The sequence below is a fragment of the Equus asinus genome, chromosome 6 (assembly GCF_041296235.1).
Source record: "Equus asinus isolate D_3611 breed Donkey chromosome 6, EquAss-T2T_v2, whole genome shotgun sequence".
In the NCBI taxonomy this organism is placed as follows: Eukaryota; Metazoa; Chordata; class Mammalia; order Perissodactyla; family Equidae; genus Equus; species Equus asinus.
Window position 1 is genome coordinate 25807168 of NC_091795.1, and position 144179 is coordinate 25951346.

Genomic DNA, 144179 nt, shown 5'->3' on the forward strand with positions numbered 1-144179 from the left:
TCTTCCTTAACAGTAAAACCAAGCCACTTTCACCATCGTGTTCTTTCATTGAATGGATGTAATAGATATTCTGTCACGCCTGTAGTTAAATGTTCAATAGGTCTTATAAAAAAATACTCCTAATAATCTACCTGAAAGCTATTAAACACAACCTTCTTTCCTTGTAAGAAGGGTATGGCCATGCTGTATGCCATATACTGAAATGCTTGAAAAGCTTTATATGAAGATGTTCCTCAACAGTTACAAGAAAACTGCTTTCATCCCTGTGTTCATTCAATGAGTGAATGTTTAGAGAGTCTGTCATTCCTGCAAAGGAATGTTTAATAAGTCTTACATGAAGATGTTTCTAAACAGCTACAAGGAAATTCTTTTAAATATAGTGTTATGACATTGAATAAACATTAAAGATATCCCGTCATGACTGTAGGCAAATGTCTGATAAGACTTGAACAAAATATTAATAAACAATTACTTGCAAGCTGGGTTCATCACAGGATTCTTTTCTGGCTATGGAGATGATAGCCATTCTGTATGGCATAAAGTGATATGTTTGAAGAGCCTTTTATTTCTATTCTTAAACAGCTAACAAGCAAGATGGTTTCTTCACAGTGTTCTTTCAGTGAATGAATGTTCTAGATATTGTCACATCTGTGGTGAAATATTTGATATATGATGTTCCTAAACAGCTACCTATAAACTGGATTCAGCATGTGTTCTTTCATTTTGTGAAAATGATAGTCGCTCTGTGTGGAATATACTTAAGTATTTGAAGCGTATTATGTGCAGATGTTCCTCAACAGTGAAAAGAAGATGGTTTTTGCATAATTTTCTTTCAGATAACAAATGTTATAGACATTGTCACATCTGTAGTCAAATGTTTGATATGATTTATGTGAAAATATCCCTAAACAGCTACCTGTTGGCTTGATGAAGCACAATGCTCTTTCATTGTAAGAAAGTGTTAGCTGTTCCATGTGGCATGTACTGAAATGTTTGAAATGTCATATGTGAAGATGTTCCTTAAGAGCTACTTGCTAGGTGTTTTCAAGACAATGTTCTTTCAGTGAATGAATGTTATAGATAGTCTATCACACCCGTAGTGAAATGCTGGATAAGTTTTATGAAGATGTCCCTAAGTAGCTACAAGCAAAATGGTTTCACAACAGTGTTCTTACAGACATTGAATGTTATAGATATTCTGTCATGCCTGTAGTGAAATGTTTGATAAGACCTGCATGAACACTTACATGAAGATGTTTCTAAACAGCCACAAGCAGGCTTTTACAGCACAGTATTTCATTGAATGAATGTGATAATTATCACATTGTGGCTGCAGAGAAACGTTTGATAAGACACACACAAAATGTTCATAAATAGCATGTGCCAGCTGGTTGCATCACAATGTTGTTTAATTTAATGGAAGTGATAATCATTCTGTATAGCATATGATGTGTTTGAATAGCCTTATATAAAGATAGTCCTAAAAACTTATGAGCAATCTGGTTTCACCAGAGTGTGTTCCTCAGTGAATGAATCTTACAGAGATTCTGTCAGAGCAGTAGTGACATGTTTGGTGTTTTGTATGAAGAAATCCTAAATGGCTTCCTGCAAGATGAGTTCAACACAGTGTTATTTCATTTTAAGAAAATGATAGTCATTCTGTTTGGCATAAACTGAAATATTAGAAAAGCCTTATATCAAGATGTTCCTAATTAGCTACCAGCAATCTGGCTTCACAATAGGGTTCTTTCATTGAATGGATGTAATAGATACTTTGTAGTGAAATGTATGATAAGTCTCTTATGAAAAGGTTCCTAAACAGCTGCCTGCAATCTGGCTTCAGCACATTATATCATTGTCTCAAAGTGATATTCATTCAGTATGTCTTATATGGAAATGCTTGAAATGGTGAACATGAAGAAGTTTCTAAATATATACAAGCAAGATTGTTTCTCCACAGTTTTCTTTCAGTGACTGAATGTTATGTATAGTCTGTCACGACTATTGTAAAATGTTTGATAAGTCTTATGTAAAAACGTTCCTAGATAGCTATCTGTGAGCTCTATTTAGCACAGTGTTCTTTCATTGTAGGAAAATGATACCCATTCATTATGGCATATACTGAAATGTGAGAAATGTCTCAAATACACATGTTCCTAATAATAGCTTCAAGATGCTTTCACCACAGAGTTCTTTCAGTGAAACAATATTGCAGATACTCTGTGACACTTGTAGTGAAGTGTTAGTTAAAACTTACTTGCAAGCTGGATTCAGCACAGTGTTTCTTTCATTGTTTGAAACTCATATTCAATCAGAACAGCAAATATTGAAATGGTTATAATGACTAATATGAAGATGATCCTTAATGGCTGCAAGTAAGATGGTTTCACCACAGTTTTCTCTCAGTGAACAAATGCTATATATATTCTGTCCCACATGCAATGAAATGTTTGTTAAGTCTTATATGAACATGTTCCTAAACAGCTACCTGCAAACTGGGCTTAGAACAGTGTTCTCACATTGTTAGTAATTGATAGGTCATCTGTAGGGCATATGCTGAAATGTTTGAAATGTCTTATGTGAATATGCCCCTAAACAGCTGTAAGCACATTTGTTTCACCAGAGTTCCTTTAGTGTCTGAATCTTATGGATATTTTTCAAGTCTGTAGTGTAATTTTTTAAGTATTTTATGACGTTCTTCCTAAACAGATACTAGGAAACAAGGGTTCAGCTCATCCTGCTTTCCTTGAGTGAATATTAAAATTATTCTGTCATGACCATAGCGCAATATTTGTTAAGACTTATAAAAAGATATTTCTAAAAAACCACTTTCCAGCTGGGTTCTTAACATCGTTCTTTCATTTTATGGAAGTGATAACCATTCTGGATGGAATACACTGAAATGTTTGAAAAGACTTGTATGAAGATACTCCTAAATAGCTACAAGCAATCTGGTTACACCACAGTGTTCTTTCATTTAATAAACCTTATCTATATTCTCCTATAGCTGTAGTGAAATGTTTTATATCATATATGAAAATGTTCCTACAGCTACCTGCAAGCTGGGATCAGCACACTGACTTTTCATTGTATGGCATACACTGAAATGTCAGAAAAGACTTATATGAGTGTATTTCTAAAGAGATACAAGCAAGCTGGTTTCACAATAGTGATCTTTCATTGAATTAATGTAATAGATATTCTGTCGCACATGTTGTGAAATTTTCAATAAATCTTACATGAAAATGTTACTATAAGTCTACCTGAAAGCTGAGTTAAGTACAATGTTTTTTCATTTTAAGAAAGTATAGCTGTTCTCTATGGCTCATACTGAAATGCTAGAAAAGACTTACGTGAAGATGTTCCTTAAAAGCTACAAGGAAGTTGGTTTCACCACAGCATTCTTTCAATGTGTGAATGTTATAGATATTCCATCATGCCCGTAGTGAAATGTTTGATAGGACTTATTTGAAGATTCCCCTAAACAGCTGCAAGCAAGGTGTTTTCACCACAGTGTTCATTCAGAAAATGAATGTTATACGTATTCTGTCATGCCTCAAGAGAACTATTTGATGTCTTATGTGAGAGTGTTCCTGAACAGCTACAAGCAAGCTTTTTCAACATAGCGTGGTTTCCTTGAATGAATGTTATGGATATCAGGTTGCGGCCGTAGAGAAACGTTTGATAAGACATAAATGAAATGCTCATAAAGAGCCACTGGTTTCATCAGAACGTTCTTTCTGGATATGGAAGTGATAGCCATTCTGTAGGCATAATGAAGTGTTTGAAGAGCCTTATACGAAGACATTCCCAAGGCGCCAGAAGTAATCTGGCTTCACCACAGTGTTCTTTCAGTGAACGAGTGTTATAGATAGTCTGTCATGCCTGTAGTGAAATGTTTAATAAGTCTTATATGAAGAGGTTTCAAACAGCCGCCAGCAAGCCGGGTTTAGCACAGTGTCCTTTAACTGTAAGTAAGTGAGAGCCATTCTGTATGGCATATACTTAAATGTTAGAGAGGTCTTATATGAAGATGTTCCTAAATAGAATCCCACAAGATGTGTTCAGGACAGAATAATTTCATCATAAGATAGTGACAGCCATTTAGTATGGCATATACAGAAATGCTGAAAAGGACTTAAATGAAGATCTTCCTTAACAGTAAAACCAAGCCACTTTCACCATCGTGTTCTTTCATTGAATGGATGTAATAGATATTCTGTCACGCCTGTAGTTAAATGTTCAATAGGTCTTATAAAAAAATACTCCTAATAATCTACCTGAAAGCTATTAAACACAACCTTCTTTCCTTGTAAGAAGGGTATGGCCATGCTGTATGCCATATACTGAAATGCTTGAAAAGCTTTATATGAAGATGTTCCTCAACAGTTACAAGAAAACTGCTTTCATCCCTGTGTTCATTCAATGAGTGAATGTTTAGAGAGTCTGTCATTCCTGCAAAGGAATGTTTAATAAGTCTTACATGAAGATGTTTCTAAACAGCTACAAGGAAATTCTTTTAAATATAGTGTTATGACATTGAATAAACATTAAAGATATCCCGTCATGACTGTAGGCAAATGTCTGATAAGACTTGAACAAAATATTAATAAACAATTACTTGCAAGCTGGGTTCATCACAGGATTCTTTTCTGGCTATGGAGATGATAGCCATTCTGTATGGCATAAAGTGATATGTTTGAAGAGCCTTTTATTTCTATTCTTAAACAGCTAACAAGCAAGATGGTTTCTTCACAGTGTTCTTTCAGTGAATGAATGTTCTAGATATTGTCACATCTGTGGTGAAATATTTGATATATGATGTTCCTAAACAGCTACCTATAAACTGGATTCAGCATGTGTTCTTTCATTTTGTGAAAATGATAGTCGCTCTGTGTGGAATATACTTAAGTATTTGAAGCGTATTATGTGCAGATGTTCCTCAACAGTGAAAAGAAGATGGTTTTTGCATAATTTTCTTTCAGATAACAAATGTTATAGACATTGTCACATCTGTAGTCAAATGTTTGATATGATTTATGTGAAAATATCCCTAAACAGCTACCTGTTGGCTTGATGAAGCACAATGCTCTTTCATTGTAAGAAAGTGTTAGCTGTTCCATGTGGCATCTACTGAAATGTTTGAAATGTCATATGTGAAGATGTTCCTTAAGAGCTACTTGCTAGGTGTTTTCAAGACAATGTTCTTTCAGTGAATGAATGTTATAGATAGTCTATCACACCCGTAGTGAAATGCTGGATAAGTTTTATGAAGATGTCCCTAAGTAGCTACAAGCAAAATGGTTTCACAACAGTGTTCTTACAGACATTGAATGTTATAGATATTCTGTCATGCCTGTAGTGAAATGTTTGATAAGACCTGCATGAACACTTACATGAAGATGTTTCTAAACAGCCACAAGCAGGCTTTTACAGCACAGTATTTCATTGAATGAATGTGATAATTATCACATTGTGGCTGCAGAGAAACGTTTGATAAGACACACACAAAATGTTCATAAATAGCATGTGCCAGCTGGTTGCATCACAATGTTGTTTAATTTAATGGAAGTGATAATCATTCTGTATAGCATATGATGTGTTTGAATAGCCTTATATAAAGATAGTCCTAAAAACTTATGAGCAATCTGGTTTCACCAGAGTGTGTTCCTCAGTGAATGAATCTTACAGAGATTCTGTCAGAGCAGTAGTGACATGTTTGGTGTTTTGTATGAAGAAATCCTAAATGGCTTCCTGCAAGATGAGTTCAACACAGTGTTATTTCATTTTAAGAAAATGATAGTCATTCTGTTTGGCATAAACTGAAATATTAGAAAAGCCTTATATCAAGATGTTCCTAATTAGCTACCAGCAATCTGGCTTCACAATAGGGTTCTTTCATTGAATGGATGTAATAGATACTTTGTAGTGAAATGTATGATAAGTCTCTTATGAAAAGGTTCCTAAACAGCTGCCTGCAATCTGGCTTCAGCACATTATATCATTGTCTCAAAGTGATATTCATTCAGTATGTCTTATATGGAAATGCTTGAAATGGTGAACATGAAGAAGTTTCTAAATATATACAAGCAAGATTGTTTCTCCACAGTTTTCTTTCAGTGACTGAATGTTATGTATAGTCTGTCACGACTATTGTAAAATGTTTGATAAGTCTTATGTAAAAACGTTCCTAGATAGCTATCTGTGAGCTCTATTTAGCACAGTGTTCTTTCATTGTAGGAAAATGATACCCATTCATTATGGCATATACTGAAATGTGAGAAATGTCTCAAATACACATGTTCCTAATAATAGCTTCAAGATGCTTTCACCACAGAGTTCTTTCAGTGAAACAATATTGCAGATACTCTGTGACACTTGTAGTGAAGTGTTAGTTAAAACTTACTTGCAAGCTGGATTCAGCACAGTGTTTCTTTCATTGTTTGAAACTCATATTCAATCAGAACAGCAAATATTGAAATGGTTATAATGACTAATATGAAGATGATCCTTAATGGCTGCAAGTAAGATGGTTTCACCACAGTTTTCTCTCAGTGAACAAATGCTATATATATTCTGTCCCACATGCAATGAAATGTTTGTTAAGTCTTATATGAACATGTTCCTAAACAGCTACCTGCAAACTGGGCTTAGAACAGTGTTCTCACATTGTTAGTAATTGATAGGTCATCTGTAGGGCATATGCTGAAATGTTTGAAATGTCTTATGTGAATATGCCCCTAAACAGCTGTAAGCACATTTGTTTCACCAGAGTTCCTTTAGTGTCTGAATCTTATGGATATTTTTCAAGTCTGTAGTGTAATTTTTTAAGTATTTTATGACGTTCTTCCTAAACAGATACTAGGAAACAAGGGTTCAGCTCATCCTACTTTCCTTGAGTGAATATTAAAATTATTCTGTCATGACCATAGCGCAATATTTGTTAAGACTTATAAAAAGATATTTCTAAAAAACCACTTTCCAGCTGGGTTCTTAACATCGTTCTTTCATTTTATGGAAGTGATAACCATTCTGGATGGAATACACTGAAATGTTTGAAAAGACTTGTATGAAGATACTCCTAAATAGCTACAAGCAATCTGGTTACACCACAGTGTTCTTTCATTTAATAAACTTTATCTATATTCTCCTATAGCTGTAGTGAAATGTTTTATATCATATATGAAAATGTTCCTACAGCTACCTGCAAGCTGGGATCAGCACACTGACTTTTCATTGTATGGCATACACTGAAATGTCAGAAAAGACTTATATGAGTGTATTTCTAAAGAGATACAAGCAAGCTGGTTTCACAATAGTGATCTTTCATTGAATTAATGTAATAGATATTCTGTCGCACATGTTGTGAAATTTTCAATAAATCTTACATGAAAATGTTACTATAAGTCTACCTGAAAGCTGAGTTAAGTACAATGTTTTTTCATTTTAAGAAAGTATAGCTGTTCTCTATGGCTCATACTGAAATGCTAGAAAAGACTTACGTGAAGATGTTCCTTAAAAGCTACAAGGAAGTTGGTTTCACCACAGCATTCTTTCCATGTGTGAATGTTATAGATATTCCATCATGCCCGTAGTGAAATGTTTGATAGGACTTATTTGAAGATTCCCCTAAACAGCTGCAAGCAAGGTGTTTTCACCACAGTGTTCATTCAGAAAATGAATGTTATACGTATTCTGTCATGCCTCAAGAGAACTATTTGATGTCTTATGTGAGAGTGTTCCTGAACAGCTACAAGCAAGCTTTTTCAACATAGCGTGGTTTCCTTGAATGAATGTTATGGATATCAGGTTGCGGCCGTAGAGAAACGTTTGATAAGACATAAATGAAATGCTCATAAAGAGCCACTGGTTTCATCAGAACGTTCTTTCTGGATATGGAAGTGATAGCCATTCTGTAGGCATAATGAAGTGTTTGAAGAGCCTTATACGAAGACATTCCCAAGGCGCCAGAAGTAATCTGGCTTCACCACAGTGTTCTTTCAGTGAACGAGTGTTATAGATAGTCTGTCATGCCTGTAGTGAAATGTTTAATAAGTCTTATATGAAGAGGTTTCAAACAGCCGCCAGCAAGCCGGGTTTAGCACAGTGTCCTTTAACTGTAAGTAAGTGAGAGCCATTCTGTATGGCATATACTTAAATGTTAGAGAGGTCTTATATGAAGATGTTCCTAAATAGAATCCCACAAGATGTGTTCAGGACAGAATAATTTCATCATAAGATAGTGACAGCCATTTAGTATGGCATATACAGAAATGCTGAAAAGGACTTAAATGAAGATCTTCCTTAACAGTAAAACCAAGCCACTTTCACCATCGTGTTCTTTCATTGAATGGATGTAATAGATATTCTGTCATGCCTGTAGTTAAATGTTCAATAGGTCTTATAAAAAAATACTCCTAATAATCTACCTGAAAGCTATTAAACACAACCTTCTTTCCTTGTAAGAAGGGTATGGCCATGCTGTATGCCATATACTGAAATGCTTGAAAAGCTTTATATGAAGATGTTCCTCAACAGTTACAAGAAAACTGCTTTCATCCCTGTGTTCATTCAATGAGTGAATGTTTAGAGAGTCTGTCATTCCTGCAAAGGAATGTTTAATAAGTCTTACATGAAGATGTTTCTAAACAGCTACAAGGAAATTCTTTTAAATATAGTGTTATGACATTGAATAAACATTAAAGATATCCCGTCATGACTGTAGGCAAATGTCTGATAAGACTTGAACAAAATATTAATAAACAATTACTTGCAAGCTGGGTTCATCACAGGATTCTTTTCTGGCTATGGAGATGATAGCCATTCTGTATGGCATAAAGTGATATGTTTGAAGAGCCTTTTATTTCTATTCTTAAACAGCTAACAAGCAAGATGGTTTCTTCACAGTGCTCTTTCAGTGAATGAATGTTCTAGATATGGTCACATCTGTGGTGAAATATTTGATATATGATGTTCCTAAACAGCTACCTATAAACGGGATTCAGCATGTGTTCTTTCATTTTGTGAAAATGATAGTCGCTCTGTGTGGAATATACTTAAGTATTTGAAGCGTATTATGTGCAGATGTTCCTCAACAGTGAAAAGAAGATGGTTTTTGCATAATTTTCTTTCAGATAACAAATGTTATAGACATTGTCACATCTGTAGTCAAATGTTTGATATGATTTATGTGAAAATATCCCTAAACAGCTACCTGTTGGCTTGATGAAGCACAATGCTCTTTCATTGTAAGAAAGTGTTAGCTGTTCCATGTGGCATCTACTGAAATGTTTGAAATGTCATATGTGAAGATGTTCCTTAAGAGCTACTTGCTAGGTGTTTTCAAGACAATGTTCTTTCAGTGAAGGAATGTTACAGATAGTCTATCACACCCGTAGTGAAATGCTGGATAAGTTTTATGAAGATGTCCCTAAGTAGCTACAAGCAAAATGGTTTCACAACAGTGTTCTTACAGACATTGAATGTTATAGATATTCTGTCATGCCTGTAGTGAAATGTTTGATAAGACTTGCATGAACACTTACATGAAGATGTTTCTAAACAGCCACAAGCAGGCTTTTTCAGCACAGTATTTCATTGAATGAATGTGATAATTATCACATTGTGGCTGCAGAGAAACGTTTGATAAGACACACACAAAATGTTCATAAATAGCATGTGCCAGCTGGTTGCATCACAATGTTGTTTAATTTAATGGAAGTGATAATCATTCTGTATAGCATATGATGTGTTTGAATAGCCTTATATAAAGATAGTCCTAAAAACTTATGAGCAATCTGGTTTCACCAGAGTGTGTTCCTCAGTGAATGAATCTTACAGAGATTCTGTCAGAGCAGTAGTGACATGTTTGGTGTTTTGTATGAAGAAATCCTAAATGGCTTCCTGCAAGATGAGTTCAACACAGTGTTATTTCATTTTAAGAAAATGATAGTCATTCTGTTTGGCATAAACTGAAATATTAGAAAAGCCTTATATCAAGATGTTCCTAATTAGCTACCAGCAATCTGGCTTCACAATAGGGTTCTTTCATTGAATGGATGTAATAGATACTTTGTAGTGAAATGTATGATAAGTCTCTTATGAAAAGGTTCCTAAACAGCTGCCTGCAATCTGGCTTCAGCACATTATATCATTGTCTCAAAGTGATATTCATTCAGTATGTCTTATATGGAAATGCTTGAAATGGTGAACATGAAGAAGTTTCTAAATATATACAAGCAAGATTGTTTCTCCACAGTTTTCTTTCAGTGACTGAATGTTATGTATAGTCTGTCACGACTATTGTAAAATGTTTGATAAGTCTTATGTAAAAACGTTCCTAGATAGCTATCTGTGAGCTCTATTTAGCACAGTGTTCTTTCATTGTAGGAAAATGATACCCATTCATTATGGCATATACTGAAATGTGAGAAATGTCTCAAATACACATGTTCCTAATAATAGCTTCAAGATGCTTTCACCACAGAGTTCTTTCAGTGAAACAATATTGCAGATACTCTGTGACACTTGTAGTGAAGTGTTAGTTAAAACTTACTTGCAAGCTGGATTCAGCACAGTGTTTCTTTCATTGTTTGAAACTCATATTCAATCAGAACAGCAAATATTGAAATGGTTATAATGACTAATATGAAGATGATCCTTAATGGCTGCAAGTAAGATGGTTTCACCACAGTTTTCTCTCAGTGAACAAATGCTATATATATTCTGTCCCACATGCAATGAAATGTTTGTTAAGTCTTATATGAACATGTTCCTAAACAGCTACCTGCAAACTGGGCTTAGAACAGTGTTCTCACATTGTTAGTAATTGATAGGTCATCTGTAGGGCATATGCTGAAATGTTTGAAATGTCTTATGTGAATATGCCCCTAAACAGCTGTAAGCACATTTGTTTCACCAGAGTTCCTTTAGTGTCTGAATCTTATGGATATTTTTCAAGTCTGTAGTGTAATTTTTTAAGTATTTTATGACGTTCTTCCTAAACAGATACTAGGAAACAAGGGTTCAGCTCATCCTACTTTCCTTGAGTGAATATTAAAATTATTCTGTCATGACCATAGCGCAATATTTGTTAAGACTTATAAAAAGATATTTCTAAAAAACCACTTTCCAGCTGGGTTCTTAACATCGTTCTTTCATTTTATGGAAGTGATAACCATTCTGGATGGAATACACTGAAATGTTTGAAAAGACTTGTATGAAGATACTCCTAAATAGCTACAAGCAATCTGGTTACACCACAGTGTTCTTTCATTTAATAAACTTTATCTATATTCTCCTATAGCTGTAGTGAAATGTTTTATATCATATATGAAAATGTTCCTACAGCTACCTGCAAGCTGGGATCAGCACACTGACTTTTCATTGTATGGCATACACTGAAATGTCAGAAAAGACTTATATGAGTGTATTTCTAAAGAGATACAAGCAAGCTGGTTTCACAATAGTGATCTTTCATTGAATTAATGTAATAGATATTCTGTCGCACATGTTGTGAAATTTTCAATAAATCTTACATGAAAATGTTACTATAAGTCTACCTGAAAGCTGAGTTAAGTACAATGTTTTTTCATTTTAAGAAAGTATAGCTGTTCTCTATGGCTCATACTGAAATGCTAGAAAAGACTTACGTGAAGATGTTCCTTAAAAGCTACAAGGAAGTTGGTTTCACCACAGCATTCTTTCAATGTGTGAATGTTATAGATATTCCATCATGCCCGTAGTGAAATGTTTGATAGGACTTATTTGAAGATTCCCCTAAACAGCTGCAAGCAAGGTGTTTTCACCACAGTGTTCATTCAGAAAATGAATGTTATACGTATTCTGTCATGCCTCAAGAGAACTATTTGATGTCTTATGTGAGAGTGTTCCTGAACAGCTACAAGCAAGCTTTTTCAACATAGCGTGGTTTCCTTGAATGAATGTTATGGATATCAGGTTGCGGCCGTAGAGAAACGTTTGATAAGACATAAATGAAATGCTCATAAAGAGCCACTGGTTTCATCAGAACGTTCTTTCTGGATATGGAAGTGATAGCCATTCTGTAGGCATAATGAAGTGTTTGAAGAGCCTTATACGAAGACATTCCCAAGGCGCCAGAAGTAATCTGGCTTCACCACAGTGTTCTTTCAGTGAACGAGTGTTATAGATAGTCTGTCATGCCTGTAGTGAAATGTTTAATAAGTCTTATATGAAGAGGTTTCAAACAGCCGCCAGCAAGCCGGGTTTAGCACAGTGTCCTTTAACTGTAAGTAAGTGAGAGCCATTCTGTATGGCATATACTTAAATGTTAGAGAGGTCTTATATGAAGATGTTCCTAAATAGAATCCCACAAGATGTGTTCAGGACAGAATAATTTCATCATAAGATAGTGACAGCCATTTAGTATGGCATATACAGAAATGCTGAAAAGGACTTAAATGAAGATCTTCCTTAACAGTAAAACCAAGCCACTTTCACCATCGTGTTCTTTCATTGAATGGATGTAATAGATATTCTGTCACGCCTGTAGTTAAATGTTCAATAGGTCTTATAAAAAAATACTCCTAATAATCTACCTGAAAGCTATTAAACACAACCTTCTTTCCTTGTAAGAAGGGTATGGCCATGCTGTATGCCATATACTGAAATGCTTGAAAAGCTTTATATGAAGATGTTCCTCAACAGTTACAAGAAAACTGCTTTCATCCCTGTGTTCATTCAATGAGTGAATGTTTAGAGAGTCTGTCATTCCTGCAAAGGAATGTTTAATAAGTCTTACATGAAGATGTTTCTAAACAGCTACAAGGAAATTCTTTTAAATATAGTGTTATGACATTGAATAAACATTAAAGATATCCCGTCATGACTGTAGGCAAATGTCTGATAAGACTTGAACAAAATATTAATAAACAATTACTTGCAAGCTGGGTTCATCACAGGATTCTTTTCTGGCTATGGAGATGATAGCCATTCTGTATGGCATAAAGTGATATGTTTGAAGAGCCTTTTATTTCTATTCTTAAACAGCTAACAAGCAAGATGGTTTCTTCACAGTGTTCTTTCAGTGAATGAATGTTCTAGATATTGTCACATCTGTGGTGAAATATTTGATATATGATGTTCCTAAACAGCTACCTATAAACTGGATTCAGCATGTGTTCTTTCATTTTGTGAAAATGATAGTCGCTCTGTGTGGAATATACTTAAGTATTTGAAGCGTATTATGTGCAGATGTTCCTCAACAGTGAAAAGAAGATGGTTTTTGCATAATTTTCTTTCAGATAACAAATGTTATAGACATTGTCACATCTGTAGTCAAATGTTTGATATGATTTATGTGAAAATATCCCTAAACAGCTACCTGTTGGCTTGATGAAGCACAATGCTCTTTCATTGTAAGAAAGTGTTAGCTGTTCCATGTGGCATCTACTGAAATGTTTGAAATGTCATATGTGAAGATGTTCCTTAAGAGCTACTTGCTAGGTGTTTTCAAGACAATGTTCTTTCAGTGAATGAATGTTATAGATAGTCTATCACACCCGTAGTGAAATGCTGGATAAGTTTTATGAAGATGTCCCTAAGTAGCTACAAGCAAAATGGTTTCACAACAGTGTTCTTACAGACATTGAATGTTATAGATATTCTGTCATGCCTGTAGTGAAATGTTTGATAAGACCTGCATGAACACTTACATGAAGATGTTTCTAAACAGCCACAAGCAGGCTTTTACAGCACAGTATTTCATTGAATGAATGTGATAATTATCACATTGTGGCTGCAGAGAAACGTTTGATAAGACACACACAAAATGTTCATAAATAGCATGTGCCAGCTGGTTGCATCACAATGTTGTTTAATTTAATGGAAGTGATAATCATTCTGTATAGCATATGATGTGTTTGAATAGCCTTATATAAAGATAGTCCTAAAAACTTATGAGCAATCTGGTTTCACCAGAGTGTGTTCCTCAGTGAATGAATCTTACAGAGATTCTGTCAGAGCAGTAGTGACATGTTTGGTGTTTTGTATGAAGAAATCCTAAATGGCTTCCTGCAAGATGAGTTCAACACAGTGTTATTTCATTTTAAGAAAATGATAGTCATTCTGTTTGGCATAAACTGAAATATTAGAAAAGCCTTATATCAAGATGTTCCTAATTAGCTACCAGCAATCTGGCTTCACAATAGGGTTCTTTCATTGAATGGATGTAATAGATACTTTGTAGTGAAATGTATGATAAGTCTCTTATGAAAAGGTTCCTAAACAGCTGCCTGCAATCTGGCTTCAGCACATTATATCATTGTCTCAAAGTGATATTCATTCAGTATGTCTTATATGGAAATGCTTGAAATGGTGAACATGAAGAAGTTTCTAAATATATACAAGCAAGATTGTTTCTCCACAGTTTTCTTTCAGTGACTGAATGTTATGTATAGTCTGTCACGACTATTGTAAAATGTTTGATAAGTCTTATGTAAAAACGTTCCTAGATAGCTATCTGTGAGCTCTATTTAGCACAGTGTTCTTTCATTGTAGGAAAATGATACCCATTCATTATGGCATATACTGAAATGTGAGAAATGTCTCAAATACACATGTTCCTAATAATAGCTTCAAGATGCTTTCACCACAGAGTTCTTTCAGTGAAACAATATTGCAGATACTCTGTGACACTTGTAGTGAAGTGTTAGTTAAAACTTACTTGCAAGCTGGATTCAGCACAGTGTTTCTTTCATTGTTTGAAACTCATATTCAATCAGAACAGCAAATATTGAAATGGTTATAATGACTAATATGAAGATGATCCTTAATGGCTGCAAGTAAGATGGTTTCACCACAGTTTTCTCTCAGTGAACAAATGCTATATATATTCTGTCCCACATGCAATGAAATGTTTGTTAAGTCTTATATGAACATGTTCCTAAACAGCTACCTGCAAACTGGGCTTAGAACAGTGTTCTCACATTGTTAGTAATTGATAGGTCATCTGTAGGGCATATGCTGAAATGTTTGAAATGTCTTATGTGAATATGCCCCTAAACAGCTGTAAGCACATTTGTTTCACCAGAGTTCCTTTAGTGTCTGAATCTTATGGATATTTTTCAAGTCTGTAGTGTAATTTTTTAAGTATTTTATGACGTTCTTCCTAAACAGATACTAGGAAACAAGGGTTCAGCTCATCCTACTTTCCTTGAGTGAATATTAAAATTATTCTGTCATGACCATAGCGCAATATTTGTTAAGACTTATAAAAAGATATTTCTAAAAAACCACTTTCCAGCTGGGTTCTTAACATCGTTCTTTCATTTTATGGAAGTGATAACCATTCTGGATGGAATACACTGAAATGTTTGAAAAGACTTGTATGAAGATACTCCTAAATAGCTACAAGCAATCTGGTTACACCACAGTGTTCTTTCATTTAATAAACTTTATCTATATTCTCCTATAGCTGTAGTGAAATGTTTTATATCATATGTGAAAATGTTCCTACAGCTACCTGCAAGCTGGGATCAGCACACTGACTTTTCATTGTAATAAAGTGATAGTTACTTTGTATGGCATACACTGAAATGTCAGAAAAGACTTATATGAGTGTATTTCTAAAGAGATACAAGCAAGCTGGTTTCACAATAGTGATCTTTCATTGAATTAATGTAATAGATATTCTGTCGCACATGTTGTGAAATTTTCAATAAATCTTACATGAAAATGTTACTATAAGTCTACCTGAAAGCTGAGTTAAGTACAATGTTTTTTCATTTTAAGAAAGTATAGCTGTTCTCTATGGCTCATACTGAAATGCTAGAAAAGACTTACGTGAAGATGTTCCTTAAAAGCTACAAGGAAGTTGGTTTCACCACAGCATTCTTTCCATGTGTGAATGTTATAGATATTCCATCATGCCCGTAGTGAAATGTTTGATAGGACTTATTTGAAGATTCCCCTAAACAGCTGCAAGCAAGGTGTTTTCACCACAGTGTTCATTCAGAAAATGAATGTTATACGTATTCTGTCATGCCTCAAGAGAACTATTTGATGTCTTATGTGAGAGTGTTCCTGAACAGCTACAAGCAAGCTTTTTCAACATAGCGTGGTTTCCTTGAATGAATGTTATGGATATCAGGTTGCGGCCGTAGAGAAACGTTTGATAAGACATAAATGAAATGCTCATAAAGAGCCACTGGTTTCATCAGAACGTTCTTTCTGGATATGGAAGTGATAGCCATTCTGTAGGCATAATGAAGTGTTTGAAGAGCCTTATACGAAGACATTCCCAAGGCGCCAGAAGTAATCTGGCTTCACCACAGTGTTCTTTCAGTGAACGAGTGTTATAGATAGTCTGTCATGCCTGTAGTGAAATGTTTAATAAGTCTTATATGAAGAGGTTTCAAACAGCCGCCAGCAAGCCGGGTTTAGCACAGTGTCCTTTAACTGTAAGTAAGTGAGAGCCATTCTGTATGGCATATACTTAAATGTTAGAGAGGTCTTATATGAAGATGTTCCTAAATAGAATCCCACAAGATGTGTTCAGGACAGAATAATTTCATCATAAGATAGTGACAGCCATTTAGTATGGCATATACAGAAATGCTGAAAAGGACTTAAATGAAGATCTTCCTTAACAGTAAAACCAAGCCACTTTCACCATCGTGTTCTTTCATTGAATGGATGTAATAGATATTCTGTCACGCCTGTAGTTAAATGTTCAATAGGTCTTATAAAAAAATACTCCTAATAATCTACCTGAAAGCTATTAAACACAACCTTCTTTCCTTGTAAGAAGGGTATGGCCATGCTGTATGCCATATACTGAAATGCTTGAAAAGCTTTATATGAAGATGTTCCTCAACAGTTACAAGAAAACTGCTTTCATCCCTGTGTTCATTCAATGAGTGAATGTTTAGAGAGTCTGTCATTCCTGCAAAGGAATGTTTAATAAGTCTTACATGAAGATGTTTCTAAACAGCTACAAGGAAATTCTTTTAAATATAGTGTTATGACATTGAATAAACATTAAAGATATCCCGTCATGACTGTAGGCAAATGTCTGATAAGACTTGAACAAAATATTAATAAACAATTACTTGCAAGCTGGGTTCATCACAGGATTCTTTTCTGGCTATGGAGATGATAGCCATTCTGTATGGCATAAAGTGATATGTTTGAAGAGCCTTTTATTTCTATTCTTAAACAGCTAACAAGCAAGATGGTTTCTTCACAGTGTTCTTTCAGTGAATGAATGTTCTAGATATTGTCACATCTGTGGTGAAATATTTGATATATGATGTTCCTAAACAGCTACCTATAAACTGGATTCAGCATGTGTTCTTTCATTTTGTGAAAATGATAGTCGCTCTGTGTGGAATATACTTAAGTATTTGAAGCGTATTATGTGCAGATGTTCCTCAACAGTGAAAAGAAGATGGTTTTTGCATAATTTTCTTTCAGATAACAAATGTTATAGACATTGTCACATCTGTAGTCAAATGTTTGATATGATTTATGTGAAAATATCCCTAAACAGCTACCTGTTGGCTTGATGAAGCACAATGCTCTTTCATTGTAAGAAAGTGTTAGCTGTTCCATGTGGCATCTACTGAAATGTTTGAAATGTCATATGTGAAGATGTTCCTTAAGAGCTACTTGCTAGGTGTTTTCAAGACAATGTTCTTTCAGTGAATGAATGTTATAGATAGTCTATCACACCCGTAGTGAAATGCTGGATAAGTTTTATGAAGATGTCCCTAAGTAGCTACAAGCAAAATGGTTTCACAACAGTGTTCTTACAGACATTGAATGTTATAGATATTCTGTCATGCCTGTAGTGAAATGTTTGATAAGACCTGCATGAACACTTACATGAAGATGTTTCTAAACAGCCACAAGCAGGCTTTTACAGCACAGTATTTCATTGAATGAATGTGATAATTATCACATTGTGGCTGCAGAGAAACGTTTGATAAGACACACACAAAATGTTCATAAATAGCATGTGCCAGCTGGTTGCATCACAATGTTGTTTAATTTAATGGAAGTGATAATCATTCTGTATAGCATATGATGTGTTTGAATAGCCTTATATAAAGATAGTCCTAAAAACTTATGAGCAATCTGGTTTCACCAGAGTGTGTTCCTCAGTGAATGAATCTTACAGAGATTCTGTCAGAGCAGTAGTGACATGTTTGGTGTTTTGTATGAAGAAATCCTAAATGGCTTCCTGCAAGATGAGTTCAACACAGTGTTATTTCATTTTAAGAAAATGATAGTCATTCTGTTTGGCATAAACTGAAATATTAGAAAAGCCTTATATCAAGATGTTCCTAATTAGCTACCAGCAATCTGGCTTCACAATAGGGTTCTTTCATTGAATGGATGTAATAGATACTTTGTAGTGAAATGTATGATAAGTCTCTTATGAAAAGGTTCCTAAACAGCTGCCTGCAATCTGGCTTCAGCACATTATATCATTGTCTCAAAGTGATATTCATTCAGTATGTCTTATATGGAAATGCTTGAAATGGTGAACATGAAGAAGTTTCTAAATATATACAAGCAAGATTGTTTCTCCACAGTTTTCTTTCAGTGACTGAATGTTATGTATAGTCTGTCACGACTATTGTAAAATGTTTGATAAGTCTTATGTAAAAACGTTCCTAGATAGCTATCTGTGAGCTCTATTTAGCACAGTGTTCTTTCATTGTAGGAAAATGATACCCATTCATTATGGCATATACTGAAATGTGAGAAATGTCTCAAATACACATGTTCCTAATAATAGCTTCAAGATGCTTTCACCACAGAGTTCTTTCAGTGAAACAATATTGCAGATACTCTGTGACACTTGTAGTGAAGTGTTAGTTAAAACTTACTTGCAAGCTGGATTCAGCACAGTGTTTCTTTCATTGTTTGAAACTCATATTCAATCAGAACAGCAAATATTGAAATGGTTATAATGACTAATATGAAGATGATCCTTAATGGCTGCAAGTAAGATGGTTTCACCACAGTTTTCTCTCAGTGAACAAATGCTATATATATTCTGTCCCACATGCAATGAAATGTTTGTTAAGTCTTATATGAACATGTTCCTAAACAGCTACCTGCAAACTGGGCTTAGAACAGTGTTCTCACATTGTTAGTAATTGATAGGTCATCTGTAGGGCATATGCTGAAATGTTTGAAATGTCTTATGTGAATATGCCCCTAAACAGCTGTAAGCACATTTGTTTCACCAGAGTTCCTTTAGTGTCTGAATCTTATGGATATTTTTCAAGTCTGTAGTGTAATTTTTTAAGTATTTTATGACGTTCTTCCTAAACAGATACTAGGAAACAAGGGTTCAGCTCATCCTTCTTTCCTTGAGTGAATATTAAAATTATTCTGTCATGACCATAGCGCAATATTTGTTAAGACTTATAAAAAGATATTTCTAAAAAACCACTTTCCAGCTGGGTTCTTAACATCGTTCTTTCATTTTATGGAAGTGATAACCATTCTGGATGGAATACACTGAAATGTTTGAAAAGACTTGTATGAAGATACTCCTAAATAGCTACAAGCAATCTGGTTACACCACAGTGTTCTTTCATTTAATAAACTTTATCTATATTCTCCTATAGCTGTAGTGAAATGTTTTATATCATATGTGAAAATGTTCCTACAGCTACCTGCAAGCTGGGATCAGCACACTGACTTTTCATTGTAATAAAGTGATAGTTACTTTGTATGGCATACACTGAAATGTCAGAAAAGACTTATATGAGTGTATTTCTAAAGAGATACAAGCAAGCTGGTTTCACAATAGTGATCTTTCATTGAATTAATGTAATAGATATTCTGTCGCACATGTTGTGAAATTTTCAATAAATCTTACATGAAAATGTTACTATAAGTCTACCTGAAAGCTGAGTTAAGTACAATGTTTTTTCATTTTAAGAAAGTATAGCTGTTCTCTATGGCTCATACTGAAATGCTAGAAAAGACTTACGTGAAGATGTTCCTTAAAAGCTACAAGGAAGTTGGTTTCACCACAGCATTCTTTCCATGTGTGAATGTTATAGATATTCCATCATGCCCGTAGTGAAATGTTTGATAGGACTTATTTGAAGATTCCCCTAAACAGCTGCAAGCAAGGTGTTTTCACCACAGTGTTCATTCAGAAAATGAATGTTATACGTATTCTGTCATGCCTCAAGAGAACTATTTGATGTCTTATGTGAGAGTGTTCCTGAACAGCTACAAGCAAGCTTTTTCAACATAGCGTGGTTTCCTTGAATGAATGTTATGGATATCAGGTTGCGGCCGTAGAGAAACGTTTGATAAGACATAAATGAAATGCTCATAAAGAGCCACTGGTTTCATCAGAACGTTCTTTCTGGATATGGAAGTGATAGCCATTCTGTAGGCATAATGAAGTGTTTGAAGAGCCTTATACGAAGACATTCCCAAGGCGCCAGAAGTAATCTGGCTTCACCACAGTGTTCTTTCAGTGAACGAGTGTTATAGATAGTCTGTCATGCCTGTAGTGAAATGTTTAATAAGTCTTATATGAAGAGGTTTCAAACAGCCGCCAGCAAGCCGGGTTTAGCACAGTGTCCTTTAACTGTAAGTAAGTGAGAGCCATTCTGTATGGCATATACTTAAATGTTAGAGAGGTCTTATATGAAGATGTTCCTAAATAGAATCCCACAAGATGTGTTCAGGACAGAATAATTTCATCATAAGATAGTGACAGCCATTTAGTATGGCATATACAGAAATGCTGAAAAGGACTTAAATGAAGATCTTCCTTAACAGTAAAACCAAGCCACTTTCACCATCGTGTTCTTTCATTGAATGGATGTAATAGATATTCTGTCACGCCTGTAGTTAAATGTTCAATAGGTCTTATAAAAAAATACTCCTAATAATCTACCTGAAAGCTATTAAACACAACCTTCTTTCCTTGTAAGAAGGGTATGGCCATGCTGTATGCCATATACTGAAATGCTTGAAAAGCTTTATATGAAGATGTTCCTCAACAGTTACAAGAAAACTGCTTTCATCCCTGTGTTCATTCAATGAGTGAATGTTTAGAGAGTCTGTCATTCCTGCAAAGGAATGTTTAATAAGTCTTACATGAAGATGTTTCTAAACAGCTACAAGGAAATTCTTTTAAATATAGTGTTATGACATTGAATAAACATTAAAGATATCCCGTCATGACTGTAGGCAAATGTCTGATAAGACTTGAACAAAATATTAATAAACAATTACTTGCAAGCTGGGTTCATCACAGGATTCTTTTCTGGCTATGGAGATGATAGCCATTCTGTATGGCATAAAGTGATATGTTTGAAGAGCCTTTTATTTCTATTCTTAAACAGCTAACAAGCAAGATGGTTTCTTCACAGTGTTCTTTCAGTGAATGAATGTTCTAGATATTGTCACATCTGTGGTGAAATATTTGATATATGATGTTCCTAAACAGCTACCTATAAACTGGATTCAGCATGTGTTCTTTCATTTTGTGAAAATGATAGTCGCTCTGTGTGGAATATACTTAAGTATTTGAAGCGTATTATGTGCAGATGTTCCTCAACAGTGAAAAGAAGATGGTTTTTGCATAATTTTCTTTCAGATAACAAATGTTATAGACATTGTCACATCTGTAGTCAAATGTTTGATATGATTTATGTGAAAATATCCCTAAACAGCTACCTGTTGGCTTGATGAAGCACAATGCTCTTTCATTGTAAGAAAGTGTTAGCTGTTCCATGTGGCATCTACTGAAATGTTTGAAATGTCATATGTGAAGATGTTCCTTAAGAGCTACTTGCTAGGTGTTTTCAAGACAATGTTCTTTCAGTGAATGAATGTTATAGATAGTCTATCACACCCGTAGTGAAATGCTGGATAAGTTTTATGAAGATGTCCCTAAGTAGCTACAAGCAAAATGGTTTCACAACAGTGTTCTTACAGACATTGAATGTTATAGATATTCTGTCATGCCTGTAGTGAAATGTTTGATAAGACCTGCATGAACACTTACATGAAGATGTTTCTAAACAGCCACAAGCAGGCTTTTACAGCACAGTATTTCATTGAATGAATGTGATAATTATCACATTGTGGCTGCAGAGAAACGTTTGATAAGACACACACAAAATGTTCATAAATAGCATGTGCCAGCTGGTTGCATCACAATGTTGTTTAATTTAATGGAAGTGATAATCATTCTGTATAGCATATGATGTGTTTGAATAGCCTTATATAAAGATAGTCCTAAAAACTTATGAGCAATCTGGTTTCACCAGAGTGTGTTCCTCAGTGAATGAATCTTACAGAGATTCTGTCAGAGCAGTAGTGACATGTTTGGTGTTTTGTATGAAGAAATCCTAAATGGCTTCCTGCAAGATGAGTTCAACACAGTGTTATTTCATTTTAAGAAAATGATAGTCATTCTGTTTGGCATAAACTGAAATATTAGAAAAGCCTTATATCAAGATGTTCCTAATTAGCTACCAGCAATCTGGCTTCACAATAGGGTTCTTTCATTGAATGGATGTAATAGATACTTTGTAGTGAAATGTATGATAAGTCTCTTATGAAAAGGTTCCTAAACAGCTGCCTGCAATCTGGCTTCAGCACATTATATCATTGTCTCAAAGTGATATTCATTCAGTATGTCTTATATGGAAATGCTTGAAATGGTGAACATGAAGAAGTTTCTAAATATATACAAGCAAGATTGTTTCTCCACAGTTTTCTTTCAGTGACTGAATGTTATGTATAGTCTGTCACGACTATTGTAAAATGTTTGATAAGTCTTATGTAAAAACGTTCCTAGATAGCTATCTGTGAGCTCTATTTAGCACAGTGTTCTTTCATTGTAGGAAAATGATACCCATTCATTATGGCATATACTGAAATGTGAGAAATGTCTCAAATACACATGTTCCTAATAATAGCTTCAAGATGCTTTCACCACAGAGTTCTTTCAGTGAAACAATATTGCAGATACTCTGTGACACTTGTAGTGAAGTGTTAGTTAAAACTTACTTGCAAGCTGGATTCAGCACAGTGTTTCTTTCATTGTTTGAAACTCATATTCAATCAGAACAGCAAATATTGAAATGGTTATAATGACTAATATGAAGATGATCCTTAATGGCTGCAAGTAAGATGGTTTCACCACAGTTTTCTCTCAGTGAACAAATGCTATATATATTCTGTCCCACATGCAATGAAATGTTTGTTAAGTCTTATATGAACATGTTCCTAAACAGCTACCTGCAAACTGGGCTTAGAACAGTGTTCTCACATTGTTAGTAATTGATAGGTCATCTGTAGGGCATATGCTGAAATGTTTGAAATGTCTTATGTGAATATGCCCCTAAACAGCTGTAAGCACATTTGTTTCACCAGAGTTCCTTTAGTGTCTGAATCTTATGGATATTTTTCAAGTCTGTAGTGTAATTTTTTAAGTATTTTATGACGTTCTTCCTAAACAGATACTAGGAAACAAGGGTTCAGCTCATCCTACTTTCCTTGAGTGAATATTAAAATTATTCTGTCATGACCATAGCGCAATATTTGTTAAGACTTATAAAAAGATATTTCTAAAAAACCACTTTCCAGCTGGGTTCTTAACATCGTTCTTTCATTTTATGGAAGTGATAACCATTCTGGATGGAATACACTGAAATGTTTGAAAAGACTTGTATGAAGATACTCCTAAATAGCTACAAGCAATCTGGTTACACCACAGTGTTCTTTCATTTAATAAACTTTATCTATATTCTCCTATAGCTGTAGTGAAATGTTTTATATCATATGTGAAAATGTTCCTACAGCTACCTGCAAGCTGGGATCAGCACACTGACTTTTCATTGTAATAAAGTGATAGTTACTTTGTATGGCATACACTGAAATGTCAGAAAAGACTTATATGAGTGTATTTCTAAAGAGATACAAGCAAGCTGGTTTCACAATAGTGATCTTTCATTGAATTAATGTAATAGATATTCTGTCGCACATGTTGTGAAATTTTCAATAAATCTTACATGAAAATGTTACTATAAGTCTACCTGAAAGCTGAGTTAAGTACAATGTTTTTTCATTTTAAGAAAGTATAGCTGTTCTCTATGGCTCATACTGAAATGCTAGAAAAGACTTACGTGAAGATGTTCCTTAAAAGCTACAAGGAAGTTGGTTTCACCACAGCATTCTTTCCATGTGTGAATGTTATAGATATTCCATCATGCCCGTAGTGAAATGTTTGATAGGACTTATTTGAAGATTCCCCTAAACAGCTGCAAGCAAGGTGTTTTCACCACAGTGTTCATTCAGAAAATGAATGTTATACGTATTCTGTCATGCCTCAAGAGAACTATTTGATGTCTTATGTGAGAGTGTTCCTGAACAGCTACAAGCAAGCTTTTTCAACATAGCGTGGTTTCCTTGAATGAATGTTATGGATATCAGGTTGCGGCCGTAGAGAAACGTTTGATAAGACATAAATGAAATGCTCATAAAGAGCCACTGGTTTCATCAGAACGTTCTTTCTGGATATGGAAGTGATAGCCATTCTGTAGGCATAATGAAGTGTTTGAAGAGCCTTATACGAAGACATTCCCAAGGCGCCAGAAGTAATCTGGCTTCACCACAGTGTTCTTTCAGTGAACGAGTGTTATAGATAGTCTGTCATGCCTGTAGTGAAATGTTTAATAAGTCTTATATGAAGAGGTTTCAAACAGCCGCCAGCAAGCCGGGTTTAGCACAGTGTCCTTTAACTGTAAGTAAGTGAGAGCCATTCTGTATGGCATATACTTAAATGTTAGAGAGGTCTTATATGAAGATGTTCCTAAATAGAATCCCACAAGATGTGTTCAGGACAGAATAATTTCATCATAAGATAGTGACAGCCATTTAGTATGGCATATACAGAAATGCTGAAAAGGACTTAAATGAAGATCTTCCTTAACAGTAAAACCAAGCCACTTTCACCATCGTGTTCTTTCATTGAATGGATGTAATAGATATTCTGTCACGCCTGTAGTTAAATGTTCAATAGGTCTTATAAAAAAATACTCCTAATAATCTACCTGAAAGCTATTAAACACAACCTTCTTTCCATGTAAGAAGGGTATGGCCATGCTGTATGCCATATACTGAAATGCTTGAAAAGCTTTATATGAAGATGTTCCTCAACAGTTACAAGAAAACTGCTTTCATCCCTGTGTTCATTCAATGAGTGAATGTTTAGAGAGTCTGTCATTCCTGCAAAGGAATGTTTAATAAGTCTTACATGAAGATGTTTCTAAACAGCTACAAGGAAATTCTTTTAAATATAGTGTTATGACATTGAATAAACATTAAAGATATCCCGTCATGACTGTAGGCAAATGTCTGATAAGACTTGAACAAAATATTAATAAACAATTACTTGCAAGCTGGGTTCATCACAGGATTCTTTTCTGGCTATGGAGATGATAGCCATTCTGTATGGCATAAAGTGATATGTTTGAAGAGCCTTTTATTTCTATTCTTAAACAGCTAACAAGCAAGATGGTTTCTTCACAGTGTTCTTTCAGTGAATGAATGTTCTAGATATTGTCACATCTGTGGTGAAATATTTGATATATGATGTTCCTAAACAGCTACCTATAAACTGGATTCAGCATGTGTTCTTTCATTTTGTGAAAATGATAGTCGCTCTGTGTGGAATATACTTAAGTATTTGAAGCGTATTATGTGCAGATGTTCCTCAACAGTGAAAAGAAGATGGTTTTTGCATAATTTTCTTTCAGATAACAAATGTTATAGACATTGTCACATCTGTAGTCAAATGTTTGATATGATTTATGTGAAAATATCCCTAAACAGCTACCTGTTGGCTTGATGAAGCACAATGCTCTTTCATTGTAAGAAAGTGTTAGCTGTTCCATGTGGCATCTACTGAAATGTTTGAAATGTCATATGTGAAGATGTTCCTTAAGAGCTACTTGCTAGGTGTTTTCAAGACAATGTTCTTTCAGTGAATGAATGTTATAGATAGTCTATCACACCCGTAGTGAAATGCTGGATAAGTTTTATGAAGATGTCCCTAAGTAGCTACAAGCAAAATGGTTTCACAACAGTGTTCTTACAGACATTGAATGTTATAGATATTCTGTCATGCCTGTAGTGAAATGTTTGATAAGACCTGCATGAACACTTACATGAAGATGTTTCTAAACAGCCACAAGCAGGCTTTTACAGCACAGTATTTCATTGAATGAATGTGATAATTATCACATTGTGGCTGCAGAGAAACGTTTGATAAGACACACACAAAATGTTCATAAATAGCATGTGCCAGCTGGTTGCATCACAATGTTGTTTAATTTAATGGAAGTGATAATCATTCTGTATAGCATATGATGTGTTTGAATAGCCTTATATAAAGATAGTCCTAAAAACTTATGAGCAATCTGGTTTCACCAGAGTGTGTTCCTCAGTGAATGAATCTTACAGAGATTCTGTCAGAGCAGTAGTGACATGTTTGGTGTTTTGTATGAAGAAATCCTAAATGGCTTCCTGCAAGATGAGTTCAACACAGTGTTATTTCATTTTAAGAAAATGATAGTCATTCTGTTTGGCATAAACTGAAATATTAGAAAAGCCTTATATCAAGATGTTCCTAATTAGCTACCAGCAATCTGGCTTCACAATAGGGTTCTTTCATTGAATGGATGTAATAGATACTTTGTAGTGAAATGTATGATACGTCTCTTATGAAAAGGTTCCTAAACAGCTGCCTGCAATCTGGCTTCAGCACATTATATCATTGTCTCAAAGTGATATTCATTCAGTATGTCTTATATGGAAATGCTTGAAATGGTGAACATGAAGAAGTTTCTAAATATATACAAGCAAGATTGTTTCTCCACAGTTTTCTTTCAGTGACTGAATGTTATGTATAGTCTGTCACGACTATTGTAAAATGTTTGATAAGTCTTATGTAAAAACGTTCCTAGATAGCTATCTGTGAGCTCTATTTAGCACAGTGTTCTTTCATTGTAGGAAAATGATACCCATTCATTATGGCATATACTGAAATGTGAGAAATGTCTCAAATACACATGTTCCTAATAATAGCTTCAAGATGCTTTCACCACAGAGTTCTTTCAGTGAAACAATATTGCAGATACTCTGTGACACTTGTAGTGAAGTGTTAGTTAAAACTTACTTGCAAGCTGGATTCAGCACAGTGTTTCTTTCATTGTTTGAAACTCATATTCAATCAGAACAGCAAATATTGAAATGGTTATAATGACTAATATGAAGATGATCCTTAATGGCTGCAAGTAAGATGGTTTCACCACAGTTTTCTCTCAGTGAACAAATGCTATATATATTCTGTCCCACATGCAATGAAATGTTTGTTAAGTCTTATATGAACATGTTCCTAAACAGCTACCTGCAAACTGGGCTTAGAACAGTGTTCTCACATTGTTAGTAATTGATAGGTCATCTGTAGGGCATATGCTGAAATGTTTGAAATGTCTTATGTGAATATGCCCCTAAACAGCTGTAAGCACATTTGTTTCACCAGAGTTCCTTTAGTGTCTGAATCTTATGGATATTTTTCAAGTCTGTAGTGTAATTTTTTAAGTATTTTATGACGTTCTTCCTAAACAGATACTAGGAAACAAGGGTTCAGCTCATCCTACTTTCCTTGAGTGAATATTAAAATTATTCTGTCATGACCATAGCGCAATATTTGTTAAGACTTATAAAAAGATATTTCTAAAAAACAACTTTCCAGCTGGGTTCTTAACATCGTTCTTTCATTTTATGGAAGTGATAACCATTCTGGATGGAATACACTGAAATGTTTGAAAAGACTTGTATGAAGATACTCCTAAATAGCTACAAGCAATCTGGTTACACCACAGTGTTCTTTCATTTAATAAACTTTATCTATATTCTCCTATAGCTGTAGTGAAATGTTTTATATCATATATGAAAATGTTCCTACAGCTACCTGCAAGCTGGGATCAGCACACTGACTTTTCATTGTAATAAAGTGATAGTTACTTTGTATGGCATACACTGAAATGTCAGAAAAGACTTATATGAGTGTATTTCTAAAGAGATACAAGCAAGCTGGTTTCACAATAGTGATCTTTCATTGAATTAATGTAATAGATATTCTGTCGCACATGTTGTGAAATTTTCAATAAATCTTACATGAAAATGTTACTATAAGTCTACCTGAAAGCTGAGTTAAGTACAATGTTTTTTCATTTTAAGAAAGTATAGCTGTTCTCTATGGCTCATACTGAAATGCTAGAAAAGACTTACGTGAAGATGTTCCTTAAAAGCTACAAGGAAGTTGGTTTCACCACAGCATTCTTTCCATGTGTGAATGTTATAGATATTCCATCATGCCCGTAGTGAAATGTTTGATAGGACTTATTTGAAGATTCCCCTAAACAGCTGCAAGCAAGGTGTTTTCACCACAGTGTTCATTCAGAAAATGAATGTTATACGTATTCTGTCATGCCTCAAGAGAACTATTTGATGTCTTATGTGAGAGTGTTCCTGAACAGCTACAAGCAAGCTTTTTCAACATAGCGTGGTTTCCTTGAATGAATGTTATGGATATCAGGTTGCGGCCGTAGAGAAACGTTTGATAAGACATAAATGAAATGCTCATAAAGAGCCACTGGTTTCATCAGAACGTTCTTTCTGGATATGGAAGTGATAGCCATTCTGTAGGCATAATGAAGTGTTTGAAGAGCCTTATACGAAGACATTCCCAAGGCGCCAGAAGTAATCTGGCTTCACCACAGTGTTCTTTCAGTGAACGAGTGTTATAGATAGTCTGTCATGCCTGTAGTGAAATGTTTAATAAGTCTTATATGAAGAGGTTTCAAACAGCCGCCAGCAAGCCGGGTTTAGCACAGTGTCCTTTAACTGTAAGTAAGTGAGAGCCATTCTGTATGGCATATACTTAAATGTTAGAGAGGTCTTATATGAAGATGTTCCTAAATAGAATCCCACAAGATGTGTTCAGGACAGAATAATTTCATCATAAGATAGTGACAGCCATTTAGTATGGCATATACAGAAATGCTGAAAAGGACTTAAATGAAGATCTTCCTTAACAGTAAAACCAAGCCACTTTCACCATCGTGTTCTTTCATTGAATGGATGTAATAGATATTCTGTCACGCCTGTAGTTAAATGTTCAATAGGTCTTATAAAAAAATACTCCTAATAATCTACCTGAAAGCTATTAAACACAACCTTCTTTCCTTGTAAGAAGGGTATGGCCATGCTGTATGCCATATACTGAAATGCTTGAAAAGCTTTATATGAAGATGTTCCTCAACAGTTACAAGAAAACTGCTTTCATCCCTGTGTTCATTCAATGAGTGAATGTTTAGAGAGTCTGTCATTCCTGCAAAGGAATGTTTAATAAGTCTTACATGAAGATGTTTCTAAACAGCTACAAGGAAATTCTTTTAAATATAGTGTTATGACATTGAATAAACATTAAAGATATCCCGTCATGACTGTAGGCAAATGTCTGATAAGACTTGAACAAAATATTAATAAACAATTACTTGCAAGCTGGGTTCATCACAGGATTCTTTTCTGGCTATGGAGATGATAGCCATTCTGTATGGCATAAAGTGATATGTTTGAAGAGCCTTTTATTTCTATTCTTAAACAGCTAACAAGCAAGATGGTTTCTTCACAGTGTTCTTTCAGTGAATGAATGTTCTAGATATTGTCACATCTGTGGTGAAATATTTGATATATGATGTTCCTAAACAGCTACCTATAAACTGGATTCAGCATGTGTTCTTTCATTTTGTGAAAATGATAGTCGCTCTGTGTGGAATATACTTAAGTATTTGAAGCGTATTATGTGCAGATGTTCCTCAACAGTGAAAAGAAGATGGTTTTTGCATAATTTTCTTTCAGATAACCAATGTTATAGACATTGTCACATCTGTAGTCAAATGTTTGATATGATTTATGTGAAAATATCCCTAAACAGCTACCTGTTGGCTTGATGAAGCACAATGCTCTTTCATTGTAAGAAAGTGTTAGCTGCTCCATGTGGCATCTACTGAAATGTTTGAAATGTCATATGTGAAGATGTTCCTTAAGAGCTACTTGCTAGGTGTTTTCAAGACAATGTTCTTTCAGTGAATGAATGTTATAGATAGTCTATCACACCCGTAGTGAAATGCTGGATAAGTTTTATGAAGATGTCCCTAAGTAGCTACAAGCAAAATGGTTTCACAACAGTGTTCTTACAGACATTGAATGTTATAGATATTCTGTCATGCCTGTAGTGAAATGTTTGATAAGACCTGCATGAACACTTACATGAAGATGTTTCTAAACAGCCACAAGCAGGCTTTTACAGCACAGTATTTCATTGAATGAATGTGATAATTATCACATTGTGGCTGCAGAGAAACGTTTGATAAGACACACACAAAATGTTCATAAATAGCATGTGCCAGCTGGTTGCATCACAATGTTGTTTAATTTAATGGAAGTGATAATCATTCTGTATAGCATATGATGTGTTTGAATAGCCTTATATAAAGATAGTCCTAAAAACTTATGAGCAATCTGGTTTCACCAGAGTGTGTTCCTCAGTGAATGAATCTTACAGAGATTCTGTCAGAGCAGTAGTGACATGTTTGGTGTTTTGTATGAAGAAATCCTAAATGGCTTCCTGCAAGATGAGTTCAACACAGTGTTATTTCATTTTAAGAAAATGATAGTCATTCTGTTTGGCATAAACTGAAATATTAGAAAAGCCTTATATCAAGATGTTCCTAATTAGCTACCAGCAATCTGGCTTCACAATAGGGTTCTTTCATTGAATGGATGTAATAGATACTTTGTAGTGAAATGTATGATAAGTCTCTTATGAAAAGGTTCCTAAACAGCTGCCTGCAATCTGGCTTCAGCACATTATATCATTGTCTCAAAGTGATATTCATTCAGTATGTCTTATATGGAAATGCTTGAAATGGTGAACATGAAGAAGTTTCTAAATATATACAAGCAAGATTGTTTCTCCACAGTTTTCTTTCAGTGACTGAATGTTATGTATAGTCTGTCACGACTATTGTAAAATGTTTGATAAGTCTTATGTAAAAACGTTCCTAGATAGCTATCTGTGAGCTCTATTTAGCACAGTGTTCTTTCATTGTAGGAAAATGATACCCATTCATTATGGCATATACTGAAATGTGAGAAATGTCTCAAATACACATGTTCCTAATAATAGCTTCAAGATGCTTTCACCACAGAGTTCTTTCAGTGAAACAATATTGCAGATACTCTGTGACACTTGTAGTGAAGTGTTAGTTAAAACTTACTTGCAAGCTGGATTCAGCACAGTGTTTCTTTCATTGTTTGAAACTCATATTCAATCAGAACAGCAAATATTGAAATGGTTATAATGACTAATATGAAGATGATCCTTAATGGCTGCAAGTAAGATGGTTTCACCACAGTTTTCTCTCAGTGAACAAATGCTATATATATTCTGTCCCACATGCAATGAAATGTTTGTTAAGTCTTATATGAACATGTTCCTAAACAGCTACCTGCAAACTGGGCTTAGAACAGTGTTCTCACATTGTTAGTAATTGATAGGTCATCTGTAGGGCATATGCTGAAATGTTTGAAATGTCTTATGTGAATATGCCCCTAAACAGCTGTAAGCACATTTGTTTCACCAGAGTTCCTTTAGTGTCTGAATCTTATGGATATTTTTCAAGTCTGTAGTGTAATTTTTTAAGTATTTTATGACGTTCTTCCTAAACAGATACTAGGAAACAAGGGTTCAGCTCATCCTACTTTCCTTGAGTGAATATTAAAATTATTCTGTCATGACCATAGCGCAATATTTGTTAAGACTTATAAAAAGATATTTCTAAAAAACCACTTTCCAGCTGGGTTCTTAACATCGTTCTTTCATTTTATGGAAGTGATAACCATTCTGGATGGAATACACTGAAATGTTTGAAAAGACTTGTATGAAGATACTCCTAAATAGCTACAAGCAATCTGGTTACACCACAGTGTTCTTTCATTTAATAAACTTTATCTATATTCTCCTATAGCTGTAGTGAAATGTTTTATATCATATATGAAAATGTTCCTACAGCTACCTGCAAGCTGGGATCAGCACACTGACTTTTCATTGTAATAAAGTGATAGTTACTTTGTATGGCATACACTGAAATGTCAGAAAAGACTTATATGAGTGTATTTCTAAAGAGATACAAGCAAGCTGGTTTCACAATAGTGATCTTTCATTGAATTAATGTAATAGATATTCTGTCGCACATGTTGTGAAATTTTCAATAAATCTTACATGAAAATGTTACTATAAGTCTACCTGAAAGCTGAGTTAAGTACAATGTTTTTTCATTTTAAGAAAGTATAGCTGTTCTCTATGGCTCATACTGAAATGCGAGAAAAGACTTACGTGAAGATGTTCCTTAAAAGCTACAAGGAAGTTGGTTTCACCACAGCATTCTTTCCATGTGTGAATGTTATCGATATTCCATCATGCCCGTAGTGAAATGTTTGATAGGACTTATTTGAAGATTCCCCTAAACAGCTGCAAGCAAGGTGTTTTCACCACAGTGTTCATTCAGAAAATGAATGTTATACGTATTCTGTCATGCCTCAAGAGAACTATTTGATGTCTTATGTGAGAGTGTTCCTGAACAGCTACAAGCAAGCTTTTTCAACATAGCGTGGTTTCCTTGAATGAATGTTATGGATATCAGGTTGCGGCCGTAGAGAAACGTTTGATAAGACATAAATGAAATGCTCATAAAGAGCCACTGGTTTCATCAGAACGTTCTTTCTGGATATGGAAGTGATAGCCATTCTGTAGGCATAATGAAGTGTTTGAAGAGCCTTATACGAAGACATTCCCAAGGCGCCAGAAGTAATCTGGCTTCACCACAGTGTTCTTTCAGTGAACGAGTGTTATAGATAGTCTGTCATGCCTGTAGTGAAATGTTTAATAAGTCTTATATGAAGAGGTTTCAAACAGCCGCCAGCAAGCCGGGTTTAGCACAGTGTCCTTTAACTGTAAGTAAGTGAGAGCCATTCTGTATGGCATATACTTAAATGTTAGAGAGGTCTTATATGAAGATGTTCCTAAATAGAATCCCACAAGATGTGTTCAGGACAGAATAATTTCATCATAAGATAGTGACAGCCATTTAGTATGGCATATACAGAAATGCTGAAAAGGACTTAAATGAAGATCTTCCTTAACAGTAAAACCAAGCCACTTTCACCATCGTGTTCTTTCATTGAATGGATGTAATAGATATTCTGTCACGCCTGTAGTTAAATGTTCAATAGGTCTTATAAAAAAATACTCCTAATAATCTACCTGAAAGCTATTAAACACAACCTTCTTTCCTTGTAAGAAGGGTATGGCCATGCTGTATGCCATATACTGAAATGCTTGAAAAGCTTTATATGAAGATGTTCCTCAACAGTTACAAGAAAACTGCTTTCATCCCTGTGTTCATTCAATGAGTGAATGTTTAGAGAGTCTGTCATTCCTGCAAAGGAATGTTTAATAAGTCTTACATGAAGATGTTTCTAAACAGCTACAAGGAAATTCTTTTAAATATAGTGTTATGACATTGAATAAACATTAAAGATATCCCGTCATGACTGTAGGCAAATGTCTGATAAGACTTGAACAAAATATTAATAAACAATTACTTGCAAGCTGGGTTCATCACAGGATTCTTTTCTGGCTATGGAGATGATAGCCATTCTGTATGGCATAAAGTGATATGTTTGAAGAGCCTTTTATTTCTATTCTTAAACAGCTAACAAGCAAGATGGTTTCTTCACAGTGTTCTTTCAGTGAATGAATGTTCTAGATATTGTCACATCTGTGGTGAAATATTTGATATATGATGTTCCTAAACAGCTACCTATAAACTGGATTCAGCATGTGTTCTTTCATTTTGTGAAAATGATAGTCGCTCTGTGTGGAATATACTTAAGTATTTGAAGCGTATTATGTGCAGATGTTCCTCAACAGTGAAAAGAAGATGGTTTTTGCATAATTTTCTTTCAGATAACCAATGTTATAGACATTGTCACATCTGTAGTCAAATGTTTGATATGATTTATGTGAAAATATCCCTAAACAGCTACCTGTTGGCTTGATGAAGCACAATGCTCTTTCATTGTAAGAAAGTGTTAGCTGTTCCATGTGGCATCTACTGAAATGTTTGAAATGTCATATGTGAAGATGTTCCTTAAGAGCTACTTGCTAGGTGTTTTCAAGACAATGTTCTTTCAGTGAATGAATGTTATAGATAGTCTATCACACCCGTAGTGAAATGCTGGATAAGTTTTATGAAGATGTCCCTAAGTAGCTACAAGCAAAATGGTTTCACAACAGTGTTCTTACAGACATTGAATGTTATAGATATTCTGTCATGCCTGTAGTGAAATGTTTGATAAGACCTGCATGAACACTTACATGAAGATGTTTCTAAACAGCCACAAGCAGGCTTTTACAGCACAGTATTTCATTGAATGAATGTGATAATTATCACATTGTGGCTGCAGAGAAACGTTTGATAAGACACACACAAAATGTTCATAAATAGCATGTGCCAGCTGGTTGCATCACAATGTTGTTTAATTTAATGGAAGTGATAATCATTCTGTATAGCATATGATGTGTTTGAATAGCCTTATATAAAGATAGTCCTAAAAACTTATGAGCAATCTGGTTTCACCAGAGTGTGTTCCTCAGTGAATGAATCTTACAGAGATTCTGTCAGAGCAGTAGTGACATGTTTGGTGTTTTGTATGAAGAAATCCTAAATGGCTTCCTGCAAGATGAGTTCAACACAGTGTTATTTCATTTTAAGAAAATGATAGTCATTCTGTTTGGCATAAACTGAAATATTAGAAAAGCCTTATATCAAGATGTTCCTAATTAGCTACCAGCAATCTGGCTTCACAATAGGGTTCTTTCATTGAATGGATGTAATAGATACTTTGTAGTGAAATGTATGATACGTCTCTTATGAAAAGGTTCCTAAACAGCTGCCTGCAATCTGGCTTCAGCACATTATATCATTGTCTCAAAGTGATATTCATTCAGTATGTCTTATATGGAAATGCTTGAAATGGTGAACATGAAGAAGTTTCTAAATATATACAAGCAAGATTGTTTCTCCACAGTTTTCTTTCAGTGACTGAATGTTATGTATAGTCTGTCACGACTATTGTAAAATGTTTGATAAGTCTTATGTAAAAACGTTCCTAGATAGCTATCTGTGAGCTCTATTTAGCACAGTGTTCTTTCATTGTAGGAAAATGATACCCATTCATTATGGCATATACTGAAATGTGAGAAATGTCTCAAATACACATGTTCCTAATAATAGCTTCAAGATGCTTTCACCACAGAGTTCTTTCAGTGAAACAATATTGCAGATACTCTGTGACACTTGTAGTGAAGTGTTAGTTAAAACTTACTTGCAAGCTGGATTCAGCACAGTGTTTCTTTCATTGTTTGAAACTCATATTCAATCAGAACAGCAAATATTGAAATGGTTATAATGACTAATATGAAGATGATCCTTAATGGCTGCAAGTAAGATGGTTTCACCACAGTTTTCTCTCAGTGAACAAATGCTATATATATTCTGTCCCACATGCCATGAAATGTTTGTTAAGTCTTATATGAACATGTTCCTAAACAGCTACCTGCAAACTGGGCTTAGAACAGTGTTCTCACATTGTTAGTAATTGATAGGTCATCTGTAGGGCATATGCTGAAATGTTTGAAATGTCTTATGTGAATATGCCCCTAAACAGCTGTAAGCACATTTGTTTCACCAGAGTTCCTTTAGTGTCTGAATCTTATGGATATTTTTCAAGTCTGTAGTGTAATTTTTTAAGTATTTTATGACGTTCTTCCTAAACAGATACTAGGAAACAAGGGTTCAGCTCATCCTACTTTCCTTGAGTGAATATTAAAATTATTCTGTCATGACCATAGCGCAATATTTGTTAAGACTTATAAAAAGATATTTCTAAAAAACCACTTTCCAGCTGGGTTCTTAACATCGTTCTTTCATTTTATGGAAGTGATAACCATTCTGGATGGAATACACTGAAATGTTTGAAAAGACTTGTATGAAGATACTCCTAAATAGCTACAAGCAATCTGGTTACACCACAGTGTTCTTTCATTTAATAAACTTTATCTATATTCTCCTATAGCTGTAGTGAAATGTTTTATATCATATATGAAAATGTTCCTACAGCTACCTGCAAGCTGGGATCAGCACACTGACTTTTCATTGTAATAAAGTGATAGTTACTTTGTATGGCATACACTGAAATGTCAGAAAAGACTTATATGAGTGTATTTCTAAAGAGATACAAGCAAGCTGGTTTCACAATAGTGATCTTTCATTGAATTAATGTAATAGATATTCTGTCGCACATGTTGTGAAATTTTCAATAAATCTTACATGAAAATGTTACTATAAGTCTACCTGAAAGCTGAGTTAAGTACAATGTTTTTTCATTTTAAGAAAGTATAGCTGTTCTCTATGGCTCATACTGAAATGCTAGAAAAGACTTACGTGAAGATGTTCCTTAAAAGCTACAAGGAAGTTGGTTTCACCACAGCATTCTTTCCATGTGTGAATGTTATCGATATTCCATCATGCCCGTAGTGAAATGTTTGATAGGACTTATTTGAAGATTCCCCTAAACAGCTGCAAGCAAGGTGTTTTCACCACAGTGTTCATTCAGAAAATGAATGTTATACGTATTCTGTCATGCCTCAAGAGAACTATTTGATGTCTTATGTGAGAGTGTTCCTGAACAGCTACAAGCAAGCTTTTTCAACATAGCGTGGTTTCCTTGAATGAATGTTATGGATATCAGGTTGCGGCCGTAGAGAAACGTTTGATAAGACATAAATGAAATGCTCATAAAGAGCCACTGGTTTCATCAGAACGTTCTTTCTGGATATGGAAGTGATAGCCATTCTGTAGGCATAATGAAGTGTTTGAAGAGCCTTATACGAAGACATTCCCAAGGCGCCAGAAGTAATCTGGCTTCACCACAGTGTTCTTTCAGTGAACGAGTGTTATAGATAGTCTGTCATGCCTGTAGTGAAATGTTTAATAAGTCTTATATGAAGAGGTTTCAAACAGCCGCCAGCAAGCCGGGTTTAGCACAGTGTCCTTTAACTGTAAGTAAGTGAGAGCCATTCTGTATGGCATATACTTAAATGTTAGAGAGGTCTTATATGAAGATGTTCCTAAATAGAATCCCACAAGATGTGTTCAGGACAGAATAATTTCATCATAAGATAGTGACAGCCATTTAGTATGGCATATACAGAAATGCTGAAAAGGACTTAAATGAAGATCTTCCTTAACAGTAAAACCAAGCCACTTTCACCATCGTGTTCTTTCATTGAATGGATGTAATAGATATTCTGTCACGCCTGTAGTTAAATGTTCAATAGGTCTTATAAAAAAATACTCCTAATAATCTACCTGAAAGCTATTAAACACAACCTTCTTTCCTTGTAAGAAGGGTATGGCCATGCTGTATGCCATATACTGAAATGCTTGAAAAGCTTTATATGAAGATGTTCCTCAACAGTTACAAGAAAACTGCTTTCATCCCTGTGTTCATTCAATGAGTGAATGTTTAGAGAGTCTGTCATTCCTGCAAAGGAATGTTTAATAAGTCTTACATGAAGATGTTTCTAAACAGCTACAAGGAAATTCTTTTAAATATAGTGTTATGACATTGAATAAACATTAAAGATATCCCGTCATGACTGTAGGCAAATGTCTGATAAGACTTGAACAAAATATTAATAAACAATTACTTGCAAGCTGGGTTCATCACAGGATTCTTTTCTGGCTATGGAGATGATAGCCATTCTGTATGGCATAAAGTGATATGTTTGAAGAGCCTTTTATTTCTATTCTTAAACAGCTAACAAGCAAGATGGTTTCTTCACAGTGTTCTTTCAGTGAATGAATGTTCTAGATATTGTCACATCTGTGGTGAAATATTTGATATATGATGTTCCTAAACAGCTACCTATAAACTGGATTCAGCATGTGTTCTTTCATTTTGTGAAAATGATAGTCGCTCTGTGTGGAATATACTTAAGTATTTGAAGCGTATTATGTGCAGATGTTCCTCAACAGTGAAAAGAAGATGGTTTTTGCATAATTTTCTTTCAGATAACCAATGTTATAGACATTGTCACATCTGTAGTCAAATGTTTGATATGATTTATGTGAAAATATCCCTAAACAGCTACCTGTTGGCTTGATGAAGCACAATGCTCTTTCATTGTAAGAAAGTGTTAGCTGTTCCATGTGGCATCTACTGAAATGTTTGAAATGTCATATGTGAAGATGTTCCTTAAGAGCTACTTGCTAGGTGTTTTCAAGACAATGTTCTTTCAGTGAATGAATGTTATAGATAGTCTATCACACCCGTAGTGAAATGCTGGATAAGTTTTATGAAGATGTCCCTAAGTAGCTACAAGCAAAATGGTTTCACAACAGTGTTCTTACAGACATTGAATGTTATAGATATTCTGTCATGCCTGTAGTGAAATGTTTGATAAGACCTGCATGAACACTTACATGAAGATGTTTCTAAACAGCCACAAGCAGGCTTTTACAGCACAGTATTTCATTGAATGAATGTGATAATTATCACATTGTGGCTGCAGAGAAACGTTTGATAAGACACACACAAAATGTTCATAAATAGCATGTGCCAGCTGGTTGCATCACAATGTTGTTTAATTTAATGGAAGTGATAATCATTCTGTATAGCATATGATGTGTTTGAATAGCCTTATATAAAGATAGTCCTAAAAACTTATGAGCAATCTGGTTTCACCAGAGTGTGTTCCTCAGTGAATGAATCTTACAGAGATTCTGTCAGAGCAGTAGTGACATGTTTGGTGTTTTGTATGAAGAAATCCTAAATGGCTTCCTGCAAGATGAGTTCAACACAGTGTTATTTCATTTTAAGAAAATGATAGTCATTCTGTTTGGCATAAACTGAAATATTAGAAAAGCCTTATATCAAGATGTTCCTAATTAGCTACCAGCAATCTGGCTTCACAATAGGGTTCTTTCATTGAATGGATGTAATAGATACTTTGTAGTGAAATGTATGGTAAGTCTCTTATGAAAAGGTTCCTAAACAGCTGCCTGCAATCTGGCTTCAGCACATTATATCATTGTCTCAAAGTGATATTCATTCAGTATGTCTTATATGGAAATGCTTGAAATGGTGAACATGAAGAAGTTTCTAAATATATACAAGCAAGATTGTTTCTCCACAGTTTTCTTTCAGTGACTGAATGTTATGTATAGTCTGTCACGACTATTGTAAAATGTTTGATAAGTCTTATGTAAAAACGTTCCTAGATAGCTATCTGTGAGCTCTATTTAGCACAGTGTTCTTTCATTGTAGGAAAATGATACCCATTCATTATGGCATATACTGAAATGTGAGAAATGTCTCAAATACACATGTTCCTAATAATAGCTTCAAGATGCTTTCACCACAGAGTTCTTTCAGTGAAACAATATTGCAGATACTCTGTGACACTTGTAGTGAAGTGTTAGTTAAAACTTACTTGCAAGCTGGATTCAGCACAGTGTTTCTTTCATTGTTTGAAACTCATATTCAATCAGAACAGCAAATATTGAAATGGTTATAATGACTAATATGAAGATGATCCTTAATGGCTGCAAGTAAGATGGTTTCACCACAGTTTTCTCTCAGTGAACAAATGCTATATATATTCTGTCCCACATGCCATGAAATGTTTGTTAAGTCTTATATGAACATGTTCCTAAACAGCTACCTGCAAACTGGGCTTAGAACAGTGTTCTCACATTGTTAGTAATTGATAGGTCATCTGTAGGGCATATGCTGAAATGTTTGAAATGTCTTATGTGAATATGCCCCTAAACAGCTGTAAGCACATTTGTTTCACCAGAGTTCCTTTAGTGTCTGAATCTTATGGATATTTTTCAAGTCTGTAGTGTAATTTTTTAAGTATTTTATGACGTTCTTCCTAAACAGATACTAGGAAACAAGGGTTCAGCTCATCCTACTTTCCTTGAGTGAATATTAAAATTATTCTGTCATGACCATAGCGCAATATTTGTTAAGACTTATAAAAAGATATTTCTAAAAAACAACTTTCCAGCTGGGTTCTTAACATCGTTCTTTCATTTTATGGAAGTGATAACCATTCTGGATGGAATACACTGAAATGTTTGAAAAGACTTGTATGAAGATACTCCTAAATAGCTACAAGCAATCTGGTTACACCACAGTGTTCTTTCATTTAATAAACTTTATCTATATTCTCCTATAGCTGTAGTGAAATGTTTTATATCATATATGAAAATGTTCCTACAGCTACCTGCAAGCTGGGATCAGCACACTGACTTTTCATTGTAATAAAGTGATAGTTACTTTGTATGGCATACACTGAAATGTCAGAAAAGACTTATATGAGTGTATTTCTAAAGAGATACAAGCAAGCTGGTTTCACAATAGTGATCTTTCATTGAATTAATGTAATAGATATTCTGTCGCACATGTTGTGAAATTTTCAATAAATCTTACATGAAAATGTTACTATAAGTCTACCTGAAAGCTGAGTTAAGTACAATGTTTTTTCATTTTAAGAAAGTATAGCTGTTCTCTATGGCTCATACTGAAATGCTAGAAAAGACTTACGTGAAGATGTTCCTTAAAAGCTACAAGGAAGTTGGTTTCACCACAGCATTCTTTCCATGTGTGAATGTTATAGATATTCCATCATGCCCGTAGTGAAATGTTTGATAGGACTTATTTGAAGATTCCCCTAAACAGCTGCAAGCAAGGTGTTTTCACCACAGTGTTCATTCAGAAAATGAATGTTATACGTATTCTGTCATGCCTCAAGAGAACTATTTGATGTCTTATGTGAGAGTGTTCCTGAACAGCTACAAGCAAGCTTTTTCAACATAGCGTGGTTTCCTTGAATGAATGTTATGGATATCAGGTTGCGGCCGTAGAGAAACGTTTGATAAGACATAAATGAAATGCTCATAAAGAGCCACTGGTTTCATCAGAACGTTCTTTCTGGATATGGAAGTGATAGCCATTCTGTAGGCATAATGAAGTGTTTGAAGAGCCTTATACGAAGACATTCCCAAGGCGCCAGAAGTAATCTGGCTTCACCACAGTGTTCTTTCAGTGAACGAGTGTTATAGATAGTCTGTCATGCCTGTAGTGAAATGTTTAATAAGTCTTATATGAAGAGGTTTCAAACAGCCGCCAGCAAGCCGGGTTTAGCACAGTGTCCTTTAACTGTAAGTAAGTGAGAGCCATTCTGTATGGCATATACTTAAATGTTAGAGAGGTCTTATATGAAGATGTTCCTAAATAGAATCCCACAAGATGTGTTCAGGACAGAATAATTTCATCATAAGATAGTGACAGCCATTTAGTATGGCATATACAGAAATGCTGAAAAGGACTTAAATGAAGATCTTCCTTAACAGTAAAACCAAGCCACTTTCACCATCGTGTTCTTTCATTGAATGGATGTAATAGATATTCTGTCACGCCTGTAGTTAAATGTTCAATAGGTCTTATAAAAAATACTCCTAATAATCTACCTGAAAGCTATTAAACACAACCTTCTTTCCTTGTAAGAAGGGTATGGCCATGCTGTATGCCATATACTGAAATGCTTGAAAAGCTTTATATGAAGATGTTCCTCAACAGTTACAAGAAAACTGCTTTCATCCCTGTGTTCATTCAATGAGTGAATGTTTAGAGAGTCTGTCATTCCTGCAAAGGAATGTTTAATAAGTCTTACATGAAGATGTTTCTAAACAGCTACAAGGAAATTCTTTTAAATATAGTGTTATGACATTGAATAAACATTAAAGATATCCCGTCATGACTGTAGGCAAATGTCTGATAAGACTTGAACAAAATATTAATAAACAATTACTTGCAAGCTGGGTTCATCACAGGATTCTTTTCTGGCTATGGAGATGATAGCCATTCTGTATGGCATAAAGTGATATGTTTGAAGAGCCTTTTATTTCTATTCTTAAACAGCTAACAAGCAAGATGGTTTCTTCACAGTGTTCTTTCAGTGAATGAATGTTCTAGATATTGTCACATCTGTGGTGAAATATTTGATATATGATGTTCCTAAACAGCTACCTATAAACTGGATTCAGCATGTGTTCTTTCATTTTGTGAAAATGATAGTCGCTCTGTGTGGAATATACTTAAGTATTTGAAGCGTATTATGTGCAGATGTTCCTCAACAGTGAAAAGAAGATGGTTTTTGCATAATTTTCTTTCAGATAACCAATGTTATAGACATTGTCACATCTGTAGTCAAATGTTTGATATGATTTATGTGAAAATATCCCTAAACAGCTACCTGTTGGCTTGATGAAGCACAATGCTCTTTCATTGTAAGAAAGTGTTAGCTGTTCCATGTGGCATCTACTGAAATGTTTGAAATGTCATATGTGAAGATGTTCCTTAAGAGCTACTTGCTAGGTGTTTTCAAGACAATGTTCTTTCAGTGAATGAATGTTATAGATAGTCTATCACACCCGTAGTGAAATGCTGGATAAGTTTTATGAAGATGTCCCTAAGTAGCTACAAGCAAAATGGTTTCACAACAGTGTTCTTACAGACATTGAATGTTATAGATATTCTGTCATGCCTGTAGTGAAATGTTTGATAAGACCTGCATGAACACTTACATGAAGATGTTTCTAAACAGCCACAAGCAGGCTTTTACAGCACAGTATTTCATTGAATGAATGTGATAATTATCACATTGTGGCTGCAGAGAAACGTTTGATAAGACACACACAAAATGTTCATAAATAGCATGTGCCAGCTGGTTGCATCACAATGTTGTTTAATTTAATGGAAGTGATAATCATTCTGTATAGCATATGATGTGTTTGAATAGCCTTATATAAAGATAGTCCTAAAAACTTATGAGCAATCTGGTTTCACCAGAGTGTGTTCCTCAGTGAATGAATCTTACAGAGATTCTGTCAGAGCAGTAGTGACATGTTTGGTGTTTTGTATGAAGAAATCCTAAATGGCTTCCTGCAAGATGAGTTCAACACAGTGTTATTTCATTTTAAGAAAATGATAGTCATTCTGTTTGGCATAAACTGAAATATTAGAAAAGCCTTATATCAAGATGTTCCTAATTAGCTACCAGCAATCTGGCTTCACAATAGGGTTCTTTCATTGAATGGATGTAATAGATACTTTGTAGTGAAATGTATGGTAAGTCTCTTATGAAAAGGTTCCTAAACAGCTGCCTGCAATCTGGCTTCAGCACATTATATCATTGTCTCAAAGTGATATTCATTCAGTATGTCTTATATGGAAATGCTTGAAATGGTGAACATGAAGAAGTTTCTAAATATATACAAGCAAGATTGTTTCTCCACAGTTTTCTTTCAGTGACTGAATGTTATGTATAGTCTGTCACGACTATTGTAAAATGTTTGATAAGTCTTATGTAAAAACGTTCCTAGATAGCTATCTGTGAGCTCTATTTAGCACAGTGTTCTTTCATTGTAGGAAAATGATACCCATTCATTATGGCATATACTGAAATGTGAGAAATGTCTCAAATACACATGTTCCTAATAATAGCTTCAAGATGCTTTCACCACAGAGTTCTTTCAGTGAAACAATATTGCAGATACTCTGTGACACTTGTAGTGAAGTGTTAGTTAAAACTTACTTGCAAGCTGGATTCAGCACAGTGTTTCTTTCATTGTTTGAAACTCATATTCAATCAGAACAGCAAATATTGAAATGGTTATAATGACTAATATGAAGATGATCCTTAATGGCTGCAAGTAAGATGGTTTCACCACAGTTTTCTCTCAGTGAACAAATGCTATATATATTCTGTCCCACATGCCATGAAATGTTTGTTAAGTCTTATATGAACATGTTCCTAAACAGCTACCTGCAAACTGGGCTTAGAACAGTGTTCTCACATTGTTAGTAATTGATAGGTCATCTGTAGGGCATATGCTGAAATGTTTGAAATGTCTTATGTGAATATGCCCCTAAACAGCTGTAAGCACATTTGTTTCACCAGAGTTCCTTTAGTGTCTGAATCTTATGGATATTTTTCAAGTCTGTAGTGTAATTTTTTAAGTATTTTATGACGTTCTTCCTAAACAGATACTAGGAAACAAGGGTTCAGCTCATCCTACTTTCCTTGAGTGAATATTAAAATTATTCTGTCATGACCATAGCGCAATATTTGTTAAGACTTATAAAAAGATATTTCTAAAAAACCACTTTCCAGCTGGGTTCTTAACATCGTTCTTTCATTTTATGGAAGTGATAACCATTCTGGATGGAATACACTGAAATGTTTGAAAAGACTTGTATGAAGATACTCCTAAATAGCTACAAGCAATCTGGTTACACCACAGTGTTCTTTCATTTAATAAACTTTATCTATATTCTCCTATAGCTGTAGTGAAATGTTTTATATCATATATGAAAATGTTCCTACAGCTACCTGCAAGCTGGGATCAGCACACTGACTTTTCATTGTAATAAAGTGATAGTTACTTTGTATGGCATACACTGAAATGTCAGAAAAGACTTATATGAGTGTATTTCTAAAGAGATACAAGCAAGCTGGTTTCACAATAGTGATCTTTCATTGAATTAATGTAATAGATATTCTGTCGCACATGTTGTGAAATTTTCAATAAATCTTACATGAAAATGTTACTATAAGTCTACCTGAAAGCTGAGTTAAGTACAATGTTTTTTCATTTTAAGAAAGTATAGCTGTTCTCTATGGCTCATACTGAAATGCTAGAAAAGACTTACGTGAAGATGTTCCTTAAAAGCTACAAGGAAGTTGGTTTCACCACAGCATTCTTTCCATGTGTGAATGTTATAGATATTCCATCATGCCCGTAGTGAAATGTTTGATAGGACTTATTTGAAGATTCCCCTAAACAGCTGCAAGCAAGGTGTTTTCACCACAGTGTTCATTCAGAAAATGAATGTTATACGTATTCTGTCATGCCTCAAGAGAACTATTTGATGTCTTATGTGAGAGTGTTCCTGAACAGCTACAAGCAAGCTTTTTCAACATAGCGTGGTTTCCTTGAATGAATGTTATGGATATCAGGTTGCGGCCGTAGAGAAACGTTTGATAAGACATAAATGAAATGCTCATAAAGAGCCACTGGTTTCATCAGAACGTTCTTTCTGGATATGGAAGTGATAGCCATTCTGTAGGCATAATGAAGTGTTTGAAGAGCCTTATACGAAGACATTCCCAAGGCGCCAGAAGTAATCTGGCTTCACCACAGTGTTCTTTCAGTGAACGAGTGTTATAGATAGTCTGTCATGCCTGTAGTGAAATGTTTAATAAGTCTTATATGAAGAGGTTTCAAACAGCCGCCAGCAAGCCGGGTTTAGCACAGTGTCCTTTAACTGTAAGTAAGTGAGAGCCATTCTGTATGGCATATACTTAAATGTTAGAGAGGTCTTATATGAAGATGTTCCTAAATAGAATCCCACAAGATGTGTTCAGGACAGAATAATTTCATCATAAGATAGTGACAGCCATTTAGTATGGCATATACAGAAATGCTGAAAAGGACTTAAATGAAGATCTTCCTTAACAGTAAAACCAAGCCACTTTCACCATCGTGTTCTTTCATTGAATGGATGTAATAGATATTCTGTCACGCCTGTAGTTAAGTGTTCAATAGGTCTTATAAAAAAATACTCCTAATAATCTACCTGAAAGCTATTAAACACAACCTTCTTTCCTTGTAAGAAGGGTATGGCCATGCTGTATGCCATATACTGAAATGCTTGAAAAGCTTTATATGAAGATGTTCCTCAACAGTTACAAGAAAACTGCTTTCATCCCTGTGTTCATTCAATGAGTGAATGTTTAGAGAGTCTGTCATTCCTGCAAAGGAATGTTTAATAAGTCTTACATGAAGATGTTTCTAAACAGCTACAAGGAAATTCTTTTAAATATAGTGTTATGACATTGAATAAACATTAAAGATATCCCGTCATGACTGTAGGCAAATGTCTGATAAGACTTGAACAAAATATTAATAAACAATTACTTGCAAGCTGGGTTCATCACAGGATTCTTTTCTGGCTATGGAGATGATAGCCATTCTGTATGGCATAAAGTGATATGTTTGAAGAGCCTTTTATTTCTATTCTTAAACAGCTAACAAGCAAGATGGTTTCTTCACAGTGTTCTTTCAGTGAATGAATGTTCTAGATATTGTCACATCTGTGGTGAAATATTTGATATATGATGTTCCTAAACAGCTACCTATAAACTGGATTCAGCATGTGTTCTTTCATTTTGTGAAAATGATAGTCGCTCTGTGTGGAATATACTTAAGTATTTGAAGCGTATTATGTGCAGATGTTCCTCAACAGTGAAAAGAAGATGGTTTTTGCATAATTTTCTTTCAGATAACCAATGTTATAGACATTGTCACATCTGTAGTCAAATGTTTGATATGATTTATGTGAAAATATCCCTAAACAGCTACCTGTTGGCTTGATGAAGCACAATGCTCTTTCATTGTAAGAAAGTGTTAGCTGTTCCATGTGGCATCTACTGAAATGTTTGAAATGTCATATGTGAAGATGTTCCTTAAGAGCTACTTGCTAGGTGTTTTCAAGACAATGTTCTTTCAGTGAATGAATGTTATAGATAGTCTATCACACCCGTAGTGAAATGCTGGATAAGTTTTATGAAGATGTCCCTAAGTAGCTACAAGCAAAATGGTTTCACAACAGTGTTCTTACAGACATTGAATGTTATAGATATTCTGTCATGCCTGTAGTGAAATGTTTGATAAGACCTGCATGAACACTTACATGAAGATGTTTCTAAACAGCCACAAGCAGGCTTTTACAGCACAGTATTTCATTGAATGAATGTGATAATTATCACATTGTGGCTGCAGAGAAACGTTTGATAAGACACACACAAAATGTTCATAAATAGCATGTGCCAGCTGGTTGCATCACAATGTTGTTTAATTTAATGGAAGTGATAATCATTCTGTATAGCATATGATGTGTTTGAATAGCCTTATATAAAGATAGTCCTAAAAACTTATGAGCAATCTGGTTTCACCAGAGTGTGTTCCTCAGTGAATGAATCTTACAGAGATTCTGTCAGAGCAGTAGTGACATGTTTGGTGTTTTGTATGAAGAAATCCTAAATGGCTTCCTGCAAGATGAGTTCAACACAGTGTTATTTCATTTTAAGAAAATGATAGTCATTCTGTTTGGCATAAACTGAAATATTAGAAAAGCCTTATATCAAGATGTTCCTAATTAGCTACCAGCAATCTGGCTTCACAATAGGGTTCTTTCATTGAATGGATGTAATAGATACTTTGTAGTGAAATGTATGATAAGTCTCTTATGAAAAGGTTCCTAAACAGCTGCCTGCAATCTGGCTTCAGCACATTATATCATTGTCTCAAAGTGATATTCATTCAGTATGTCTTATATGGAAATGCTTGAAATGGTGAACATGAAGAAGTTTCTAAATATATACAAGCAAGATTGTTTCTCCACAGTTTTCTTTCAGTGACTGAATGTTATGTATAGTCTGTCACGACTATTGTAAAATGTTTGATAAGTCTTATGTAAAAACGTTCCTAGATAGCTATCTGTGAGCTCTATTTAGCACAGTGTTCTTTCATTGTAGGAAAATGATACCCATTCATTATGGCATATACTGAAATGTGAGAAATGTCTCAAATACACATGTTCCTAATAATAGCTTCAAGATGCTTTCACCACAGAGTTCTTTCAGTGAAACAATATTGCAGATACTCTGTGACACTTGTAGTGAAGTGTTAGTTAAAACTTACTTGCAAGCTGGATTCAGCACAGTGTTTCTTTCATTGTTTGAAACTCATATTCAATCAGAACAGCAAATATTGAAATGGTTATAATGACTAATATGAAGATGATCCTTAATGGCTGCAAGTAAGATGGTTTCACCACAGTTTTCTCTCAGTGAACAAATGCTATATATATTCTGTCCCACATGCAATGAAATGTTTGTTAAGTCTTATATGAACATGTTCCTAAACAGCTACCTGCAAACTGGGCTTAGAACAGTGTTCTCACATTGTTAGTAATTGATAGGTCATCTGTAGGGCATATGCTGAAATGTTTGAAATGTCTTATGTGAATATGCCCCTAAACAGCTGTAAGCACATTTGTTTCACCAGAGTTCCTTTAGTGTCTGAATCTTATGGATATTTTTCAAGTCTGTAGTGTAATTTTTTAAGTATTTTATGACGTTCTTCCTAAACAGATACTAGGAAACAAGGGTTCAGCTCATCCTACTTTCCTTGAGTGAATATTAAAATTATTCTGTCATGACCATAGCGCAATATTTGTTAAGACTTATAAAAAGATATTTCTAAAAAACCACTTTCCAGCTGGGTTCTTAACATCGTTCTTTCATTTTATGGAAGTGATAACCATTCTGGATGGAATACACTGAAATGTTTGAAAAGACTTGTATGAAGATACTCCTAAATAGCTACAAGCAATCTGGTTACACCACAGTGTTCTTTCATTTAATAAACTTTATCTATATTCTCCTATAGCTGTAGTGAAATGTTTTATATCATATATGAAAATGTTCCTACAGCTACCTGCAAGCTGGGATCAGCACACTGACTTTTCATTGTAATAAAGTGATAGTTACTTTGTATGGCATACACTGAAATGTCAGAAAAGACTTATATGAGTGTATTTCTAAAGAGATACAAGCAAGCTGGTTTCACAATAGTGATCTTTCATTGAATTAATGTAATAGATATTCTGTCGCACATGTTGTGAAATTTTCAATAAATCTTACATGAAAATGTTACTATAAGTCTACCTGAAAGCTGAGTTAAGTACAATGTTTTTTCATTTTAAGAAAGTATAGCTGTTCTCTATGGCTCATACTGAAATGCTAGAAAAGACTTACGTGAAGATGTTCCTTAAAAGCTACAAGGAAGTTGGTTTCACCACAGCATTCTTTCCATGTGTGAATGTTATAGATATTCCATCATGCCCGTAGTGAAATGTTTGATAGGACTTATTTGAAGATTCCCCTAAACAGCTGCAAGCAAGGTGTTTTCACCACAGTGTTCATTCAGAAAATGAATGTTATACGTATTCTGTCATGCCTCAAGAGAACTATTTGATGTCTTATGTGAGAGTGTTCCTGAACAGCTACAAGCAAGCTTTTTCAACATAGCGTGGTTTCCTTGAATGAATGTTATGGATATCAGGTTGCGGCCGTAGAGAAACGTTTGATAAGACATAAATGAAATGCTCATAAAGAGCCACTGGTTTCATCAGAACGTTCTTTCTGGATATGGAAGTGATAGCCATTCTGTAGGCATAATGAAGTGTTTGAAGAGCCTTATACGAAGACATTCCCAAGGCGCCAGAAGTAATCTGGCTTCACCACAGTGTTCTTTCAGTGAACGAGTGTTATAGATAGTCTGTCATGCCTGTAGTGAAATGTTTAATAAGTCTTATATGAAGAGGTTTCAAAGAGCCGCCAGCAAGCCGGGTTTAGCACAGTGTCCTTTAACTGTAAGTAAGTGAGAGCCATTCTGTATGGCATATACTTAAATGTTAGAGAGGTCTTATATGAAGATGTTCCTAAATAGAATCCCACAAGATGTGTTCAGGACAGAATAATTTCATCATAAGATAGTGACAGCCATTTAGTATGGCATATACAGAAATGCTGAAAAGGACTTAAATGAAGATCTTCCTTAACAGTAAAACCAAGCCACTTTCACCATCGTGTTCTTTCATTGAATGGATGTAATAGATATTCTGTCACGCCTGTAGTTAAATGTTCAATAGGTCTTATAAAAAAATACTCCTAATAATCTACCTGAAAGCTATTAAACACAACCTTCTTTCCTTGTAAGAAGGGTATGGCCATGCTGTATGCCATATACTGAAATGCTTGAAAAGCTTTATATGAAGATGTTCCTCAACAGTTACAAGAAAACTGCTTTCATCCCTGTGTTCATTCAATGAGTGAATGTTTAGAGAGTCTGTCATTCCTGCAAAGGAATGTTTAATAAGTCTTACATGAAGATGTTTCTAAACAGCTACAAGGAAATTCTTTTAAATATAGTGTTATGACATTGAATAAACATTAAAGATATCCCGTCATGACTGTAGGCAAATGTCTGATAAGACTTGAACAAAATATTAATAAACAATTACTTGCAAGCTGGGTTCATCACAGGATTCTTTTCTGGCTATGGAGATGATAGCCATTCTGTATGGCATAAAGTGATATGTTTGAAGAGCCTTTTATTTCTATTCTTAAACAGCTAACAAGCAAGATGGTTTCTTCACAGTGTTCTTTCAGTGAATGAATGTTCTAGATATTGTCACATCTGTGGTGAAATATTTGATATATGATGTTCCTAAACAGCTACCTATAAACTGGATTCAGCATGTGTTCTTTCATTTTGTGAAAATGATAGTCGCTCTGTGTGGAATATACTTAAGTATTTGAAGCGTATTATGTGCAGATGTTCCTCAACAGTGAAAAGAAGATGGTTTTTGCATAATTTTCTTTCAGATAACCAATGTTATAGACATTGTCACATCTGTAGTCAAATGTTTGATATGATTTATGTGAAAATATCCCTAAACAGCTACCTGTTGGCTTGATGAAGCACAATGCTCTTTCATTGTAAGAAAGTGTTAGCTGTTCCATGTGGCATCTACTGAAATGTTTGAAATGTCATATGTGAAGATGTTCCTTAAGAGCTACTTGCTAGGTGTTTTCAAGACAATGTTCTTTCAGTGAATGAATGTTATAGATAGTCTATCACACCCGTAGTGAAATGCTGGATAAGTTTTATGAAGATGTCCCTAAGTAGCTACAAGCAAAATGGTTTCACAACAGTGTTCTTACAGACATTGAATGTTATAGATATTCTGTCATGCCTGTAGTGAAATGTTTGATAAGACCTGCATGAACACTTACATGAAGATGTTTCTAAACAGCCACAAGCAGGCTTTTACAGCACAGTATTTCATTGAATGAATGTGATAATTATCACATTGTGGCTGCAGAGAAACGTTTGATAAGACACACACAAAATGTTCATAAATAGCATGTGCCAGCTGGTTGCATCACAATGTTGTTTAATTTAATGGAAGTGATAATCATTCTGTATAGCATATGATGTGTTTGAATAGCCTTATATAAAGATAGTCCTAAAAACTTATGAGCAATCTGGTTTCACCAGAGTGTGTTCCTCAGTGAATGAATCTTACAGAGATTCTGTCAGAGCAGTAGTGACATGTTTGGTGTTTTGTATGAAGAAATCCTAAATGGCTTCCTGCAAGATGAGTTCAACACAGTGTTATTTCATTTTAAGAAAATGATAGTCATTCTGTTTGGCATAAACTGAAATATTAGAAAAGCCTTATATCAAGATGTTCCTAATTAGCTACCAGCAATCTGGCTTCACAATAGGGTTCTTTCATTGAATGGATGTAATAGATACTTTGTAGTGAAATGTATGATAAGTCTCTTATGAAAAGGTTCCTAAACAGCTGCCTGCAATCTGGCTTCAGCACATTATATCATTGTCTCAAAGTGATATTCATTCAGTATGTCTTATATGGAAATGCTTGAAATGGTGAACATGAAGAAGTTTCTAAATATATACAAGCAAGATTGTTTCTCCACAGTTTTCTTTCAGTGACTGAATGTTATGTATAGTCTGTCACGACTATTGTAAAATGTTTGATAAGTCTTATGTAAAAACGTTCCTAGATAGCTATCTGTGAGCTCTATTTAGCACAGTGTTCTTTCATTGTAGGAAAATGATACCCATTCATTATGGCATATACTGAAATGTGAGAAATGTCTCAAATACACATGTTCCTAATAATAGCTTCAAGATGCTTTCACCACAGAGTTCTTTCAGTGAAACAATATTGCAGATACTCTGTGACACTTGTAGTGAAGTGTTAGTTAAAACTTACTTGCAAGCTGGATTCAGCACAGTGTTTCTTTCATTGTTTGAAACTCATATTCAATCAGAACAGCAAATATTGAAATGGTTATAATGACTAATATGAAGATGATCCTTAATGGCTGCAAGTAAGATGGTTTCACCACAGTTTTCTCTCAGTGAACAAATGCTATATATATTCTGTCCCACATGCAATGAAATGTTTGTTAAGTCTTATATGAACATGTTCCTAAACAGCTACCTGCAAACTGGGCTTAGAACAGTGTTCTCACATTGTTAGTAATTGATAGGTCATCTGTAGGGCATATGCTGAAATGTTTGAAATGTCTTATGTGAATATGCCCCTAAACAGCTGTAAGCACATTTGTTTCACCAGAGTTCCTTTAGTGTCTGAATCTTATGGATATTTTTCAAGTCTGTAGTGTAATTTTTTAAGTATTTTATGACGTTCTTCCTAAACAGATACTAGGAAACAAGGGTTCAGCTCATCCTACTTTCCTTGAGTGAATATTAAAATTATTCTGTCATGACCATAGCGCAATATTTGTTAAGACTTATAAAAAGATATTTCTAAAAAACCACTTTCCAGCTGGGTTCTTAACATCGTTCTTTCATTTTATGGAAGTGATAACCATTCTGGATGGAATACACTGAAATGTTTGAAAAGACTTGTATGAAGATACTCCTAAATAGCTACAAGCAATCTGGTTACACCACAGTGTTCTTTCATTTAATAAACTTTATCTATATTCTCCTATAGCTGTAGTGAAATGTTTTATATCATATATGAAAATGTTCCTACAGCTACCTGCAAGCTGGGATCAGCACACTGACTTTTCATTGTAATAAAGTGATAGTTACTTTGTATGGCATACACTGAAATGTCAGAAAAGACTTATATGAGTGTATTTCTAAAGAGATACAAGCAAGCTGGTTTCACAATAGTGATCTTTCATTGAATTAATGTAATAGATATTCTGTCGCACATGTTGTGAAATTTTCAATAAATCTTACATGAAAATGTTACTATAAGTCTACCTGAAAGCTGAGTTAAGTACAATGTTTTTTCATTTTAAGAAAGTATAGCTGTTCTCTATGGCTCATACTGAAATGCTAGAAAAGACTTACGTGAAGATGTTCCTTAAAAGCTACAAGGAAGTTGGTTTCACCACAGCATTCTTTCCATGTGTGAATGTTATAGATATTCCATCATGCCCGTAGTGAAATGTTTGATAGGACTTATTTGAAGATTCCCCTAAACAGCTGCAAGCAAGGTGTTTTCACCACAGTGTTCATTCAGAAAATGAATGTTATACGTATTCTGTCATGCCTCAAGAGAACTATTTGATGTCTTATGTGAGAGTGTTCCTGAACAGCTACAAGCAAGCTTTTTCAACATAGCGTGGTTTCCTTGAATGAATGTTATGGATATCAGGTTGCGGCCGTAGAGAAACGTTTGATAAGACATAAATGAAATGCTCATAAAGAGCCACTGGTTTCATCAGAACGTTCTTTCTGGATATGGAAGTGATAGCCATTCTGTAGGCATAATGAAGTGTTTGAAGAGCCTTATACGAAGACATTCCCAAGGCGCCAGAAGTAATCTGGCTTCACCACAGTGTTCTTTCAGTGAACGAGTGTTATAGATAGTCTGTCATGCCTGTAGTGAAATGTTTAATAAGTCTTATATGAAGAGGTTTCAAACAGCCGCCAGCAAGCCGGGTTTAGCACAGTGTCCTTTAACTGTAAGTAAGTGAGAGCCATTCTGTATGGCATATACTTAAATGTTAGAGAGGTCTTATATGAAGATGTTCCTAAATAGAATCCCACAAGATGTGTTCAGGACAGAATAATTTCATCATAAGATAGTGACAGCCATTTAGTATGGCATATACAGAAATGCTGAAAAGGACTTAAATGAAGATCTTCCTTAACAGTAAAACCAAGCCACTTTCACCATCGTGTTCTTTCATTGAATGGATGTAATAGATATTCTGTCATGCCTGTAGTTAAATGTTCAATAGGTCTTATAAAAAAATACTCCTAATAATCTACCTGAAAGCTATTAAACACAACCTTCTTTCCTTGTAAGAAGGGTATGGCCATGCTGTATGCCATATACTGAAATGCTTGAAAAGCTTTATATGAAGATGTTCCTCAACAGTTACAAGAAAACTGCTTTCATCCCTGTGTTCATTCAATGAGTGAATGTTTAGAGAGTCTGTCATTCCTGCAAAGGAATGTTTAATAAGTCTTACATGAAGATGTTTCTAAACAGCTACAAGGAAATTCTTTTAAATATAGTGTTATGACATTGAATAAACATTAAAGATATCCCGTCATGACTGTAGGCAAATGTCTGATAAGACTTGAACAAAATATTAATAAACAATTACTTGCAAGCTGGGTTCATCACAGGATTCTTTTCTGGCTATGGAGATGATAGCCATTCTGTATGGCATAAAGTGATATGTTTGAAGAGCCTTTTATTTCTATTCTTAAACAGCTAACAAGCAAGATGGTTTCTTCACAGTGTTCTTTCAGTGAATGAATGTTCTAGATATTGTCACATCTGTGGTGAAATATTTGATATATGATGTTCCTAAACAGCTACCTATAAACTGGATTCAGCATGTGTTCTTTCATTTTGTGAAAATGATAGTCGCTCTGTGTGGAATATACTTAAGTATTTGAAGCGTATTATGTGCAGATGTTCCTCAACAGTGAAAAGAAGAAGGTTTTTGCATAATTTTCTTTCAGATAACCAATGTTATAGACATTGTCACATCTGTAGTCAAATGTTTGATATGATTTATGTGAAAATATCCCTAAACAGCTACCTGTTGGCTTGATGAAGCACAATGCTCTTTCATTGTAAGAAAGTGTTAGCTGTTCCATGTGGCATCTACTGAAATGTTTGAAATGTCATATGTGAAGATGTTCCTTAAGAGCTACTTGCTAGGTGTTTTCAAGACAATGTTCTTTCAGTGAATGAATGTTATAGATAGTCTATCACACCCGTAGTGAAATGCTGGATAAGTTTTATGAAGATGTCCCTAAGTAGCTACAAGCAAAATGGTTTCACAACAGTGTTCTTACAGACATTGAATGTTATAGATATTCTGTCATGCCTGTAGTGAAATGTTTGATAAGACCTGCATGAACACTTACATGAAGATGTTTCTAAACAGCCACAAGCAGGCTTTTACAGCACAGTATTTCATTGAATGAATGTGATAATTATCACATTGTGGCTGCAGAGAAACGTTTGATAAGACACACACAAAATGTTCATAAATAGCATGTGCCAGCTGGTTGCATCACAATGTTGTTTAATTTAATGGAAGTGATAATCATTCTGTATAGCATATGATGTGTTTGAATAGCCTTATATAAAGATAGTCCTAAAAACTTATGAGCAATCTGGTTTCACCAGAGTGTGTTCCTCAGTGAATGAATCTTACAGAGATTCTGTCAGAGCAGTAGTGACATGTTTGGTGTTTTGTATGAAGAAATCCTAAATGGCTTCCTGCAAGATGAGTTCAACACAGTGTTATTTCATTTTAAGAAAATGATAGTCATTCTGTTTGGCATAAACTGAAATATTAGAAAAGCCTTATATCAAGATGTTCCTAATTAGCTACCAGCAATCTGGCTTCACAATAGGGTTCTTTCATTGAATGGATGTAATAGATACTTTGTAGTGAAATGTATGATAAGTCTCTTATGAAAAGGTTCCTAAACAGCTGCCCGCAATCTGGCTTCAGCACATTATATCATTGTCTCAAAGTGATATTCATTCAGTATGTCTTATATGGAAATGCTTGAAATGGTGAACATGAAGAAGTTTCTAAATATATACAAGCAAGATTGTTTCTCCACAGTTTTCTTTCAGTGACTGAATGTTATGTATAGTCTGTCACGACTATTGTAAAATGTTTGATAAGTCTTATGTAAAAACGTTCCTAGATAGCTATCTGTGAGCTCTATTTAGCACAGTGTTCTTTCATTGTAGGAAAATGATACCCATTCATTATGGCATATACTGAAATGTGAGAAATGTCTCAAATACACATGTTCCTAATAATAGCTTCAAGATGCTTTCACCACAGAGTTCTTTCAGTGAAACAATATTGCAGATATTCTGTGACACTTGTAGTGAAGTGTTAGTTAAAACTTACTTGCAAGCTGGATTCAGCACAGTGTTTCTTTCATTGTTTGAAACTCATATTCAATCAGAACAGCAAATATTGAAATGGTTATAATGACTAATATGAAGATGATCCTTAATGGCTGCAAGTAAGATGGTTTCACCACAGTTTTCTCTCAGTGAACAAATGCTATATATATTCTGTCCCACATGCAATGAAATGTTTGTTAAGTCTTATATGAACATGTTCCTAAACAGCTACCTGCAAACTGGGCTTAGAACAGTGTTCTCACATTGTTAGTAATTGATAGGTCATCTGTAGGGCATATGCTGAAATGTTTGAAATGTCTTATGTGAATATGCCCCTAAACAGCTGTAAGCACATTTGTTTCACCAGAGTTCCTTTAGTGTCTGAATCTTATGGATATTTTTCAAGTCTGTAGTGTAATTTTTTAAGTATTTTATGACGTTCTTCCTAAACAGATACTAGGAAACAAGGGTTCAGCTCATCCTTCTTTCCTTGAGTGAATATTAAAATTATTCTGTCATGACCATAGCGCAATATTTGTTAAGACTTATAAAAAGATATTTCTAAAAAACAACTTTCCAGCTGGGTTCTTAACATCGTTCTTTCATTTTATGGAAGTGATAACCATTCTGGATGGAATACACTGAAATGTTTGAAAAGACTTGTATGAAGATACTCCTAAATAGCTACAAGCAATCTGGTTACACCACAGTGTTCTTTCATTTAATAAACTTTATCTATATTCTCCTATAGCTGTAGTGAAATGTTTTATATCATATGTGAAAATGTTCCTACAGCTACCTGCAAGCTGGGATCAGCACACTGACTTTTCATTGTAATAAAGTGATAGTTACTTTGTATGGCATACACTGAAATGTCAGAAAAGACTTATATGAGTGTATTTCTAAAGAGATACAAGCAAGCTGGTTTCACAATAGTGATCTTTCATTGAATTAATGTAATAGATATTCTGTCGCACATGTTGTGAAATTTTCAATAAATCTTACATGAAAATGTTACTATAAGTCTACCTGAAAGCTGAGTTAAGTACAATGTTTTTTCATTTTAAGAAAGTATAGCTGTTCTCTATGGCTCATACTGAAATGCTAGAAAAGACTTACGTGAAGATGTTCCTTAAAAGCTACAAGGAAGTTGGTTTCACCACAGCATTCTTTCCATGTGTGAATGTTATAGATATTCCATCATGCCCGTAGTGAAATGTTTGATAGGACTTATTTGAAGATTCCCCTAAACAGCTGCAAGCAAGGTGTTTTCACCACAGTGTTCATTCAGAAAATGAATGTTATACGTATTCTGTCATGCCTCAAGAGAACTATTTGATGTCTTATGTGAGAGTGTTCCTGAACAGCTACAAGCAAGCTTTTTCAACATAGCGTGGTTTCCTTGAATGAATGTTATGGATATCAGGTTGCGGCCGTAGAGAAACGTTTGATAAGACATAAATGAAATGCTCATAAAGAGCCACTGGTTTCATCAGAACGTTCTTTCTGGATATGGAAGTGATAGCCATTCTGTAGGCATAATGAAGTGTTTGAAGAGCCTTATACGAAGACATTCCCAAGGCGCCAGAAGTAATCTGGCTTCACCACAGTGTTCTTTCAGTGAACGAGTGTTATAGATAGTCTGTCATGCCTGTAGTGAAATGTTTAATAAGTCTTATATGAAGAGGTTTCAAACAGCCGCCAGCAAGCCGGGTTTAGCACAGTGTCCTTTAACTGTAAGTAAGTGAGAGCCATTCTGTATGGCATATACTTAAATGTTAGAGAGGTCTTATATGAAGATGTTCCTAAATAGAATCCCACAAGATGTGTTCAGGACAGAATAATTTCATCATAAGATAGTGACAGCCATTTAGTATGGCATATACAGAAATGCTGAAAAGGACTTAAATGAAGATCTTCCTTAACAGTAAAACCAAGCCACTTTCACCATCGTGTTCTTTCATTGAATGGATGTAATAGATATTCTGTCACGCCTGTAGTTAAATGTTCAATAGGTCTTATAAAAAAATACTCCTAATAATCTACCTGAAAGCTATTAAACACAACCTTCTTTCCTTGTAAGAAGGGTATGGCCATGCTGTATGCCATATACTGAAATGCTTGAAAAGCTTTATATGAAGATGTTCCTCAACAGTTACAAGAAAACTGCTTTCATCCCTGTGTTCATTCAATGAGTGAATGTTTAGAGAGTCTGTCATTCCTGCAAAGGAATGTTTAATAAGTCTTACATGAAGATGTTTCTAAACAGCTACAAGGAAATTCTTTTAAATATAGTGTTATGACATTGAATAAACATTAAAGATATCCCGTCATGACTGTAGGCAAATGTCTGATAAGACTTGAACAAAATATTAATAAACAATTACTTGCAAGCTGGGTTCATCACAGGATTCTTTTCTGGCTATGGAGATGATAGCCATTCTGTATGGCATAAAGTGATATGTTTGAAGAGCCTTTTATTTCTATTCTTAAACAGCTAACAAGCAAGATGGTTTCTTCACAGTGTTCTTTCAGTGAATGAATGTTCTAGATATTGTCACATCTGTGGTGAAATATTTGATATATGATGTTCCTAAACAGCTACCTATAAACTGGATTCAGCATGTGTTCTTTCATTTTGTGAAAATGATAGTCGCTCTGTGTGGAATATACTTAAGTATTTGAAGCGTATTATGTGCAGATGTTCCTCAACAGTGAAAAGAAGAAGGTTTTTGCATAATTTTCTTTCAGATAACCAATGTTATAGACATTGTCACATCTGTAGTCAAATGTTTGATATGATTTATGTGAAAATATCCCTAAACAGCTACCTGTTGGCTTGATGAAGCACAATGCTCTTTCATTGTAAGAAAGTGTTAGCTGTTCCATGTGGCATCTACTGAAATGTTTGAAATGTCATATGTGAAGATGTTCCTTAAGAGCTACTTGCTAGGTGTTTTCAAGACAATGTTCTTTCAGTGAATGAATGTTATAGATAGTCTATCACACCCGTAGTGAAATGCTGGATAAGTTTTATGAAGATGTCCCTAAGTAGCTACAAGCAAAATGGTTTCACAACAGTGTTCTTACAGACATTGAATGTTATAGATATTCTGTCATGCCTGTAGTGAAATGTTTGATAAGACCTGCATGAACACTTACATGAAGATGTTTCTAAACAGCCACAAGCAGGCTTTTACAGCACAGTATTTCATTGAATGAATGTGATAATTATCACATTGTGGCTGCAGAGAAACGTTTGATAAGACACACACAAAATGTTCATAAATAGCATGTGCCAGCTGGTTGCATCACAATGTTGTTTAATTTAATGGAAGTGATAATCATTCTGTATAGCATATGATGTGTTTGAATAGCCTTATATAAAGATAGTCCTAAAAACTTATGAGCAATCTGGTTTCACCAGAGTGTGTTCCTCAGTGAATGAATCTTACAGAGATTCTGTCAGAGCAGTAGTGACATGTTTGGTGTTTTGTATGAAGAAATCCTAAATGGCTTCCTGCAAGATGAGTTCAACACAGTGTTATTTCATTTTAAGAAAATGATAGTCATTCTGTTTGGCATAAACTGAAATATTAGAAAAGCCTTATATCAAGATGTTCCTAATTAGCTACCAGCAATCTGGCTTCACAATAGGGTTCTTTCATTGAATGGATGTAATAGATACTTTGTAGTGAAATGTATGATACGTCTCTTATGAAAAGGTTCCTAAACAGCTGCCCGCAATCTGGCTTCAGCACATTATATCATTGTCTCAAAGTGATATTCATTCAGTATGTCTTATATGGAAATGCTTGAAATGGTGAACATGAAGAAGTTTCTAAATATATACAAGCAAGATTGTTTCTCCACAGTTTTCTTTCAGTGACTGAATGTTATGTATAGTCTGTCACGACTATTGTAAAATGTTTGATAAGTCTTATGTAAAAACGTTCCTAGATAGCTATCTGTGAGCTCTATTTAGCACAGTGTTCTTTCATTGTAGGAAAATGATACCCATTCATTATGGCATATACTGAAATGTGAGAAATGTCTCAAATACACATGTTCCTAATAATAGCTTCAAGATGCTTTCACCACAGAGTTCTTTCAGTGAAACAATATTGCAGATATTCTGTGACACTTGTAGTGAAGTGTTAGTTAAAACTTACTTGCAAGCTGGATTCAGCACAGTGTTTCTTTCATTGTTTGAAACTCATATTCAATCAGAACAGCAAATATTGAAATGGTTATAATGACTAATATGAAGATGATCCTTAATGGCTGCAAGTAAGATGGTTTCACCACAGTTTTCTCTCAGTGAACAAATGCTATATATATTCTGTCCCACATGCAATGAAATGTTTGTTAAGTCTTATATGAACATGTTCCTAAACAGCTACCTGCAAACTGGGCTTAGAACAGTGTTCTCACATTGTTAGTAATTGATAGGTCATCTGTAGGGCATATGCTGAAATGTTTGAAATGTCTTATGTGAATATGCCCCTAAACAGCTGTAAGCACATTTGTTTCACCAGAGTTCCTTTAGTGTCTGAATCTTATGGATATTTTTCAAGTCTGTAGTGTAATTTTTTAAGTATTTTATGACGTTCTTCCTAAACAGATACTAGGAAACAAGGGTTCAGCTCATCCTTCTTTCCTTGAGTGAATATTAAAATTATTCTGTCATGACCATAGCGCAATATTTGTTAAGACTTATAAAAAGATATTTCTAAAAAACAACTTTCCAGCTGGGTTCTTAACATCGTTCTTTCATTTTATGGAAGTGATAACCATTCTGGATGGAATACACTGAAATGTTTGAAAAGACTTGTATGAAGATACTCCTAAATAGCTACAAGCAATCTGGTTACACCACAGTGTTCTTTCATTTAATAAACTTTATCTATATTCTCCTATAGCTGTAGTGAAATGTTTTATATCATATGTGAAAATGTTCCTACAGCTACCTGCAAGCTGGGATCAGCACACTGACTTTTCATTGTAATAAAGTGATAGTTACTTTGTATGGCATACACTGAAATGTCAGAAAAGACTTATATGAGTGTATTTCTAAAGAGATACAAGCAAGCTGGTTTCACAATAGTGATCTTTCATTGAATTAATGTAATAGATATTCTGTCGCACATGTTGTGAAATTTTCAATAAATCTTACATGAAAATGTTACTATAAGTCTACCTGAAAGCTGAGTTAAGTACAATGTTTTTTCATTTTAAGAAAGTATAGCTGTTCTCTATGGCTCATACTGAAATGCTAGAAAAGACTTACGTGAAGATGTTCCTTAAAAGCTACAAGGAAGTTGGTTTCACCACAGCATTCTTTCCATGTGTGAATGTTATAGATATTCCATCATGCCCGTAGTGAAATGTTTGATAGGACTTATTTGAAGATTCCCCTAAACAGCTGCAAGCAAGGTGTTTTCACCACAGTGTTCATTCAGAAAATGAATGTTATACGTATTCTGTCATGCCTCAAGAGAACTATTTGATGTCTTATGTGAGAGTGTTCCTGAACAGCTACAAGCAAGCTTTTTCAACATAGCGTGGTTTCCTTGAATGAATGTTATGGATATCAGGTTGCGGCCGTAGAGAAACGTTTGATAAGACATAAATGAAATGCTCATAAAGAGCCACTGGTTTCATCAGAACGTTCTTTCTGGATATGGAAGTGATAGCCATTCTGTAGGCATAATGAAGTGTTTGAAGAGCCTTATACGAAGACATTCCCAAGGCGCCAGAAGTAATCTGGCTTCACCACAGTGTTCTTTCAGTGAACGAGTGTTATAGATAGTCTGTCATGCCTGTAGTGAAATGTTTAATAAGTCTTATATGAAGAGGTTTCAAACAGCCGCCAGCAAGCCGGGTTTAGCACAGTGTCCTTTAACTGTAAGTAAGTGAGAGCCATTCTGTATGGCATATACTTAAATGTTAGAGAGGTCTTATATGAAGATGTTCCTAAATAGAATCCCACAAGATGTGTTCAGGACAGAATAATTTCATCATAAGATAGTGACAGCCATTTAGTATGGCATATACAGAAATGCTGAAAAGGACTTAAATGAAGATCTTCCTTAACAGTAAAACCAAGCCACTTTCACCATCGTGTTCTTTCATTGAATGGATGTAATAGATATTCTGTCACGCCTGTAGTTAAATGTTCAATAGGTCTTATAAAAAAATACTCCTAATAATCTACCTGAAAGCTATTAAACACAACCTTCTTTCCTTGTAAGAAGGGTATGGCCATGCTGTATGCCATATACTGAAATGCTTGAAAAGCTTTATATGAAGATGTTCCTCAACAGTTACAAGAAAACTGCTTTCATCCCTGTGTTCATTCAATGAGTGAATGTTTAGAGAGTCTGTCATTCCTGCAAAGGAATGTTTAATAAGTCTTACATGAAGATGTTTCTAAACAGCTACAAGGAAATTCTTTTAAATATAGTGTTATGACATTGAATAAACATTAAAGATATCCCGTCATGACTGTAGGCAAATGTCTGATAAGACTTGAACAAAATATTAATAAACAATTACTTGCAAGCTGGGTTCATCACAGGATTCTTTTCTGGCTATGGAGATGATAGCCATTCTGTATGGCATAAAGTGATATGTTTGAAGAGCCTTTTATTTCTATTCTTAAACAGCTAACAAGCAAGATGGTTTCTTCACAGTGTTCTTTCAGTGAATGAATGTTCTAGATATTGTCACATCTGTGGTGAAATATTTGATATATGATGTTCCTAAACAGCTACCTATAAACTGGATTCAGCATGTGTTCTTTCATTTTGTGAAAATGATAGTCGCTCTGTGTGGAATATACTTAAGTATTTGAAGCGTATTATGTGCAGATGTTCCTCAACAGTGAAAAGAAGATGGTTTTTGCATAATTTTCTTTCAGATAACCAATGTTATAGACATTGTCACATCTGTAGTCAAATGTTTGATATGATTTATGTGAAAATATCCCTAAACAGCTACCTGTTGGCTTGATGAAGCACAATGCTCTTTCATTGTAAGAAAGTGTTAGCTGTTCCATGTGGCATCTACTGAAATGTTTGAAATGTCATATGTGAAGATGTTCCTTAAGAGCTACTTGCTAGGTGTTTTCAAGACAATGTTCTTTCAGTGAATGAATGTTATAGATAGTCTATCACACCCGTAGTGAAATGCTGGATAAGTTTTATGAAGATGTCCCTAAGTAGCTACAAGCAAAATGGTTTCACAACAGTGTTCTTACAGACATTGAATGTTATAGATATTCTGTCATGCCTGTAGTGAAATGTTTGATAAGACCTGCATGAACACTTACATGAAGATGTTTCTAAACAGCCACAAGCAGGCTTTTACAGCACAGTATTTCATTGAATGAATGTGATAATTATCACATTGTGGCTGCAGAGAAACGTTTGATAAGACACACACAAAATGTTCATAAATAGCATGTGCCAGCTGGTTGCATCACAATGTTGTTTAATTTAATGGAAGTGATAATCATTCTGTATAGCATATGATGTGTTTGAATAGCCTTATATAAAGATAGTCCTAAAAACTTATGAGCAATCTGGTTTCACCAGAGTGTGTTCCTCAGTGAATGAATCTTACAGAGATTCTGTCAGAGCAGTAGTGACATGTTTGGTGTTTTGTATGAAGAAATCCTAAATGGCTTCCTGCAAGATGAGTTCAACACAGTGTTATTTCATTTTAAGAAAATGATAGTCATTCTGTTTGGCATAAACTGAAATATTAGAAAAGCCTTATATCAAGATGTTCCTAATTAGCTACCAGCAATCTGGCTTCACAATAGGGTTCTTTCATTGAATGGATGTAATAGATACTTTGTAGTGAAATGTATGATAAGTCTCTTATGAAAAGGTTCCTAAACAGCTGCCTGCAATCTGGCTTCAGCACATTATATCATTGTCTCAAAGTGATATTCATTCAGTATGTCTTATATGGAAATGCTTGAAATGGTGAACATGAAGAAGTTTCTAAATATATACAAGCAAGATTGTTTCTCCACAGTTTTCTTTCAGTGACTGAATGTTATGTATAGTCTGTCACGACTATTGTAAAATGTTTGATAAGTCTTATGTAAAAACGTTCCTAGATAGCTATCTGTGAGCTCTATTTAGCACAGTGTTCTTTCATTGTAGGAAAATGATACCCATTCATTATGGCATATACTGAAATGTGAGAAATGTCTCAAATACACATGTTCCTAATAATAGCTTCAAGATGCTTTCACCACAGAGTTCTTTCAGTGAAACAATATTGCAGATACTCTGTGACACTTGTAGTGAAGTGTTAGTTAAAACTTACTTGCAAGCTGGATTCAGCACAGTGTTTCTTTCATTGTTTGAAACTCCTCATATTCAATCAGAACAGCAAATATTGAAATGGTTATAATGACTAATATGAAGATGATCCTTAATGGCTGCAAGTAAGATGGTTTCACCACAGTTTTCTCTCAGTGAACAAATGCTATATATATTCTGTCCCACATGCAATGAAATGTTTGTTAAGTCTTATATGAACATGTTCCTAAACAGCTACCTGCAAACTGGGCTTAGAACAGTGTTCTCACATTGTTAGTAATTGATAGGTCATCTGTAGGGCATATGCTGAAATGTTTGAAATGTCTTAATGAATATGCCCCTAAACAGCTGTAAGCACATTTGTTTCACCAGAGTTCCTTTAGTGTCTGAATCTTATGGATATTTTTCAAGTCTGTAGTGTAATTTTTTAAGTATTTTATGACGTTCTTCCTAAACAGATACTAGGAAACAAGGGTTCAGCTCATCCTACTTTCCTTGAGTGAATATTAAAATTATTCTGTCATGACCATAGCGCAATATTTGTTAAGACTTATAAAAAGATATTTCTAAAAAACAACTTTCCAGCTGGGTTCTTAACATCGTTCTTTCATTTTATGGAAGTGATAACCATTCTGGATGGAATACACTGAAATGTTTGAAAAGACTTGTATGAAGATACTCCTAAATAGCTACAAGCAATCTGGTTACACCACAGTGTTCTTTCATTTAATAAACTTTATCTATATTCTCCTATAGCTGTAGTGAAATGTTTTATATCATATATGAAAATGTTCCTACAGCTACCTGCAAGCTGGGATCAGCACACTGACTTTTCATTGTATGGCATACACTGAAATGTCAGAAAAGACTTATATGAGTGTATTTCTAAAGAGATACAAGCAAGCTGGTTTCACAATAGTGATCTTTCATTGAATTAATGTGATAGATATTCTGTCGCACATGTTGTGAAATTTTCAATAAATCTTACATGAAAATGTTACTATAAGTCTACCTGAAAGCTGAGTTAAGTACAATGTTTTTTCATTTTAAGAAAGTATAGCTGTTCTCTATGGCTCATACTGAAATGCTAGAAAAGACTTACGTGAAGATGTTCCTTAAAAGCTACAAGGAAGTTGGTTTCACCACAGCATTCTTTCAATGTGTGAATGTTATAGATATTCCATCATGCCCGTAGTGAAATGTTTGATAGGACTTATTTGAAGATTCCCCTAAACAGCTGCAAGCAAGGTGTTTTCACCACAGTGTTCATTCAGAAAATGAATGTTATACGTATTCTGTCATGCCTCAAGAGAACTATTTGATGTCTTATGTGAGAGTGTTCCTGAAGAGCTACAAGCAAGCTTTTTCAGCATAGCGTGGTTTCCTTGAATGAATGTTATGGATATCAGGTTGCGGCCGTAGAGAAACGTTTGATAAGACATAAATGAAATGCTCATAAAGAGCCACTGGTTTCATCAGAACGTTCTTTCTGGATATGGAAGTGATAGCCATTCTGTAGGCATAATGAAGTGTTTGAAGAGCCTTATACGAAGACATTCCCAAGGCGCCAGAAGTAATCTGGCTTCACCACAGTGTTCTTTCAGTGAACGAGTGTTATAGATAGTCTGTCATGCCTGTAGTGAAATGTTTAATAAGTCTTATATGAAGAGGTTTCAAACAGCCGCCAGCAAGCCGGGTTTAGCACAGTGTCCTTTAACTGTAAGTAAGTGAGAGCCATTCTGTATGGCATATACTTAAATGTTAGAGAGGTCTTATATGAAGATGTTCCTAAATAGAATCCCACAAGATGTGTTCAGGACAGAATAATTTCATCATAAGATAGTGACAGCCATTTAGTATGGCATATACAGAAATGCTGAAAAGGACTTAAATGAAGATCTTCCTTAACAGTAAAACCAAGCCACTTTCACCATCGTGTTCTTTCATTGAATGGATGTAATAGATATTCTGTCATGCCTGTAGTTAAATGTTCAATAGGTCTTATAAAAAAATACTCCTAATAATCTACCTGAAAGCTATTAAACACAACCTTCTTTCCTTGTAAGAAGGGTATGGCCATGCTGTATGCCATATACTGAAATGCTTGAAAAGCTTTATATGAAGATGTTCCTCAACAGTTACAAGAAAACTGCTTTCATCCCTGTGTTCATTCAATGAGTGAATGTTTAGAGAGTCTGTCATTCCTGCAAAGGAATGTTTAATAAGTCTTACATGAAGATGTTTCTAAACAGCTACAAGGAAATTCTTTTAAATATAGTGTTATGACATTGAATAAACATTAAAGATATCCCGTCATGACTGTAGGCAAATGTCTGATAAGACTTGAACAAAATATTAATAAACAATTACTTGCAAGCTGGGTTCATCACAGGATTCTTTTCTGGCTATGGAGATGATAGCCATTCTGTATGGCATAAAGTGATATGTTTGAAGAGCCTTTTATTTCTATTCTTAAACAGCTAACAAGCAAGATGGTTTCTTCACAGTGTTCTTTCAGTGAATGAATGTTCTAGATATTGTCACATCTGTGGTGAAATATTTGATATATGATGTTCCTAAACAGCTACCTATAAACTGGATTCAGCATGTGTTCTTTCATTTTGTGAAAATGATAGTCGCTCTGTGTGGAATATACTTAAGTATTTGAAGCGTATTATGTGCAGATGTTCCTCAACAGTGAAAAGAAGATGGTTTTTGCATAATTTTCTTTCAGATAACCAATGTTATAGACATTGTCACATCTGTAGTCAAATGTTTGATATGATTTATGTGAAAATATCCCTAAACAGCTACCTGTTGGCTTGATGAAGCACAATGCTCTTTCATTGTAAGAAAGTGTTAGCTGTTCCATGTGGCATCTACTGAAATGTTTGAAATGTCATATGTGAAGATGTTCCTTAAGAGCTACTTGCTAGGTGTTTTCAAGACAATGTTCTTTCAGTGAATGAATGTTATAGATAGTCTATCACACCCGTAGTGAAATGCTGGATAAGTTTTATGAAGATGTCCCTAAGTAGCTACAAGCAAAATGGTTTCACAACAGTGTTCTTACAGACATTGAATGTTATAGATATTCTGTCATGCCTGTAGTGAAATGTTTGATAAGACCTGCATGAACACTTACATGAAGATGTTTCTAAACAGCCACAAGCAGGCTTTTACAGCACAGTATTTCATTGAATGAATGTGATAATTATCACATTGTGGCTGCAGAGAAACGTTTGATAAGACACACACAAAATGTTCATAAATAGCATGTGCCAGCTGGTTGCATCACAATGTTGTTTAATTTAATGGAAGTGATAATCATTCTGTATAGCATATGATGTGTTTGAATAGCCTTATATAAAGATAGTCCTAAAAACTTATGAGCAATCTGGTTTCACCAGAGTGTGTTCCTCAGTGAATGAATCTTACAGAGATTCTGTCAGAGCAGTAGTGACATGTTTGGTGTTTTGTATGAAGAAATCCTAAATGGCTTCCTGCAAGATGAGTTCAACACAGTGTTATTTCATTTTAAGAAAATGATAGTCATTCTGTTTGGCATAAACTGAAATATTAGAAAAGCCTTATATCAAGATGTTCCTAATTAGCTACCAGCAATCTGGCTTCACAATAGGGTTCTTTCATTGAATGGATGTAATAGATACTTTGTAGTGAAATGTATGATACGTCTCTTATGAAAAGGTTCCTAAACAGCTGCCCGCAATCTGGCTTCAGCACATTATATCATTGTCTCAAAGTGATATTCATTCAGTATGTCTTATATGGAAATGCTTGAAATGGTGAACATGAAGAAGTTTCTAAATATATACAAGCAAGATTGTTTCTCCACAGTTTTCTTTCAGTGACTGAATGTTATGTATAGTCTGTCACGACTATTGTAAAATGTTTGATAAGTCTTATGTAAAAACGTTCCTAGATAGCTATCTGTGAGCTCTATTTAGCACAGTGTTCTTTCATTGTAGGAAAATGATACCCATTCATTATGGCATATACTGAAATGTGAGAAATGTCTCAAATACACATGTTCCTAATAATAGCTTCAAGATGCTTTCACCACAGAGTTCTTTCAGTGAAACAATATTGCAGATATTCTGTGACACTTGTAGTGAAGTGTTAGTTAAAACTTACTTGCAAGCTGGATTCAGCACAGTGTTTCTTTCATTGTTTGAAACTCATATTCAATCAGAACAGCAAATATTGAAATGGTTATAATGACTAATATGAAGATGATCCTTAATGGCTGCAAGTAAGATGGTTTCACCACAGTTTTCTCTCAGTGAACAAATGCTATATATATTCTGTCCCACATGCAATGAAATGTTTGTTAAGTCTTATATGAACATGTTCCTAAACAGCTACCTGCAAACTGGGCTTAGAACAGTGTTCTCACATTGTTAGTAATTGATAGGTCATCTGTAGGGCATATGCTGAAATGTTTGAAATGTCTTATGTGAATATGCCCCTAAACAGCTGTAAGCACATTTGTTTCACCAGAGTTCCTTTAGTGTCTGAATCTTATGGATATTTTTCAAGTCTGTAGTGTAATTTTTTAAGTATTTTATGACGTTCTTCCTAAACAGATACTAGGAAACAAGGGTTCAGCTCATCCTTCTTTCCTTGAGTGAATATTAAAATTATTCTGTCATGACCATAGCGCAATATTTGTTAAGACTTATAAAAAGATATTTCTAAAAAACAACTTTCCAGCTGGGTTCTTAACATCGTTCTTTCATTTTATGGAAGTGATAACCATTCTGGATGGAATACACTGAAATGTTTGAAAAGACTTGTATGAAGATACTCCTAAATAGCTACAAGCAATCTGGTTACACCACAGTGTTCTTTCATTTAATAAACTTTATCTATATTCTCCTATAGCTGTAGTGAAATGTTTTATATCATATGTGAAAATGTTCCTACAGCTACCTGCAAGCTGGGATCAGCACACTGACTTTTCATTGTAATAAAGTGATAGTTACTTTGTATGGCATACACTGAAATGTCAGAAAAGACTTATATGAGTGTATTTCTAAAGAGATACAAGCAAGCTGGTTTCACAATAGTGATCTTTCATTGAATTAATGTAATAGATATTCTGTCGCACATGTTGTGAAATTTTCAATAAATCTTACATGAAAATGTTACTATAAGTCTACCTGAAAGCTGAGTTAAGTACAATGTTTTTTCATTTTAAGAAAGTATAGCTGTTCTCTATGGCTCATACTGAAATGCGAGAAAAGACTTACGTGAAGATGTTCCTTAAAAGCTACAAGGAAGTTGGTTTCACCACAGCATTCTTTCCATGTGTGAATGTTATAGATATTCCATCATGCCCGTAGTGAAATGTTTGATAGGACTTATTTGAAGATTCCCCTAAACAGCTGCAAGCAAGGTGTTTTCACCACAGTGTTCATTCAGAAAATGAATGTTATACGTATTCTGTCATGCCTCAAGAGAACTATTTGATGTCTTATGTGAGAGTGTTCCTGAACAGCTACAAGCAAGCTTTTTCAACATAGCGTGGTTTCCTTGAATGAATGTTATGGATATCAGGTTGCGGCCGTAGAGAAACGTTTGATAAGACATAAATGAAATGCTCATAAAGAGCCACTGGTTTCATCAGAACGTTCTTTCTGGATATGGAAGTGATAGCCATTCTGTAGGCATAATGAAGTGTTTGAAGAGCCTTATACGAAGACATTCCCAAGGCGCCAGAAGTAATCTGGCTTCACCACAGTGTTCTTTCAGTGAACGAGTGTTATAGATAGTCTGTCATGCCTGTAGTGAAATGTTTAATAAGTCTTATATGAAGAGGTTTCAAACAGCCGCCAGCAAGCCGGGTTTAGCACAGTGTCCTTTAACTGTAAGTAAGTGAGAGCCATTCTGTATGGCATATACTTAAATGTTAGAGAGGTCTTATATGAAGATGTTCCTAAATAGAATCCCACAAGATGTGTTCAGGACAGAATAATTTCATCATAAGATAGTGACAGCCATTTAGTATGGCATATACAGAAATGCTGAAAAGGACTTAAATGAAGATCTTCCTTAACAGTAAAACCAAGCCACTTTCACCATCGTGTTCTTTCATTGAATGGATGTAATAGATATTCTGTCACGCCTGTAGTTAAATGTTCAATAGGTCTTATAAAAAAATACTCCTAATAATCTACCTGAAAGCTATTAAACACAACCTTCTTTCCTTGTAAGAAGGGTATGGCCATGCTGTATGCCATATACTGAAATGCTTGAAAAGCTTTATATGAAGATGTTCCTCAACAGTTACAAGAAAACTGCTTTCATCCCTGTGTTCATTCAATGAGTGAATGTTTAGAGAGTCTGTCATTCCTGCAAAGGAATGTTTAATAAGTCTTACATGAAGATGTTTCTAAACAGCTACAAGGAAATTCTTTTAAATATAGTGTTATGACATTGAATAAACATTAAAGATATCCCGTCATGACTGTAGGCAAATGTCTGATAAGACTTGAACAAAATATTAATAAACAATTACTTGCAAGCTGGGTTCATCACAGGATTCTTTTCTGGCTATGGAGATGATAGCCATTCTGTATGGCATAAAGTGATATGTTTGAAGAGCCTTTTATTTCTATTCTTAAACAGCTAACAAGCAAGATGGTTTCTTCACAGTGTTCTTTCAGTGAATGAATGTTCTAGATATTGTCACATCTGTGGTGAAATATTTGATATATGATGTTCCTAAACAGCTACCTATAAACTGGATTCAGCATGTGTTCTTTCATTTTGTGAAAATGATAGTCGCTCTGTGTGGAATATACTTAAGTATTTGAAGCGTATTATGTGCAGATGTTCCTCAACAGTGAAAAGAAGATGGTTTTTGCATAATTTTCTTTCAGATAACCAATGTTATAGACATTGTCACATCTGTAGTCAAATGTTTGATATGATTTATGTGAAAATATCCCTAAACAGCTACCTGTTGGCTTGATGAAGCACAATGCTCTTTCATTGTAAGAAAGTGTTAGCTGTTCCATGTGGCATCTACTGAAATGTTTGAAATGTCATATGTGAAGATGTTCCTTAAGAGCTACTTGCTAGGTGTTTTCAAGACAATGTTCTTTCAGTGAATGAATGTTATAGATAGTCTATCACACCCGTAGTGAAATGCTGGATAAGTTTTATGAAGATGTCCCTAAGTAGCTCCAAGCAAAATGGTTTCACAACAGTGTTCTTACAGACATTGAATGTTATAGATATTCTGTCATGCCTGTAGTGAAATGTTTGATAAGACCTGCATGAACACTTACATGAAGATGTTTCTAAACAGCCACAAGCAGGCTTTTACAGCACAGTATTTCATTGAATGAATGTGATAATTATCACATTGTGGCTGCAGAGAAACGTTTGATAAGACACACACAAAATGTTCATAAATAGCATGTGCCAGCTGGTTGCATCACAATGTTGTTTAATTTAATGGAAGTGATAATCATTCTGTATAGCATATGATGTGTTTGAATAGCCTTATATAAAGATAGTCCTAAAATCTTATGAGCAATCTGGTTTCACCAGAGTGTGTTCCTCAGTGAATGAATCTTACAGAGATTCTGTCAGAGCAGTAGTGACATGTTTGGTGTTTTGTATGAAGAAATCCTAAATGGCTTCCTGCAAGATGAGTTCAACACAGTGTTATTTCATTTTAAGAAAATGATAGTCATTCTGTTTGGCATAAACTGAAATATTAGAAAAGCCTTATATCAAGATGTTCCTAATTAGCTACCAGCAATCTGGCTTCACAATAGGGTTCTTTCATTGAATGGATGTAATAGATACTTTGTAGTGAAATGTATGATAAGTCTCTTATGAAAAGGTTCCTAAACAGCTGCCTGCAATCTGGCTTCAGCACATTATATCATTGTCTCAAAGTGATATTCATTCAGTATGTCTTATATGGAAATGCTTGAAATGGTGAACATGAAGAAGTTTCTAAATATATACAAGCAAGATTGTTTCTCCACAGTTTTCTTTCAGTGACTGAATGTTATGTATAGTCTGTCACGACTATTGTAAAATGTTTGATAAGTCTTATGTAAAAACGTTCCTAGATAGCTATCTGTGAGCTCTATTTAGCACAGTGTTCTTTCATTGTAGGAAAATGATACCCATTCATTATGGCATATACTGAAATGTGAGAAATGTCTCAAATACACATGTTCCTAATAATAGCTTCAAGATGCTTTCACCACAGAGTTCTTTCAGTGAAACAATATTGCAGATACTCTGTGACACTTGTAGTGAAGTGTTAGTTAAAACTTACTTGCAAGCTGGATTCAGCACAGTGTTTCTTTCATTGTTTGAAACTCCTCATATTCAATCAGAACAGCAAATATTGAAATGGTTATAATGACTAATATGAAGATGATCCTTAATGGCTGCAAGTAAGATGGTTTCACCACAGTTTTCTCTCAGTGAACAAATGCTATATATATTCTGTCCCACATGCAATGAAATGTTTGTTAAGTCTTATATGAACATGTTCCTAAACAGCTACCTGCAAACTGGGCTTAGAACAGTGTTCTCACATTGTTAGTAATTGATAGGTCATCTGTAGGGCATATGCTGAAATGTTTGAAATGTCTTAATGAATATGCCCCTAAACAGCTGTAAGCACATTTGTTTCACCAGAGTTCCTTTAGTGTCTGAATCTTATGGATATTTTTCAAGTCTGTAGTGTAATTTTTTAAGTATTTTATGACGTTCTTCCTAAACAGATACTAGGAAACAAGGGTTCAGCTCATCCTACTTTCCTTGAGTGAATATTAAAATTATTCTGTCATGACCATAGCGCAATATTTGTTAAGACTTATAAAAAGATATTTCTAAAAAACAACTTTCCAGCTGGGTTCTTAACATCGTTCTTTCATTTTATGGAAGTGATAACCATTCTGGATGGAATACACTGAAATGTTTGAAAAGACTTGTATGAAGATACTCCTAAATAGCTACAAGCAATCTGGTTACACCACAGTGTTCTTTCATTTAATAAACTTTATCTATATTCTCCTATAGCTGTAGTGAAATGTTTTATATCATATATGAAAATGTTCCTACAGCTACCTGCAAGCTGGGATCAGCACACTGACTTTTCATTGTAATAAAGTGATGGCATACACTGAAATGTCAGAAAAGACTTATATGAGTGTATTTCTAAAGAGATACAAGCAAGCTGGTTTCACAATAGTGATCTTTCATTGAATTAATGTAATAGATATTCTGTCGCACATGTTGTGAAATTTTCAATAAATCTTACATGAAAATGTTACTATAAGTCTACCTGAAAGCTGAGTTAAGTACAATGTTTTTTCATTTTAAGAAAGTATAGCTGTTCTCTATGGCTCATACTGAAATGCTAGAAAAGACTTACGTGAAGATGTTCCTTAAAAGCTACAAGGAAGTTGGTTTCACCACAGCATTCTTTCCATGTGTGAATGTTATAGATATTCCATCATGCCCGTAGTGAAATGTTTGATAGGACTTATTTGAAGATTCCCCTAAACAGCTGCAAGCAAGGTGTTTTCACCACAGTGTTCATTCAGAAAATGAATGTTATACGTATTCTGTCATGCCTCAAGAGAACTATTTGATGTCTTATGTGAGAGTGTTCCTGAACAGCTACAAGCAAGCTTTTTCAACATAGCGTGGTTTCCTTGAATGAATGTTATGGATATCAGGTTGCGGCCGTAGAGAAACGTTTGATAAGACATAAATGAAATGCTCATAAAGAGCCACTGGTTTCATCAGAACGTTCTTTCTGGATATGGAAGTGATAGCCATTCTGTAGGCATAATGAAGTGTTTGAAGAGCCTTATACGAAGACATTCCCAAGGCGCCAGAAGTAATCTGGCTTCACCACAGTGTTCTTTCAGTGAACGAGTGTTATAGATAGTCTGTCATGCCTGTAGTGAAATGTTTAATAAGTCTTATATGAAGAGGTTTCAAACAGCCGCCAGCAAGCCGGGTTTAGCACAGTGTCCTTTAACTGTAAGTAAGTGAGAGCCATTCTGTATGGCATATACTTAAATGTTAGAGAGGTCTTATATGAAGATGTTCCTAAATAGAATCCCACAAGATGTGTTCAGGACAGAATAATTTCATCATAAGATAGTGACAGCCATTTAGTATGGCATATACAGAAATGCTGAAAAGGACTTAAATGAAGATCTTCCTTAACAGTAAAACCAAGCCACTTTCACCATCGTGTTCTTTCATTGAATGGATGTAATAGATATTCTGTCATGCCTGTAGTTAAATGTTCAATAGGTCTTATAAAAAAATACTCCTAATAATCTACCTGAAAGCTATTAAACACAACCTTCTTTCCTTGTAAGAAGGGTATGGCCATGCTGTATGCCATATACTGAAATGCTTGAAAAGCTTTATATGAAGATGTTCCTCAACAGTTACAAGAAAACTGCTTTCATCCCTGTGTTCATTCAATGAGTGAATGTTTAGAGAGTCTGTCATTCCTGCAAAGGAATGTTTAATAAGTCTTACATGAAGATGTTTCTAAACAGCTACAAGGAAATTCTTTTAAATATAGTGTTATGACATTGAATAAACATTAAAGATATCCCGTCATGACTGTAGGCAAATGTCTGATAAGACTTGAACAAAATATTAATAAACAATTACTTGCAAGCTGGGTTCATCACAGGATTCTTTTCTGGCTATGGAGATGATAGCCATTCTGTATGGCATAAAGTGATATGTTTGAAGAGCCTTTCATTTCTATTCTTAAACAGCTAACAAGCAAGATGGTTTCTTCACAGTGTTCTTTCAGTGAATGAATGTTCTAGATATTGTCACATCTGTGGTGAAATATTTGATATATGATGTTCCTAAACAGCTACCTATAAACTGGATTCAGCATGTGCTCTTTCATTTTGTGAAAATGATAGTCGCTCTGTGTGGAATATACTTAAGTATTTGAAGCGTATTATGTGCAGATGTTCCTCAACAGTGAAAAGAAGATGGTTTTTGCATAATTTTCTTTCAGATAACCAATGTTATAGACATTGTCACATCTGTAGTCAAATGTTTGATATGATTTATGTGAAAATATCCCTAAACAGCTACCTGTTGGCTTGATGAAGCACAATGCTCTTTCATTGTAAGAAAGTGTTAGCTGTTCCATGTGGCATCTACTGAAATGTTTGAAATGTCATATGTGAAGATGTTCCTTAAGAGCTACTTGCTAGGTGTTTTCAAGACAATGTTCTTTCAGTGAATGAATGTTATAGATAGTCTATCACACCCGTAGTGAAATGCTGGATAAGTTTTATGAAGATGTCCCTAAGTAGCTACAAGCAAAATGGTTTCACAACAGTGTTCTTACAGACATTGAATGTTATAGATATTCTGTCATGCCTGTAGTGAAATGTTTGATAAGACCTGCATGAACACTTACATGAAGATGTTTCTAAACAGCCACAAGCAGGCTTTTACAGCACAGTATTTCATTGAATGAATGTGATAATTATCACATTGTGGCTGCAGAGAAACGTTTGATAAGACACACACAAAATGTTCATAAATAGCATGTGCCAGCTGGTTGCATCACAATGTTGTTTAATTTAATGGAAGTGATAATCATTCTGTATAGCATATGATGTGTTTGAATAGCCTTATATAAAGATAGTCCTAAAAACTTATGAGCAATCTGGTTTCACCAGAGTGTGTTCCTCAGTGAATGAATCTTACAGAGATTCTGTCAGAGCAGTAGTGACATGTTTGGTGTTTTGTATGAAGAAATCCTAAATGGCTTCCTGCAAGATGAGTTCAACACAGTGTTATTTCATTTTAAGAAAATGATAGTCATTCTGTTTGGCATAAACTGAAATATTAGAAAAGCCTTATATCAAGATGTTCCTAATTAGCTACCAGCAATCTGGCTTCACAATAGGGTTCTTTCATTGAATGGATGTAATAGATACTTTGTAGTGAAATGTATGATAAGTCTCTTATGAAAAGGTTCCTAAACAGCTGCCTGCAATCTGGCTTCAGCACATTATATCATTGTCTCAAAGTGATATTCATTCAGTATGTCTTATATGGAAATGCTTGAAATGGTGAACATGAAGAAGTTTCTAAATATATACAAGCAAGATTGTTTCTCCACAGTTTTCTTTCAGTGACTGAATGTTATGTATAGTCTGTCACGACTATTGTAAAATGTTTGATAAGTCTTATGTAAAAACGTTCCTAGATAGCTATCTGTGAGCTCTATTTAGCACAGTGTTCTTTCATTGTAGGAAAATGATACCCATTCATTATGGCATATACTGAAATGTGAGAAATGTCTCAAATACACATGTTCCTAATAATAGCTTCAAGATGCTTTCACCACAGAGTTCTTTCAGTGAAACAATATTGCAGATATTCTGTGACACTTGTAGTGAAGTGTTAGTTAAAACTTACTTGCAAGCTGGATTCAGCACAGTGTTTCTTTCATTGTTTGAAACTCATATTCAATCAGAACAGCAAATATTGAAATGGTTATAATGACTAATATGAAGATGATCCTTAATGGCTGCAAGTAAGATGGTTTCACCACAGTTTTCTCTCAGTGAACAAATGCTATATATATTCTGTCCCACATGCAATGAAATGTTTGTTAAGTCTTATATGAACATGTTCCTAAACAGCTACCTGCAAACTGGGCTTAGAACAGTGTTCTCACATTGTTAGTAATTGATAGGTCATCTGTAGGGCATATGCTGAAATGTTTGAAATGTCTTATGTGAATATGCCCCTAAACAGCTGTAAGCACATTTGTTTCACCAGAGTTCCTTTAGTGTCTGAATCTTATGGATATTTTTCAAGTCTGTAGTGTAATTTTTTAAGTATTTTATGACGTTCTTCCTAAACAGATACTAGGAAACAAGGGTTCAGCTCATCCTACTTTCCTTGAGTGAATATTAAAATTATTCTGTCATGACCATAGCGCAATATTTGTTAAGACTTATAAAAAGATATTTCTAAAAAACAACTTTCCAGCTGGGTTCTTAACATCGTTCTTTCATTTTATGGAAGTGATAACCATTCTGGATGGAATACACTGAAATGTTTGAAAAGACTTGTATGAAGATACTCCTAAATAGCTACAAGCAATCTGGTTACACCACAGTGTTCTTTCATTTAATAAACTTTATCTATATTCTCCTATAGCTGTAGTGAAATGTTTTATATCATATGTGAAAATGTTCCTACAGCTACCTGCAAGCTGGGATCAGCACACTGACTTTTCATTGTAATAAAGTGATAGTTACTTTGTATGGCATACACTGAAATGTCAGAAAAGACTTATATGAGTGTATTTCTAAAGAGATACAAGCAAGCTGGTTTCACAATAGTGATCTTTCATTGAATTAATGTAATAGATATTCTGTCGCACATGTTGTGAAATTTTCAATAAATCTTACATGAAAATGTTACTATAAGTCTACCTGAAAGCTGAGTTAAGTACAATGTTTTTTCATTTTAAGAAAGTATAGCTGTTCTCTATGGCTCATACTGAAATGCTAGAAAAGACTTACGTGAAGATGTTCCTTAAAAGCTACAAGGAAGTTGGTTTCACCACAGCATTCTTTCCATGTGTGAATGTTATAGATATTCCATCATGCCCGTAGTGAAATGTTTGATAGGACTTATTTGAAGATTCCCCTAAACAGCTGCAAGCAAGGTGTTTTCACCACAGTGTTCATTCAGAAAATGAATGTTATACGTATTCTGTCATGCCTCAAGAGAACTATTTGATGTCTTATGTGAGAGTGTTCCTGAACAGCTACAAGCAAGCTTTTTCAACATAGCGTGGTTTCCTTGAATGAATGTTATGGATATCAGGTTGCGGCCGTAGAGAAACGTTTGATAAGACATAAATGAAATGCTCATAAAGAGCCACTGGTTTCATCAGAACGTTCTTTCTGGATATGGAAGTGATAGCCATTCTGTAGGCATAATGAAGTGTTTGAAGAGCCTTATACGAAGACATTCCCAAGGCGCCAGAAGTAATCTGGCTTCACCACAGTGTTCTTTCAGTGAACGAGTGTTATAGATAGTCTGTCATGCCTGTAGTGAAATGTTTAATAAGTCTTATATGAAGAGGTTTCAAACAGCCGCCAGCAAGCCGGGTTTAGCACAGTGTCCTTTAACTGTAAGTAAGTGAGAGCCATTCTGTATGGCATATACTTAAATGTTAGAGAGGTCTTATATGAAGATGTTCCTAAATAGAATCCCACAAGATGTGTTCAGGACAGAATAATTTCATCATAAGATAGTGACAGCCATTTAGTATGGCATATACAGAAATGCTGAAAAGGACTTAAATGAAGATCTTCCTTAACAGTAAAACCAAGCCACTTTCACCATCGTGTTCTTTCATTGAATGGATGTAATAGATATTCTGTCATGCCTGTAGTTAAATGTTCAATAGGTCTTATAAAAAAATACTCCTAATAATCTACCTGAAAGCTATTAAACACAACCTTCTTTCCTTGTAAGAAGGGTATGGCCATGCTGTATGCCATATACTGAAATGCTTGAAAAGCTTTATATGAAGATGTTCCTCAACAGTTACAAGAAAACTGCTTTCATCCCTGTGTTCATTCAATGAGTGAATGTTTAGAGAGTCTGTCATTCCTGCAAAGGAATGTTTAATAAGTCTTACATGAAGATGTTTCTAAACAGCTACAAGGAAATTCTTTTAAATATAGTGTTATGACATTGAATAAACATTAAAGATATCCCGTCATGACTGTAGGCAAATGTCTGATAAGACTTGAACAAAATATTAATAAACAATTACTTGCAAGCTGGGTTCATCACAGGATTCTTTTCTGGCTATGGAGATGATAGCCATTCTGTATGGCATAAAGTGATATGTTTGAAGAGCCTTTTATTTCTATTCTTAAACAGCTAACAAGCAAGATGGTTTCTTCACAGTGTTCTTTCAGTGAATGAATGTTCTAGATATTGTCACATCTGTGGTGAAATATTTGATATATGATGTTCCTAAACAGCTACCTATAAACTGGATTCAGCATGTGTTCTTTCATTTTGTGAAAATGATAGTCGCTCTGTGTGGAATATACTTAAGTATTTGAAGCGTATTATGTGCAGATGTTCCTCAACAGTGAAAAGAAGATGGTTTTTGCATAATTTTCTTTCAGATAACCAATGTTATAGACATTGTCACATCTGTAGTCAAATGTTTGATATGATTTATGTGAAAATATCCCTAAACAGCTACCTGTTGGCTTGATGAAGCACAATGCTCTTTCATTGTAAGAAAGTGTTAGCTGTTCCATGTGGCATCTACTGAAATGTTTGAAATGTCATATGTGAAGATGTTCCTTAAGAGCTACTTGCTAGGTGTTTTCAAGACAATGTTCTTTCAGTGAATGAATGTTATAGATAGTCTATCACACCCGTAGTGAAATGCTGGATAAGTTTTATGAAGATGTCCCTAAGTAGCTACAAGCAAAATGGTTTCACAACAGTGTTCTTACAGACATTGAATGTTATAGATATTCTGTCATGCCTGTAGTGAAATGTTTGATAAGACCTGCATGAACACTTACATGAAGATGTTTCTAAACAGCCACAAGCAGGCTTTTACAGCACAGTATTTCATTGAATGAATGTGATAATTATCACATTGTGGCTGCAGAGAAACGTTTGATAAGACACACACAAAATGTTCATAAATAGCATGTGCCAGCTGGTTGCATCACAATGTTGTTTAATTTAATGGAAGTGATAATCATTCTGTATAGCATATGATGTGTTTGAATAGCCTTATATAAAGATAGTCCTAAAAACTTATGAGCAATCTGGTTTCACCAGAGTGTGTTCCTCAGTGAATGAATCTTACAGAGATTCTGTCAGAGCAGTAGTGACATGTTTGGTGTTTTGTATGAAGAAATCCTAAATGGCTTCCTGCAAGATGAGTTCAACACAGTGTTATTTCATTTTAAGAAAATGATAGTCATTCTGTTTGGCATAAACTGAAATATTAGAAAAGCCTTATATCAAGATGTTCCTAATTAGCTACCAGCAATCTGGCTTCACAATAGGGTTCTTTCATTGAATGGATGTAATAGATACTTTGTAGTGAAATGTATGATACGTCTCTTATGAAAAGGTTCCTAAACAGCTGCCTGCAATCTGGCTTCAGCACATTATATCATTGTCTCAAAGTGATATTCATTCAGTATGTCTTATATGGAAATGCTTGAAATGGTGAACATGAAGAAGTTTCTAAATATATACAAGCAAGATTGTTTCTCCACAGTTTTCTTTCAGTGACTGAATGTTATGTATAGTCTGTCACGACTATTGTAAAATGTTTGATAAGTCTTATGTAAAAACGTTCCTAGATAGCTATCTGTGAGCTCTATTTAGCACAGTGTTCTTTCATTGTAGGAAAATGATACCCATTCATTATGGCATATACTGAAATGTGAGAAATGTCTCAAATACACATGTTCCTAATAATAGCTTCAAGATGCTTTCACCACAGAGTTCTTTCAGTGAAACAATATTGCAGATACTCTGTGACACTTGTAGTGAAGTGTTAGTTAAAACTTACTTGCAAGCTGGATTCAGCACAGTGTTTCTTTCATTGTTTGAAACTCATATTCAATCAGAACAGCAAATATTGAAATGGTTATAATGACTAATATGAAGATGATCCTTAATGGCTGCAAGTAAGATGGTTTCACCACAGTTTTCTCTCAGTGAACAAATGCTATATATATTCTGTCCCACATGCAATGAAATGTTTGTTAAGTCTTATATGAACATGTTCCTAAACAGCTACCTGCAAACTGGGCTTAGAACAGTGTTCTCACATTGTTAGTAATTGATAGGTCATCTGTAGGGCATATGCTGAAATGTTTGAAATGTCTTATGTGAATATGCCCCTAAACAGCTGTAAGCACATTTGTTTCACCAGAGTTCCTTTAGTGTCTGAATCTTATGGATATTTTTCAAGTCTGTAGTGTAATTTTTTAAGTATTTTATGACGTTCTTCCTAAACAGATACTAGGAAACAAGGGTTCAGCTCATCCTACTTTCCTTGAGTGAATATTAAAATTATTCTGTCATGACCATAGCGCAATATTTGTTAAGACTTATAAAAAGATATTTCTAAAAAACAACTTTCCAGCTGGGTTCTTAACATCGTTCTTTCATTTTATGGAAGTGATAACCATTCTGGATGGAATACACTGAAATGTTTGAAAAGACTTGTATGAAGATACTCCTAAATAGCTACAAGCAATCTGGTTACACCACAGTGTTCTTTCATTTAATAAACTTTATCTATATTCTCCTATAGCTGTAGTGAAATGTTTTATATCATATGTGAAAATGTTCCTACAGCTACCTGCAAGCTGGGATCAGCACACTGACTTTTCATTGTAATAAAGTGATAGTTACTTTGTATGGCATACACTGAAATGTCAGAAAAGACTTATATGAGTGTATTTCTAAAGAGATACAAGCAAGCTGGTTTCACAATAGTGATCTTTCATTGAATTAATGTAATAGATATTCTGTCGCACATGTTGTGAAATTTTCAATAAATCTTACATGAAAATGTTACTATAAGTCTACCTGAAAGCTGAGTTAAGTACAATGTTTTTTCATTTTAAGAAAGTATAGCTGTTCTCTATGGCTCATACTGAAATGCTAGAAAAGACTTACGTGAAGATGTTCCTTAAAAGCTACAAGGAAGTTGGTTTCACCACAGCATTCTTTCCATGTGTGAATGTTATAGATATTCCATCATGCCCGTAGTGAAATGTTTGATAGGACTTATTTGAAGATTCCCCTAAACAGCTGCAAGCAAGGTGTTTTCACCACAGTGTTCATTCAGAAAATGAATGTTATACGTATTCTGTCATGCCTCAAGAGAACTATTTGATGTCTTATGTGAGAGTGTTCCTGAACAGCTACAAGCAAGCTTTTTCAACATAGCGTGGTTTCCTTGAATGAATGTTATGGATATCAGGTTGCGGCCGTAGAGAAACGTTTGATAAGACATAAATGAAATGTTCATAAAGAGCCACTGGTTTCATCAGAACGTTCTTTCTGGATATGGAAGTGATAGCCATTCTGTAGGCATAATGAAGTGTTTGAAGAGCCTTATACGAAGACATTCCCAAGGCGCCAGAAGTAATCTGGCTTCACCACAGTGTTCTTTCAGTGAACGAGTGTTATAGATAGTCTGTCATGCCTGTAGTGAAATGTTTAATAAGTCTTATATGAAGAGGTTTCAAACAGCCGCCAGCAAGCCGGGTTTAGCACAGTGTCCTTTAACTGTAAGTAAGTGAGAGCCATTCTGTATGGCATATACTTAAATGTTAGAGAGGTCTTATATGAAGATGTTCCTAAATAGAATACCACAAGATGTGTTCAGGACAGAATAATTTCATCATAAGATAGTGACAGCCATTTAGTATGGCATATACAGAAATGCTGAAAAGGACTTAAATGAAGATCTTCCTTAACAGTAAAACCAAGCCACTTTCACCATCGTGTTCTTTCATTGAATGGATGTAATAGATATTCTGTCACGCCTGTAGTTAAATGTTCAATAGGTCTTATAAAAAAATACTCCTAATAATCTACCTGAAAGCTATTAAACACAACCTTCTTTCCTTGTAAGAAGGGTATGGCCATGCTGTATGCCATATACTGAAATGCTTGAAAAGCTTTATATGAAGATGTTCCTCAACAGTTACAAGAAAACTGCTTTCATCCCTGTGTTCATTCAATGAGTGAATGTTTAGAGAGTCTGTCATTCCTGCAAAGGAATGTTTAATAAGTCTTACATGAAGATGTTTCTAAACAGCTACAAGGAAATTCTTTTAAATATAGTGTTATGACATTGAATAAACATTAAAGATATCCCGTCATGACTGTAGGCAAATGTCTGATAAGACTTGAACAAAATATTAATAAACAATTACTTGCAAGCTGGGTTCATCACAGGATTCTTTTCTGGCTATGGAGATGATAGCCATTCTGTATGGCATAAAGTGATATGTTTGAAGAGCCTTTTATTTCTATTCTTAAACAGCTAACAAGCAAGATGGTTTCTTCACAGTGTTCTTTCAGTGAATGAATGTTCTAGATATTGTCACATCTGTGGTGAAATATTTGATATATGATGTTCCTAAACAGCTACCTATAAACTGGATTCAGCATGTGTTCTTTCATTTTGTGAAAATGATAGTCGCTCTGTGTGGAATATACTTAAGTATTTGAAGCGTATTATGTGCAGATGTTCCTCAACAGTGAAAAGAAGATGGTTTTTGCATAATTTTCTTTCAGATAACCAATGTTATAGACATTGTCACATCTGTAGTCAAATGTTTGATATGATTTATGTGAAAATATCCCTAAACAGCTACCTGTTGGCTTGATGAAGCACAATGCTCTTTCATTGTAAGAAAGTGTTAGCTGTTCCATGTGGCATCTACTGAAATGTTTGAAATGTCATATGTGAAGATGTTCCTTAAGAGCTACTTGCTAGGTGTTTTCAAGACAATGTTCTTTCAGTGAATGAATGTTATAGATAGTCTATCACACCCGTAGTGAAATGCTGGATAAGTTTTATGAAGATGTCCCTAAGTAGCTACAAGCAAAATGGTTTCACAACAGTGTTCTTACAGACATTGAATGTTATAGATATTCTGTCATGCCTGTAGTGAAATGTTTGATAAGACCTGCATGAACACTTACATGAAGATGTTTCTAAACAGCCACAAGCAGGCTTTTACAGCACAGTATTTCATTGAATGAATGTGATAATTATCACATTGTGGCTGCAGAGAAACGTTTGATAAGACACACACAAAATGTTCATAAATAGCATGTGCCAGCTGGTTGCATCACAATGTTGTTTAATTTAATGGAAGTGATAATCATTCTGTATAGCATATGATGTGTTTGAATAGCCTTATATAAAGATAGTCCTAAAAACTTATGAGCAATCTGGTTTCACCAGAGTGTGTTCCTCAGTGAATGAATCTTACAGAGATTCTGTCAGAGCAGTAGTGACATGTTTGGTGTTTTGTATGAAGAAATCCTAAATGGCTTCCTGCAAGATGAGTTCAACACAGTGTTATTTCATTTTAAGAAAATGATAGTCATTCTGTTTGGCATAAACTGAAATATTAGAAAAGCCTTATATCAAGATGTTCCTAATTAGCTACCAGCAATCTGGCTTCACAATAGGGTTCTTTCATTGAATGGATGTAATAGATACTTTGTAGTGAAATGTATGATAAGTCTCTTATGAAAAGGTTCCTAAACAGCTGCCTGCAATCTGGCTTCAGCACATTATATCATTGTCTCAAAGTGATATTCATTCAGTATGTCTTATATGGAAATGCTTGAAATGGTGAACATGAAGAAGTTTCTAAATATATACAAGCAAGATTGTTTCTCCACAGTTTTCTTTCTGTGACTGAATGTTATGTATAGTCTGTCACGACTATTGTAAAATGTTTGATAAGTCTTATGTAAAAACGTTCCTAGATAGCTATCTGTGAGCTCTATTTAGCACAGTGTTCTTTCATTGTAGGAAAATGATACCCATTCATTATGGCATATACTGAAATGTGAGAAATGTCTCAAATACACATGTTCCTAATAATAGCTTCAAGATGCTTTCACCACAGAGTTCTTTCAGTGAAACAATATTGCAGATACTCTGTGACACTTGTAGTGAAGTGTTAGTTAAAACTTACTTGCAAGCTGGATTCAGCACAGTGTTTCTTTCATTGTTTGAAACTCATATTCAATCAGAACAGCAAATATTGAAATGGTTATAATGACTAATATGAAGATGATCCTTAATGGCTGCAAGTAAGATGGTTTCACCACAGTTTTCTCTCAGTGAACAAATGCTATATATATTCTGTCCCACATGCAATGAAATGTTTGTTAAGTCTTATATGAACATGTTCCTAAACAGCTACCTGCAAACTGGGCTTAGAACAGTGTTCTCACATTGTTAGTAATTGATAGGTCATCTGTAGGGCATATGCTGAAATGTTTGAAATGTCTTATGTGAATATGCCCCTAAACAGCTGTAAGCACATTTGTTTCACCAGAGTTCCTTTAGTGTCTGAATCTTATGGATATTTTTCAAGTCTGTAGTGTAATTTTTTAAGTATTTTATGACGTTCTTCCTAAACAGATACTAGGAAACAAGGGTTCAGCTCATCCTTCTTTCCTTGAGTGAATATTAAAATTATTCTGTCATGACCATAGCGCAATATTTGTTAAGACTTATAAAAAGATATTTCTAAAAAACAACTTTCCAGCTGGGTTCTTAACATCGTTCTTTCATTTTATGGAAGTGATAACCATTCTGGATGGAATACACTGAAATGTTTGAAAAGACTTGTATGAAGATACTCCTAAATAGCTACAAGCAATCTGGTTACACCACAGTGTTCTTTCATTTAATAAACTTTATCTATATTCTCCTATAGCTGTAGTGAAATGTTTTATATCATATGTGAAAATGTTCCTACAGCTACCTGCAAGCTGGGATCAGCACACTGACTTTTCATTGTAATAAAGTGATAGTTACTTTGTATGGCATACACTGAAATGTCAGAAAAGACTTATATGAGTGTATTTCTAAAGAGATACAAGCAAGCTGGTTTCACAATAGTGATCTTTCATTGAATTAATGTAATAGATATTCTGTCGCACATGTTGTGAAATTTTCAATAAATCTTACATGAAAATGTTACTATAAGTCTACCTGAAAGCTGAGTTAAGTACAATGTTTTTTCATTTTAAGAAAGTATAGCTGTTCTCTATGGCTCATACTGAAATGCTAGAAAAGACTTACGTGAAGATGTTCCTTAAAAGCTACAAGGAAGTTGGTTTCACCACAGCATTCTTTCCATGTGTGAATGTTATAGATATTCCATCATGCCCGTAGTGAAATGTTTGATAGGACTTATTTGAAGATTCCCCTAAACAGCTGCAAGCAAGGTGTTTTCACCACAGTGTTCATTCAGAAAATGAATGTTATACGTATTCTGTCATGCCTCAAGAGAACTATTTGATGTCTTATGTGAGAGTGTTCCTGAACAGCTACAAGCAAGCTTTTTCAACATAGCGTGGTTTCCTTGAATGAATGTTATGGATATCAGGTTGCGGCCGTAGAGAAACGTTTGATAAGACATAAATGAAATGCTCATAAAGAGCCACTGGTTTCATCAGAACGTTCTTTCTGGATATGGAAGTGATAGCCATTCTGTAGGCATAATGAAGTGTTTGAAGAGCCTTATACGAAGACATTCCCAAGGCGCCAGAAGTAATCTGGCTTCACCACAGTGTTCTTTCAGTGAACGAGTGTTATAGATAGTCTGTCATGCCTGTAGTGAAATGTTTAATAAGTCTTATATGAAGAGGTTTCAAACAGCCGCCAGCAAGCCGGGTTTAGCACAGTGTCCTTTAACTGTAAGTAAGTGAGAGCCATTCTGTATGGCATATACTTAAATGTTAGAGAGGTCTTATATGAAGATGTTCCTAAATAGAATCCCACAAGATGTGTTCAGGACAGAATAATTTCATCATAAGATAGTGACAGCCATTTAGTATGGCATATACAGAAATGCTGAAAAGGACTTAAATGAAGATCTTCCTTAACAGTAAAACCAAGCCACTTTCACCATCGTGTTCTTTCATTGAATGGATGTAATAGATATTCTGTCACGCCTGTAGTTAAATGTTCAATAGGTCTTATAAAAAAATACTCCTAATAATCTACCTGAAAGCTATTAAACACAACCTTCTTTCCTTGTAAGAAGGGTATGGCCATGCTGTATGCCATATACTGAAATGCTTGAAAAGCTTTATATGAAGATGTTCCTCAACAGTTACAAGAAAACTGCTTTCATCCCTGTGTTCATTCAATGAGTGAATGTTTAGAGAGTCTGTCATTCCTGCAAAGGAATGTTTAATAAGTCTTACATGAAGATGTTTCTAAACAGCTACAAGGAAATTCTTTTAAATATAGTGTTATGACATTGAATAAACATTAAAGATATCCCGTCATGACTGTAGGCAAATGTCTGATAAGACTTGAACAAAATATTAATAAACAATTACTTGCAAGCTGGGTTCATCACAGGATTCTTTTCTGGCTATGGAGATGATAGCCATTCTGTATGGCATAAAGTGATATGTTTGAAGAGCCTTTTATTTCTATTCTTAAACAGCTAACAAGCAAGATGGTTTCTTCACAGTGTTCTTTCAGTGAATGAATGTTCTAGATATTGTCACATCTGTGGTGAAATATTTGATATATGATGTTCCTAAACAGCTACCTATAAACTGGATTCAGCATGTGTTCTTTCATTTTGTGAAAATGATAGTCGCTCTGTGTGGAATATACTTAAGTATTTGAAGCGTATTATGTGCAGATGTTCCTCAACAGTGAAAAGAAGATGGTTTTTGCATAATTTTCTTTCAGATAACCAATGTTATAGACATTGTCACATCTGTAGTCAAATGTTTGATATGATTTATGTGAAAATATCCCTAAACAGCTACCTGTTGGCTTGATGAAGCACAATGCTCTTTCATTGTAAGAAAGTGTTAGCTGTTCCATGTGGCATCTACTGAAATGTTTGAAATGTCATATGTGAAGATGTTCCTTAAGAGCTACTTGCTAGGTGTTTTCAAGACAATGTTCTTTCAGTGAATGAATGTTATAGATAGTCTATCACACCCGTAGTGAAATGCTGGATAAGTTTTATGAAGATGTCCCTAAGTAGCTACAAGCAAAATGGTTTCACAACAGTGTTCTTACAGACATTGAATGTTATAGATATTCTGTCATGCCTGTAGTGAAATGTTTGATAAGACCTGCATGAACACTTACATGAAGATGTTTCTAAACAGCCACAAGCAGGCTTTTACAGCACAGTATTTCATTGAATGAATGTGATAATTATCACATTGTGGCTGCAGAGAAACGTTTGATAAGACACACACAAAATGTTCATAAATAGCATGTGCCAGCTGGTTGCATCACAATGTTGTTTAATTTAATGGAAGTGATAATCATTCTGTATAGCATATGATGTGTTTGAATAGCCTTATATAAAGATAGTCCTAAAAACTTATGAGCAATCTGGTTTCACCAGAGTGTGTTCCTCAGTGAATGAATCTTACAGAGATTCTGTCAGAGCAGTAGTGACATGTTTGGTGTTTTGTATGAAGAAATCCTAAATGGCTTCCTGCAAGATGAGTTCAACACAGTGTTATTTCATTTTAAGAAAATGATAGTCATTCTGTTTGGCATAAACTGAAATATTAGAAAAGCCTTATATCAAGATGTTCCTAATTAGCTACCAGCAATCTGGCTTCACAATAGGGTTCTTTCATTGAATGGATGTAATAGATACTTTGTAGTGAAATGTATGATAAGTCTCTTATGAAAAGGTTCCTAAACAGCTGCCTGCAATCTGGCTTCAGCACATTATATCATTGTCTCAAAGTGATATTCATTCAGTATGTCTTATATGGAAATGCTTGAAATGGTGAACATGAAGAAGTTTCTAAATATATACAAGCAAGATTGTTTCTCCACAGTTTTCTTTCTGTGACTGAATGTTATGTATAGTCTGTCACGACTATTGTAAAATGTTTGATAAGTCTTATGTAAAAACGTTCCTAGATAGCTATCTGTGAGCTCTATTTAGCACAGTGTTCTTTCATTGTAGGAAAATGATACCCATTCATTATGGCATATACTGAAATGTGAGAAATGTCTCAAATACACATGTTCCTAATAATAGCTTCAAGATGCTTTCACCACAGAGTTCTTTCAGTGAAACAATATTGCAGATACTCTGTGACACTTGTAGTGAAGTGTTAGTTAAAACTTACTTGCAAGCTGGATTCAGCACAGTGTTTCTTTCATTGTTTGAAACTCATATTCAATCAGAACAGCAAATATTGAAATGGTTATAATGACTAATATGAAGATGATCCTTAATGGCTGCAAGTAAGATGGTTTCACCACAGTTTTCTCTCAGTGAACAAATGCTATATATATTCTGTCCCACATGCAATGAAATGTTTGTTAAGTCTTATATGAACATGTTCCTAAACAGCTACCTGCAAACTGGGCTTAGAACAGTGTTCTCACATTGTTAGTAATTGATAGGTCATCTGTAGGGCATATGCTGAAATGTTTGAAATGTCTTATGTGAATATGCCCCTAAACAGCTGTAAGCACATTTGTTTCACCAGAGTTCCTTTAGTGTCTGAATCTTATGGATATTTTTCAAGTCTGTAGTGTAATTTTTTAAGTATTTTATGACGTTCTTCCTAAACAGATACTAGGAAACAAGGGTTCAGCTCATCCTACTTTCCTTGAGTGAATATTAAAATTATTCTGTCATGACCATAGCGCAATATTTGTTAAGACTTATAAAAAGATATTTCTAAAAAACAACTTTCCAGCTGGGTTCTTAACATCGTTCTTTCATTTTATGGAAGTGATAACCATTCTGGATGGAATACACTGAAATGTTTGAAAAGACTTGTATGAAGATACTCCTAAATAGCTACAAGCAATCTGGTTACACCACAGTGTTCTTTCATTTAATAAACTTTATCTATATTCTCCTATAGCTGTAGTGAAATGTTTTATATCATATGTGAAAATGTTCCTACAGCTACCTGCAAGCTGGGATCAGCACACTGACTTTTCATTGTAATAAAGTGATAGTTACTTTGTATGGCATACACTGAAATGTCAGAAAAGACTTATATGAGTGTATTTCTAAAGAGATACAAGCAAGCTGGTTTCACAATAGTGATCTTTCATTGAATTAATGTAATAGATATTCTGTCGCACATGTTGTGAAATTTTCAATAAATCTTACATGAAAATGTTACTATAAGTCTACCTGAAAGCTGAGTTAAGTACAATGTTTTTTCATTTTAAGAAAGTATAGCTGTTCTCTATGGCTCATACTGAAATGCTAGAAAAGACTTACGTGAAGATGTTCCTTAAAAGCTACAAGGAAGTTGGTTTCACCACAGCATTCTTTCCATGTGTGAATGTTATAGATATTCCATCATGCCCGTAGTGAAATGTTTGATAGGACTTATTTGAAGATTCCCCTAAACAGCTGCAAGCAAGGTGTTTTCACCACAGTGTTCATTCAGAAAATGAATGTTATACGTATTCTGTCATGCCTCAAGAGAACTATTTGATGTCTTATGTGAGAGTGTTCCTGAACAGCTACAAGCAAGCTTTTTCAACATAGCGTGGTTTCCTTGAATGAATGTTATGGATATCAGGTTGCGGCCGTAGAGAAACGTTTGATAAGACATAAATGAAATGCTCATAAAGAGCCACTGGTTTCATCAGAACGTTCTTTCTGGATATGGAAGTGATAGCCATTCTGTAGGCATAATGAAGTGTTTGAAGAGCCTTATACGAAGACATTCCCAAGGCGCCAGAAGTAATCTGGCTTCACCACAGTGTTCTTTCAGTGAACGAGTGTTATAGATAGTCTGTCATGCCTGTAGTGAAATGTTTAATAAGTCTTATATGAAGAGGTTTCAAACAGCCGCCAGCAAGCCGGGTTTAGCACAGTGTCCTTTAACTGTAAGTAAGTGAGAGCCATTCTGTATGGCATATACTTAAATGTTAGAGAGGTCTTATATGAAGATGTTCCTAAATAGAATCCCACAAGATGTGTTCAGGACAGAATAATTTCATCATAAGATAGTGACAGCCATTTAGTATGGCATATACAGAAATGCTGAAAAGGACTTAAATGAAGATCTTCCTTAACAGTAAAACCAAGCCACTTTCACCATCGTGTTCTTTCATTGAATGGATGTAATAGATATTCTGTCACGCCTGTAGTTAAATGTTCAATAGGTCTTATAAAAAAATACTCCTAATAATCTACCTGAAAGCTATTAAACACAACCTTCTTTCCTTGTAAGAAGGGTATGGCCATGCTGTATGCCATATACTGAAATGCTTGAAAAGCTTTATATGAAGATGTTCCTCAACAGTTACAAGAAAACTGCTTTCATCCCTGTGTTCATTCAATGAGTGAATGTTTAGAGAGTCTGTCATTCCTGCAAAGGAATGTTTAATAAGTCTTACATGAAGATGTTTCTAAACAGCTACAAGGAAATTCTTTTAAATATAGTGTTATGACATTGAATAAACATTAAAGATATCCCGTCATGACTGTAGGCAAATGTCTGATAAGACTTGAACAAAATATTAATAAACAATTACTTGCAAGCTGGGTTCATCACAGGATTCTTTTCTGGCTATGGAGATGATAGCCATTCTGTATGGCATAAAGTGATGTGTTTGAAGAGCCTTTTATTTCTATTCTTAAACAGCTAACAAGCAAGATGGTTTCTTCACAGTGTTCTTTCAGTGAATGAATGTTCTAGATATTGTCACATCTGTGGTGAAATATTTGATATATGATGTTCCCAAACAGCTACCTATAAACTGGATTCAGCATGTGTTCTTTCATTTTGTGAAAATGATAGTCGCTCTGTGTGGAATATACTTAAGTATTTGAAGCGTATTATGTGCAGATGTTCCTCAACAGTGAAAAGAAGATGGTTTTTGCATAATTTTCTTTCAGATAACCAATGTTATAGACATTGTCACATCTGTAGTCAAATGTTTGATATGATTTATGTGAAAATATCCCTAAACAGCTACCTGTTGGCTTGATGAAGCACAATGCTCTTTCATTGTAAGAAAGTGTTAGCTGTTCCATGTGGCATCTACTGAAATGTTTGAAATGTCATATGTGAAGATGTTCCTTAAGAGCTACTTGCTAGGTGTTTTCAAGACAATGTTCTTTCAGTGAATGAATGTTATAGATAGTCTATCACACCCGTAGTGAAATGCTGGATAAGTTTTATGAAGATGTCCCTAAGTAGCTACAAGCAAAATGGTTTCACAACAGTGTTCTTACAGACATTGAATGTTATAGATATTCTGTCATGCCTGTAGTGAAATGTTTGATAAGACCTGCATGAACACTTACATGAAGATGTTTCTAAACAGCCACAAGCAGGCTTTTACAGCACAGTATTTCATTGAATGAATGTGATAATTATCACATTGTGGCTGCAGAGAAACGTTTGATAAGACACACACAAAATGTTCATAAATAGCATGTGCCAGCTGGTTGCATCACAATGTTGTTTAATTTAATGGAAGTGATAATCATTTTGTATAGCATATGATGTGTTTGAATAGCCTTATATAAAGATAGTCCTAAAAACTTATGAGCAATCTGGTTTCACCAGAGTGTGTTCCTCAGTGAATGAATCTTACAGAGATTCTGTCAGAGCAGTAGTGACATGTTTGGTGTTTTGTATGAAGAAATCCTAAATGGCTTCCTGCAAGATGAGTTCAACACAGTGTTATTTCATTTTAAGAAAATGATAGTCATTCTGTTTGGCATAAACTGAAATATTAGAAAAGCCTTATATCAAGATGTTCCTAATTAGCTACCAGCAATCTGGCTTCACAATAGGGTTCTTTCATTGAATGGATGTAATAGATACTTTGTAGTGAAATGTATGATAAGTCTCTTATGAAAAGGTTCCTAAACAGCTGCCTGCAATCTGGCTTCAGCACATTATATCATTGTCTCAAAGTGATATTCATTCAGTATGTCTTATATGGAAATGCTTGAAATGGTGAACATGAAGAAGTTTCTAAATATATACAAGCAAGATTGTTTCTCCACAGTTTTCTTTCAGTGACTGAATGTTATGTATAGTCTGTCACGACTATTGTAAAATGTTTGATAAGTCTTATGTAAAAACGTTCCTAGATAGCTATCTGTGAGCTCTATTTAGCACAGTGTTCTTTCATTGTAGGAAAATGATACCCATTCATTATGGCATATACTGAAATGTGAGAAATGTCTCAAATACACATGTTCCTAATAATAGCTTCAAGATGCTTTCACCACAGAGTTCTTTCAGTGAAACAATATTGCAGATACTCTGTGACACTTGTAGTGAAGTGTTAGTTAAAACTTACTTGCAAGCTGGATTCAGCACAGTGTTTCTTTCATTGTTTGAAACTCATATTCAATCAGAACAGCAAATATTGAAATGGTTATAATGACTAATATGAAGATGATCCTTAATGGCTGCAAGTAAGATGGTTTCACCACAGTTTTCTCTCAGTGAACAAATGCTATATATATTCTGTCCCACATGCAATGAAATGTTTGTTAAGTCTTATATGAACATGTTCCTAAACAGCTACCTGCAAACTGGGCTTAGAACAGTGTTCTCACATTGTTAGTAATTGATAGGTCATCTGTAGGGCATATGCTGAAATGTTTGAAATGTCTTATGTGAATATGCCCCTAAACAGCTGTAAGCACATTTGTTTCACCAGAGTTCCTTTAGTGTCTGAATCTTATGGATATTTTTCAAGTCTGTAGTGTAATTTTTTAAGTATTTTATGACGTTCTTCCTAAACAGATACTAGGAAACAAGGGTTCAGCTCATCCTACTTTCCTTGAGTGAATATTAAAATTATTCTGTCATGACCATAGCGCAATATTTGTTAAGACTTATAAAAAGATATTTCTAAAAAACAACTTTCCAGCTGGGTTCTTAACATCGTTCTTTCATTTTATGGAAGTGATAACCATTCTGGATGGAATACACTGAAATGTTTGAAAAGACTTGTATGAAGATACTCCTAAATAGCTACAAGCAATCTGGTTACACCACAGTGTTCTTTCATTTAATAAACTTTATCTATATTCTCCTATAGCTGTAGTGAAATGTTTTATATCATATGTGAAAATGTTCCTACAGCTACCTGCAAGCTGGGATCAGCACACTGACTTTTCATTGTAATAAAGTGATAGTTACTTTGTATGGCATACACTGAAATGTCAGAAAAGACTTATATGAGTGTATTTCTAAAGAGATACAAGCAAGCTGGTTTCACAATAGTGATCTTTCATTGAATTAATGTAATAGATATTCTGTCGCACATGTTGTGAAATTTTCAATAAATCTTACATGAAAATGTTACTATAAGTCTACCTGAAAGCTGAGTTAAGTACAATGTTTTTTCATTTTAAGAAAGTATAGCTGTTCTCTATGGCTCATACTGAAATGCTAGAAAAGACTTACGTGAAGATGTTCCTTAAAAGCTACAAGGAAGTTGGTTTCACCACAGCATTCTTTCCATGTGTGAATGTTATAGATATTCCATCATGCCCGTAGTGAAATGTTTGATAGGACTTATTTGAAGATTCCCCTAAACAGCTGCAAGCAAGGTGTTTTCACCACAGTGTTCATTCAGAAAATGAATGTTATACGTATTCTGTCATGCCTCAAGAGAACTATTTGATGTCTTATGTGAGAGTGTTCCTGAACAGCTACAAGCAAGCTTTTTCAACATAGCGTGGTTTCCTTGAATGAATGTTATGGATATCAGGTTGCGGCCGTAGAGAAACGTTTGATAAGACATAAATGAAATGCTCATAAAGAGCCACTGGTTTCATCAGAACGTTCTTTCTGGATATGGAAGTGATAGCCATTCTGTAGGCATAATGAAGTGTTTGAAGAGCCTTATACGAAGACATTCCCAAGGCGCCAGAAGTAATCTGGCTTCACCACAGTGTTCTTTCAGTGAACGAGTGTTATAGATAGTCTGTCATGCCTGTAGTGAAATGTTTAATAAGTCTTATATGAAGAGGTTTCAAACAGCCGCCAGCAAGCCGGGTTTAGCACAGTGTCCTTTAACTGTAAGTAAGTGAGAGCCATTCTGTATGGCATATACTTAAATGTTAGAGAGGTCTTATATGAAGATGTTCCTAAATAGAATCCCACAAGATGTGTTCAGGACAGAATAATTTCATCATAAGATAGTGACAGCCATTTAGTATGGCATATACAGAAATGCTGAAAAGGACTTAAATGAAGATCTTCCTTAACAGTAAAACCAAGCCACTTTCACCATCGTGTTCTTTCATTGAATGGATGTAATAGATATTCTGTCACGCCTGTAGTTAAATGTTCAATAGGTCTTATAAAAAAATACTCCTAATAATCTACCTGAAAGCTATTAAACACAACCTTCTTTCCTTGTAAGAAGGGTATGGCCATGCTGTATGCCATATACTGAAATGCTTGAAAAGCTTTATATGAAGATGTTCCTCAACAGTTACAAGAAAACTGCTTTCATCCCTGTGTTCATTCAATGAGTGAATGTTTAGAGAGTCTGTCATTCCTGCAAAGGAATGTTTAATAAGTCTTACATGAAGATGTTTCTAAACAGCTACAAGGAAATTCTTTTAAATATAGTGTTATGACATTGAATAAACATTAAAGATATCCCGTCATGACTGTAGGCAAATGTCTGATAAGACTTGAACAAAATATTAATAAACAATTACTTGCAAGCTGGGTTCATCACAGGATTCTTTTCTGGCTATGGAGATGATAGCCATTCTGTATGGCATAAAGTGATGTGTTTGAAGAGCCTTTTATTTCTATTCTTAAACAGCTAACAAGCAAGATGGTTTCTTCACAGTGTTCTTTCAGTGAATGAATGTTCTAGATATTGTCACATCTGTGGTGAAATATTTGATATATGATGTTCCCAAACAGCTACCTATAAACTGGATTCAGCATGTGTTCTTTCATTTTGTGAAAATGATAGTCGCTCTGTGTGGAATATACTTAAGTATTTGAAGCGTATTATGTGCAGATGTTCCTCAACAGTGAAAAGAAGATGGTTTTTGCATAATTTTCTTTCAGATAACAAATGTTATAGACATTGTCACATCTGTAGTCAAATGTTTGATATGATTTATGTGAAAATATCCCTAAACAGCTACCTGTTGGCTTGATGAAGCACAATGCTCTTTCATTGTAAGAAAGTGTTAGCTGTTCCATGTGGCATCTACTGAAATGTTTGAAATGTCATATGTGAAGATGTTCCTTAAGAGCTACTTGCTAGGTGTTTTCAAGACAATGTTCTTTCAGTGAATGAATGTTATAGATAGTCTATCACACCCGTAGTGAAATGCTGGATAAGTTTTATGAAGATGTCCCTAAGTAGCTACAAGCAAAATGGTTTCACAACAGTGTTCTTACAGACATTGAATGTTATAGATATTCTGTCATGCCTGTAGTGAAATGTTTGATAAGACCTGCATGAACACTTACATGAAGATGTTTCTAAACAGCCACAAGCAGGCTTTTACAGCACAGTATTTCATTGAATGAATGTGATAATTATCACATTGTGGCTGCAGAGAAACGTTTGATAAGACACACACAAAATGTTCATAAATAGCATGTGCCAGCTGGTTGCATCACAATGTTGTTTAATTTAATGGAAGTGATAATCATTCTGTATAGCATATGATGTGTTTGAATAGCCTTATATAAAGATAGTCCTAAAAACTTATGAGCAATCTGGTTTCACCAGAGTGTGTTCCTCAGTGAATGAATCTTACAGAGATTCTGTCAGAGCAGTAGTGACATGTTTGGTGTTTTGTATGAAGAAATCCTAAATGGCTTCCTGCAAGATGAGTTCAACACAGTGTTATTTCATTTTAAGAAAATGATAGTCATTCTGTTTGGCATAAACTGAAATATTAGAAAAGCCTTATATCAAGATGTTCCTAATTAGCTACCAGCAATCTGGCTTCACAATAGGGTTCTTTCATTGAATGGATGTAATAGATACTTTGTAGTGAAATGTATGATAAGTCTCTTATGAAAAGGTTCCTAAACAGCTGCCTGCAATCTGGCTTCAGCACATTATATCATTGTCTCAAAGTGATATTCATTCAGTATGTCTTATATGGAAATGCTTGAAATGGTGAACATGAAGAAGTTTCTAAATATATACAAGCAAGATTGTTTCTCCACAGTTTTCTTTCAGTGACTGAATGTTATGTATAGTCTGTCACGACTATTGTAAAATGTTTGATAAGTCTTATGTAAAAACGTTCCTAGATAGCTATCTGTGAGCTCTATTTAGCACAGTGTTCTTTCATTGTAGGAAAATGATACCCATTCATTATGGCATATACTGAAATGTGAGAAATGTCTCAAATACACATGTTCCTAATAATAGCTTCAAGATGCTTTCACCACAGAGTTCTTTCAGTGAAACAATATTGCAGATACTCTGTGACACTTGTAGTGAAGTGTTAGTTAAAACTTACTTGCAAGCTGGATTCAGCACAGTGTTTCTTTCATTGTTTGAAACTCATATTCAATCAGAACAGCAAATATTGAAATGGTTATAATGACTAATATGAAGATGATCCTTAATGGCTGCAAGTAAGATGGTTTCACCACAGTTTTCTCTCAGTGAACAAATGCTATATATATTCTGTCCCACATGCAATGAAATGTTTGTTAAGTCTTATATGAACATGTTCCTAAACAGCTACCTGCAAACTGGGCTTAGAACAGTGTTCTCACATTGTTAGTAATTGATAGGTCATCTGTAGGGCATATGCTGAAATGTTTGAAATGTCTTATGTGAATATGCCCCTAAACAGCTGTAAGCACATTTGTTTCACCAGAGTTCCTTTAGTGTCTGAATCTTATGGATATTTTTCAAGTCTGTAGTGTAATTTTTTAAGTATTTTATGACGTTCTTCCTAAACAGATACTAGGAAACAAGGGTTCAGCTCATCCTTCTTTCCTTGAGTGAATATTAAAATTATTCTGTCATGACCATAGCGCAATATTTGTTAAGACTTATAAAAAGATATTTCTAAAAAACAACTTTCCAGCTGGGTTCTTAACATCGTTCTTTCATTTTATGGAAGTGATAACCATTCTGGATGGAATACACTGAAATGTTTGAAAAGACTTGTATGAAGATACTCCTAAATAGCTACAAGCAATCTGGTTACACCACAGTGTTCTTTCATTTAATAAACTTTATCTATATTCTCCTATAGCTGTAGTGAAATGTTTTATATCATATGTGAAAATGTTCCTACAGCTACCTGCAAGCTGGGATCAGCACACTGACTTTTCATTGTAATAAAGTGATAGTTACTTTGTATGGCATACACTGAAATGTCAGAAAAGACTTATATGAGTGTATTTCTAAAGAGATACAAGCAAGCTGGTTTCACAATAGTGATCTTTCATTGAATTAATGTAATAGATATTCTGTCGCACATGTTGTGAAATTTTCAATAAATCTTACATGAAAATGTTACTATAAGTCTACCTGAAAGCTGAGTTAAGTACAATGTTTTTTCATTTTAAGAAAGTATAGCTGTTCTCTATGGCTCATACTGAAATGCTAGAAAAGACTTACGTGAAGATGTTCCTTAAAAGCTACAAGGAAGTTGGTTTCACCACAGCATTCTTTCCATGTGTGAATGTTATAGATATTCCATCATGCCCGTAGTGAAATGTTTGATAGGACTTATTTGAAGATTCCCCTAAACAGCTGCAAGCAAGGTGTTTTCACCACAGTGTTCATTCAGAAAATGAATGTTATACGTATTCTGTCATGCCTCAAGAGAACTATTTGATGTCTTATGTGAGAGTGTTCCTGAACAGCTACAAGCAAGCTTTTTCAACATAGCGTGGTTTCCTTGAATGAATGTTATGGATATCAGGTTGCGGCCGTAGAGAAACGTTTGATAAGACATAAATGAAATGCTCATAAAGAGCCACTGGTTTCATCAGAACGTTCTTTCTGGATATGGAAGTGATAGCCATTCTGTAGGCATAATGAAGTGTTTGAAGAGCCTTATACGAAGACATTCCCAAGGCGCCAGAAGTAATCTGGCTTCACCACAGTGTTCTTTCAGTGAACGAGTGTTATAGATAGTCTGTCATGCCTGTAGTGAAATGTTTAATAAGTCTTATATGAAGAGGTTTCAAACAGCCGCCAGCAAGCCGGGTTTAGCACAGTGTCCTTTAACTGTAAGTAAGTGAGAGCCATTCTGTATGGCATATACTTAAATGTTAGAGAGGTCTTATATGAAGATGTTCCTAAATAGAATCCCACAAGATGTGTTCAGGACAGAATAATTTCATCATAAGATAGTGACAGCCATTTAGTATGGCATATACAGAAATGCTGAAAAGGACTTAAATGAAGATCTTCCTTAACAGTCAAACCAAGCCACTTTCACCATCGTGTTCTTTCATTGAATGGATGTAATAGATATTCTGTCACGCCTGTAGTTAAATGTTCAATAGGTCTTATAAAAAAATACTCCTAATAATCTACCTGAAAGCTATTAAACACAACCTTCTTTCCTTGTAAGAAGGGTATGGCCATGCTGTATGCCATATACTGAAATGCTTGAAAAGCTTTATATGAAGATGTTCCTCAACAGTTACAAGAAAACTGCTTTCATCCCTGTGTTCATTCAATGAGTGAATGTTTAGAGAGTCTGTCATTCCTGCAAAGGAATGTTTAATAAGTCTTACATGAAGATGTTTCTAAACAGCTACAAGGAAATTCTTTTAAATATAGTGTTATGACATTGAATAAACATTAAAGATATCCCGTCATGACTGTAGGCAAATGTCTGATAAGACTTGAACAAAATATTAATAAACAATTACTTGCAAGCTGGGTTCATCACAGGATTCTTTTCTGGCTATGGAGATGATAGCCATTCTGTATGGCATAAAGTGATGTGTTTGAAGAGCCTTTTATTTCTATTCTTAAACAGCTAACAAGCAAGATGGTTTCTTCACAGTGTTCTTTCAGTGAATGAATGTTCTAGATATTGTCACATCTGTGGTGAAATATTTGATATATGATGTTCCCAAACAGCTACCTATAAACTGGATTCAGCATGTGTTCTTTCATTTTGTGAAAATGATAGTCGCTCTGTGTGGAATATACTTAAGTATTTGAAGCGTATTATGTGCAGATGTTCCTCAACAGTGAAAAGAAGATGGTTTTTGCATAATTTTCTTTCAGATAACAAATGTTATAGACATTGTCACATCTGTAGTCAAATGTTTGATATGATTTATGTGAAAATATCCCTAAACAGCTACCTGTTGGCTTGATGAAGCACAATGCTCTTTCATTGTAAGAAAGTGTTAGCTGTTCCATGTGGCATCTACTGAAATGTTTGAAATGTCATATGTGAAGATGTTCCTTAAGAGCTACTTGCTAGGTGTTTTCAAGACAATGTTCTTTCAGTGAATGAATGTTATAGATAGTCTATCACACCCGTAGTGAAATGCTGGATAAGTTTTATGAAGATGTCCCTAAGTAGCTACAAGCAAAATGGTTTCACAACAGTGTTCTTACAGACATTGAATGTTATAGATATTCTGTCATGCCTGTAGTGAAATGTTTGATAAGACCTGCATGAACACTTACATGAAGATGTTTCTAAACAGCCACAAGCAGGCTTTTACAGCACAGTATTTCATTGAATGAATGTGATAATTATCACATTGTGGCTGCAGAGAAACGTTTGATAAGACACACACAAAATGTTCATAAATAGCATGTGCCAGCTGGTTGCATCACAATGTTGTTTAATTTAATGGAAGTGATAATCATTCTGTATAGCATATGATGTGTTTGAATAGCCTTATATAAAGATAGTCCTAAAAACTTATGAGCAATCTGGTTTCACCAGAGTGTGTTCCTCAGTGAATGAATCTTACAGAGATTCTGTCAGAGCAGTAGTGACATGTTTGGTGTTTTGTATGAAGAAATCCTAAATGGCTTCCTGCAAGATGAGTTCAACACAGTGTTATTTCATTTTAAGAAAATGATAGTCATTCTGTTTGGCATAAACTGAAATATTAGAAAAGCCTTATATCAAGATGTTCCTAATTAGCTACCAGCAATCTGGCTTCACAATAGGGTTCTTTCATTGAATGGATGTAATAGATACTTTGTAGTGAAATGTATGATAAGTCTCTTATGAAAAGGTTCCTAAACAGCTGCCTGCAATCTGGCTTCAGCACATTATATCATTGTCTCAAAGTGATATTCATTCAGTATGTCTTATATGGAAATGCTTGAAATGGTGAACATGAAGAAGTTTCTAAATATATACAAGCAAGATTGTTTCTCCACAGTTTTCTTTCAGTGACTGAATGTTATGTATAGTCTGTCACGACTATTGTAAAATGTTTGATAAGTCTTATGTAAAAACGTTCCTAGATAGCTATCTGTGAGCTCTATTTAGCACAGTGTTCTTTCATTGTAGGAAAATGATACCCATTCATTATGGCATATACTGAAATGTGAGAAATGTCTCAAATACACATGTTCCTAATAATAGCTTCAAGATGCTTTCACCACAGAGTTCTTTCAGTGAAACAATATTGCAGATACTCTGTGACACTTGTAGTGAAGTGTTAGTTAAAACTTACTTGCAAGCTGGATTCAGCACAGTGTTTCTTTCATTGTTTGAAACTCATATTCAATCAGAACAGCAAATATTGAAATGGTTATAATGACTAATATGAAGATGATCCTTAATGGCTGCAAGTAAGATGGTTTCACCACAGTTTTCTCTCAGTGAACAAATGCTATATATATTCTGTCCCACATGCAATGAAATGTTTGTTAAGTCTTATATGAACATGTTCCTAAACAGCTACCTGCAAACTGGGCTTAGAACAGTGTTCTCACATTGTTAGTAATTGATAGGTCATCTGTAGGGCATATGCTGAAATGTTTGAAATGTCTTATGTGAATATGCCCCTAAACAGCTGTAAGCACATTTGTTTCACCAGAGTTCCTTTAGTGTCTGAATCTTATGGATATTTTTCAAGTCTGTAGTGTAATTTTTTAAGTATTTTATGACGTTCTTCCTAAACAGATACTAGGAAACAAGGGTTCAGCTCATCCTTCTTTCCTTGAGTGAATATTAAAATTATTCTGTCATGACCATAGCGCAATATTTGTTAAGACTTATAAAAAGATATTTCTAAAAAACAACTTTCCAGCTGGGTTCTTAACATCGTTCTTTCATTTTATGGAAGTGATAACCATTCTGGATGGAATACACTGAAATGTTTGAAAAGACTTGTATGAAGATACTCCTAAATAGCTACAAGCAATCTGGTTACACCACAGTGTTCTTTCATTTAATAAACTTTATCTATATTCTCCTATAGCTGTAGTGAAATGTTTTATATCATATGTGAAAATGTTCCTACAGCTACCTGCAAGCTGGGATCAGCACACTGACTTTTCATTGTAATAAAGTGATAGTTACTTTGTATGGCATACACTGAAATGTCAGAAAAGACTTATATGAGTGTATTTCTAAAGAGATACAAGCAAGCTGGTTTCACAATAGTGATCTTTCATTGAATTAATGTAATAGATATTCTGTCGCACATGTTGTGAAATTTTCAATAAATCTTACATGAAAATGTTACTATAAGTCTACCTGAAAGCTGAGTTAAGTACAATGTTTTTTCATTTTAAGAAAGTATAGCTGTTCTCTATGGCTCATACTGAAATGCTAGAAAAGACTTACGTGAAGATGTTCCTTAAAAGCTACAAGGAAGTTGGTTTCACCACAGCATTCTTTCCATGTGTGAATGTTATAGATATTCCATCATGCCCGTAGTGAAATGTTTGATAGGACTTATTTGAAGATTCCCCTAAACAGCTGCAAGCAAGGTGTTTTCACCACAGTGTTCATTCAGAAAATGAATGTTATACGTATTCTGTCATGCCTCAAGAGAACTATTTGATGTCTTATGTGAGAGTGTTCCTGAACAGCTACAAGCAAGCTTTTTCAACATAGCGTGGTTTCCTTGAATGAATGTTATGGATATCAGGTTGCGGCCGTAGAGAAACGTTTGATAAGACATAAATGAAATGCTCATAAAGAGCCACTGGTTTCATCAGAACGTTCTTTCTGGATATGGAAGTGATAGCCATTCTGTAGGCATAATGAAGTGTTTGAAGAGCCTTATACGAAGACATTCCCAAGGCGCCAGAAGTAATCTGGCTTCACCACAGTGTTCTTTCAGTGAACGAGTGTTATAGATAGTCTGTCATGCCTGTAGTGAAATGTTTAATAAGTCTTATATGAAGAGGTTTCAAACAGCCGCCAGCAAGCCGGGTTTAGCACAGTGTCCTTTAACTGTAAGTAAGTGAGAGCCATTCTGTATGGCATATACTTAAATGTTAGAGAGGTCTTATATGAAGATGTTCCTAAATAGAATCCCACAAGATGTGTTCAGGACAGAATAATTTCATCATAAGATAGTGACAGCCATTTAGTATGGCATATACAGAAATGCTGAAAAGGACTTAAATGAAGATCTTCCTTAACAGTCAAACCAAGCCACTTTCACCATCGTGTTCTTTCATTGAATGGATGTAATAGATATTCTGTCACGCCTGTAGTTAAATGTTCAATAGGTCTTATAAAAAAATACTCCTAATAATCTACCTGAAAGCTATTAAACACAACCTTCTTTCCTTGTAAGAAGGGTATGGCCATGCTGTATGCCATATACTGAAATGCTTGAAAAGCTTTATATGAAGATGTTCCTCAACAGTTACAAGAAAACTGCTTTCATCCCTGTGTTCATTCAATGAGTGAATGTTTAGAGAGTCTGTCATTCCTGCAAAGGAATGTTTAATAAGTCTTACATGAAGATGTTTCTAAACAGCTACAAGGAAATTCTTTTAAATATAGTGTTATGACATTGAATAAACATTAAAGATATCCCGTCATGACTGTAGGCAAATGTCTGATAAGACTTGAACAAAATATTAATAAACAATTACTTGCAAGCTGGGTTCATCACAGGATTCTTTTCTGGCTATGGAGATGATAGCCATTCTGTATGGCATAAAGTGATGTGTTTGAAGAGCCTTTTATTTCTATTCTTAAACAGCTAACAAGCAAGATGGTTTCTTCACAGTGTTCTTTCAGTGAATGAATGTTCTAGATATTGTCACATCTGTGGTGAAATATTTGATATATGATGTTCCCAAACAGCTACCTATAAACTGGATTCAGCATGTGTTCTTTCATTTTGTGAAAATTATAGTCGCTCTGTGTGGAATATACTTAAGTATTTGAAGCGTATTATGTGCAGATGTTCCTCAACAGTGAAAAGAAGATGGTTTTTGCATAATTTTCTTTCAGATAACCAATGTTATAGACATTGTCACATCTGTAGTCAAATGTTTGATATGATTTATGTGAAAATATCCCTAAACAGCTACCTGTTGGCTTGATGAAGCACAATGCTCTTTCATTGTAAGAAAGTGTTAGCTGTTCCATGTGGCATCTACTGAAATGTTTGAAATGTCATATGTGAAGATGTTCCTTAAGAGCTACTTGCTAGGTGTTTTCAAGACAATGTTCTTTCAGTGAATGAATGTTATAGATAGTCTATCACACCCGTAGTGAAATGCTGGATAAGTTTTATGAAGATGTCCCTAAGTAGCTACAAGCAAAATGGTTTCACAACAGTGTTCTTACAGACATTGAATGTTATAGATATTCTGTCATGCCTGTAGTGAAATGTTTGATAAGACCTGCATGAACACTTACATGAAGATGTTTCTAAACAGCCACAAGCAGGCTTTTACAGCACAGTATTTCATTGAATGAATGTGATAATTATCACATTGTGGCTGCAGAGAAACGTTTGATAAGACACACACAAAATGTTCATAAATAGCATGTGCCAGCTGGTTGCATCACAATGTTGTTTAATTTAATGGAAGTGATAATCATTCTGTATAGCATATGATGTGTTTGAATAGCCTTATATAAAGATAGTCCTAAAAACTTATGAGCAATCTGGTTTCACCAGAGTGTGTTCCTCAGTGAATGAATCTTACAGAGATTCTGTCAGAGCAGTAGTGACATGTTTGGTGTTTTGTATGAAGAAATCCTAAATGGCTTCCTGCAAGATGAGTTCAACACAGTGTTATTTCATTTTAAGAAAATGATAGTCATTCTGTTTGGCATAAACTGAAATATTAGAAAAGCCTTATATCAAGATGTTCCTAATTAGCTACCAGCAATCTGGCTTCACAATAGGGTTCTTTCATTGAATGGATGTAATAGATACTTTGTAGTGAAATGTATGATAAGTCTCTTATGAAAAGGTTCCTAAACAGCTGCCTGCAATCTGGCTTCAGCACATTATATCATTGTCTCAAAGTGATATTCATTCAGTATGTCTTATATGGAAATGCTTGAAATGGTGAACATGAAGAAGTTTCTAAATATATACAAGCAAGATTGTTTCTCCACAGTTTTCTTTCTGTGACTGAATGTTATGTATAGTCTGTCACGACTATTGTAAAATGTTTGATAAGTCTTATGTAAAAACGTTCCTAGATAGCTATCTGTGAGCTCTATTTAGCACAGTGTTCTTTCATTGTAGGAAAATGATACCCATTCATTATGGCATATACTGAAATGTGAGAAATGTCTCAAATACACATGTTCCTAATAATAGCTTCAAGATGCTTTCACCACAGAGTTCTTTCAGTGAAACAATATTGCAGATACTCTGTGACACTTGTAGTGAAGTGTTAGTTAAAACTTACTTGCAAGCTGGATTCAGCACAGTGTTTCTTTCATTGTTTGAAACTCATATTCAATCAGAACAGCAAATATTGAAATGGTTATAATGACTAATATGAAGATGATCCTTAATGGCTGCAAGTAAGATGGTTTCACCACAGTTTTCTCTCAGTGAACAAATGCTATATATATTCTGTCCCACATGCAATGAAATGTTTGTTAAGTCTTATATGAACATGTTCCTAAACAGCTACCTGCAAACTGGGCTTAGAACAGTGTTCTCACATTGTTAGTAATTGATAGGTCATCTGTAGGGCATATGCTGAAATGTTTGAAATGTCTTATGTGAATATGCCCCTAAACAGCTGTAAGCACATTTGTTTCACCAGAGTTCCTTTAGTGTCTGAATCTTATGGATATTTTTCAAGTCTGTAGTGTAATTTTTTAAGTATTTTATGACGTTCTTCCTAAACAGATACTAGGAAACAAGGGTTCAGCTCATCCTACTTTCCTTGAGTGAATATTAAAATTATTCTGTCATGACCATAGCGCAATATTTGTTAAGACTTATAAAAAGATATTTCTAAAAAACAACTTTCCAGCTGGGTTCTTAACATCGTTCTTTCATTTTATGGAAGTGATAACCATTCTGGATGGAATACACTGAAATGTTTGAAAAGACTTGTATGAAGATACTCCTAAATAGCTACAAGCAATCTGGTTACACCACAGTGTTCTTTCATTTAATAAACTTTATCTATATTCTCCTATAGCTGTAGTGAAATGTTTTATATCATATGTGAAAATGTTCCTACAGCTACCTGCAAGCTGGGATCAGCACACTGACTTTTCATTGTAATAAAGTGATAGTTACTTTGTATGGCATACACTGAAATGTCAGAAAAGACTTATATGAGTGTATTTCTAAAGAGATACAAGCAAGCTGGTTTCACAATAGTGATCTTTCATTGAATTAATGTAATAGATATTCTGTCGCACATGTTGTGAAATTTTCAATAAATCTTACATGAAAATGTTACTATAAGTCTACCTGAAAGCTGAGTTAAGTACAATGTTTTTTCATTTTAAGAAAGTATAGCTGTTCTCTATGGCTCATACTGAAATGCTAGAAAAGACTTACGTGAAGATGTTCCTTAAAAGCTACAAGGAAGTTGGTTTCACCACAGCATTCTTTCCATGTGTGAATGTTATAGATATTCCATCATGCCCGTAGTGAAATGTTTGATAGGACTTATTTGAAGATTCCCCTAAACAGCTGCAAGCAAGGTGTTTTCACCACAGTGTTCATTCAGAAAATGAATGTTATACGTATTCTGTCATGCCTCAAGAGAACTATTTGATGTCTTATGTGAGAGTGTTCCTGAACAGCTACAAGCAAGCTTTTTCAACATAGCGTGGTTTCCTTGAATGAATGTTATGGATATCAGGTTGCGGCCGTAGAGAAACGTTTGATAAGACATAAATGAAATGCTCATAAAGAGCCACTGGTTTCATCAGAACGTTCTTTCTGGATATGGAAGTGATAGCCATTCTGTAGGCATAATGAAGTGTTTGAAGAGCCTTATACGAAGACATTCCCAAGGCGCCAGAAGTAATCTGGCTTCACCACAGTGTTCTTTCAGTGAACGAGTGTTATAGATAGTCTGTCATGCCTGTAGTGAAATGTTTAATAAGTCTTATATGAAGAGGTTTCAAACAGCCGCCAGCAAGCCGGGTTTAGCACAGTGTCCTTTAACTGTAAGTAAGTGAGAGCCATTCTGTATGGCATATACTTAAATGTTAGAGAGGTCTTATATGAAGATGTTCCTAAATAGAATCCCACAAGATGTGTTCAGGACAGAATAATTTCATCATAAGATAGTGACAGCCATTTAGTATGGCATATACAGAAATGCTGAAAAGGACTTAAATGAAGATCTTCCTTAACAGTAAAACCAAGCCACTTTCACCATCGTGTTCTTTCATTGAATGGATGTAATAGATATTCTGTCACGCCTGTAGTTAAATGTTCAATAGGTCTTATAAAAAAATACTCCTAATAATCTACCTGAAAGCTATTAAACACAACCTTCTTTCCTTGTAAGAAGGGTATGGCCATGCTGTATGCCATATACTGAAATGCTTGAAAAGCTTTATATGAAGATGTTCCTCAACAGTTACAAGAAAACTGCTTTCATCCCTGTGTTCATTCAATGAGTGAATGTTTAGAGAGTCTGTCATTCCTGCAAAGGAATGTTTAATAAGTCTTACATGAAGATGTTTCTAAACAGCTACAAGGAAATTCTTTTAAATATAGTGTTATGACATTGAATAAACATTAAAGATATCCCGTCATGACTGTAGGCAAATGTCTGATAAGACTTGAACAAAATATTAATAAACAATTACTTGCAAGCTGGGTTCATCACAGGATTCTTTTCTGGCTATGGAGATGATAGCCATTCTGTATGGCATAAAGTGATGTGTTTGAAGAGCCTTTTATTTCTATTCTTAAACAGCTAACAAGCAAGATGGTTTCTTCACAGTGTTCTTTCAGTGAATGAATGTTCTAGATATTGTCACATCTGTGGTGAAATATTTGATATATGATGTTCCCAAACAGCTACCTATAAACTGGATTCAGCATGTGTTCTTTCATTTTGTGAAAATGATAGTCGCTCTGTGTGGAATATACTTAAGTATTTGAAGCGTATTATGTGCAGATGTTCCTCAACAGTGAAAAGAAGATGGTTTTTGCATAATTTTCTTTCAGATAACCAATGTTATAGACATTGTCACATCTGTAGTCAAATGTTTGATATGATTTATGTGAAAATATCCCTAAACAGCTACCTGTTGGCTTGATGAAGCACAATGCTCTTTCATTGTAAGAAAGTGTTAGCTGTTCCATGTGGCATCTACTGAAATGTTTGAAATGTCATATGTGAAGATGTTCCTTAAGAGCTACTTGCTAGGTGTTTTCAAGACAATGTTCTTTCAGTGAATGAATGTTATAGATAGTCTATCACACCCGTAGTGAAATGCTGGATAAGTTTTATGAAGATGTCCCTAAGTAGCTACAAGCAAAATGGTTTCACAACAGTGTTCTTACAGACATTGAATGTTATAGATATTCTGTCATGCCTGTAGTGAAATGTTTGATAAGACCTGCATGAACACTTACATGAAGATGTTTCTAAACAGCCACAAGCAGGCTTTTACAGCACAGTATTTCATTGAATGAATGTGATAATTATCACATTGTGGCTGCAGAGAAACGTTTGATAAGACACACACAAAATGTTCATAAATAGCATGTGCCAGCTGGTTGCATCACAATGTTGTTTAATTTAATGGAAGTGATAATCATTCTGTATAGCATATGATGTGTTTGAATAGCCTTATATAAAGATAGTCCTAAAAACTTATGAGCAATCTGGTTTCACCAGAGTGTGTTCCTCAGTGAATGAATCTTACAGAGATTCTGTCAGAGCAGTAGTGACATGTTTGGTGTTTTGTATGAAGAAATCCTAAATGGCTTCCTGCAAGATGAGTTCAACACAGTGTTATTTCATTTTAAGAAAATGATAGTCATTCTGTTTGGCATAAACTGAAATATTAGAAAAGCCTTATATCAAGATGTTCCTAATTAGCTACCAGCAATCTGGCTTCACAATAGGGTTCTTTCATTGAATGGATGTAATAGATACTTTGTAGTGAAATGTATGATAAGTCTCTTATGAAAAGGTTCCTAAACAGCTGCCTGCAATCTGGCTTCAGCACATTATATCATTGTCTCAAAGTGATATTCATTCAGTATGTCTTATATGGAAATGCTTGAAATGGTGAACATGAAGAAGTTTCTAAATATATACAAGCAAGATTGTTTCTCCACAGTTTTCTTTCTGTGACTGAATGTTATGTATAGTCTGTCACGACTATTGTAAAATGTTTGATAAGTCTTATGTAAAAACGTTCCTAGATAGCTATCTGTGAGCTCTATTTAGCACAGTGTTCTTTCATTGTAGGAAAATGATACCCATTCATTATGGCATATACTGAAATGTGAGAAATGTCTCAAATACACATGTTCCTAATAATAGCTTCAAGATGCTTTCACCACAGAGTTCTTTCAGTGAAACAATATTGCAGATATTCTGTGACACTTGTAGTGAAGTGTTAGTTAAAACTTACTTGCAAGCTGGATTCAGCACAGTGTTTCTTTCATTGTTTGAAACTCATATTCAATCAGAACAGCAAATATTGAAATGGTTATAATGACTAATATGAAGATGATCCTTAATGGCTGCAAGTAAGATGGTTTCACCACAGTTTTCTCTCAGTGAACAAATGCTATATATATTCTGTCCCACATGCAATGAAATGTTTGTTAAGTCTTATATGAACATGTTCCTAAACAGCTACCTGCAAACTGGGCTTAGAACAGTGTTCTCACATTGTTAGTAATTGATAGGTCATCTGTAGGGCATATGCTGAAATGTTTGAAATGTCTTATGTGAATATGCCCCTAAACAGCTGTAAGCACATTTGTTTCACCAGAGTTCCTTTAGTGTCTGAATCTTATGGATATTTTTCAAGTCTGTAGTGTAATTTTTTAAGTATTTTATGACGTTCTTCCTAAACAGATACTAGGAAACAAGGGTTCAGCTCATCCTACTTTCCTTGAGTGAATATTAAAATTATTCTGTCATGACCATAGCGCAATATTTGTTAAGACTTATAAAAAGATATTTCTAAAAAACAACTTTCCAGCTGGGTTCTTAACATCGTTCTTTCATTTTATGGAAGTGATAACCATTCTGGATGGAATACACTGAAATGTTTGAAAAGACTTGTATGAAGATACTCCTAAATAGCTACAAGCAATCTGGTTACACCACAGTGTTCTTTCATTTAATAAACTTTATCTATATTCTCCTATAGCTGTAGTGAAATGTTTTATATCATATGTGAAAATGTTCCTACAGCTACCTGCAAGCTGGGATCAGCACACTGACTTTTCATTGTAATAAAGTGATAGTTACTTTGTATGGCATACACTGAAATGTCAGAAAAGACTTATATGAGTGTATTTCTAAAGAGATACAAGCAAGCTGGTTTCACAATAGTGATCTTTCATTGAATTAATGTAATAGATATTCTGTCGCACATGTTGTGAAATTTTCAATAAATCTTACATGAAAATGTTACTATAAGTCTACCTGAAAGCTGAGTTAAGTACAATGTTTTTTCATTTTAAGAAAGTATAGCTGTTCTCTATGGCTCATACTGAAATGCTAGAAAAGACTTACGTGAAGATGTTCCTTAAAAGCTACAAGGAAGTTGGTTTCACCACAGCATTCTTTCCATGTGTGAATGTTATAGATATTCCATCATGCCCGTAGTGAAATGTTTGATAGGACTTATTTGAAGATTCCCCTAAACAGCTGCAAGCAAGGTGTTTTCACCACAGTGTTCATTCAGAAAATGAATGTTATACGTATTCTGTCATGCCTCAAGAGAACTATTTGATGTCTTATGTGAGAGTGTTCCTGAACAGCTACAAGCAAGCTTTTTCAACATAGCGTGGTTTCCTTGAATGAATGTTATGGATATCAGGTTGCGGCCGTAGAGAAACGTTTGATAAGACATAAATGAAATGCTCATAAAGAGCCACTGGTTTCATCAGAACGTTCTTTCTGGATATGGAAGTGATAGCCATTCTGTAGGCATAATGAAGTGTTTGAAGAGCCTTATACGAAGACATTCCCAAGGCGCCAGAAGTAATCTGGCTTCACCACAGTGTTCTTTCAGTGAACGAGTGTTATAGATAGTCTGTCATGCCTGTAGTGAAATGTTTAATAAGTCTTATATGAAGAGGTTTCAAACAGCCGCCAGCAAGCCGGGTTTAGCACAGTGTCCTTTAACTGTAAGTAAGTGAGAGCCATTCTGTATGGCATATACTTAAATGTTAGAGAGGTCTTATATGAAGATGTTCCTAAATAGAATCCCACAAGATGTGTTCAGGACAGAATAATTTCATCATAAGATAGTGACAGCCATTTAGTATGGCATATACAGAAATGCTGAAAAGGACTTAAATGAAGATCTTCCTTAACAGTAAAACCAAGCCACTTTCACCATCGTGTTCTTTCATTGAATGGATGTAATAGATATTCTGTCACGCCTGTAGTTAAATGTTCAATAGGTCTTATAAAAAAATACTCCTAATAATCTACCTGAAAGCTATTAAACACAACCTTCTTTCCTTGTAAGAAGGGTATGGCCATGCTGTATGCCATATACTGAAATGCTTGAAAAGCTTTATATGAAGATGTTCCTCAACAGTTACAAGAAAACTGCTTTCATCCCTGTGTTCATTCAATGAGTGAATGTTTAGAGAGTCTGTCATTCCTGCAAAGGAATGTTTAATAAGTCTTACATGAAGATGTTTCTAAACAGCTACAAGGAAATTCTTTTAAATATAGTGTTATGACATTGAATAAACATTAAAGATATCCCGTCATGACTGTAGGCAAATGTCTGATAAGACTTGAACAAAATATTAATAAACAATTACTTGCAAGCTGGGTTCATCACAGGATTCTTTTCTGGCTATGGAGATGATAGCCATTCTGTATGGCATAAAGTGATGTGTTTGAAGAGCCTTTTATTTCTATTCTTAAACAGCTAACAAGCAAGATGGTTTCTTCACAGTGTTCTTTCAGTGAATGAATGTTCTAGATATTGTCACATCTGTGGTGAAATATTTGATATATGATGTTCCCAAACAGCTACCTATAAACTGGATTCAGCATGTGTTCTTTCATTTTGTGAAAATGATAGTCGCTCTGTGTGGAATATACTTAAGTATTTGAAGCGTATTATGTGCAGATGTTCCTCAACAGTGAAAAGAAGATGGTTTTTGCATAATTTTCTTTCAGATAACAAATGTTATAGACATTGTCACATCTGTAGTCAAATGTTTGATATGATTTATGTGAAAATATCCCTAAACAGCTACCTGTTGGCTTGATGAAGCACAATGCTCTTTCATTGTAAGAAAGTGTTAGCTGTTCCATGTGGCATCTACTGAAATGTTTGAAATGTCATATGTGAAGATGTTCCTTAAGAGCTACTTGCTAGGTGTTTTCAAGACAATGTTCTTTCAGTGAATGAATGTTATAGATAGTCTATCACACCCGTAGTGAAATGCTGGATAAGTTTTATGAAGATGTCCCTAAGTAGCTACAAGCAAAATGGTTTCACAACAGTGTTCTTACAGACATTGAATGTTATAGATATTCTGTCATGCCTGTAGTGAAATGTTTGATAAGACCTGCATGAACACTTACATGAAGATGTTTCTAAACAGCCACAAGCAGGCTTTTACAGCACAGTATTTCATTGAATGAATGTGATAATTATCACATTGTGGCTGCAGAGAAACGTTTGATAAGACACACACAAAATGTTCATAAATAGCATGTGCCAGCTGGTTGCATCACAATGTTGTTTAATTTAATGGAAGTGATAATCATTCTGTATAGCATATGATGTGTTTGAATAGCCTTATATAAAGATAGTCCTAAAAACTTATGAGCAATCTGGTTTCACCAGAGTGTGTTCCTCAGTGAATGAATCTTACAGAGATTCTGTCAGAGCAGTAGTGACATGTTTGGTGTTTTGTATGAAGAAATCCTAAATGGCTTCCTGCAAGATGAGTTCAACACAGTGTTATTTCATTTTAAGAAAATGATAGTCATTCTGTTTGGCATAAACTGAAATATTAGAAAAGCCTTATATCAAGATGTTCCTAATTAGCTACCAGCAATCTGGCTTCACAATAGGGTTCTTTCATTGAATGGATGTAATAGATACTTTGTAGTGAAATGTATGATAAGTCTCTTATGAAAAGGTTCCTAAACAGCTGCCTGCAATCTGGCTTCAGCACATTATATCATTGTCTCAAAGTGATATTCATTCAGTATGTCTTATATGGAAATGCTTGAAATGGTGAACATGAAGAAGTTTCTAAATATATACAAGCAAGATTGTTTCTCCACAGTTTTCTTTCAGTGACTGAATGTTATGTATAGTCTGTCACGACTATTGTAAAATGTTTGATAAGTCTTATGTAAAAACGTTCCTAGATAGCTATCTGTGAGCTCTATTTAGCACAGTGTTCTTTCATTGTAGGAAAATGATACCCATTCATTATGGCATATACTGAAATGTGAGAAATGTCTCAAATACACATGTTCCTAATAATAGCTTCAAGATGCTTTCACCACAGAGTTCTTTCAGTGAAACAATATTGCAGATACTCTGTGACACTTGTAGTGAAGTGTTAGTTAAAACTTACTTGCAAGCTGGATTCAGCACAGTGTTTCTTTCATTGTTTGAAACTCATATTCAATCAGAACAGCAAATATTGAAATGGTTATAATGACTAATATGAAGATGATCCTTAATGGCTGCAAGTAAGATGGTTTCACCACAGTTTTCTCTCAGTGAACAAATGCTATATATATTCTGTCCCACATGCAATGAAATGTTTGTTAAGTCTTATATGAACATGTTCCTAAACAGCTACCTGCAAACTGGGCTTAGAACAGTGTTCTCACATTGTTAGTAATTGATAGGTCATCTGTAGGGCATATGCTGAAATGTTTGAAATGTCTTATGTGAATATGCCCCTAAACAGCTGTAAGCACATTTGTTTCACCAGAGTTCCTTTAGTGTCTGAATCTTATGGATATTTTTCAAGTCTGTAGTGTAATTTTTTAAGTATTTTATGACGTTCTTCCTAAACAGATACTAGGAAACAAGGGTTCAGCTCATCCTTCTTTCCTTGAGTGAATATTAAAATTATTCTGTCATGACCATAGCGCAATATTTGTTAAGACTTATAAAAAGATATTTCTAAAAAACAACTTTCCAGCTGGGTTCTTAACATCGTTCTTTCATTTTATGGAAGTGATAACCATTCTGGATGGAATACACTGAAATGTTTGAAAAGACTTGTATGAAGATACTCCTAAATAGCTACAAGCAATCTGGTTACACCACAGTGTTCTTTCATTTAATAAACTTTATCTATATTCTCCTATAGCTGTAGTGAAATGTTTTATATCATATGTGAAAATGTTCCTACAGCTACCTGCAAGCTGGGATCAGCACACTGACTTTTCATTGTAATAAAGTGATAGTTACTTTGTATGGCATACACTGAAATGTCAGAAAAGACTTATATGAGTGTATTTCTAAAGAGATACAAGCAAGCTGGTTTCACAATAGTGATCTTTCATTGAATTAATGTAATAGATATTCTGTCGCACATGTTGTGAAATTTTCAATAAATCTTACATGAAAATGTTACTATAAGTCTACCTGAAAGCTGAGTTAAGTACAATGTTTTTTCATTTTAAGAAAGTATAGCTGTTCTCTATGGCTCATACTGAAATGCTAGAAAAGACTTACGTGAAGATGTTCCTTAAAAGCTACAAGGAAGTTGGTTTCACCACAGCATTCTTTCCATGTGTGAATGTTATAGATATTCCATCATGCCCGTAGTGAAATGTTTGATAGGACTTATTTGAAGATTCCCCTAAACAGCTGCAAGCAAGGTGTTTTCACCACAGTGTTCATTCAGAAAATGAATGTTATACGTATTCTGTCATGCCTCAAGAGAACTATTTGATGTCTTATGTGAGAGTGTTCCTGAACAGCTACAAGCAAGCTTTTTCAACATAGCGTGGTTTCCTTGAATGAATGTTATGGATATCAGGTTGCGGCCGTAGAGAAACGTTTGATAAGACATAAATGAAATGCTCATAAAGAGCCACTGGTTTCATCAGAACGTTCTTTCTGGATATGGAAGTGATAGCCATTCTGTAGGCATAATGAAGTGTTTGAAGAGCCTTATACGAAGACATTCCCAAGGCGCCAGAAGTAATCTGGCTTCACCACAGTGTTCTTTCAGTGAACGAGTGTTATAGATAGTCTGTCATGCCTGTAGTGAAATGTTTAATAAGTCTTATATGAAGAGGTTTCAAACAGCCGCCAGCAAGCCGGGTTTAGCACAGTGTCCTTTAACTGTAAGTAAGTGAGAGCCATTCTGTATGGCATATACTTAAATGTTAGAGAGGTCTTATATGAAGATGTTCCTAAATAGAATCCCACAAGATGTGTTCAGGACAGAATAATTTCATCATAAGATAGTGACAGCCATTTAGTATGGCATATACAGAAATGCTGAAAAGGACTTAAATGAAGATCTTCCTTAACAGTAAAACCAAGCCACTTTCACCATCGTGTTCTTTCATTGAATGGATGTAATAGATATTCTGTCACGCCTGTAGTTAAATGTTCAATAGGTCTTATAAAAAAATACTCCTAATAATCTACCTGAAAGCTATTAAACACAACCTTCTTTCCTTGTAAGAAGGGTATGGCCATGCTGTATGCCATATACTGAAATGCTTGAAAAGCTTTATATGAAGATGTTCCTCAACAGTTACAAGAAAACTGCTTTCATCCCTGTGTTCATTCAATGAGTGAATGTTTAGAGAGTCTGTCATTCCTGCAAAGGAATGTTTAATAAGTCTTACATGAAGATGTTTCTAAACAGCTACAAGGAAATTCTTTTAAATATAGTGTTATGACATTGAATAAACATTAAAGATATCCCGTCATGACTGTAGGCAAATGTCTGATAAGACTTGAACAAAATATTAATAAACAATTACTTGCAAGCTGGGTTCATCACAGGATTCTTTTCTGGCTATGGAGATGATAGCCATTCTGTATGGCATAAAGTGATATGTTTGAAGAGCCTTTTATTTCTATTCTTAAACAGCTAACAAGCAAGATGGTTTCTTCACAGTGTTCTTTCAGTGAATGAATGTTCTAGATATTGTCACATCTGTGGTGAAATATTTGATATATGATGTTCCCAAACAGCTACCTATAAACTGGATTCAGCATGTGTTCTTTCATTTTGTGAAAATGATAGTCGCTCTGTGTGGAATATACTTAAGTATTTGAAGCGTATTATGTGCAGATGTTCCTCAACAGTGAAAAGAAGATGGTTTTTGCATAATTTTCTTTCAGATAACAAATGTTATAGACATTGTCACATCTGTAGTCAAATGTTTGATATGATTTATGTGAAAATATCCCTAAACAGCTACCTGTTGGCTTGATGAAGCACAATGCTCTTTCATTGTAAGAAAGTGTTAGCTGTTCCATGTGGCATCTACTGAAATGTTTGAAATGTCATATGTGAAGATGTTCCTTAAGAGCTACTTGCTAGGTGTTTTCAAGACAATGTTCTTTCAGTGAATGAATGTTATAGATAGTCTATCACACCCGTAGTGAAATGCTGGATAAGTTTTATGAAGATGTCCCTAAGTAGCTACAAGCAAAATGGTTTCACAACAGTGTTCTTACAGACATTGAATGTTATAGATATTCTGTCATGCCTGTAGTGAAATGTTTGATAAGACCTGCATGAACACTTACATGAAGATGTTTCTAAACAGCCACAAGCAGGCTTTTACAGCACAGTATTTCATTGAATGAATGTGATAATTATCACATTGTGGCTGCAGAGAAACGTTTGATAAGACACACACAAAATGTTCATAAATAGCATGTGCCAGCTGGTTGCATCACAATGTTGTTTAATTTAATGGAAGTGATAATCATTCTGTATAGCATATGATGTGTTTGAATAGCCTTATATAAAGATAGTCCTAAAAACTTATGAGCAATCTGGTTTCACCAGAGTGTGTTCCTCAGTGAATGAATCTTACAGAGATTCTGTCAGAGCAGTAGTGACATGTTTGGTGTTTTGTATGAAGAAATCCTAAATGGCTTCCTGCAAGATGAGTTCAACACAGTGTTATTTCATTTTAAGAAAATGATAGTCATTCTGTTTGGCATAAACTGAAATATTAGAAAAGCCTTATATCAAGATGTTCCTAATTAGCTACCAGCAATCTGGCTTCACAATAGGGTTCTTTCATTGAATGGATGTAATAGATACTTTGTAGTGAAATGTATGATAAGTCTCTTATGAAAAGGTTCCTAAACAGCTGCCTGCAATCTGGCTTCAGCACATTATATCATTGTCTCAAAGTGATATTCATTCAGTATGTCTTATATGGAAATGCTTGAAATGGTGAACATGAAGAAGTTTCTAAATATATACAAGCAAGATTGTTTCTCCACAGTTTTCTTTCAGTGACTGAATGTTATGTATAGTCTGTCACGACTATTGTAAAATGTTTGATAAGTCTTATGTAAAAACGTTCCTAGATAGCTATCTGTGAGCTCTATTTAGCACAGTGTTCTTTCATTGTAGGAAAATGATACCCATTCATTATGGCATATACTGAAATGTGAGAAATGTCTCAAATACACATGTTCCTAATAATAGCTTCAAGATGCTTTCACCACAGAGTTCTTTCAGTGAAACAATATTGCAGATACTCTGTGACACTTGTAGTGAAGTGTTAGTTAAAACTTACTTGCAAGCTGGATTCAGCACAGTGTTTCTTTCATTGTTTGAAACTCATATTCAATCAGAACAGCAAATATTGAAATGGTTATAATGACTAATATGAAGATGATCCTTAATGGCTGCAAGTAAGATGGTTTCACCACAGTTTTCTCTCAGTGAACAAATGCTATATATATTCTGTCCCACATGCAATGAAATGTTTGTTAAGTCTTATATGAACATGTTCCTAAACAGCTACCTGCAAACTGGGCTTAGAACAGTGTTCTCACATTGTTAGTAATTGATAGGTCATCTGTAGGGCATATGCTGAAATGTTTGAAATGTCTTATGTGAATATGCCCCTAAACAGCTGTAAGCACATTTGTTTCACCAGAGTTCCTTTAGTGTCTGAATCTTATGGATATTTTTCAAGTCTGTAGTGTAATTTTTTAAGTATTTTATGACGTTCTTCCTAAACAGATACTAGGAAACAAGGGTTCAGCTCATCCTTCTTTCCTTGAGTGAATATTAAAATTATTCTGTCATGACCATAGCGCAATATTTGTTAAGACTTATAAAAAGATATTTCTAAAAAACAACTTTCCAGCTGGGTTCTTAACATCGTTCTTTCATTTTATGGAAGTGATAACCATTCTGGATGGAATACACTGAAATGTTTGAAAAGACTTGTATGAAGATACTCCTAAATAGCTACAAGCAATCTGGTTACACCACAGTGTTCTTTCATTTAATAAACTTTATCTATATTCTCCTATAGCTGTAGTGAAATGTTTTATATCATATGTGAAAATGTTCCTACAGCTACCTGCAAGCTGGGATCAGCACACTGACTTTTCATTGTAATAAAGTGATAGTTACTTTGTATGGCATACACTGAAATGTCAGAAAAGACTTATATGAGTGTATTTCTAAAGAGATACAAGCAAGCTGGTTTCACAATAGTGATCTTTCATTGAATTAATGTAATAGATATTCTGTCGCACATGTTGTGAAATTTTCAATAAATCTTACATGAAAATGTTACTATAAGTCTACCTGAAAGCTGAGTTAAGTACAATGTTTTTTCATTTTAAGAAAGTATAGCTGTTCTCTATGGCTCATACTGAAATGCTAGAAAAGACTTACGTGAAGATGTTCCTTAAAAGCTACAAGGAAGTTGGTTTCACCACAGCATTCTTTCCATGTGTGAATGTTATAGATATTCCATCATGCCCGTAGTGAAATGTTTGATAGGACTTATTTGAAGATTCCCCTAAACAGCTGCAAGCAAGGTGTTTTCACCACAGTGTTCATTCAGAAAATGAATGTTATACGTATTCTGTCATGCCTCAAGAGAACTATTTGATGTCTTATGTGAGAGTGTTCCTGAACAGCTACAAGCAAGCTTTTTCAACATAGCGTGGTTTCCTTGAATGAATGTTATGGATATCAGGTTGCGGCCGTAGAGAAACGTTTGATAAGACATAAATGAAATGCTCATAAAGAGCCACTGGTTTCATCAGAACGTTCTTTCTGGATATGGAAGTGATAGCCATTCTGTAGGCATAATGAAGTGTTTGAAGAGCCTTATACGAAGACATTCCCAAGGCGCCAGAAGTAATCTGGCTTCACCACAGTGTTCTTTCAGTGAACGAGTGTTATAGATAGTCTGTCATGCCTGTAGTGAAATGTTTAATAAGTCTTATATGAAGAGGTTTCAAACAGCCGCCAGCAAGCCGGGTTTAGCACAGTGTCCTTTAACTGTAAGTAAGTGAGAGCCATTCTGTATGGCGTATACTTAAATGTTAGAGAGGTCTTATATGAAGATGTTCCTAAATAGAATCCCACAAGATGTGTTCAGGACAGAATAATTTCATCATAAGATAGTGACAGCCATTTAGTATGGCATATACAGAAATGCTGAAAAGGACTTAAATGAAGATCTTCCTTAACAGTAAAACCAAGCCACTTTCACCATCGTGTTCTTTCATTGAATGGATGTAATAGATATTCTGTCACGCCTGTAGTTAAATGTTCAATAGGTCTTATAAAAAAATACTCCTAATAATCTACCTGAAAGCTATTAAACACAACCTTCTTTCCTTGTAAGAAGGGTATGGCCATGCTGTATGCCATATACTGAAATGCTTGAAAAGCTTTATATGAAGATGTTCCTCAACAGTTACAAGAAAACTGCTTTCATCCCTGTGTTCATTCAATGAGTGAATGTTTAGAGAGTCTGTCATTCCTGCAAAGGAATGTTTAATAAGTCTTACATGAAGATGTTTCTAAACAGCTACAAGGAAATTCTTTTAAATATAGTGTTATGACATTGAATAAACATTAAAGATATCCCGTCATGACTGTAGGCAAATGTCTGATAAGACTTGAACAAAATATTAATAAACAATTACTTGCAAGCTGGGTTCATCACAGGATTCTTTTCTGGCTATGGAGATGATAGCCATTCTGTATGGCATAAAGTGATATGTTTGAAGAGCCTTTTATTTCTATTCTTAAACAGCTAACAAGCAAGATGGTTTCTTCACAGTGTTCTTTCAGTGAATGAATGTTCTAGATATTGTCACATCTGTGGTGAAATATTTGATATATGATGTTCCCAAACAGCTACCTATAAACTGGATTCAGCATGTGTTCTTTCATTTTGTGAAAATGATAGTCGCTCTGTGTGGAATATACTTAAGTATTTGAAGCGTATTATGTGCAGATGTTCCTCAACAGTGAAAAGAAGATGGTTTTTGCATAATTTTCTTTCAGATAACAAATGTTATAGACATTGTCACATCTGTAGTCAAATGTTTGATATGATTTATGTGAAAATATCCCTAAACAGCTACCTGTTGGCTTGATGAAGCACAATGCTCTTTCATTGTAAGAAAGTGTTAGCTGTTCCATGTGGCATCTACTGAAATGTTTGAAATGTCATATGTGAAGATGTTCCTTAAGAGCTGCTTGCTAGGTGTTTTCAAGACAATGTTCTTTCAGTGAATGAATGTTATAGATAGTCTATCACACCCGTAGTGAAATGCTGGATAAGTTTTATGAAGATGTCCCTAAGTAGCTACAAGCAAAATGGTTTCACAACAGTGTTCTTACAGACATTGAATGTTATAGATATTCTGTCATGCCTGTAGTGAAATGTTTGATAAGACCTGCATGAACACTTACATGAAGATGTTTCTAAACAGCCACAAGCAGGCTTTTACAGCACAGTATTTCATTGAATGAATGTGATAATTATCACATTGTGGCTGCAGAGAAACGTTTGATAAGACACACACAAAATGTTCATAAATAGCATGTGCCAGCTGGTTGCATCACAATGTTGTTTAATTTAATGGAAGTGATAATCATTCTGTATAGCATATGATGTGTTTGAATAGCCTTATATAAAGATAGTCCTAAAAACTTATGAGCAATCTGGTTTCACCAGAGTGTGTTCCTCAGTGAATGAATCTTACAGAGATTCTGTCAGAGCAGTAGTGACATGTTTGGTGTTTTGTATGAAGAAATCCTAAATGGCTTCCTGCAAGATGAGTTCAACACAGTGTTATTTCATTTTAAGAAAATGATAGTCATTCTGTTTGGCATAAACTGAAATATTAGAAAAGCCTTATATCAAGATGTTCCTAATTAGCTACCAGCAATCTGGCTTCACAATAGGGTTCTTTCATTGAATGGATGTAATAGATACTTTGTAGTGAAATGTATGATAAGTCTCTTATGAAAAGGTTCCTAAACAGCTGCCTGCAATCTGGCTTCAGCACATTATATCATTGTCTCAAAGTGATATTCATTCAGTATGTCTTATATGGAAATGCTTGAAATGGTGAACATGAAGAAGTTTCTAAATATATACAAGCAAGATTGTTTCTCCACAGTTTTCTTTCAGTGACTGAATGTTATGTATAGTCTGTCACGACTATTGTAAAATGTTTGATAAGTCTTATGTAAAAACGTTCCTAGATAGCTATCTGTGAGCTCTATTTAGCACAGTGTTCTTTCATTGTAGGAAAATGATACCCATTCATTATGGCATATACTGAAATGTGAGAAATGTCTCAAATACACATGTTCCTAATAATAGCTTCAAGATGCTTTCACCACAGAGTTCTTTCAGTGAAACAATATTGCAGATACTCTGTGACACTTGTAGTGAAGTGTTAGTTAAAACTTACTTGCAAGCTGGATTCAGCACAGTGTTTCTTTCATTGTTTGAAACTCATATTCAATCAGAACAGCAAATATTGAAATGGTTATAATGACTAATATGAAGATGATCCTTAATGGCTGCAAGTAAGATGGTTTCACCACAGTTTTCTCTCAGTGAACAAATGCTATATATATTCTGTCCCACATGCAATGAAATGTTTGTTAAGTCTTATATGAACATGTTCCTAAACAGCTACCTGCAAACTGGGCTTAGAACAGTGTTCTCACATTGTTAGTAATTGATAGGTCATCTGTAGGGCATATGCTGAAATGTTTGAAATGTCTTATGTGAATATGCCCCTAAACAGCTGTAAGCACATTTGTTTCACCAGAGTTCCTTTAGTGTCTGAATCTTATGGATATTTTTCAAGTCTGTAGTGTAATTTTTTAAGTATTTTATGACGTTCTTCCTAAACAGATACTAGGAAACAAGGGTTCAGCTCATCCTTCTTTCCTTGAGTGAATATTAAAATTATTCTGTCATGACCATAGCGCAATATTTGTTAAGACTTATAAAAAGATATTTCTAAAAAACAACTTTCCAGCTGGGTTCTTAACATCGTTCTTTCATTTTATGGAAGTGATAACCATTCTGGATGGAATACACTGAAATGTTTGAAAAGACTTGTATGAAGATACTCCTAAATAGCTACAAGCAATCTGGTTACACCACAGTGTTCTTTCATTTAATAAACTTTATCTATATTCTCCTATAGCTGTAGTGAAATGTTTTATATCATATGTGAAAATGTTCCTACAGCTACCTGCAAGCTGGGATCAGCACACTGACTTTTCATTGTAATAAAGTGATAGTTACTTTGTATGGCATACACTGAAATGTCAGAAAAGACTTATATGAGTGTATTTCTAAAGAGATACAAGCAAGCTGGTTTCACAATAGTGATCTTTCATTGAATTAATGTAATAGATATTCTGTCGCACATGTTGTGAAATTTTCAATAAATCTTACATGAAAATGTTACTATAAGTCTACCTGAAAGCTGAGTTAAGTACAATGTTTTTTCATTTTAAGAAAGTATAGCTGTTCTCTATGGCTCATACTGAAATGCTAGAAAAGACTTACGTGAAGATGTTCCTTAAAAGCTACAAGGAAGTTGGTTTCACCACAGCATTCTTTCCATGTGTGAATGTTATAGATATTCCATCATGCCCGTAGTGAAATGTTTGATAGGACTTATTTGAAGATTCCCCTAAACAGCTGCAAGCAAGGTGTTTTCACCACAGTGTTCATTCAGAAAATGAATGTTATACGTATTCTGTCATGCCTCAAGAGAACTATTTGATGTCTTATGTGAGAGTGTTCCTGAACAGCTACAAGCAAGCTTTTTCAACATAGCGTGGTTTCCTTGAATGAATGTTATGGATATCAGGTTGCGGCCGTAGAGAAACGTTTGATAAGACATAAATGAAATGCTCATAAAGAGCCACTGGTTTCATCAGAACGTTCTTTCTGGATATGGAAGTGATAGCCATTCTGTAGGCATAATGAAGTGTTTGAAGAGCCTTATACGAAGACATTCCCAAGGCGCCAGAAGTAATCTGGCTTCACCACAGTGTTCTTTCAGTGAACGAGTGTTATAGATAGTCTGTCATGCCTGTAGTGAAATGTTTAATAAGTCTTATATGAAGAGGTTTCAAACAGCCGCCAGCAAGCCGGGTTTAGCACAGTGTCCTTTAACTGTAAGTAAGTGAGAGCCATTCTGTATGGCATATACTTAAATGTTAGAGAGGTCTTATATGAAGATGTTCCTAAATAGAATCCCACAAGATGTGTTCAGGACAGAATAATTTCATCATAAGATAGTGACAGCCATTTAGTATGGCATATACAGAAATGCTGAAAAGGACTTAAATGAAGATCTTCCTTAACAGTAAAACCAAGCCACTTTCACCATCGTGTTCTTTCATTGAATGGATGTAATAGATATTCTGTCACGCCTGTAGTTAAATGTTCAATAGGTCTTATAAAAAAATACTCCTAATAATCTACCTGAAAGCTATTAAACACAACCTTCTTTCCTTGTAAGAAGGGTATGGCCATGCTGTATGCCATATACTGAAATGCTTGAAAAGCTTTATATGAAGATGTTCCTCAACAGTTACAAGAAAACTGCTTTCATCCCTGTGTTCATTCAATGAGTGAATGTTTAGAGAGTCTGTCATTCCTGCAAAGGAATGTTTAATAAGTCTTACATGAAGATGTTTCTAAACAGCTACAAGGAAATTCTTTTAAATATAGTGTTATGACATTGAATAAACATTAAAGATATCCCGTCATGACTGTAGGCAAATGTCTGATAAGACTTGAACAAAATATTAATAAACAATTACTTGCAAGCTGGGTTCATCACAGGATTCTTTTCTGGCTATGGAGATGATAGCCATTCTGTATGGCATAAAGTGATGTGTTTGAAGAGCCTTTTATTTCTATTCTTAAACAGCTAACAAGCAAGATGGTTTCTTCACAGTGTTCTTTCAGTGAATGAATGTTCTAGATATTGTCACATCTGTGGTGAAATATTTGATATATGATGTTCCCAAACAGCTACCTATAAACTGGATTCAGCATGTGTTCTTTCATTTTGTGAAAATGATAGTCGCTCTGTGTGGAATATACTTAAGTATTTGAAGCGTATTATGTGCAGATGTTCCTCAACAGTGAAAAGAAGATGGTTTTTGCATAATTTTCTTTCAGATAACCAATGTTATAGACATTGTCACATCTGTAGTCAAATGTTTGATATGATTTATGTGAAAATATCCCTAAACAGCTACCTGTTGGCTTGATGAAGCACAATGCTCTTTCATTGTAAGAAAGTGTTAGCTGTTCCATGTGGCATCTACTGAAATGTTTGAAATGTCATATGTGAAGATGTTCCTTAAGAGCTACTTGCTAGGTGTTTTCAAGACAATGTTCTTTCAGTGAATGAATGTTATAGATAGTCTATCACACCCGTAGTGAAATGCTGGATAAGTTTTATGAAGATGTCCCTAAGTAGCTACAAGCAAAATGGTTTCACAACAGTGTTCTTACAGACATTGAATGTTATAGATATTCTGTCATGCCTGTAGTGAAATGTTTGATAAGACCTGCATGAACACTTACATGAAGATGTTTCTAAACAGCCACAAGCAGGCTTTTACAGCACAGTATTTCATTGAATGAATGTGATAATTATCACATTGTGGCTGCAGAGAAACGTTTGATAAGACACACACAAAATGTTCATAAATAGCATGTGCCAGCTGGTTGCATCACAATGTTGTTTAATTTAATGGAAGTGATAATCATTCTGTATAGCATATGATGTGTTTGAATAGCCTTATATAAAGATAGTCCTAAAAACTTATGAGCAATCTGGTTTCACCAGAGTGTGTTCCTCAGTGAATGAATCTTACAGAGATTCTGTCAGAGCAGTAGTGACATGTTTGGTGTTTTGTATGAAGAAATCCTAAATGGCTTCCTGCAAGATGAGTTCAACACAGTGTTATTTCATTTTAAGAAAATGATAGTCATTCTGTTTGGCATAAACTGAAATATTAGAAAAGCCTTATATCAAGATGTTCCTAATTAGCTACCAGCAATCTGGCTTCACAATAGGGTTCTTTCATTGAATGGATGTAATAGATACTTTGTAGTGAAATGTATGATAAGTCTCTTATGAAAAGGTTCCTAAACAGCTGCCTGCAATCTGGCTTCAGCACATTATATCATTGTCTCAAAGTGATATTCATTCAGTATGTCTTATATGGAAATGCTTGAAATGGTGAACATGAAGAAGTTTCTAAATATATACAAGCAAGATTGTTTCTCCACAGTTTTCTTTCAGTGACTGAATGTTATGTATAGTCTGTCACGACTATTGTAAAATGTTTGATAAGTCTTATGTAAAAACGTTCCTAGATAGCTATCTGTGAGCTCTATTTAGCACAGTGTTCTTTCATTGTAGGAAAATGATACCCATTCATTATGGCATATACTGAAATGTGAGAAATGTCTCAAATACACATGTTCCTAATAATAGCTTCAAGATGCTTTCACCACAGAGTTCTTTCAGTGAAACAATATTGCAGATACTCTGTGACACTTGTAGTGAAGTGTTAGTTAAAACTTACTTGCAAGCTGGATTCAGCACAGTGTTTCTTTCATTGTTTGAAACTCATATTCAATCAGAACAGCAAATATTGAAATGGTTATAATGACTAATATGAAGATGATCCTTAATGGCTGCAAGTAAGATGGTTTCACCACAGTTTTCTCTCAGTGAACAAATGCTATATATATTCTGTCCCACATGCAATGAAATGTTTGTTAAGTCTTATATGAACATGTTCCTAAACAGCTACCTGCAAACTGGGCTTAGAACAGTGTTCTCACATTGTTAGTAATTGATAGGTCATCTGTAGGGCATATGCTGAAATGTTTGAAATGTCTTATGTGAATATGCCCCTAAACAGCTGTAAGCACATTTGTTTCACCAGAGTTCCTTTAGTGTCTGAATCTTATGGATATTTTTCAAGTCTGTAGTGTAATTTTTTAAGTATTTTATGACGTTCTTCCTAAACAGATACTAGGAAACAAGGGTTCAGCTCATCCTTCTTTCCTTGAGTGAATATTAAAATTATTCTGTCATGACCATAGCGCAATATTTGTTAAGACTTATAAAAAGATATTTCTAAAAAACAACTTTCCAGCTGGGTTCTTAACATCGTTCTTTCATTTTATGGAAGTGATAACCATTCTGGATGGAATACACTGAAATGTTTGAAAAGACTTGTATGAAGATACTCCTAAATAGCTACAAGCAATCTGGTTACACCACAGTGTTCTTTCATTTAATAAACTTTATCTATATTCTCCTATAGCTGTAGTGAAATGTTTTATATCATATGTGAAAATGTTCCTACAGCTACCTGCAAGCTGGGATCAGCACACTGACTTTTCATTGTAATAAAGTGATAGTTACTTTGTATGGCATACACTGAAATGTCAGAAAAGACTTATATGAGTGTATTTCTAAAGAGATACAAGCAAGCTGGTTTCACAATAGTGATCTTTCATTGAATTAATGTAATAGATATTCTGTCGCACATGTTGTGAAATTTTCAATAAATCTTACATGAAAATGTTACTATAAGTCTACCTGAAAGCTGAGTTAAGTACAATGTTTTTTCATTTTAAGAAAGTATAGCTGTTCTCTATGGCTCATACTGAAATGCTAGAAAAGACTTACGTGAAGATGTTCCTTAAAAGCTACAAGGAAGTTGGTTTCACCACAGCATTCTTTCCATGTGTGAATGTTATAGATATTCCATCATGCCCGTAGTGAAATGTTTGATAGGACTTATTTGAAGATTCCCCTAAACAGCTGCAAGCAAGGTGTTTTCACCACAGTGTTCATTCAGAAAATGAATGTTATACGTATTCTGTCATGCCTCAAGAGAACTATTTGATGTCTTATGTGAGAGTGTTCCTGAACAGCTACAAGCAAGCTTTTTCAACATAGCGTGGTTTCCTTGAATGAATGTTATGGATATCAGGTTGCGGCCGTAGAGAAACGTTTGATAAGACATAAATGAAATGCTCATAAAGAGCCACTGGTTTCATCAGAACGTTCTTTCTGGATATGGAAGTGATAGCCATTCTGTAGGCATAATGAAGTGTTTGAAGAGCCTTATACGAAGACATTCCCAAGGCGCCAGAAGTAATCTGGCTTCACCACAGTGTTCTTTCAGTGAACGAGTGTTATAGATAGTCTGTCATGCCTGTAGTGAAATGTTTAATAAGTCTTATATGAAGAGGTTTCAAACAGCCGCCAGCAAGCCGGGTTTAGCACAGTGTCCTTTAACTGTAAGTAAGTGAGAGCCATTCTGTATGGCGTATACTTAAATGTTAGAGAGGTCTTATATGAAGATGTTCCTAAATAGAATCCCACAAGATGTGTTCAGGACAGAATAATTTCATCATAAGATAGTGACAGCCATTTAGTATGGCATATACAGAAATGCTGAAAAGGACTTAAATGAAGATCTTCCTTAACAGTAAAACCAAGCCACTTTCACCATCGTGTTCTTTCATTGAATGGATGTAATAGATATTCTGTCATGCCTGTAGTTAAATGTTCAATAGGTCTTATAAAAAAATACTCCTAATAATCTACCTGAAAGCTATTAAACACAACCTTCTTTCCTTGTAAGAAGGGTATGGCCATGCTGTATGCCATATACTGAAATGCTTGAAAAGCTTTATATGAAGATGTTCCTCAACAGTTACAAGAAAACTGCTTTCATCCCTGTGTTCATTCAATGAGTGAATGTTTAGAGAGTCTGTCATTCCTGCAAAGGAATGTTTAATAAGTCTTACATGAAGATGTTTCTAAACAGCTACAAGGAAATTCTTTTAAATATAGTGTTATGACATTGAATAAACATTAAAGATATCCCGTCATGACTGTAGGCAAATGTCTGATAAGACTTGAACAAAATATTAATAAACAATTACTTGCAAGCTGGGTTCATCACAGGATTCTTTTCTGGCTATGGAGATGATAGCCATTCTGTATGGCATAAAGTGATATGTTTGAAGAGCCTTTTATTTCTATTCTTAAACAGCTAACAAGCAAGATGGTTTCTTCACAGTGTTCTTTCAGTGAATGAATGTTCTAGATATTGTCACATCTGTGGTGAAATATTTGATATATGATGTTCCTAAACAGCTACCTATAAACTGGATTCAGCATGTGTTCTTTCATTTTGTGAAAATGATAGTCGCTCTGTGTGGAATATACTTAAGTATTTGAAGCGTATTATGTGCAGATGTTCCTCAACAGTGAAAAGAAGATGGTTTTTGCATAATTTTCTTTCAGATAACAAATGTTATAGACATTGTCACATCTGTAGTCAAATGTTTGATATGATTTATGTGAAAATATCCCTAAACAGCTACCTGTTGGCTTGATGAAGCACAATGCTCTTTCATTGTAAGAAAGTGTTAGCTGTTCCATGTGGCATCTACTGAAATGTTTGAAATGTCATATGTGAAGATGTTCCTTAAGAGCTACTTGCTAGGTGTTTTCAAGACAATGTTCTTTCAGTGAATGAATGTTATAGACAGTCTATCACACCCGTAGTGAAATGCTGGATAAGTTTTATGAAGATGTCCCTAAGTAGCTACAAGCAAAATGGTTTCACAACAGTGTTCTTACAGACATTGAATGTTATAGATATTCTGTCATGCCTGTAGTGAAATGTTTGATAAGACCTGCATGAACACTTACATGAAGATGTTTCTAAACAGCCACAAGCAGGCTTTTACAGCACAGTATTTCATTGAATGAATGTGATAATTATCACATTGTGGCTGCAGAGAAACGTTTGATAAGACACACACAAAATGTTCATAAATAGCATGTGCCAGCTGGTTGCATCACAATGTTGTTTAATTTAATGGAAGTGATAATCATTCTGTATAGCATATGATGTGTTTGAATAGCCTTATATAAAGATAGTCCTAAAAACTTATGAGCAATCTGGTTTCACCAGAGTGTGTTCCTCAGTGAATGAATCTTACAGAGATTCTGTCAGAGCAGTAGTGACATGTTTGGTGTTTTGTATGAAGAAATCCTAAATGGCTTCCTGCAAGATGAGTTCAACACAGTGTTATTTCATTTTAAGAAAATGATAGTCATTCTGTTTGGCATAAACTGAAATATTAGAAAAGCCTTATATCAAGATGTTCCTAATTAGCTACCAGCAATCTGGCTTCACAATAGGGTTCTTTCATTGAATGGATGTAATAGATACTTTGTAGTGAAATGTATGATAAGTCTCTTATGAAAAGGTTCCTAAACAGCTGCCTGCAATCTGGCTTCAGCACATTATATCATTGTCTCAAAGTGATATTCATTCAGTATGTCTTATATGGAAATGCTTGAAATGGTGAACATGAAGAAGTTTCTAAATATATACAAGCAAGATTGTTTCTCCACAGTTTTCTTTCAGTGACTGAATGTTATGTATAGTCTGTCACGACTATTGTAAAATGTTTGATAAGTCTTATGTAAAAACGTTCCTAGATAGCTATCTGTGAGCTCTATTTAGCACAGTGTTCTTTCATTGTAGGAAAATGATACCCATTCATTATGGCATATACTGAAATGTGAGAAATGTCTCAAATACACATGTTCCTAATAATAGCTTCAAGATGCTTTCACCACAGAGTTCTTTCAGTGAAACAATATTGCAGATACTCTGTGACACTTGTAGTGAAGTGTTAGTTAAAACTTACTTGCAAGCTGGATTCAGCACAGTGTTTCTTTCATTGTTTGAAACTCATATTCAATCAGAACAGCAAATATTGAAATGGTTATAATGACTAATATGAAGATGATCCTTAATGGCTGCAAGTAAGATGGTTTCACCACAGTTTTCTCTCAGTGAACAAATGCTATATATATTCTGTCCCACATGCAATGAAATGTTTGTTAAGTCTTATATGAACATGTTCCTAAACAGCTACCTGCAAACTGGGCTTAGAACAGTGTTCTCACATTGTTAGTAATTGATAGGTCATCTGTAGGGCATATGCTGAAATGTTTGAAATGTCTTATGTGAATATGCCCCTAAACAGCTGTAAGCACATTTGTTTCACCAGAGTTCCTTTAGTGTCTGAATCTTATGGATATTTTTCAAGTCTGTAGTGTAATTTTTAAGTATTTTATGACGTTCTTCCTAAACAGATACTAGGAAACAAGGGTTCAGCTCATCCTACTTTCCTTGAGTGAATATTAAAATTATTCTGTCATGACCATAGCGTAATATTTGTTAAGACTTATAAAAAGATATTTCTAAAAAACAACTTTCCAGCTGGGTTCTTAACATCGTTCTTTCATTTTATGGAAGTGATAACCATTCTGGATGGAATACACTGAAATGTTTGAAAAGACTTGTATGAAGATACTCCTAAATAGCTACAAGCAATCTGGTTACACCACAGTGTTCTTTCATTTAATAAACTTTATCTATATTCTCCTATAGCTGTAGTGAAATGTTTTATATCATATATGAAAATGTTCCTACAGCTACCTGCAAGCTGGGATCAGCACACTGACTTTTCATTGTAATAAAGTGATAGTTACTTTGTATGGCATACACTGAAATGTCAGAAAAGACTTATATGAGTGTATTTCTAAAGAGATACAAGCAAGCTGGTTTCACAATAGTGATCTTCCATTGAATTAATGTAATAGATATTCTGTCGCACATGTTGTGAAATTTTCAATAAATCTTACATGAAAATGTTACTATAAGTCTACCTGAAAGCTGAGTTAAGTACAATGTTTTTTCATTTTAAGAAAGTATAGCTGTTCTCTATGGCTCATACTGAAATGCTAGAAAAGACTTACGTGAAGATGTTCCTTAAAAGCTACAAGGAAGTTGGTTTCACCACAGCATTCTTTCCATGTGTGAATGTTATCGATATTCCATCATGCCCGTAGTGAAATGTTTGATAGGACTTATTTGAAGATTCCCCTAAACAGCTGCAAGCAAGGTGTTTTCACCACAGTGTTCATTCAGAAAATGAATGTTATACGTATTCTGTCATGCCTCAAGAGAACTATTTGATGTCTTATGTGAGAGTGTTCCTGAACAGCTACAAGCAAGCTTTTTCAACATAGCGTGGTTTCCTTGAATGAATGTTATGGATATCAGGTTGCGGCCGTAGAGAAACGTTTGATAAGACATAAATGAAATGCTCATAAAGAGCCACTGGTTTCATCAGAACGTTCTTTCTGGATATGGAAGTGATAGCCATTCTGTAGGCATAATGAAGTGTTTGAAGAGCCTTATACGAAGACATTCCCAAGGCGCCAGAAGTAATCTGGCTTCACCACAGTGTTCTTTCAGTGAACGAGTGTTATAGATAGTCTGTCATGCCTGTAGTGAAATGTTTAATAAGTCTTATATGAAGAGGTTTCAAACAGCCGCCAGCAAGCCGGGTTTAGCACAGTGTCCTTTAACTGTAAGTAAGTGAGAGCCATTCTGTATGGCATATACTTAAATGTTAGAGAGGTCTTATATGAAGATGTTCCTAAATAGAATCCCACAAGATGTGTTCAGGACAGAATAATTTCATCATAAGATAGTGACAGCCATTTAGTATGGCATATACAGAAATGCTGAAAAGGACTTAAATGAAGATCTTCCTTAACAGTAAAACCAAGCCACTTTCACCATCGTGTTCTTTCATTGAATGGATGTAATAGATATTCTGTCATGCCTGTAGTTAAATGTTCAATAGGTCTTATAAAAAAATACTCCTAATAATCTACCTGAAAGCTATTAAACACAACCTTCTTTCCTTGTAAGAAGGGTATGGCCATGCTGTATGCCATATACTGAAATGCTTGAAAAGCTTTATATGAAGATGTTCCTCAACAGTTACAAGAAAACTGCTTTCATCCCTGTGTTCATTCAATGAGTGAATGTTTAGAGAGTCTGTCATTCCTGCAAAGGAATGTTTAATAAGTCTTACATGAAGATGTTTCTAAACAGCTACAAGGAAATTCTTTTAAATATAGTGTTATGACATTGAATAAACATTAAAGATATCCCGTCATGACTGTAGGCAAATGTCTGATAAGACTTGAACAAAATATTAATAAACAATTACTTGCAAGCTGGGTTCATCACAGGATTCTTTTCTGGCTATGGAGATGATAGCCATTCTGTATGGCATAAAGTGATATGTTTGAAGAGCCTTTTATTTCTATTCTTAAACAGCTAACAAGCAAGATGGTTTCTTCACAGTGTTCTTTCAGTGAATGAATGTTCTAGATATTGTCACATCTGTGGTGAAATATTTGATATATGATGTTCCTAAACAGCTACCTATAAACTGGATTCAGCATGTGCTCTTTCATTTTGTGAAAATGATAGTCGCTCTGTGTGGAATATACTTAAGTATTTGAAGCGTATTATGTGCAGATGTTCCTCAACAGTGAAAAGAAGATGGTTTTTGCATAATTTTCTTTCAGATAACAAATGTTATAGACATTGTCACATCTGTAGTCAAATGTTTGATATGATTTATGTGAAAATATCCCTAAACAGCTACCTGTTGGCTTGATGAAGCACAATGCTCTTTCATTGTAAGAAAGTGTTAGCTGTTCCATGTGGCATCTACTGAAATGTTTGAAATGTCATATGTGAAGATGTTCCTTAAGAGCTACTTGCTAGGTGTTTTCAAGACAATGTTCTTTCAGTGAATGAATGTTATAGATAGTCTATCACACCCGTAGTGAAATGCTGGATAAGTTTTATGAAGATGTCCCTAAGTAGCTACAAGCAAAATGGTTTCACAACAGTGTTCTTACAGACATTGAATGTTATAGATATTCTGTCATGCCTGTAGTGAAATGTTTGATAAGACCTGCATGAACACTTACATGAAGATGTTTCTAAACAGCCACAAGCAGGCTTTTACAGCACAGTATTTCATTGAATGAATGTGATAATTATCACATTGTGGCTGCAGAGAAACGTTTGATAAGACACACACAAAATGTTCATAAATAGCATGTGCCAGCTGGTTGCATCACAATGTTGTTTAATTTAATGGAAGTGATAATCATTCTGTATAGCATATGATGTGTTTGAATAGCCTTATATAAAGATAGTCCTAAAAACTTATGAGCAATCTGGTTTCACCAGAGTGTGTTCCTCAGTGAATGAATCTTACAGAGATTCTGTCAGAGCAGTAGTGACATGTTTGGTGTTTTGTATGAAGAAATCCTAAATGGCTTCCTGCAAGATGAGTTCAACACAGTGTTATTTCATTTTAAGAAAATGATAGTCATTCTGTTTGGCATAAACTGAAATATTAGAAAAGCCTTATATCAAGATGTTCCTAATTAGCTACCAGCAATCTGGCTTCACAATAGGGTTCTTTCATTGAATGGATGTAATAGATACTTTGTAGTGAAATGTATAATACGTCTCTTATGAAAAGGTTCCTAAACAGCTGCCTGCAATCTGGCTTCAGCACATTATATCATTGTCTCAAAGTGATATTCATTCAGTATGTCTTATATGGAAATGCTTGAAATGGTGAACATGAAGAAGTTTCTAAATATATACAAGCAAGATTGTTTCTCCACAGTTTTCTTTCAGTGACTGAATGTTATGTATAGTCTGTCACGACTATTGTAAAATGTTTGATAAGTCTTATGTAAAAACGTTCCTAGATAGCTATCTGTGAGCTCTATTTAGCACAGTGTTCTTTCATTGTAGGAAAATGATACCCATTCATTATGGCATATACTGAAATGTGAGAAATGTCTCAAATACACATGTTCCTAATAATAGCTTCAAGATGCTTTCACCACAGAGTTCTTTCAGTGAAACAATATTGCAGATACTCTGTGACACTTGTAGTGAAGTGTTAGTTAAAACTTACTTGCAAGCTGGATTCAGCACAGTGTTTCTTTCATTGTTTGAAACTCATATTCAATCAGAACAGCAAATATTGAAATGGTTATAATGACTAATATGAAGATGATCCTTAATGGCTGCAAGTAAGATGGTTTCACCACAGTTTTCTCTCAGTGAACAAATGCTATATATATTCTGTCCCACATGCAATGAAATGTTTGTTAAGTCTTATATGAACATGTTCCTAAACAGCTACCTGCAAACTGGGCTTAGAACAGTGTTCTCACATTGTTAGTAATTGATAGGTCATCTGTAGGGCATATGCTGAAATGTTTGAAATGTCTTATGTGAATATGCCCCTAAACAGCTGTAAGCACATTTGTTTCACCAGAGTTCCTTTAGTGTCTGAATCTTATGGATATTTTTCAAGTCTGTAGTGTAATTTTTTAAGTATTTTATGACGTTCTTCCTAAACAGATACTAGGAAACAAGGGTTCAGCTCATCCTACTTTCCTTGAGTGAATATTAAAATTATTCTGTCATGACCATAGCGCAATATTTGTTAAGACTTATAAAAAGATATTTCTAAAAAACAACTTTCCAGCTGGGTTCTTAACATCGTTCTTTCATTTTATGGAAGTGATAACCATTCTGGATGGAATACACTGAAATGTTTGAAAAGACTTGTATGAAGATACTCCTAAATAGCTACAAGCAATCTGGTTACACCACAGTGTTCTTTCATTTAATAAACTTTATCTATATTCTCCTATAGCTGTAGTGAAATGTTTTATATCATATGTGAAAATGTTCCTACAGCTACCTGCAAGCTGGGATCAGCACACTGACTTTTCATTGTAATAAAGTGATAGTTACTTTGTATGGCATACACTGAAATGTCAGAAAAGACTTATATGAGTGTATTTCTAAAGAGATACAAGCAAGCTGGTTTCACAATAGTGATCTTCCATTGAATTAATGTAATAGATATTCTGTCGCACATGTTGTGAAATTTTCAATAAATCTTACATGAAAATGTTACTATAAGTCTACCTGAAAGCTGAGTTAAGTACAATGTTTTTTCATTTTAAGAAAGTATAGCTGTTCTCTATGGCTCATACTGAAATGCTAGAAAAGACTTACGTGAAGATGTTCCTTAAAAGCTACAAGGAAGTTGGTTTCACCACAGCATTCTTTCCATGTGTGAATGTTATAGATATTCCATCATGCCCGTAGTGAAATGTTTGATAGGACTTATTTGAAGATTCCCCTAAACAGCTGCAAGCAAGGTGTTTTCACCACAGTGTTCATTCAGAAAATGAATGTTATACGTATTCTGTCATGCCTCAAGAGAACTATTTGATGTCTTATGTGAGAGTGTTCCTGAACAGCTACAAGCAAGCTTTTTCAACATAGCGTGGTTTCCTTGAATGAATGTTATGGATATCAGGTTGCGGCCGTAGAGAAACGTTTGATAAGACATAAATGAAATGCTCATAAAGAGCCACTGGTTTCATCAGAACGTTCTTTCTGGATATGGAAGTGATAGCCATTCTGTAGGCATAATGAAGTGTTTGAAGAGCCTTATACGAAGACATTCCCAAGGCGCCAGAAGTAATCTGGCTTCACCACAGTGTTCTTTCAGTGAACGAGTGTTATAGATAGTCTGTCATGCCTGTAGTGAAATGTTTAATAAGTCTTATATGAAGAGGTTTCAAACAGCCGCCAGCAAGCCGGGTTTAGCACAGTGTCCTTTAACTGTAAGTAAGTGAGAGCCATTCTGTATGGCATATACTTAAATGTTAGAGAGGTCTTATATGAAGATGTTCCTAAATAGAATCCCACAAGATGTGTTCAGGACAGAATAATTTCATCATAAGATAGTGACAGCCATTTAGTATGGCATATACAGAAATGCTGAAAAGGACTTAAATGAAGATCTTCCTTAACAGTAAAACCAAGCCACTTTCACCATCGTGTTCTTTCATTGAATGGATGTAATAGATATTCTGTCATGCCTGTAGTTAAATGTTCAATAGGTCTTATAAAAAAATACTCCTAATAATCTACCTGAAAGCTATTAAACACAACCTTCTTTCCTTGTAAGAAGGGTATGGCCATGCTGTATGCCATATACTGAAATGCTTGAAAAGCTTTATATGAAGATGTTCCTCAACAGTTACAAGAAAACTGCTTTCATCCCTGTGTTCATTCAATGAGTGAATGTTTAGAGAGTCTGTCATTCCTGCAAAGGAATGTTTAATAAGTCTTACATGAAGATGTTTCTAAACAGCTACAAGGAAATTCTTTTAAATATAGTGTTATGACATTGAATAAACATTAAAGATATCCCGTCATGACTGTAGGCAAATGTCTGATAAGACTTGAACAAAATATTAATAAACAATTACTTGCAAGCTGGGTTCATCACAGGATTCTTTTCTGGCTATGGAGATGATAGCCATTCTGTATGGCATAAAGTGATGTGTTTGAAGAGCCTTTTATGTCTATTCTTAAACAGCTAACAAGCAAGATGGTTTCTTCACAGTGTTCTTTCAGTGAATGAATGTTCTAGATATTGTCACATCTGTGGTGAAATATTTGATATATGATGTTCCCAAACAGCTACCTATAAACTGGATTCAGCATGTGTTCTTTCATTTTGTGAAAATGATAGTCGCTCTGTGTGGAATATACTTAAGTATTTGAAGCGTATTCTGTGCAGATGTTCCTCAACAGTGAAAAGAAGATGGTTTTTGCATAATTTTCTTTCAGATAACAAATGTTATAGACATTGTCACATCTGTAGTCAAATGTTTGATATGATTTATGTGAAAATATCCCTAAACAGCTACCTGTTGGCTTGATGAAGCACAATGCTCTTTCATTGTAAGAAAGTGTTAGCTGTTCCATGTGGCATCTACTGAAATGTTTGAAATGTCATATGTGAAGATGTTCCTTAAGAGCTACTTGCTAGGTGTTTTCAAGACAATGTTCTTTCAGTGAATGAATGTTATAGATAGTCTATCACACCCGTAGTGAAATGCTGGATAAGTTTTATGAAGATGTCCCTAAGTAGCTACAAGCAAAATGGTTTCACAACAGTGTTCTTACAGACATTGAATGTTATAGATATTCTGTCATGCCTGTAGTGAAATGTTTGATAAGACCTGCATGAACACTTACATGAAGATGTTTCTAAACAGCCACAAGCAGGCTTTTACAGCACAGTATTTCATTGAATGAATGTGATAATTATCACATTGTGGCTGCAGAGAAACGTTTGATAAGACACACACAAAATGTTCATAAATAGCATGTGCCAGCTGGTTGCATCACAATGTTGTTTAATTTAATGGAAGTGATAATCATTCTGTATAGCATATGATGTGTTTGAATAGCCTTATATAAAGATAGTCCTAAAAACTTATGAGCAATCTGGTTTCACCAGAGTGTGTTCCTCAGTGAATGAATCTTACAGAGATTCTGTCAGAGCAGTAGTGACATGTTTGGTGTTTTGTATGAAGAAATCCTAAATGGCTTCCTGCAAGATGAGTTCAACACAGTGTTATTTCATTTTAAGAAAATGATAGTCATTCTGTTTGGCATAAACTGAAATATTAGAAAAGCCTTATATCAAGATGTTCCTAATTAGCTACCAGCAATCTGGCTTCACAATAGGGTTCTTTCATTGAATGGATGTAATAGATACTTTGTAGTGAAATGTATGATAAGTCTCTTATGAAAAGGTTCCTAAACAGCTGCCTGCAATCTGGCTTCAGCACATTATATCATTGTCTCAAAGTGATATTCATTCAGTATGTCTTATATGGAAATGCTTGAAATGGTGAACATGAAGAAGTTTCTAAATATATACAAGCAAGATTGTTTCTCCACAGTTTTCTTTCAGTGACTGAATGTTATGTATAGTCTGTCACGACTATTGTAAAATGTTTGATAAGTCTTATGTAAAAACGTTCCTAGATAGCTATCTGTGAGCTCTATTTAGCACAGTGTTCTTTCATTGTAGGAAAATGATACCCATTCATTATGGCATATACTGAAATGTGAGAAATGTCTCAAATACACATGTTCCTAATAATAGCTTCAAGATGCTTTCACCACAGAGTTCTTTCAGTGAAACAATATTGCAGATATTCTGTGACACTTGTAGTGAAGTGTTAGTTAAAACTTACTTGCAAGCTGGATTCAGCACAGTGTTTCTTTCATTGTTTGAAACTCATATTCAATCAGAACAGCAAATATTGAAATGGTTATAATGACTAATATGAAGATGATCCTTAATGGCTGCAAGTAAGATGGTTTCACCACAGTTTTCTCTCAGTGAACAAATGCTATATATATTCTGTCCCACATGCAATGAAATGTTTGTTAAGTCTTATATGAACATGTTCCTAAACAGCTACCTGCAAACTGGGCTTAGAACAGTGTTCTCACATTGTTAGTAATTGATAGGTCATCTGTAGGGCATATGCTGAAATGTTTGAAATGTCTTATGTGAATATGCCCCTAAACAGCTGTAAGCACATTTGTTTCACCAGAGTTCCTTTAGTGTCTGAATCTTATGGATATTTTTCAAGTCTGTAGTGTAATTTTTTAAGTATTTTATGACGTTCTTCCTAAACAGATACTAGGAAACAAGGGTTCAGCTCATCCTTCTTTCCTTGAGTGAATATTAAAATTATTCTGTCATGACCATAGCGCAATATTTGTTAAGACTTATAAAAAGATATTTCTAAAAAACAACTTTCCAGCTGGGTTCTTAACATCGTTCTTTCATTTTATGGAAGTGATAACCATTCTGGATGGAATACACTGAAATGTTTGAAAAGACTTGTATGAAGATACTCCTAAATAGCTACAAGCAATCTGGTTACACCACAGTGTTCTTTCATTTAATAAACTTTATCTATATTCTCCTATAGCTGTAGTGAAATGTTTTATATCATATGTGAAAATGTTCCTACAGCTACCTGCAAGCTGGGATCAGCACACTGACTTTTCATTGTAATAAAGTGATAGTTACTTTGTATGGCATACACTGAAATGTCAGAAAAGACTTATATGAGTGTATTTCTAAAGAGATACAAGCAAGCTGGTTTCACAATAGTGATCTTCCATTGAATTAATGTAATAGATATTCTGTCGCACATGTTGTGAAATTTTCAATAAATCTTACATGAAAATGTTACTATAAGTCTACCTGAAAGCTGAGTTAAGTACAATGTTTTTTCATTTTAAGAAAGTATAGCTGTTCTCTATGGCTCATACTGAAATGCTAGAAAAGACTTACGTGAAGATGTTCCTTAAAAGCTACAAGGAAGTTGGTTTCACCACAGCATTCTTTCCATGTGTGAATGTTATAGATATTCCATCATGCCCGTAGTGAAATGTTTGATAGGACTTATTTGAAGATTCCCCTAAACAGCTGCAAGCAAGGTGTTTTCACCACAGTGTTCATTCAGAAAATGAATGTTATACGTATTCTGTCATGCCTCAAGAGAACTATTTGATGTCTTATGTGAGAGTGTTCCTGAACAGCTACAAGCAAGCTTTTTCAACATAGCGTGGTTTCCTTGAATGAATGTTATGGATATCAGGTTGCGGCCGTAGAGAAACGTTTGATAAGACATAAATGAAATGCTCATAAAGAGCCACTGGTTTCATCAGAACGTTCTTTCTGGATATGGAAGTGATAGCCATTCTGTAGGCATAATGAAGTGTTTGAAGAGCCTTATACGAAGACATTCCCAAGGCGCCAGAAGTAATCTGGCTTCACCACAGTGTTCTTTCAGTGAACGAGTGTTATAGATAGTCTGTCATGCCTGTAGTGAAATGTTTAATAAGTCTTATATGAAGAGGTTTCAAAGAGCCGCCAGCAAGCCGGGTTTAGCACAGTGTCCTTTAACTGTAAGTAAGTGAGAGCCATTCTGTATGGCATATACTTAAATGTTAGAGAGGTCTTATATGAAGATGTTCCTAAATAGAATCCCACAAGATGTGTTCAGGACAGAATAATTTCATCATAAGATAGTGACAGCCATTTAGTATGGCATATACAGAAATGCTGAAAAGGACTTAAATGAAGATCTTCCTTAACAGTAAAACCAAGCCACTTTCACCATCGTGTTCTTTCATTGAATGGATGTAATAGATATTCTGTCATGCCTGTAGTTAAATGTTCAATAGGTCTTATAAAAAAATACTCCTAATAATCTACCTGAAAGCTATTAAACACAACCTTCTTTCCTTGTAAGAAGGGTATGGCCATGCTGTATGCCATATACTGAAATGCTTGAAAAGCTTTATATGAAGATGTTCCTCAACAGTTACAAGAAAACTGCTTTCATCCCTGTGTTCATTCAATGAGTGAATGTTTAGAGAGTCTGTCATTCCTGCAAAGGAATGTTTAATAAGTCTTACATGAAGATGTTTCTAAACAGCTACAAGGAAATTCTTTTAAATATAGTGTTATGACATTGAATAAACATTAAAGATATCCCGTCATGACTGTAGGCAAATGTCTGATAAGACTTGAACAAAATATTAATAAACAATTACTTGCAAGCTGGGTTCATCACAGGATTCTTTTCTGGCTATGGAGATGATAGCCATTCTGTATGGCATAAAGTGATGTGTTTGAAGAGCCTTTTATTTCTATTCTTAAACAGCTAACAAGCAAGATGGTTTCTTCACAGTGTTCTTTCAGTGAATGAATGTTCTAGATATTGTCACATCTGTGGTGAAATATTTGATATATGATGTTCCTAAACAGCTACCTATAAACTGGATTCAGCATGTGTTCTTTCATTTTGTGAAAATGATAGTCGCTCTGTGTGGAATATACTTAAGTATTTGAAGCGTATTATGTGCAGATGTTCCTCAACAGTGAAAAGAAGATGGTTTTTGCATAATTTTCTTTCAGATAACAAATGTTATAGACATTGTCACATCTGTAGTCAAATGTTTGATATGATTTATGTGAAAATATCCCTAAACAGCTACCTGTTGGCTTGATGAAGCACAATGCTCTTTCATTGTAAGAAAGTGTTAGCTGTTCCATGTGGCATCTACTGAAATGTTTGAAATGTCATATGTGAAGATGTTCCTTAAGAGCTACTTGCTAGGTGTTTTCAAGACAATGTTCTTTCAGTGAATGAATGTTATAGACAGTCTATCACACCCGTAGTGAAATGCTGGATAAGTTTTATGAAGATGTCCCTAAGTAGCTACAAGCAAAATGGTTTCACAACAGTGTTCTTACAGACATTGAATGTTATAGATATTCTGTCATGCCTGTAGTGAAATGTTTGATAAGACCTGCATGAACACTTACATGAAGATGTTTCTAAACAGCCACAAGCAGGCTTTTACAGCACAGTATTTCATTGAATGAATGTGATAATTATCACATTGTGGCTGCAGAGAAACGTTTGATAAGACACACACAAAATGTTCATAAATAGCATGTGCCAGCTGGTTGCATCACAATGTTGTTTAATTTAATGGAAGTGATAATCATTCTGTATAGCATATGATGTGTTTGAATAGCCTTATATAAAGATAGTCCTAAAAACTTATGAGCAATCTGGTTTCACCAGAGTGTGTTCCTCAGTGAATGAATCTTACAGAGATTCTGTCAGAGCAGTAGTGACATGTTTGGTGTTTTGTATGAAGAAATCCTAAATGGCTTCCTGCAAGATGAGTTCAACACAGTGTTATTTCATTTTAAGAAAATGATAGTCATTCTGTTTGGCATAAACTGAAATATTAGAAAAGCCTTATATCAAGATGTTCCTAATTAGCTACCAGCAATCTGGCTTCACAATAGGGTTCTTTCATTGAATGGATGTAATAGATACTTTGTAGTGAAATGTATGATACGTCTCTTATGAAAAGGTTCCTAAACAGCTGCCTGCAATCTGGCTTCAGCACATTATATCATTGTCTCAAAGTGATATTCATTCAGTATGTCTTATATGGAAATGCTTGAAATGGTGAACATGAAGAAGTTTCTAAATATATACAAGCAAGATTGTTTCTCCACAGTTTTCTTTCAGTGACTGAATGTTATGTATAGTCTGTCACGACTATTGTAAAATGTTTGATAAGTCTTATGTAAAAACGTTCCTAGATAGCTATCTGTGAGCTCTATTTAGCACAGTGTTCTTTCATTGTAGGAAAATGATACCCATTCATTATGGCATATACTGAAATGTGAGAAATGTCTCAAATACACATGTTCCTAATAATAGCTTCAAGATGCTTTCACCACAGAGTTCTTTCAGTGAAACAATATTGCAGATACTCTGTGACACTTGTAGTGAAGTGTTAGTTAAAACTTACTTGCAAGCTGGATTCAGCACAGTGTTTCTTTCATTGTTTGAAACTCATATTCAATCAGAACAGCAAATATTGAAATGGTTATAATGACTAATATGAAGATGATCCTTAATGGCTGCAAGTAAGATGGTTTCACCACAGTTTTCTCTCAGTGAACAAATGCTATATATATTCTGTCCCACATGCAATGAAATGTTTGTTAAGTCTTAT